The sequence below is a fragment of the Emys orbicularis genome, chromosome 13, assembly GCF_028017835.1.
Source record: "Emys orbicularis isolate rEmyOrb1 chromosome 13, rEmyOrb1.hap1, whole genome shotgun sequence".
NCBI classification, from domain to species: domain Eukaryota; kingdom Metazoa; phylum Chordata; order Testudines; family Emydidae; genus Emys; species Emys orbicularis.
In genome coordinates, this window is record NC_088695.1 from 35,293,778 (window position 1) to 35,435,667 (window position 141,890).

Here is a 141,890-nt window from a genome sequence, read left to right on the forward strand (position 1 = left end):
CGTGGCTGGAATGAAAATTGCCCAAGTAGTTCAGCCCTATGTAAATTAGAGTTAGGTGGCAGGAGACCTCTCACAAGGATCCCCTGCTGGAAGAGCTGAAGCTAATGGGATTCAGAAGGCACCTGGCATCAGTCTTGTTGCGTGTGGAACGTCATTGCCCGTCTCCAGCCCATGTGACATAACAGGGAGGAATTAGGATCCTGTGGTGGCACCATGAAAGGGCTGCAGTTTGGGAGGCTCTGATGGGATGGCGGCAGGAGAGGAGATAGCACAGCTTGATGTCCCAACCCTCATTTTCTCTGCCTCCCAGAACCTTGGACAGTCACCTCCTGCTTTTTGTTCTGCAGAGCAGTTGCTATCAGAGAGGTGTCCTTGCATAGGCGCCGATTCCATGGTGCTCCAGCCCCGGAGCACCCATGGAAAAAAAATAGTGGGTGCTCAGCACCCACTGGCAGCCTCACGGATCAGCTCTGTCTCCTCCCCCTCCCTCCCAGCACCTCCCACCCGCCTTGATCAGCTGTTCAGCGGTGTGCAGGAGGCACTGGGGAGGAGTGGGGGCAGGAAGAGGCGGGGGAGGAGGCAGAACGGGGTGGGAAGTGGGAAGAGGCAGGGTGGGGGAGAGGTTTGGGGGAAGGAGTGAAGTGGGGGTCCAGCACCCCCAGAGAAATCACAAAGTCGGTGCCTCTGTGTCCTTGCTAAGACACTCTTAGCTTATTGGAGGAGATGCCGGTGGGACAGGCCCTTCACCGACGTGCTGTAGAGGGCTGAGGAGGTAGTTACTCTGGTATTGCAAACTCTTAACCACTTTCCCCAAACCACCCATGTTCCGGGATGGTTCCAAGAAGAGATTCCAGTCTGGCCCCTTTCTAGCATGCCGGGCTGTTCTCGCGCCAGGCCTCAGAACATTCAGAGCACAGTGGGGGTGGGGGAATGAGAGGGGAGCGGACTTTTTCCTCTGCTCTGCGGACAGTCAATTCCCATGGTTGGGTTCTACTTGTTCCCCTCTGGAATAAATCTCTGTTTTCTTATGCTGTGAGAGTTTGCCTGGGAGCTCAGGTCTGGTGAAAGGAGCTGGATTGACAGGAGGCAGACTGGAGGAGGAAGTTCTAGCTATCCACAAAACAGACCCAGTGTGGGCAGCAGTAGGCGAGCTTCCCATACTCCTGGCCTGGCCATGTGCCTCCCCAGGAGTCCCGTCCCATCCCATCCCTTGTGTGTGTGTCCTTGTCTTGTCTGATTCAGTCCCCTAGGGAGATGAATGTGTTTCTTCGTTTCAGCCAACGTGGTTTGGAAATGTAAGAGTTTAAAAAAAAAAAAAAAAAAAAGGAAACTTATACCCCACAAACCAACTACCCTCTCCAGCAGCCCCTGCACTGGGCCGCATGGGGCTGTTCCTTTAACTGGCCAGGACTTTGCTCTTCCCCATCACTCGAACTAGTCTGTGCTGAAGGGTGAAGCTGTGCCTTGCTGGGTGGCAGGGGAGTGTCGTGTAGTGCCGGTGCTGTTATCCTGCTTTGACAGGCCACAGAGCGGGTGGAAGCAATGGCTCACCATGCCCAGCGGTCCTTAGCTGTGAGCCTGCCTGCCGCTCAGCCCAGTCTGCCAAGCTTTGCTCTGTGCCTGCCCCTCATCCCCATCCTCCACAGCTCCCTTCCAGCCTGCACAGCTTTACCTCCCAGCCACGTGGTTGAAGTGACCACTAGGGGGCATTGTCTCGGTACCTTTTCCAGGATAAAGATTTGTTGCTCTCCTGCTACTAGAGGGTGTCTGGAACCACGGCCCTCGGTAATGCTCAACAGAGAGGCTCATGGAAGTATTGATGCACTAAATCTCCAGGGAGGTCCCCTGGCCCACATCCACTTTACACCAGGAGTGGATTTGGCCCAATGACTCTGTTGTCGCTGCTGGACTCCCACGGGTAATTTGCCTCTCCAGCTGCCCTGTTTGAAATGAGTTTGACCCTGATCCAGTTCCCCGCGGACAGGTATCCACAATCACATCCCAAAATACCACCACCGCAGCTGGCGTGACTTGGTGCCCGTGTTGGCAGTCTCACTGGAGATGGTGAAGGCCTGAAGCCTGAACACTGTCTCCCCCCTGCCCCCTACCTCACAGTGGACAGAGGCCATGAGTGGGGAAACGTGCCTTGCCGCTCCCTGGGCCATGCCATGTCTGTGCATAAATACAAGGCAGCTACGCCCTGTCTCCTAGCTCCCAAACAGTCCATTATAACCCCCCCTCTGTCCATATTCCCCACACACCTGTCCCAAACCCATCCCCCGTGGCTCTGGGGCCACTGATCACCCCCTCACCCAGCCCGCTTGGCAAACGTGTCCTGCTCAGGAAAGATGCCTCCTGGGCCGCGAGCTCGTCCCAGACCGTGCCACTCTGAGCCCTAGCACTACCCCCTGGGCTGCTGCCTGCCCGGGGAAGATGTTGCTCTGCCTCAGGGCAACTCCTCGAACAGCCCCATGGCTTGGGCCAGTGAGGTGGGTTTGCAGACAAAGCTGAGACTGAATTCAGATTCCCCTCCTTGCCTCAGCTTCCTTCTCTAACCAGCCTGTTTCCCCCACCTGTTTCCCTCTTGGGTTAGTGCTCCTTTCTCCCCCCCCCCCATCCAATTGTGGAGATTGGGGCATCCCACTGGATCGGCATGGGAGGAAGGGAGTCGGCAGGAAAAGGGTGAGGCTCTGGCTCTGGCTTTTTGGCCGCCCCAAGCAAAAAAAAACGGGGCGGCCAGAACGACAAAGCAAAAAAAAGAAAAAACCTGCAGCGTGGCCGGAGCGCGGGTGCAGGGGGACCGGCTGGGGTGGAGGGGAGGGAGGGAGCGGGCAGGAGAGAGAGAGAAGGGGGCGGCCAGGGCTACAGCAGGGGTGCTGCCACGCGGCCCCTCCTGCTGCGCTGCCGCCTGCCGCGAGGGCTCCGCTCCGGTCGGCGGGGAGGGAAGGAAGAGGACTGCCCTGCAGGGCGCTCTGGTTCTCCGCGCCGCCACCCCCTACAGGGCGGCCAGAGCGGAACAAACAAACAAAAAAAAGTGGCCGTGCCGCCCTAGGATTGGGCAGAATGCCGCCTCGAACAATCTGCCGCCCCAAGCATCAGCTTGCTCAGCTGGTGCCTGGAGCCGGCCCTGGTCACTACGCCCCTACTGCCCCATCCGTGCCCACTTCAAGCAGCCCCTGCTGCAAACCCTTTCCTCTCCAGCTTTCCATCCACCGTCATGCTTCCATGTCAATGTCTGATCGCTCCCTCGCAGAGGTGGGCCCCAGGGTTGGGCGGGCAGGGCTTGGCAGAGCAGAAGGGAGAGTAGCAGGGACTGTCCCATGCAGAGCTGGTTGCTGCTGGCCAACTGCCAGGCTGGAGAGGCACGGCTGCCTGACTTGGAAGGAAGCTCAAAGACTCGGGTGGGAGGAAAATGGCTCAGCTAGGGTGAAGGCTGGAGGGAGGCTCTGTCCTGCAGGGAGAGCTGGGCTGCAAGGGGTGGAGGAGTGGCAGAATTTTGGGAACCCAGGTCTCCATATAGCTTTTATTTTTCCCTGTTCAGGAGGACGAAAGTTAGGCAGCAAATCACCCAGCTCCTTAGCCTGGGTACTGCCCCATAGCTCTGGCTCTCCACAGAGCCCCTGCCCAACTCCCTTCACCTGGGCAGCATCTGGAGCAGCCATGGAAGGGGGCACCCTTCCTGATACTGGCTGGCCATTTGCCTCCTGCCCCCTGTTGAGGCTGCACTGTCCCCTGTCAGCCTGGCTCCCATGCTCTGAAGAACATGAATAGCAGACGGCCATATTCAACACTGGCGGCCTAGCGGCTTCAACGGAGCAGCACCCGCCTCTGCCAGCAGTGATTTTGGCCTGGGGTATGCGAGACGGCAGGCCAGGGGGGCTGACTGAGAGAAGGAGGGAAGGAATCTGTCTCACCTAGTGGCCAGAGCATGTCCCCAGCAGGAAGGGTTTGAGGCAACACGAGAAGGAAAAGGCCTGTGTCTCATTGCTCTGCTTGCTTCGAAGCCAACCAGGGGCATGGCGTTTTCAAACCTTAAAAGCAAACACACATAAAACTGACTGTCCAGCAAAAGATATTTATACAACTGACCTGATACTAGAGAAATAAAAATGGCCTGATAACTATGGCTGGCCTAGTCACTGGAATCCAGCACATAGAAATTACAGAGACTGGCACCGTGTAACTACCCTGGGCTGGGATCCAACCTCGCAAACTCTTATGCACATGAGCAACTGGAGGCATGTGAGGAATCCCATGGGAGACTCGGTGCATTGCTCCTGGGGCTGTAGGTAGGTTGATGCAGATTTTGTTTTAATGGGCTGAAAATGGTGGATTCTGAGCAAGCAGTTGTGAGCAGATCTGTCCAAAACCCCATACACAACCCCGAATCCTACTAACACTGATGGCCAGGCCAAATCCTCCAGGTGCATATAGTTCCATTAACTCCAGAGGGACTGCTCACAATGTGTTTTTGCAGGGGCATGGCCTCTCTGAGTCACCATGACACTTGCTGCTATTATTTGTATTAAGGCAGCACCTAGGAGCCCAGTCATGGCTCACAGCCCCACTGTGATAGGAGCTGTACATGCACGGAACAGGAAAACAGCCTCTGTCCATGACAATGGGCCTGTAAAGCCAATGTGCCCCAGATTGCTCTGAAACCCTCCTCTCTAGGGGAAGGAGAGTCACTCGTCTTTGGTGATGGAGAGAGGGTTTGGTGGGGAGGAAACTTGCTCTGATTTTTTTTTTAAATTCATAGACTTTAAGGTCAGAAGGGACCATTATGATCGTCTAGTCTGATCTCCTGCACAACGCAGGCCACAGAATCTCACCCACCCACTCCTGTAACAAACCCATGACCTGTGTCTGAGCTCCTGAAGTCCTCAACTTATGGTTTAAAGACTTCAAGGTGCAGAGAATCCTCCAGCAAGTGACCCCATGCCCCGCGCTGCAGAGGAAGGCAAAAACCCCCCAGGGCCTCTGCCAACCTGCCCTGGAGGAAAATTCCTTCCTGACCCCAAATAGGGCGATCAGCTAAACCCTGAGCATGTGGGCAAGACTCACCAGCCAGACACCCAGGAAAGAATTCTCTGTTCTGACACTTAAATAAAAGGTTAGTTTAATTCCCCCCCCCACCACCAATGTTGTCAGTGAGTGCACTGTGGGGGGGTCCCTGCTGGAGGGGGCTGTGCCACAGGTCACTTTCTCCTGGGGATCCCTGCTGGGGGGTGGGGGGGTACCAACATGTAACTTACTCTGGAAGATCCCTAATGGAGGGGGCTGTTGCTATTCCCCAAGTCACTTTCTGTTGGGGGATCCCTGCTTCAGGGGGTACCCCCATGTTACTGTCTCTGAGGAAATCTCCATTGCAGGGGGCACCCCCATGTCACGGTCTCTGGGGGATCCCCGCTGCATGGGGCCTGCCCCCCACGTCCGTTTCTCTTGGGGATTCTGCACCCCCCGCCCCCCCGGAGCAGGGTGACCAGATGGCCTGATTTTATAGGGACAGTCCCGATTTTGGGGTCTTTTTCTTATATAGGCTCCTATTACCCCCCACCCCCTGTCCCGATTTTTCACACTTGCTGTCTGGTCACTCTACCCCAGAGCCGGCCCCAGGGCTACCGCTCTGACACCAGTTCCTGTTGGGCGGAGCTGGCCGCCCTGCTCCCGGCTGGCGAGTCCCTCGCACTCGCAGGGAGCAGCTCGCCCGAGCAGCATGGAGAACGGCTCGGCCGGCGGCAGCCTGCCCAGCCCACAGGACTCCCCCTTCGGCTGCCCCATCTGCCTGGACACCCTGAAGGACCCGGTCACCATCCCCTGCGGCCACAACTTCTGTCTGGGCTGCCTAGGGGCGCACAGGCACCGCCCGGGGGCCGGGGCGGGCGGCGGGCAGGGCGCCCCCCGCTGCCCGCTGTGCCAGGAGCCCTTCCCGGCCGACCTCCAGCTCCGCAAGAACCACACGCTGTGCGAGCTGCTCCAGCTCCGCCAGCCGCCGCCCGGCGCCCGCAGCCCCATGGCCCCACCGGCGCCCCCGGAGGAGGAGGCCCCCGGCCCGTCGGAGGAGGCGCAGGAGGAGGGAGTGCTGTGCGATGTCTGCCCCGAGGGCGAGCGGGCCGCGGCGGCCCAGTCCTGCCTGGTGTGCCTGGCCTCCTTCTGCCCGCCCCACCTGCAGCCCCACCTGCGGAGCCCGGCCTTCCAGGGCCACCGCCTGGTGCCCCCGCTGCGCCGCATCGAGGACAGCCTATGCAAGCTGCACCTCCGGCCGCTGGAGAGCTTCTGCCGCACCGACCAGGCCTGCATCTGCCAGCTGTGCCAGGGCCAGGAGCACCGGAGCCACGAGGTGGTGGCGGTGGAGGTGGAGCGGGAGCACAAGGAGGTAAGGTGGGGGCATGGAAGGAGCTAGGGGAGGATCTTTCTACCTCTCTGAACAGCCCTCGCCACGCTGGGTGCCCAGACCCTTGTGGGGTTTGCTCCCCAGGGCCAGGACAGCAGGGAGTGTTGCATTGAGGGGCATCAGGGCTAGGATAGCAGGGGGCTGTGGGTCAGGATTGAGGGGCATCGGTAGGGCTGGGTGGGGGGAGCCTAGGCCTGGGTCAGGATTGAGGAGCATTGGCAGAGCTGGGGGGAAGCGCAGGGGTGGGATTGCAGGGGGCTGTGGGTCTGGATTGAGGAGCATCAGCAGAACTGGGAGGGAGCGCAGGGCTGGGATAGCAGGATGCTGTGCATCGGGGGCATCCGTAGAGCTGCAGGTTTGAATAGCAGAGAGGCTGTGGGTCAGGATTGAGGGGCATCAGCAGATCCGTTTAATTGATACCAGCATTGAGGGGCGGGGTCAGGAATGAAGGACATCACAGAGCTTTTTTGGAGAGGCATCCCAGGACTGAAATATCAGTGATGCTGCAGGGCAGGATTAAAGGGCATTGGTAGATCTGTATGCAGGGAGCCCAGGACTGAAATATAAATTGAGCGATGGGCTAAAGCTTGGGTTGGGGAGGGGGTTGTCTGTTTTCCAAGCTGGGAACACAGTTTGGCCCCTTGCACACATGTAGGACCAAAGTCTCCAACCCTGTTAAATCACAGTGCTATGGCATAGTCAGTTTCATAGTATAGTGCTTAACAGTCAAGGTAGGATTTTGCCAGTGGAGGGAGAAGGAAGGGAAAAAAGGTGTCAAGATCCCAGAACACTCTGTGCTTGTTAACTTGAAAATGGTGCTCTGTTCTCTGCAATTCCCTGGAGCTGCAGCCAGGCGGGGGAAAAGCCGCATTGGAAAATCCACTGACAAGATGTTTTTAAGTAAAAATAACAGTTTAACCCGACTGCTACAAAGGGTTCCGTCTGGGCTGCCAGATTACACACATGCAAGAGATCTGGTAATGTAACTGATTATGTGTGGGTTTGGGGAGGAGGCAGAAACAAAAGTCTGGGCATATGCAGGTTCCTTTGGGACGTACTGGGCCAAATCCATCCCTGGCCTCACTCCATGGCCTTCACTCGAATTAAACCTGGGAGCAATTTGTCCACTTGTGTCTCTTTCCCACAGTATCTTAAATCAGGTCCTTTATTTCTTTTGGCTCCATTCCCAGATTCCATTCCTTGCTCCATTCGTCTTTTGTGTTCTGTCGGCAGGGATTTTTCCATCACTCCCGTTCCCAGATGGGCCTGACTCATCTACCAAATTCTCACCCACAAGGTTTCCTTGAGCTGTCAGTTCCATTCTGGCTCATCTGCCGTAGTTGGGAGAAGTTCCCAAAGCCAGAGAGGAGGCGTTGCCATGACCTGGCTAATGGCCACTGTTTTCTACTGGTTAGAATCAGAGTTGCTGAAGTGTCTGTGTTATGGCTCTTATACCGCTAACAATGGGGAGTCTCCTTCAGCTCAAGTGGCAGGGGGTCTGTGCTATTGCAGCAGATGGATCGGAGTCTGATTCCCGCTGGTGCTAGGAAGCTCTGAGTGGGCGTAGCTGGTAGAGGCAAACCTAGGTGATCACAGCCCTGATTTATAGTGGGGAGTACCGGGGTGGAATTAACACATGCTATTTCATCTGGTTCTTGAGGCCACCCTCCTGCTGCAGCGAAATCCTCTTGCCTTTATTATTGAGTGCCATCGGTGTGATCTGCACTGTGGAGAACACACAGGAAGGCAGGATCTCCAAGGAGCTGCCAGCCTTAGGCAAACAGTACACTGCCCACCGGATCTAGCATGTTTAAGGCAGATCATATTGGAGGCACAATCTACTGGACAGTGTTGGCTCATTAATATTAATGTAACTACTCACAGTGGATTGGCTTGAGGGATGGGAAAGGGGGCCTGGTAATGCTAAGGGTCATGCTTCACCACCCCCCAGGCATCAGGAAGGTTAGTCCAAGATGGTATCTGGCAATGGAGGAGGGTGGGGTCAGCTTCTGGGGGAAGAGGTATCGGGCAGCTGCATTGGGATCTGAAGTTGCCGTAAACAGCCTGAACCGTGTCAATGTCAATTTCGTTGACCCTCCCCGCTCCCTCCCATGGGGTTCTGCAGCTTCCAGGGTAAGATCTCTCCCATGCTCTGGTCTCCTTATGCTCTCAGCCACTGGCGTGTGCCATGCTGTTGGTATGGTTTGGCGTGTGGCTGGCTTTTTCCCTTCATCGGGCGACAGCACAGTGTGCCTTGCTCTCAGTGCGCCTCTCCCAGGCCAATGTCTATCCAAACACCATGAACGTTGCTCATGTGCATCTGTGGCTGCAGCCACGTACTGTGCCCCTCGCAACCTTCACGAAGGGGAGAGCCTTCTTCCCAGAACTCAAACCTCAGACACCCAGGAAATGTGGCGTCAAGGTCCCGCCCCCTCAATGCCAATGAGCATGATGTCCCATCCCTGCCTCCGCCAATAGGTGTGGCCCTCCCCTCCATGCCCCATGTTGCCGGAGCTATTAAGCCAATGAGCACAGAAGTAGAGTGGAACACCCTGCGTGGTGAGTTACCCACCCTGCAAGGTGCTGAAGATGCACACACTGTTCTGAGCGGTGGGTAATAGGGGGCATGAAGGTGTGACTGGCGTAACGGGTGTCCATTGGGTCCGTGAAATGCCCCATCCAGTTGGGCGAGCTGTGTGATCTTGGAAGCTTGCAGTGTTGGACATGAAAGCCAATAGGGTTGGCACAAGTTTGAATCCTGCTCGCAGCGAGCGGCTCATTTGGACTCAGGTTGGACAAACACCTGTCATGGCTGGTCCTACCTCAGTGCACAATGCTGACCTCTCAAAGTCCCTTCTAGCCCCACAGTTCTGGGATTTTGTCAGTCTAGAAAAGAACCCCAAATCTCTCTCGTGTCTCCCTGGCCGCTCGAACCTCAAGGGAAGGCAGAGTCCATTGATGTCTGTGTCTCCGCTGCAATTTGAGGACTAAGGAAGGACTAAGCATTTGCAAACTGACCGCCTGCTTGATTTTGGGGGCCCATAATTCTGGAATCCCCTGTTTGATTTGCCTGAAATTTGGTAGAAAAGTTCTGCCTTGGCCTCAGAGGCATCCTCCCGATTTTCAGCTCAGTTGGTTTTTATTTACAGAATTTAGAGGGGTGGATGTGAAAAATAAGGGTTATCATGAAAAAGGGTTTGTAACATTAGCTATGGAGCGAGTGCTGTGGCTCCCTGCAGGTGATGTGTATAAGACGCACCCATTTGGAAGGCTCAGGTTCTGAATGCAGCCCGGGTATGGCAGCTAACGCACCTTTCAGCAGGGCTGTTTTCATCCTTTTTGTTTTCAAGGCCCAGCGACCCAAAATCCTGAGCTGTGTGGAGAACCAGCTGGACGAGCTGGGAGTCACCGTCGCGCAGACCAGAAAGACCGTGGAGCTCATCAAAGTAAGATGACCTTGTCCTCACCTTGCCCAGGGCTTGAGCTGAGCTTGGAGCATTTCCTGCTCCCTTCCACCTTCCCCCTGAACTGCGTCCTCTAACAAATGCCCCGGCGAGCCCCCCTAGAACCGAGAGCAACTTCGGAGAGACTTCTACTAGAGGCAGCTCTTCCGAGTTCGGGAGTGCTCAGGTGCTTTGGGAAAGCATGGCGGCCGCCTGACCCGATACATGGCCCCCAATCTGGAATGTTGTCAGGATAGGGAATACTGCCCCTGGGACTTAGGTTGCTCCCCTGGAGGAACTCAGCCGGGGAGGTATTTCCTTTAGCCCTGTCAGTCCCCATGGCAGCCACATCCCTAAGCTTTCAGCAGGCTGATTATACTCCAGGGTTGCGTGTCTGTCACCCATTCGCCTCTACGGTTCACCTAGCTTTCTGCTCCCATTTGGGGAGGTGTCCTGCCTGCTCACGTTTCAGACCGTGGATTTGGCATTAACTGCATCTCTGCATGGGACAGCAAAGCGCAGCCTGAGGGAAGGTGCTGAACTGCCATTTCCTGTGGAGAGAGGTGATCAAAGTGAAACAAGTTGGACAAGTGCAGCCGTGCTCCATGGAAATGCAAAGGGGCACAGTGGGGTCTGTTGGGTTCTACACCTGCCTCTGCTACTGCCTCCCTGTCTGACCTTGGTTCACGTCACCTCTCTGTGCCTCCGTTTCTCCCTGTATAAAATGGGGGCAGTAACACCCGCCGACCTCAGAGGGGTGGGGTGTGGCATAGGTCTTGTCTACACTGCTTGGATGCATTTTTTGGCACCACTTCAGCTGCACCATGCAGACCCTTCATGGAAGCACGGTGCCCTAGTGCAAGTGGTGGTTTGCTCCGGTGCAGCTACATTAGTGCCGAAACCCCAGTACAGCCAAGATCTTAATGAACTGCTGCTGTTTGTAAAGAGCTCTGAGATCCTTCCATGAACTGAGCTATAGAAAGGGGAAAGTTAATTACTAATAATGCAGATGCCCATCTTTGTGTGTGTAGAGCGCCGCCCTGAAGGAGAAGGAAAAAGTCAGCAGGCTGTTTGATGAAGCATCCAGAGCTCTGGTGACCTTCCAGAAAGAGGTGACTGGCTTCATCGAGGATGGCGAGCGATCCATGCTGCTTGAGGCTGAAGCAGATCTCCGGCAGAAGGAGGAGAAGCGTGCCAAGCTGGCTCAGTGCAGGCAGAACCTGGAGAGGGTTCCGAGCACGGATACCATTTACTTCCTACAGGTGCGCAGAGACTGGTGCCAGGAGCGGAGCAAGCGCTGGGGCAGGGTTAAAAATCACAAATGACCGGAGGTACTGATCTCTGCTAGCGCTTCCTGTGGACCTGGGGAGCTGGAACCAGGGCCGGCTCCAGGCACCAACGCAGCAAGCAGGTGCTTGGGGCAGCCAACAGAAAGGGGTCGCACGTACGGCTCTTCGGTGGCAATTCGGCGGCGGGTCCCTCAGTCCCTCTCGGAGAGAAGGACTTGCCGCCGAAGAATGAAGCGGCGGCGGTAGAGCTGCCGCCGAAGTGCTGCCGATCGCAGCTTTTTTTTTTTTTCCCCCCCCCGCCGCTTGAGGCGGCAAAAACGCTGGAGCCGGCCCTGGCTGGAACATGACACTTCCAAGCCCCTCTCCCTCCAAACTGCAGTGCAGCTCTTGGCTAATCCATTATTCAACCAGGATCTGACCCAAAGCCCACTGAAAGCAACAGGTGTTTTTCCATTGCCTTCAGTGGGCTTTGGGTCAGGCTGCTAGTGAGCAACTTGCCCATATTCATGTTGCAAATGGAAGACAGACGGACACAGGGAGCAGATGGAGCAGAGGTTCACTGTCAGCAACGGGAGCTGGGAGCACCTGGGTCCTGGGAGCAGCGAGATGCTGGGAGTGCATGTTGACCTGCACCAAGTACATAGCTAGATACTTACCACATTATTGTTAACACTGAACCTTCGTTATAACTGAGGGCATGACTCTGTGAAGAACAAGGGCCCAGGAGCTGGCAAAGGTTAGAATATGCCAGCAATCCCTATTGGTATGTGACAGCGCATGTGTAACCCACGCACCTCCTGGGTGTGGTGCTCTGTCCCATGTAGTGGCATCGAGACCACTTAGAGATTAATGAGTCTGCTCTACAGCCTTAGCTAACAGCCACGTGGCTTTTAGCTCATGCAGTAGAGGCTCATGCACTGAGCTCCAGAGGTCCCAGGTTCGATTGTGCCTGCTGACAATCAGGGTCTGTTGGTGTTACACATGCATAATAGCAGGTTCAGATCTGCAATGCAGCAGTGTGGGGACAAAGCCTGTAGACTTGTGCCTCCTAAGGGCACGTTAATCAGGTAGCAGGTGAATGGAAATAGGAGGTGAAGAGGGGGAGTTGTTGGGGGAAAAAAAGAATGCAAATGACGCCCTCGGCTCAGGCCCGTAATTAAAGGTCACTACAGTGAGTTTGATACTGGGTTTTTGGGTTGTATGTGAACTAACTCGCCTCTTGCCACTCACTGGAAAGTTAAAGGGGGGAAAAATAATGGGCAGCTATTGTGGGCATGCACAAAGCAGCCCCTGGCATGGAGGCAATCTCTGCAGAGCGAGCGATCCTCAAGCACCTCAGCTGTGGAGCTGGGGCAATGGTCCTTGGTGGGAGGAGATACTGTTGTATGTGATATTCTTGAGTCAGATTTGAAACTGACTAAGGAACACATGGCCAGAGAAGTCGTTCCCTCCCTGTTGCATGTCTGTCTTCATGCTGGGTCCTGGGAACAATCACTGCACTAGTGTTCTGGGAAAGGGTGTGGTGGTGGAACAAGACGCAGCCCAAGATTCTTGCAGGCTCTTGATCCCTGTATCCTTGGCTCAGGAGTTCCAGGCCTTAAAAATAGCAGCTGAGGAAAAGAGTTCCCTGTGTCCAAGCTTCCAGAAGGAACTGAGCTTCACCAAGTCCAGCCAGGCTGTGTGTGCCGTGAAGGAGCTGCTGGTGACTGCATGCAAGAACCAGTGGGACCAATTGCTGGGGAAGGGGTATGAAGAGTCTGGTTTCCATGGGATGCAAGAAGGTGTGTATTTAGCCACCGTGGGCTAGCCCCTGGTGTGTGGGCCGAGGTTTATATTGCTCCCCAGTGTGCACAAGGAGCACTGAGGCTCTTGAGAGTCCCTGTTTAACTTTTATAACTAGCAAATGAATGTGAGAAGCCAGCACCCCCAGGGCAGAGCCGTGAAGCGCTCCCTCCCCGTCCCGACAGCCTTGGAAACTGTGCAATTGCATAATCAGCATCTCAGTCAGCCTCTGCCGTCTGGGCTCACGTCTCGCTCGGGGGGGGTTTATGAAGTTTCCACAACGACTAGAAAGTCAGAAGGCAACAAACAGGCTTGGAGCTAGGTGTGGCCGGGCGGTTTGGGGAACTCCCCCCAAGAGGCTTCCCATGAAAGGGAGACTTGTCTCCTCTGAACACAGACCTACCACTTCATTCCCGGACTCTCTGTCCTGCCGGGGGAGGGGGAAGCTGAAGCTGCTGGTTGAGTTTCAGACAGACTCGGGCAGCTCCATTTTAGCTTTTAATGACTTGTTCAACTCCCCGTTGTTTGTAATTCTCCTGGAGACCCATCAAAATTATTCCCTTCCCAGCCACGCCCGTCTCCTCCTGCGGAACACATGTGGCCACTGCCTGCCATTAAGCCCAGTCCAACAGGGATCTGCCTTGTATTGTGTCTACTGTGTACTGGCCTCAGCCTAGGAACACGGGGTTGGGTTGTTAGTGCCCCCTGTTGGCTGGCTGGCAGTGCAGCAGCAGGACCATCTGTCGTAGGACCCTGCATGAATGTTGTAGAGTCCCAGGGACGTTCCTTTTTTGCTCTTGGTTTTATAGTTTTAAATGCAGGAGCAGCACGATGTACCCTGAGGTGTGAGGCCCAGGGCTTTGCACCTCCCTCTGAGATTCACACAGCATCCATTCACGGGGGCTTTGTTGCCTTTGCTGTTTATGTAGCTCGATGGTGATGCCTTTTATTCCTCTCCTTGCAGCAGTCACTGAGCCCCAACCTTCGGACAAATCAAACAATCCAGCCTGCTTGGAGACACGAGACTATTTCCTGAAATGTAAGACCCTGACCTTTGTTTTGGCTTCTGTTGCTAAGGCCAGTTGCTGCATTTCCCCTTTCTGCTCAAAACACTGATGACATGTAAACTTTCTGTACTGGCAGCTGCATTTGTATGTCTGCTCCCTGGCAGGGTCCGGTGCATGTTGTTGGGATAAATACCATACAGCTAATAAAGGGAGTCCATTTGCCTTCCAGCTAAAGTCTTAAAAACTCAGCCTATGTGTAGCTCTGCCAAACCAGTCCTGGGAGACCTAGCCAAGACGCTATTGCACGTAAAGCGCTTTCCACTTAATTCAGTCACAGATGAATTTGATCCTCTGTTTAATTAGCTCGGAACCTCTGGAGTCAAATAACTTGTAATCAAAATAACACTAATTCCACGCTCTGTTTTGAACCAGTTTGATGGCTTCAGGCAGGTGGCTAATTCGGTTGCTGAAGTTGTTAAAGCCGGACAAAATTCTGACTCAAAAGAGCCCAAGGAAGAGCCAGGCTAACTGAAGAGGTTACAATGAAAAGTTGCCTGATTCAGACACTGTGATTGATATTCAAAGCACTGTGCGGGGCTTGGCAAGCTGCCACACAAAGACCAGCTGTAGAACCGAAAGAGACTCGATCTGACAGACTGTGCTCCACCATGCGCTGCTGGAGCACAAGCTCGCAGAGCGGGGAGAGAGATTGAGCTTGCATCCCTCCCAGTGAGCCATCTCTCACCTGTACACTACCCATGGGTCTCTGCTTTCTTCCCCCAGCTTTATTTTCTGCTCCTCGCCTGTTCACGCAGACATGCGTTTACTCACAAATCCAAGGGCGATTTTCTAGTGCCTGTCAACAGTCTTCTTGGAGACAGCTTTCAGAGTGGTAGCCGTGTTAGTCTGTATCAGCAAAAAGAATGAGGAGTATTTGTGGCACCTTAGAGACTAACAAATTTATTTGGGCATAAACTTTCGTGGGTTTTAGCCCACGAAAGCTTATGCCCAAATAAATTTGTTAGTCTCTAAAGTGCCACAGGTACTCCTCAGTCTTCTTGGAGGAGCTGCTGCTGGTCACACTCCCCAACGGAAGTTGGGCCTGTGCAGATATGGATCCAATCCATGAACGCCTCATTCAGCTGGAAATTCAAGGACCTTCTGTTCCCCCTGACTCCTCTGCATCTGACTTGCAAGCTGGATCCCCTGGGCTTCGTGGATCTACACTGTGCCTTATTCCTGTGCGTGGGAGGGTGGCCAGTACTCTATCCCAACTGAACTCCTGTTTTGTAAATACCCATCAACAAGGCCCCAGGCCATAACCCTCCTTCTGACCAGACAGAAATTCCTTGGGATTAGATAGTATCCTTCCGGGGCCAATTATACTACAGTATTCAGTGGTAGGAGGCCCATTGCCTCCATGTCCCTCCAGCCCCCTGCTGCCCTAGAGAACAATACCAGCCATAAAAATCTGTTGCTTCTTTCAAAGTCAGTATCCATGGTGGGTACCTGCTCAGCTTCTCAGTGCAAGGGCATGTGGTCAATTTATTTGGGGGTAGGGCTGAGTCTGTGCAATTCTCTGCAGCATTAAGAAACTCTTAATGGATAAATCTGCTGCGGGGTAAATTCAGAATACGCCTCTTAACCTCTCTGCTAGACAGAAAGAGCCAGTCTTTCATGTTGTTTCTGGCCCCGCTAATAATCTGCTGCCTTAGTCTGTGGCTAATCACCCTAACACGCACCATCAGATCAGACACTATGTTAGCTGCAATCAGCAGGAATGCTTTTGCTTTCTGTATGCAGGGTTGAATTCCTAGAGGGGTGGGGGTGGCAGGAAGTTCTCGGGGGCAGGGCTCTCTGCTCTGGAATTCTCCTGATGATCAGACAAAGGCCAGATCCATCCAGCAGCCAGTAGGACACAGTACTAAGGGCATGCCTCCGCTGCAAGTGAAGGTGTGATTGTAGCATGTGCATGCATACCCGCACTAGCTTTACTCCAGCTCGTACGGCGGCATGGGTAGCAACCAGGCTCCCCAGCAGGCTCCTGCTTTAGTAGCTAGCCTGTGTTGAAGCCTGGGCCATCACATCTACGCTACTACGGTTACCTGTGCTAGCTAGAGTAAAGCTAGTGCGGGTATCCCCCTCCCGCATGCTACAGTCATACCTTTGCTTGTAGTGTAGACATACCCCAAGGCGCATCTCTTTAGCTTTGCTGATTTCAATCAATAGCTGAGTGGGTGTTCATAGCCATTGGGCCAGGGATGGGAAAGGCCTCTGCCCAGATATTGGAGAGCGATAGTACAGAAACAGACCTGTTAACGTTAGCCACTGAAACTCACCACTTGGGGCTAAAGGGGAAAGGGATGCTCTGTGCTAAATTCGATTCTGATTCTTTCTTTTGTGTTTGCTTGTTCCCTCCTGCACAGTTGCCTTCATCATCGATTTGGACAGCGATACCGCGGACAAGTTCCTCCAGCTGTTTGGAACCAAAGGGGCCAAACGAGTATTGAACCCCATCGGCTACCCCGAGAGCCCAACCAGGTTCATCAACTGCGAGCAGGTGCTGGGCGAGAACCTGATGAACCGAGGCAACTACTACTGGGAGGTGGAAATCATCGACGGCTGGGTGAGCATCGGCGTCATCGCCGAGGACTTCAACCCGCGGGAGTCCTACGACAGAGGCCGCCTGGGGAGGAACGAGAAATCTTGCTGCCTGCAGTGGAATGGACAGAACTACGTGGCCTGGTTTGGTGGCTTCGAATCCGTTATCCAGCAGCCCTTCTTTCACACGATCGGGGTGTACCTGGAGTATTCAGAAAAGGCACTGACCTTCTACGGGGTCAGGGACACCAAGATGACGTGTCTCCAACAGCTCAAGGTTGCCCGCTTCAAAAAAGGCCACTTTGACCCCTTCCAGAATAAGATCAACCACCAGTTCCCATCGCTGTTTGCTTATAACCTCAAACCAGCTTTTTTCCTTGAAAGCGTAGATGCCCATATGCAGATTGGGCCGTTGAAGAAAGATTGTGTTTCAGTGTTAAAGCGGAGGTAACTTGCAGAGAAGACCCAGGAGTCTCTCTTGTAATTGTTTACCAGCACCGTGGCTTATATAGTCTTCTCTCTGGAATAGCCCTGCCAACCCACTCTAGCCCTGTGCTGTTTGTAACCCAGGGGTTAACAAACAGAAGTCGCCTCTTAGCGGATAAAGCCCTGGACTGGGACTCAGGAGACCTGGGTTCTGTTTCTGGCTCTGCCATTGGGTGACTGTGGGTAAGTCACGTCACCGCTCTGTGCCTCAGTTTTCCCATCTGTAAAATGGGAGTAATTATACTAACCTGCTTTGTAAAGTGCTTTGAGATCTACTGAGGAAAAGCAATAGATAAGAGCTAGCTATTATTATTATCTTTAAAAAACGGGCATTTTATGATGGCCTATCCCTGCCAGCCCTCCATTCCTAACCAAGGGGATATAATCTTAGTGACCGCTCCGACCATATGATCCCACAGTTACTCTGCTCTGTGCCTTATTCCACACTGTAAATGCGGGATGGTCGTTTAATACGTGTTAGCCCCCCCGACACCTTCAAAATCTGCTTTCTGGGCGAACGCCTCCTAGACAATGCTTTAAAAACAGCAGGTACAGCATGGGCTGTACAAATACAATGCTCTACACAGCAGCAGTACACTGAACCACCAGCGTGCCTCAACCTTATTCTGGAGGGACCATATCTAAGAGTGAAAGCGCCCCCCCAAGCCATACGGATGCTGTGCATAAAGACACCTCATGTCCCAAAGCAGGGAGGTGATAGACCAGCACCAATGAGATCACACCTAGAATGCTCAACTGAGTCCAACACACCTCCACACCAGAAAGAGGGAGACAGGAATTCAAGGAAAACCAGCAAGAATGACTACGGGTGTGGGAGGGATGGGTTGGTTGAGGAAAGATTAAAAGAAGTCCTGGATTGGCTGCAGGATGACAATGGGACATGACGCCGATGCACAAGGATGTAACCGCATTTTAGTAAGAATTGTTAGGGGTGGTAAGTAGGGCTATAACTTGGAGGAATGGGATGAAATTAAGGAGAATGAAAGTTGAATATCAGGGAAACTTCTTAATGGCGAGATCTATTCTTTTGTGGAATAGTCTCCCAAGGGAAATGGTGGAAGACCCCTGTGATGGGTTGGATCACAGAAACCCCCTGGGGCTGCCAACTGATGTGCCAAGACAACTTCTGCCCCTGCTGGAACTCCAGCAGCCTGTCTTGTTGAGCCAGACGCGCTAGGCTGCTCCAACACAGGCCCAGGGTCTGAACCACGTGCCCCAAAGCTGCAGATTTAACTGAAAGCAGCTTAAGAAGTGTTCCTGTCTTTAACACTCAGATGCCCAACTCCCAGTGGGGTCCAAACCCCAAATAAATCCGTTTTACCCTGTATAAAGCTTTTACAGGGTAAACTCCTAAATTGTTCATCCTTTATAACACTGATAGAGAGATATGCACAGCTTTTTGCCCCCCGCCACCCCCAGGTATTAATACATATTCTGGGTTAAATAATGAGTAAAAAGTGATTTTATTAAATACAGAAAGTAGGATTTAAATGGTTCCAAGTAGTAATAGACAGAACAAAGTGAATTACCAAACAAAATAAAATAAAACCCGCAAGTCTATGCCTAATACAGTAAGAAAACTGAATACAGATAAAATCTCACCCTCAGAGATGCTTCAGTAAGTTTCTTTCACAGACTGGACACCTTCCTAGTCTGGGCACAATCCTTTCCCCGGTACAGCCCTTGTTCTAGCTCAGGTGGTAGCTAGGGGATTTCTCATGATGGCCGCCCCCTTATTCTGTTCCACCCACTTATATATTTTTTGCATAACGTGGGAATCCTTTGTCCCTCTGGGTTCCCAGCCCTCCTTCTCAATGGAAAAACACCAGGTTAAAGATGGATTCCAGTTCAGGTGACATGATCACATGTCACTGTAAGACCCCAAGCCTTCATTTCTCCCAGCCTGACTCACAGGAAGGCCTGCCTGCAAACAGAGCCATCCACAGTCAATTGTCCTGGTTGATGGGAGCCATCAAGATTCCAAACCACCATTAATGGCCCACACTTTGCATAATTACAATAGGCCCTCAGAGTTATATTTAATATTTCTAGTTTCAGATACAAGAATGATACATTCATACAAATAGGATGAACACACTCAGTAGATTATAAGCTTTGTAATGATACCTTACAAGAGACCTTTTGCATGAAGCATATTCCAGTTACATTATATTCACTCTCATTAGCATATTTTCATAAAATCATATAGGGTGCAATGTCATAACCCCATCAGCTGAATTATTTAAAAGTGGTTTGGATAAAGGACTAAAAAATATACTGTGCAGAACAATCTCGCATTAGCCAGGAGATGGAGTAGATGAACGAATGCTGTAGAACTTTTCCGTCTCTAGCTTCTGTGAGAGGTTCATTCAGTTCTTGGCTTCTTCGGTGAGACTGCTAACTAGCCCAGCCCCCGTTGTCATGTTACCTGTCCACTAAAACTGGTCTGGGACCACTTTAAGTTCATTTTCACATAGTCCACCAAATAACCATCCAGATGGTAGCAGCTTTCAATATGGGATGGATTTGAACTGGCGACACAGAGATGAAATGTCCCAAATCCCATTGCCAATCCCCTGAACAAAGTGACGGTACATGTAAAGGGAAACGAATGACCTTTATGATCATGTAAACCATTTATATATGCATCATGAGCATCATCTTCTGCAGATACTTTGAATGTTGGTCTGTTGCATTTGGGAAAGCAAAATATTCCTGTGGGCATTATGAGGCCAGTCCTGAACCCTTTACTTAGGCTAAATTCCAATTGACTTCCACTGAAGCAGCTCTGGGCCCTCAATCTGCTTCCCAGTACTATAAAATATCCCAGCCAGTGGGATGAAATAGCTGCTAGTGAGAGACTCCAGCACCATTCACTGGCTGGAGATCCTGAAATAGCAATAGCGGTATTTATTAAAATTCACTTTTAATAGATAGTTTCTTATCCGGGAACTATTAATTTAGTTAATTAAGGCATCACTGCAGGTTTCCTTTTCTGTTATAATCACATCCCTACTTTCCTGGGAACTTTAGTAGCATTAAAATCCCAAACTCCTAAAAGACTCCAGTTAGTGCAGTTCCTTTTTAGTTATTAATGTACCCCAGTGTAGTTTATAAAGGGTTTTAAATGATTAATAGATGTGCTAAGTTGTAACAGATGTAAACAGTATGTGTTATAGAAGATGGTTATAAGCACATCAGTAGAAGCTGTTCTAGATAGTTGTAAGCCCTGGTTATAAACAACCTATTGGATTCTGACAATCTGTAACCTTTCATTAACTATATATTAAAACATCTGTTAATTATGTATTAACCATTTATAAATGTATCCTTAATATAAAGGATGGTGGCGAATCCCTTCTAAAAAAAGGTGGAAAGGAAAAGAGAGCTTTCAAGAGCACATTTCTCAAGCCACCTTCTCAAGTATGCCCTGGAGATATACAATAGCTGGAATGAATTACTGTCACATCTATGCACTGCAGTAGCTTCATCTCCTACCTGTCTCAGTCTTATATACTTTGCTATGAGTTAATTTTCTCTGATATTAGTTTATCACCTACCTCCTAGAGCTTGCATTATAAAAAAAAAAAAGAGAGAGAGACCTAGTGTACTGTATTTATGTAAAGAGAAAATAATTGGGTCAAATTCACCACTGATGTAACCCACTTGCAGTAGGGATGAATTTGGCTAAGATGGAGTTAAGGCTGTAAATACATAGAAATATATTCATGGAAAAAACCTTAATTAAATGCTGTAATTAAAAAAGCAGTCCAAAGGCCAGGAAATTCACAGTTAAAATTACAGGTACATCTCCCAACATGGAGGCCTGATGCAATGCACCCACTCGCCTTCTGAAAATAGTCAAAGGCTCCAGTCCTCTGAAGGCCAACAGCTTCAGGAGATCTGGGTTCTGTTCCCAACTCTACCAGAAGCCTGCTGGATGACATTGGGCAAGTCACTTCCCAGGTCTGTGCTGCAGCTTCCCATTCTGTAAAATGGGCATAATGATCCTTACCTCCTTTGTAAAATACTTTTGAGATCTACTGATGAAAAGTGCTAGATATAGATAGATAGATAGATAGATAGGAGCTAGGAATTATTATTATATGGTGATTTTTGAAATATTATGAGCTATTAAAAAAAAAGATTAGCAAATTCTTCAAGAAGTGTAAACACCTTGGATGAAATCTTGACCCTGTTTAAGTCTATGGGTATTTTGCTATTGATTTCAATGGGGACAAGTGTTCACTTCTTATGTTTTTAACTCTTATTTCTGAAACACTCTGTCTTTTCTGTGTCTGACTTTGCATAAAATCTCTAATGTGGCGTGAGACAATATTTGTGCCGTTTCATGTGGATTGCTTTAGTTTTGGCGAAGCTAGAGGTGATTAGGATTGGAAATGGCTATATAAGCAAAAAGCTAGATTCAACCTTCACAACAGAGAAGCTATCCATAATGTAGTGAGAGGGAAAAATAAGATATTAATCTCTGTACTTCTGCTTAATATGTGCGGTAAGGGCTCTAGGACACTTGCTTAAGTCTTTATCGGCTAATATAGTTTTCTCTCATGGGCCAAATTCTGACTGTGTTACTCGAACAAAGCTCCCATCAGCTTCAACGGGAGTTTTGCCTGAGTGTGGGCTGCAGGAGTGGGCCCCTGGTTCCATTTGTGTATCAAAGAAGATGACTTAATTCCCTATTAGAATGAATGTGTCTTTGGCAGAGGGTTCATTATGCAAAGGTGGGCATTCCCCATTCTCCCAGTTGCCCATAGCAAAGATGTATGTCACACGCCCTGTCTGTGGTACTCATTCAGGAGATTAATCAATTAGGCTGATCCTAAACTTTTGTCTTTCCCCTGTGTATCTGCATAACTTTTCCCCCATCCTGGGCTTCAGCAGTGAAGGCAGCGGCAGTACTCAGGAGGCAATGATGTCTAGCAGTTAGAGCAGGGAATTATGAGTTGGGAGAATTGGATTCTGTTCCTAGTTCTTCCACTGACTTGCTGTTTGACACTGGATGAATCACTTAACCATTCCAAGCCTCTTTTTCCCAGTCTGTGAAATGGGGATACTAATACCCGGCTTTAGAAAGGGCTTTGAGAACCACTGTTGAAAGGTGCTATAAAAAAGGGAAGCATTATTATATTATCCTCCCCATGGATGGAAGAAAACGCTGAGATAAGACTTCAGAACCACTCCATAAGCAGCCACAAGGGTAGTGCAGAAATGCAGTGCATGGCAGGAAGCTATTGACATGGGCCCTTCTCAGCCCTGTGATAAGCAGCTGCAACTTCTGTTATAGCTGGTATACCTGCTTACCTCCATGCCTGAACTTGGCCTATTCTTGCCAGTCTCTGGCAGGTTGGAGAGGATGAGTTCCAAGGTCAACCATGAAACCAGTGCCCTGCCCTAACCCTAACCCTATCCACTAGGCCCCAGAAGTAATTGTATGTCCATGAAATGAAACAACAGGATTTTTACAGAGAACCTGCTATAAATGATATCCCCTGCCTATTCTTTCAGTCCATTTGGAAGTAAGATAAACTCTCATGCTTCAGGGCACAAACCAACTGTCAGCAGTTTATTCAATAACTTCCTTCTTCGAGATTCCTCTGGTGCATCTGATAGTATTTGGAGACAGGGTACTGAATTAGATGGACCACTGACCTGATCCAGGATTGAAATCCCTATGTTCCTAACATGCATGGGGTGTAAACTGGAATGATCAGGAAATTCACACTGAACCAACCCTGGATCTATCCTCTGCTTTTCCATAAGCAACAGGATAAATCCAATAAGCCGCTGTTTAAACAGCATTGTGCAATTTCGAGTGTCTGTTTTTTCTTGAGCAATTTTCGCCTCACATAGTGATCATCTTTTTACTTAGGATTTTTTTAGGTATACAATTACTGTATTAAAGTGTGTGAGGAAACTGTAACAATAATATAATGCTATTAAAGAATGTTAACTACCATTAAACAGTGTATAAACATCATACTGGATTGTCTTTCCTTACAAAACAAAACGACTGAATTATCTGGCCATCTTGTCATTGATTGTTCAGTGTTTTTTTAATGCTGGATAAGACAATGGAGATTTGTTTCCAAGTGATGATGGTTATCAGCAATCATCTTGCAGCAAGAGGGACTGACCACCATTTTATCCATAGTGCAAACAGGAGCTTTCTCAGCCTGCTCCACCAGTAATCTGAATTCTGATCCAGGCACCAACTAGGAATCAGAAATAGCTCTGTCTCCATTTTATCTCAGCCCTGCGCTGCTCTCTGGTAGATCCTGCCAACAACACCAAATATCACTGGTGGTTTTGCACTGTGATGTACAAACAGTTCTCACTTATGGGATTGTAAACTGGATGTGAGCCCAGAAAATATGAGTGTTTTTGCCACTACTGAGCCAGCTAGGAAATTTCCTTAGAAAAACCATGGCGTGAACCACAGCAAAATACATTGGTTCAAAAATAACTTGTAACTCACATCGTGCCAAAGCATTTTACAACCCTAAACGCTCACCCGTGAAGTGCAGTTGCTCAGCAGGGCACAAGCAACACCGCAAATCATTTTAAGCAAGGAAGAGTTCTGTGTCCAAGTGAACCGTTTCTTGCCAGTTCAAGGGAGCTCCAAATCTGGTCAGAAGCAAATGTTAGCAGAAGATATTTATGTTTCCAAACACTCTTAAGAACTGTCCCCAAAAAGATGAGAATAAATCTTTGGATTATACCTACTACTATAGTATAGAAAAATATAGACCCAATGGGGTTTAATAGAAAAGAGAAAATCTGAACTGCCTTTTTAGCTCAGTTCTCTGTTGAGGCCAGTGATGGTTTAAAACGGGTCTGCAACCTTTCAGAAGTGGTGTGCCGAGTCTTCATTTATTCACTCTAATTTAAGGTTTTGCGTGCCAGTAATACATTTTAACGTTTTTAGAAGGTCTCTTTCTATAAATCTATAATATATAACTCAACTATTGTTATATGTAAAGTAAATAAGGGTTTTTAAAATGTTTAAGAAGCTTCACTTAAAATTAAATTTTAATTTAAAAAACCCCCGGGGGCTGCAAGAGGTGCTGGCTCAGCTGCTTCTTTAAAGGCGGCTCGGCTGGGACGGGCTCAGAGCGGCGCGGGAGGCAGAGGCCGGTGCAGGCGGCAGGGAGTGGCGCGTCCCGGGGAGCCCAGCGGCACAGTGAGCGGCGGGGATCGCTAGTTCGTGCCCCTGCAGGGCTGGGCTGGCTGCCCCAAAATTGGCCAGAATGCCGCCCCTTACAATGTGCTGCCCCAGGCACGTGCTTTCTCGTCTGGTGCCTGGAGCCGGCCCTGCCCAGCTCTAACCAGTCCTCTGCTCCTTAGTTCCACAAAACAGTCTCTCAAGCACACTGAGGCTGAGCATCTGAAAGAGGAATTTGGAAATTAATTTCTTGTTCATTTAAAAGATATGTTATGCGCCAGCAATTCTATTTGTTCCTCCACTGCTCTGAGTGGAGGAACTTACTTGTTGCTGGGGCGAGCAGCAGGCAAAAGAGCAAGACCCACAAAACAGATCGAATCCAACCCTACCAAGCAATTAACTTCTCCTTTATATTTAATACTATTTCTGAGCTGTTCACTGGCTGTTTTCTCTCCTCCCACTTCCTTCTTCGTTGGTGACGCTTGTTTTTAGTAAAAGTAGTAACCATTTATTTAAGTCTAGGATAGGGTGACCAGATGTCCTGATTTTATAGGGACAGTCCCGATTTTGGGGTCTTTTTCTTATACAGGCTCCTATTATCCCCCATCCCCTGTCCCGATTTTTCACGTTTGCTGTCTGGTCACCCTAGTCTAGGACCATAGCTCCCTACAGGACTTTTCGAGCTGCAATGCTCCCAACGTGATGCAAATTCGACTATCTCAGCGTTGTGTTGGTGCAGCCTTGTGGAGTCCTGTACACCCAGGGTCAGGCATTGATTTAATTAGATGTACCTGAATATTTGGATGCTAATTTCTAAAGTGTATTGTTAAATTTATTCACCTAAATTTTGGTTATTGCTGATTATGTACGATATGTATCTTATGACTTTTAAAACAAACTTTGTATTTGTGGATAATCTAAGCACTATACCCAGATGTACAGACACTCTTTTCTTAATCTGTATATATATATATATATATATTTAACATTAGCTTTAATAATATTTTAAGGGACAAGCATGGTGTCATGATGGAGATGTTTGTGGCCAGAGAGTTGTTTGCACCAGTCTGCAGGGTGATGTCGGCGCATCACAAGACGCTGACTCCTCCATGTGGGGTCCTTCTGTGCAATGTGATGGGGCAATGTGTTGACTTTTTGTGGGTCCATGACCTGAGATGTTTTGGGGCCAATGAGCGATGGGTGTGAGATATGGGGTCATAGGCCTGCCAGAGGAGGGGGATCCCAGCCCATTTGGACAGGACTCCTACAAACTACAGGGCACTCTGACAGGCCCATACCACTGAAAAGCACCTTCCCCCTATGAGTGCAAGACCCCATGCAGCCCCACCCCATCGACAGCCTTGGAGCATGTAGCAGGCCCACTGTGCAGATGGGGAAGCAGAAGGCCGACCTAATGCCACCTGCTACAGAGCAGCATGCCATGCTCCATGTCCCTTGGAGCAGACCATGGAGACTACATGCAACAGCCCATCTTTGAGAGACCCGTACATATCCCAGCATGCAACACTCTACCTCTAAGAGGCCCATGGGAACTACATATCCCAACATGCATCACTCTACCGCTAAGAGGCTCATGGGAACTACAGATCCCAGCATGCAACACTCCATCTCTAAGGGACCCCTGGGAACTAAACGTCCCAGCATGCCACGCTCCCGCCTTCGTGCCGTGCCGCTTTGCATGCTGGGCGATTCGGTCTCCGCGCACATCCCACTCCAGTGCTCTCTCGGTGCGCAGGCGCAGTGTCTCATCCCTTGGCCCGTGTCCGGCCGCAGCGGGAGGCCCGGGAGTGTGCCGCGGAGGCCATGGCGCTGAACAGGAACCACTCGGAGGGCGGCGGCGTGATTGTCAATAACAGCGAGAGGTGAGAGCCCCCCCTTTTTTTCCTGGGGGGCCGTTACCAGTGAGCAGCTCGAAGGGGGTGGGGTTTGGGTCACGTGGTTCCCCCCCTCCCCCCGCGTGGCTGGGTGAGACCAGGGCCCCCACCCTGGGAGCAAGCGCCGCGTGGCTCACCAGCCCCTCCCCCCCACACTGCTGGCATCCCCCCTCCCCCTGGCAGCTCCATCGCCCCCCCCCCCCCCGCGCCATGGCACCCTGGCCCCCGCTAACCCGCTGCCACGGGCCCTACGGGTGTCACCTGTCCGCCATTTCCCGCGATCGGCCCTGCCTGGAGATAGCTGCCCGGGGCTCAGTGCGCGCTGCCAGCTGCCCAGGATTAGGGGCTCAGGCTCATCCCTCTTGCCCCGTTCCTTGTGCCGCAGAGGTGGCCACCCTCCTTTGGGAGCTCACGGGCTGCCATGGTGACCTTTGGGCAGCACCAGGAATGGAGGTGACGCCGGTGAGCCCCAGCTCCACTCTCGCTCCTTGCCTTGCAGAGCCTGCGCCCCTTCGCAGAGCCTGCTCCTTCCCATCATACTGTGCTGCTGGCGCTGGCTGGGCAGATTTGCCTGTCCAGAGCTTGTGCTGGTGCTGCTGGGAGCTATGCTCTTTCCTGGGTAGATCATCTAGTGCCAATGGCATGGACCCCAGGCAGCATCCATCTCTTCTCCCCCCCCCCCCCCCCTTTTCCACCTGGTCAAACTGTGAGAACTCAGACTCTAGTGGGAATTAGATCTGTGTATCCCTCTCTGCCATTCAACAATCTCCTGCCCTTAGAAAGTTGCTCTTTCCTTCTGCTTTTGTTATTTTGTTAGTGGATGTTGTCCCTCATTAACATAGAGAGCACCCTGTTCTGCCACAGCAGGATAGTTCACTCTTCATGGCTCCTGTCCTCTGGGGCCTGTCCAACACTCAAGTTTTTGTACAATTTTTCTGCTGAGGCCTGTTCTACACATCGATTTCACTACTTCAATTAGGAGTGGGATCTCACACCAGTATAGTTTAATCCAGGTAACCCCCTGCTATCATGGACACAGTTATACCTGTATAAAGGATGTATAACTGCATCCACTCTAGGAGTTGCACTGATTTAACTTACCAGTTTCTAAATCAAAATAGCTAAATCTGGGAGCTGCGGGGGCAGTATGTGGAGCCCCTGGCTGCCCCTACGCGTAGAAGTTGGAGGGGGGAACATGCCACTACTTCCGGGAGCTGCGCGGAGTGGGATAAGTCCCGGATCCCACTCCCCGGCGGGAACTCGAGGGACAGATTAAAACGTCTGGAGGGCCGGATGTGGTTCCCAGGCCGTAGTTTGCCCACCCCTGATACAGGCCGTCAAATTTATACAAACTGCTCCTCTGGATCAAGTCCTAATAATGGGCCTCTTCTTTCCTTTGCTTGTTTGTAGCATTTTGATGACCTATGACCACATAGAAATTGCATTCAGTGATATGGAAAACATGCCAGATGCCTTCAAAGGGACCAAGAAAGGAAGTGTCTTCTTGACTCCATTTAGAGTAAGTAGTTTTCATAATAGGATCAGACACTTTAAATAGAGAGTGACAGAGAAACCTTCCTGGTTCCTGAAAGTATGGTTATCTAGTAGCCTTTGAAAATGGATGATCTTTGGACCTCAGCAGCATTCTGAATGCATTGTAAATCCTTTGTCAAAAGACATAAATACTGATTAGTTCCTGCAAGCAGCTATGTAGCCTGCCAAGGATCCTCAGGAGCTGAAAAGCAAATGCTTAATGCATCAGTTAAACTAATAATCATAACCATCTGGAGAGCAGCAAGCTGACTAGAAATCAGGAGGAGAGAGATCATAGCTAGTGTATGCTTCTAGAAGGCACTTCACATTATTGCCTCATAGCCTCAGCTTTCAGGCATCTTGCTGCTGTTCTGGAGATCTTATGACCTGCAGGGCTGATTTAAAGCTCCAGGCGTGGGAAGCAGTTTCAGCACATTGAGCTCCATTTTCTCACAGCAAATTGTCTCTATGCTTCATGCTTGTTTCAGATGTCGCTTACTATGAGTCTGCTCCTTTCCCCTGCAGGTTATCTTTGTGTCCAAAGGAAAGGATCCTATGCAGTCTTTCATGATGCCCTTTTATTTGATAAAAGATTGTGAGATTAAACAGCCTGTCTTTGGAGCAAATTATATCAAGGGGACAGTGAAAGCAGAGACAGGAGGTATGTAATTTTTGGTTACAGTAATGCTAGGATAGTTACATAGCGTCAGATTCAGAGAAATATCAAGTTTAGGCATTGAGCTAAACTGGGTGTTATCCAAATGGCTTAGTATTCAATACTATTAAAATGTATTTCTTTAAAAACTGTAACAAAAAAGTCTCTCCCTTCCCTTTCTCCCTGTCCAGTTACAGTGAATTGGTCTGTTCCAGAAACTGATCTAATTTCCGCTCTCTGTTCCGAATGTTAAAGTTCAATTGGCCAAATGATCTCATTGACGAAACATCCTTAAGTGGCTCATAACAGAGAGAAGGTCATGCCAACAAAATTCTAAGGGATGTCGATAAGCTATGGCCTGTTGAGATAACCCGTTCAATCCCTGTCCAGATGATTCTTTGCTAAACTTCTCTGCTTCTTCCTAAATCCACGTTCACTTTCAGACAAGTAACCAGAAACAGTTGTCCATCACAAATCTCTTGTGTAGCTCAAGGAAAGGTTGTGTTATTGCCACAAGACACCTTAGTGGTAAAAACCATCTCATGTCACTTTATTTTAACAGGAACTGAATAAATGGGCATTACATGTTCTATTTCAGGCTTGAAAGGGAAGAAGCAGTCTTGAAATTGGGGAGGCTGGTTTTAAAGGGGAACTTACATACTCGAGTGAACCTGGAGAGAGGGGGGAAAGACTTGTACAAATACGTATTTACCCAGTACTTCTTGTGTTCCTCCTTTCACTGTTACTGGAAACCTGTAATTTGATAACCTCTCTCTCATCCCCAGCTTGATTTCTTTTGCTTACTCTGGCACTGAAGTCATAATCCCGTGCTTAGGACACCACAGTCTGTGATCCTGGAAATCAGCATTATAGCTTCTGTGCAGGATCAAATAGGACAAATCAGCCTGTGAGGGGGTGCACACAGTGAGAACAAACTCTAAAAACCATGTAAAAGGCAAAAGGATTTGCCTAAAATTGTGTGAGCCTTTCCCAGAGGAGTTCCCCTTTAATAGGAATGTCGCTATAACACACACAAGCATCTCGGGTTTAGTTCACAAAGTAATTTAATTTTCCTGTTCTGACACTGACACTGATTCATTTCTGGTGTGGTGCTGGGACGTTTGGGCTGTTCTTGTTTATTTAAGCCTGAAACCTGGGATGTCACTCATATTTTTTTATCCTATCCTAGAACATCTTTCATACTATTTATGCTCTTTGCTTCATTGGGTACTCGACACCCCTGTCTAATTTATAGCTAATGATTGACTAGCTGTAAAGGCTTTTTAGCGAACTGGATTAACACAATCCCTGTTTTCTGCTCTAATCCTGTACCGAGCCAGAGCAAATCTCATGCTGCTGGTGTCATTGCCAACCACTGACAGACTATGACAATAGGCACACAACTTCAGCAACCTCTGATTGATGCTCCAGCTTCAGGTACCCCTTGACCTGAAACACCCATGGCCAACGTGTATTTTTCTAATCAGAGCATAATTATGATGATCCTATCCTTTTACCTGCAGGCTTTTAAGGTATTTGGGACAAAGCTAAAGTACTTTAGTGTTGCATGTGAGGGATCTATACAGATAGACCACAACAGTTGCCTCATAGCAGGGAGACTAAATAACATTGAAAAAGATTCTCCTCTTTCAACTGATTTTTCTCCTCTGCAGGTGGCTGGGAAGGATCTGTAACGTTCAAAATGACTTTTTCAGCTGGGGGCGCTATTGAGTTTGGACAGCGTATGCTGCAAGTGGCATCTCAAGGTACTGAAGTTTCAGTTTTAACAACAAGGCTAAATCCGGTAATGGTAGAGAGGGAGCTGACTCTTTTGTGTGGGCTTGTTACAAGCATAAGGTGCATGTGTCCTTCTTACAATAAGGTATGGCAGGATGGATTAAAATATTTTTGAATTTCAGCCAGTAACTGGATTTCACTTGCTTTTTTTTTTTTTTAAAACATTAATTTTACTCATCTGGTCAGCTGTAGATCTGCTTAGCCTATTGCACTCGTCTCCGAGTTTGTCTGATTTACTGCTGTGAAGAGGTCGGATCTGTCCTGACCTTGATTCAGTCCTTGTGGATCTGATAGAATCAACTTGCTTTTGTTTTCACAGCCTCTAGAGGGGAAGCTCCCAATGGAGCCTATGGTTATTCCTACATGCCGAATGGAGCTTACGCCTTTGCGCCACCTGCAGCCAATGGGGTGTACGGTCCCCCTCCGCCAGGATACCCCTACCCACCACCACCTCCTGGTGAGTCTGCGAACTGAATAAGGAAATCTTTCCAGTGACCAAATTAAAAGCAGGTTAAGGAAGAGGGGAAGGTGGATGGATGTATGTTTGGAGGTAACGTCTGGCTTGTTTTCAGGTTTGGTTCAGCGCCTTATGCAATTTAAGTACCTGAGCTTATTTAATTGTATTTAGTTTTCAGACTTGTTTTGGCTGTATATGGTCCATGGCTGACCCAAAGGAGCTGTTCCTACAATATTTTCATTTTCTTTCTTTCCAAGCAGAGTTTTACCCTGGTCCCCCCATGATGGATGGAGCCATGGGTTACATGCAACCTCCACCACCTCCTTACCCTGGGCCCATGGAGCCTCCAGTCAGTGGCCCAGACCTTCCTTCCACTCCTGCAGGTGAGAAGTGTGTCCAGTGGATTAGATCAGACCTCTGCAATGTTAGTAACATCAGTCACTGAGAACGAGTTGATCTACTACATTCCAGTATCATTTCTCTTCTCTCTACGATGGCCATGTAGAAATATGCAGCAAATAGTTGTCTATAAAGCATAATGAATATGAGCAAAAGCATTAAAATGTGATTCTCCTCTGAAAAGTAACATTTAAAATTGGCATAATCAAGGTTTCATGTACATCATCTCTTGGTGCTTTCAGAAACAACCTGCTCCATTTACAAGTTAAAACATATTTTTCCCCTAACTGCCAGTCTTGCAAACTCAGTTCAGTCTGACGGCCAAACTGGGGTCTTTCCAACAAGTTCATCAACAAATATTCTGCAGTTGGATCAATTCTGTTTCTGTGTGAGCCAGAAGCGAATCCATTTTGTTTTCCAGTAGTGATGATCATTCTGCAGGGCTACCAGGAGTAAAAAAACAAAACAAAACAGCAGTGTAAAAGCTTGTATTAGTCAGCAGATCTGACTCTGATATATGTAGGAGTAGATTTGATGAGTAAGAAGGTCTCGGTGAGAACAGAACGCTTTTCAGAATAGAAATGCTCTTATAAAGAAGAGCTTTCAGCGGCAGCAGGTCAATAGGAATCAGTCTGACTGTCATTCAGTGAAATGGAACAATGAGTGAAGCATGGTAGAAATCCATAGAGTTAAGCAGCATTTGTTTGGCACAGCTCTACCATTGTCTGCAGCATCCCATCAGAAAGCCAGAGGACTAAGCAGATCAAACCTTGTTAATCTTAGCTGCCCAGCTTTCGTCTGACCTGCCCATACTTCCCTAATCGATGACATTGGATGGGAGGCATATAATAGAAATGGGTCTGAAGTTGGTCACAAAACTCAGATTTGTAGTTTCAATTAAATGAGGTTTCTCAGAGTGATTTGGGACATTTTCTCAAGTTCTTGCATGTGAAATCGCTACAATCATGCAGAACAAACACTAAAATCACATGAAGCAAATGCTAAATAAGTGAGATTTTTAATACTGCTGGATCTCTGGTCTTCAAAGGAATTGGGGGTGGGGGAAGGAGCAGGTTTAGCACACCTCTTGAATCTGAATCCATAGCTGTTCAGCTCAGGACTGGCACTTGCAAAAGGTGGTGGGTCCATGGGGCTGAACGCAAGACTTCAGAGTCAGGGGCAGCCCCACGATCCAGGCTGCTCTTGTGGATTAGCCTTTCCTAAGGAGTGAGTTCCCCACAGCTGCTATTAAAGCCTCATTTTTCTATTGCAAAAAGTCTTTGGATCATTGCCTTCGGGGAGCATTGCCTGTGATCGGCTGGTCTTCAAAAGCAGCTGTTAGCATTTGTTCCATGGACAGACCAAAACCCCGATGGCAACTGCAAGTTGATGTGGCAGGATATTATAGCACCTTCAGTGCTGAGTCCCACAGGACCTGCTGATCTCCCTGGTTTCTTACTGGGCAATACTATAGGGACTTGATTCCTCACCCTCTGCCGTTTGAAGGGGTCCCACTAACTATGTAGCTTTGTGTTGTTGTTGCCACTTTGTAGATCAGGTGGGTACAGAACTGAGGGTTGGTCTAATACCTGGTAGGCAGAAACATGCTGGGCTGCAATGTCACCTAATCTTCCCTGCAATGTCACCTAATCTTTGACCTGTGTTTGCTTGCAATAGCTGAAGCGAAGGCTGCAGAAGCTGCCGCCAGTACTTATTACAGTCCAGTCAACCCTCATAATGTCTACATGCCCACAGTAAGTTTCACGCATTGTTCTATATGTAATAAACAACTGTATGTTGACTGTGTAAAGGGGGGCAGAGTCACTCTAGAGGGAATAGTAAATGTCCCAGGAAATTAGATTAAATGTTCATAATCTGGATAGTGATCATGTACGGATAGTAGAGGGTTAAAAGCAGCAATATTGATTGTGTTAACAGCCATTGTTCCTGTTGGAGAAACAGGGTTTGTTTGAACTAATTGATTTCCTAGCTGTGGATTTATGTTCCTTACATATTTTTCCCCTCTTCTATTTTAGGACCAGCCTCCCCCTCCTCCTTACTTCCCACCAGAGGACAAGAAGACCCAATAAGCTGAAAAGGAACCTCTCCATGATGCATTGCTTCCTTATTTTCCATCTAGGTGAATCTTGGGGTGGGGTGTACAGCTTTAAGGAGTCATAGTCTTCCCTCGAGGCAGGTACACACACACAGACACACACAGACACACACACAGACACACACACACACAGAGTGAAGGAAGAGATTTAAAATGTTCTGGACTATCACTTACAACCCTGAAGGTTTGTTACTCCCTGCTGTCAAATTCCTGCTTTCCCTGTGCCCAGTGATAGCTAGAATATCCGTGACAGTTTCTCTTGCATCCCTTCTCCACCAGTACACTTAATATAGTCCTCCTTTGAATGAGGTGACTGTTCCAATTTTAAAGCTAACAGATCCCTAACACTGAAACAAGACTTGTCTTAACTCTAGAGAATTCCCTTCAGCCTGGCGCATCTCATCTAGCTTTCATCTGCTCCATAATTGCATGGGGGAAGCTGCGGAGGCAGCTCTGGGCTTCGGAAGGAAACTGATACCTATTGCACTTCTGTCCAGTGTTTAGGAAACTTCCCTCACCAGGGACACCTGAAATATTGCTGTACCCCCACAAAGTGCACTGTTGCGTCCTATCTTGGTGCAGTCAAATTTGATCTTTTGAGGAAATGTTTGACTCTCCTTACAAGGCTGTGTAGTGGCACCTACCTATACCTTGGGTCTATTGGGGCATTAGAATGTCCTGCTGTCTCTTTCCCAGTAAGATATGGGTCTTAGATCAGTAATCCTGGCTATTCCTTTTCTAGTCATTAATGCACCTTGGGTTTTTTTTCTTTCCAATAACGCAAGCTGCACTTTCTGACCAGTGACGCGTCTTACTGACCAGTGATGCGTCTTAGACTGTTCAGTTGAGGTGGGTGTGGAAATAGTTGTGTAAACTCCACCCTGGAAGAATTTGGGAATTGTGTGTGTCGTTCTGACTTGGATGGGAGAGCATTTTTCCCCTGACTGGGTGGAGCTGAAACATCATCATACTCTGCTTTCCTGATGCTTCCACCCACCCCTGCAAAATGGTTCCCAGATGCATCCTCTTCTGCTAGTATAACCAGGAGCATGTGGGAAAGAGTCGCAGACTGATGACTCTGTTCTATGTTTCATTCCCTTTGTGAGACTGAAGACGGTCTTGTTGCACTCTGGAAAGACTGAGGGCCTGATTCTTCTCTCATGTTGCTTTTAACTTCATTGTAATGTCATCAGATTCGTTACTGCTCATTTTTCCAGGAGGGAGATCAGAATCTGACCCCGAGAGGGCTGCGTGTCCTAGATTTCCTTCAACAGAAGGAAACACAAGTGCTGAGATTCCTGGTCTCTGGAGTGCCAAGTTACCAAGCCAGCGTCTCTCTAGTCGCTGACAGGAGGCCCTCCTCCAACACTTCAGAACAGATTTGATTCCTGAACGTCCTGGCTTGTTTGGCGTACTCAAGCTGATTTGAGCTCCGTGATGAAAGTTCACATGCCAGTCCTGTCTTTCCGAGTTAGCAGCAGTTGTAAATCACCTCCCACCACTATAGCAATGGCACTCCAAGCAGAAGTATGTAGAACAATGTGTTCACTTGCAGTTGGATTTAATTTTTGGAACTAGCCCTTCGGTGCCGGTTATCCAGGAGAAAGCAATGTAGCACAGCTTAAGAACATTCCTTTTTTTCATCACTGGACCGTTGGTTAGTGCTCCCAGACCAGCTATGAATTTAATTATAAATAACACTAATCTTACGCTTTCACATGGGCTTTTCAGCTCCGTTAGAGATTCAAGCATGCTTGTTCCATAATGTCATTTTTTTTATATTGATTTCAGTAGCAGTCACTGTAGTACTTGGAACCTCTGTGGGACTGATCAGTAACCAGCTGTGGGAGAATCCTGCAGACTTACATATGAATCAGATTTGTAGATTTCCTTTGGGAGAGCAGTGCACAGCTCTTCCAAGCAAGTGTGCTGAAAGATCATGTGCTAAGGAAGCTTGCTGAAGTTTACTGCATGCAACGTGCACGAAAGACAAGGCCCACCTCCTGTTTTCTTTTAGTTTGATCTCCTGAAAGCTTTCTAGCTGACTGGTCATATTGCTGCTCTGTGCACTGACTTTTCTAGATTTGCTGTTGAAATTGCAGTGATGTAAAGAAATGGGTATTTTAAAAAAAGTATTTATTTTGAAGTTGAATTAATATATAAATGTTTAAAAAAGTTCTGAATGCAGGTTTTGTTTTGCTGAGACTGTGAAGTAAAGATAAATTCGCTTGATGCTCTTTGTGCCTGTGCGTTTGTGTGTCACGCTGGCCTCACCACAGGCAGTGGGATGGAAGGATTGTCTTGCATTTAAAGCACAAGGGCTGGCGGTCAGGAGACCTGGATCCTATTCCTGGCTCTACCACACATTTCCTGTGTGACCTTGGGTGAGTCACTTAATCTGTCTTCAGCTTCCCTGTTTCTAAAATGGAGATGATGGGTAACATTTTCCACAGCGCCTGAGTCATTTAGGAGCCTACGTCCCATTCCCCTAGGTTGTTTAGGTGCTATTGGCCTTTCCTGGGCCAAATTCATTCATTAAAGTGCTCTGTGGTCCTTGGATGGAAAGTGCTGTAGAGTGACAAAGTATTCCAGTGAAGTATTAGCATAGGGTCTCCTCAGGCTTTGGGGACCCTGAATTCCTGGGATGACCGTTTTCACCCCGTGTTCTCTAGGATGCAGTGACTTACAGTCAGCTCCAGCTTGAAGAACCAGTGTGCTCACTTAAGGCCAAATGCTGTGAGATGGTGAACACCTTCAGTTCCCGCTGAAGTGAGTGGGAGTTGAGGGCGTTCAGGGGTCTGATCCATAGCAGGAAACCAGAAGCCTCAGCCCTACTCCTCTTCCTTCCTTCCTTCCTTCCATGAGCTGTAACAAGCCCCTTGAACACACCTGATATTCACCCACTCACTGACATGACCATCTTCCAAACCCACGTTTCTAGCTACTGCACACTCAGCCTCTGGCAACCTGCCAGGCTATGTTATTTATATAACTTGAACCAGAGGCTTGCTTAGCTGTTGGGTTTTTCCCTAATGAGATGAAGATGGGGAGGGGTGCAAGACAAGACGAAATGGAATCTTATAGCACAGCAAGATCCCAGTAAATCCTGTTTTATGGATTACATTTGTTATGAGTCTAATTTCAAAGCCAGCAATAGTTTCTGCTAGCTTCCCGGAGTGTAGCCTTGGAGATGCCTTAAAACACTTCCCATGGCTCTAGCAGAGTGCTTTGTACTGCAGGGATCCTACACTTGGCTTTTATGCCCTTCTGTGATTTCCTTTTGCCCAAGCACAGAAAATCCCAGGGAATTCATGGTTGGGTACAGTGCTGCCTGTGCTCCTGCCCCCTGGGCCTTTCCCTGCAGCTGTGGTATGTACTGTGTGACTTCACAGCCCGATTAATCCTGCCTCTGCTGGATGTGCCCCAGAGAAGAAACACGGACACGGGGCTCTGCTGACAACTGGACCCGGTGCTGAAAGTGAGTGTCTTCCCTTGGGCTCTTTGCTAGCTCACTAAAGGCACTCACATCTGAAAACTGAGCGGGGAAGGTGTCTCCTCCCAAGTCCAGTCCAGTGGAGGTTCTGAGATAAGCAGGTAGAGAGTCATGTCTGCTAACAACTGGATACGCTCCAGGGGGACGGAGCAAGTTGGGACCGGACAAATGTTTTCCATCTGAAGAATTGAAATCGGTTGGCTAAATCAGCAGTCTCTAACCCTTTTCGTTGCAGTTCCTCTTGCAATAAGTTGGAGAACAAGTATGCTTCCCACTCACCGTGCCCTGGCATAGTTGTGAATCTGATTGAGGGGGCAATAGGGTGTGAGTGAAAGGATTTGGGGAGGGGGGTGGATCACTGTCATAGCTGAGAAGATTTTTGCAGCAGTTTTGAATAGATTGGGGAGCTGTGAAGCAAGTGTGAGGAAGGCCCAAGATGTAGAGGATGCAATAGATGAGCCGTGAGATGATCAAGGCTCGGACCAGGATATTCAATTCAATGGAGCTGTCTGGGTTTAACTGGGGTCAGATTTAATCAGAATCCATCAGGTTCAGCAGTGAAATCAACATAGAAATGGAGCCTTGTCTCTACACACTAGGAGTAGAACAAATAGAGAACACAGTACAGACCCAGTGATAGTCAGAATCCTTTCCTCTAAAATGGCTGCTAACTCAACAGACTGATTAAATCTCCCGCTTCCCCCCAAGTGGCCACCAAATCTACAAACCCTGTTGAGCTACTGAGAAGCCATGTTGAGTATTTTGGCACAAGAAGAACACCTTCAGCTGCCTGCGGGAGACAGGGTGGCCTAGTGGATAGATCTCTAAACTGGGAGTCAGGAGACCTGGATTTTCTATTCCTGATTCTGCCACTGAGCTATTGCATGACCTTGAGCGAGACACTTCATCTCTGTGTTTCAGTTACCCCATCTGGAAAGTGGGGGTAATGGTCTTTCCTTTGGAAAGTGCTTTGGTATCTGCAGATAAAAAGCTCTAGGGAGACATTACGTCTTACTGTTAAGAACCTGATGCAGAGGTAAGTGGCATGGATGCACTGCCTCCGCTTGGAAGTGGGAGCAGAGGGCAGGAAATGGCATAAATTAATACGTCTCCAGATCTAGTTTTGGCATGTTGGATCTTTAATTAGTTCTAAACCAGCGCTAAGTCAACATCATGTGATCCTAAAATCATACCATTGCAATGTGTCATTTGGACAGTCTTCTATTTTATGTGTTTTTGTCCCTACTGAACCAATAAAAAGGTTTTTAAAAACCCCCACAGATTTTAGGAGCTTATTAGATCCTGAAGTCTGTAAGTGCTGATGGGAAGATAGCAATAACAGAGGCATCAGTGGTTAGAGCACAGGACCTGGAGTCAGGAGTTCTTCACCTGGCTCTATTGCTTATTCTCTATTTGAGATTGGGTAAATCACTTAATCTCCTTGCCTCTGTTTCCCCATCTTTAATATGGGGATATTTTCCCTGCCTCACTGGGGTGTAGTGAAGCTTAATGAATGTTTCTAAAATGCTTTGAAATCCTCTGATGAAAACTGCTACTACAAAAATTCCGGGTACTGTTGATTAATTCTCTCCCAACACCTTTGAAATATACAACTTTCTACAACTCTGCTGCTGCGTTTTGCCTGCTGCTCTTGTTCTAATTCTGTGGACATCGGAACTAATCTGTGGTATCTCTAATGAGCCCATCCCCGTAGTACTTGTTAGCCGACTAGACGAACCTTCCAGTTATCGAGAATGGGGAAACTAATTGGCTGAACTTCTGTTCTGACTTGCTATTTGAATGGTTCTGGTAAGGGCGGATGCTTTTACTTTAGGCTCCATTCCAACTCTGACAGATGCCCGCAGGAGTTGGTTCAGGCCCTCAGTTTGTTTTTGTTCGGAAAGCGGAACCCTGGAAGCAAGGCAGACCAGTCCCAGCATGCGCGTAGTCCTGCTGAGATCATAACAAATGCACTGTTGTTATCCTACTGAGCAGAACTCCTACTAATAAAATCTGTGTTTTGCATTAATTTACTTCCAGCCGGAGCAGCTGAGTCATGTAATTCTGTTTCTGGGATTGCAGTGGAACAAGCCTGGCTAGCCAGCTACCCCATTCATATCCTGCATGTAGTTTTCCTTCCAGTGCCTGCAGGGTTGCTGCCTGCCTTCCTATAATCAGTAACTAATGGAAAAAAGCAATTGATTATGTCTCTGGTGATCGAGGTGGTCTGACCTATAGGCAGTCACAGCCTGGGAAGCAGGCTCTCATAGCAAATGCAAATGGGGACAGCAAGGGGCAAAGTTCAGCCTGAAATATTTAAGTGGCAGGCGTTGCAGGGAGTGTCCCTGTGAATGAATCTCTCCTGATCCCCTCAGGTAAATGGGTTTGGTTGGTTTGGCTGCGTGTTTGAGTTTCCTGAGAGAGAGCAGCTGGAAAAAGGTTTGTGTCATGCACCTACCTGTGTGGGATTGAGACAATGGGCGGCCGTCGGTGTGTTTGTTAAAATTGACTGCGACTGAGGGCTAGTTCCCAGGCTTGGATTGAATCTGTGGAAGGAGGCTGATATGCTGGGGGTGGGTTTGAAATGGCTAGATGCACACGAGCTTGGAAAAGAGGGGATGTGAAACCTTGGGGCGGGGGCTTTGTGAATTGTCATCCTGCTTGCAGTCCAGGGGCAAAAAATTGTGTCAGCATATAGAACATTGTATGTGATTATATTATATCCTTTAAAGTTGGGGGTGCAAATAGTGGAGCATATAGACCTATGAACGGCCTGGAGGGGGGCAAACAACACTCCTGTTGCTGTCATGCTGGGCAGTGCTCACAGCTCCATTCACTAGAGTGAGTCAGTCATGTTACATTGGGCTGATCATGGGATTAAACTCGGAGTTGGTATTAGAGTCCCGCTTGCTCTGGTGCTATCTGTTTGCTGCTGTGGCAGGTCATACGGTTAAATACTTCTGCTGCTGCTGCTAATAGGTGGATGTGAAAAAGGGCTGGATAATTGTATGAGCAATAATGTACATTTATGCCAGCCAACAGGGCGATCAAATCTCATGCTTTAGGGTGTAACCGATCATTGGGGGAGGGGAGTCAGGAAGGAACTCCACCCTACCCACCCCCATCTCCATGGGTAGCATTGAGAAATTGACCACTTGTGCAATAGGATGCTTTCACTGAAGCAGCAGCAGGAATTGCTACTCTGGAGCAACAGGTATTGGCCCTTTCCTGGCTATGATCTGGTATGGAAAACCCCACCTTTCTAAAACTTCCCTTTACGCCGTTCAAAGGTAACTTTCAACTCTCTGCTGTAGGTCAGTGCAGTTAGCCCTGTAGGGCCTGGCTGCTGGCTGGCTGAGGGTATGTCTACACTGCGATAAAAAAACTGGGGCACCAAGTCTCAGAGCCTGAGTCAGCTGAGTCGGGCTCATGGGCTGCGGAGCTAAAAATGGCAGTGTAGACGTCTGGGCTCAGGTGGGAGCCTGGACTGTGGGACCCCTAGACAGCCTGAGTCTAGGTGTCTGCACTGCAATTTTATAACCCCACAGCCCAAGCCACGCAAGCCCAACTTATCTGACCCGAGCCAGCCATGGGCGTTTTATTGCAGCGTAGACATACCCTCTGTGTCTTGATCCGTATATCCAGGGACTGCTGACAGGGCTGGCCTTAGGGGAAATGGTGCCCTGGCCTCCCCCCCCATCACTCCTAGCATCTGCTGCCTCCCTGGGCTCTCCACCCATTGCCCCCAGTCCCACTGCCTCTACCCCTCCCGCATTGACCTGAGCTCCCTTCCATGGCTTTGCACCCCAGGCCTGCCCTGCTCCTCGCCTCTTGACCACATCACCCTGGGTGGTCACCCACGGCGCCCACCCGTAAGGTCTCAGTACGGGGCTCTCGGCTCTGAAATGTGTTTCCTCCACTGGCCCAAGTCTGCCGCTCTTCAGGGCCCATTTCTTTTCTCAGGCTCTCACCTGTGTGGGGAAGAGATGATTGTGGGGTGAGTATTTAGTTTGTGGGTGGGAGTCTCTCAATATTGAAGCTGCTCAATAATCTCATGTATGGTGCTTGGGCACATATAGTAGGCATGTTGGGTACATTAATACATAAAATATCTGGTTGCCCAGGCAACATGCTGAGTCTGGATCCCAGATGTGAGTTCAAACCACTTGACATTGCCTTTCTCAGAAGCATCTGACTTGGTCTCAAGGGGACGCTGATGTGTGTTAGCGTCTAAAGGCTCTAGAACGGTGTGAAATTGGTGAGGGAATGGCCTATGAACTCTGAAGCCTCCTTTCCTGTCCCTCCAAAAGCAGTGAAACAATGACTGTTTCCCTGAGTTGTGCTATTATGGATGCTGCTACTGCAAATATATGGAAGTGAATAACCAAAGGAGACTGAGGTTGAATTCATCTTAATGGGAAATGATCAGGGAGGGGAAAAAAGTAATATTGCCACATGTATTAAAGATTAAATTAGTAGAGAGAAAATGTTATTTTAAGCTTCTGAGGAGAATTGCAAACTGAACAAATAAAATATCAGTTTTTTAAAAAATTGGACAATGTCCTCCATAAGCCAGAGGCCACTGAAAGCTCGTTAAATCTAATTAAAAAGAACCATGGCTAAATTATCCAGGGCAGTAACTGGAGAATTTAGCAGGAGGAAGGAAAAATCAGCCAAGGTCTGAGTCTGAAACCACTGGGCTCTCCATTAATTCTTTAATCATGGCTGTGTTGGGCTTGTCTCAACCCCGCTGCTCTCCAGAGGAATGCTGGGATAATGATCAGTGTGGAAGGGTTTTACCCCTTCCTTGCCCCTGGAACCCGCAGTCCTGAGGAGGACACTTAGTGGTGGAACGTCCTGTCCTGACCTACCAGGTAATGCAGCCCAAGCTGGAACAGCTTGTTCCCTGGCATGTTGTGCCATGCCAAAATGGTTATTGTGATAACCTCTAAGAATTTCTGAGCTGGTCTTGGAATCAGCCCTGGTACAGAGCTTATGGAGTAGGTCCATGTCCGGTGCGATACTAGGTGCCCATGTGCAGCTGCTCTACGGTAGCATAAATGGCACAACCAAATTAATATTATTGGAAAAGGCCAAGAGAGAAACTTGTTAGTTACACAATTTGTTCACTAAAAACCATCCCCATATCTTCAGGAACCCAGCATCTCTGTGGCTCGGCGGAGACATGATCGCATGTTGTCTTTTGATTGGGAGCATTTAATGTAAAAACTATGCACCCTGCACTGTGGTTCCCTGTATATGTGAAAATGCGTGGTACTGTATCCTTAGGATGAGAGCTTAAACAAAGCTCCTGTCTGCCCTGCATTGGCATTAAAAGTCCCCGGCACTTCTTGTAAGAGTAGGTGTTTGCCCTGGTGTCTAAAATTCCCTAACTGTGGGGCAACCATACCGTGCATTTGCAGTTTCTTGTCATCCAGCCCAGAGGTGGCTGCTTTTCTGCAGTGCTGTAGTTGAAGCAGTTTGGGGACCCCTCAGGATGGAAGGCTTTCTCATATTTCTAGGCAGGATACCAATAATCTTGGTCCTCCTACTCCTCTTGACTGTGTGTGTAGCTAACAGAGTGCAGCACAGAGAGGGGATGCGTTGTGGAAGAGAAAGGAATTTGATTTGCATCCTATTCAAGGCAAGGAGTGGCAGCTAGCAGAATGCACTGAACATACACTCCTGGAGAGACTGATGCTGGGAGGCTTCGTCAGGTGATGCGATGACTGGGATTTTGAGCCCAAGGAGAGCAGCATTAGCTCAGAGAATCTGAAGAGGAGGAGAAGGGTATGTTATGATTGCATGATGAAATTTCTTTCCGTTTTTATGCTGTAGCCTTCTTGGGTTTTTCCTTATGACTTGTCAAACAGTAACAGGCAGGGCAGAGTTTTGCATAGTCATTCGACCCAGCCTCCTCCCTAGCAGCCCCCTGGGTGTTAAAAGGAGAAGTGAGTGGGACTCATGTTGAAATCATTTTTTCAACTTTGTGTGTATTTCCAGCCCAGTGATCAAGATAAGAGTGAGGAAAGGCTGTGGGCCCGCCGGCAGGATAACCAAGCCAAGAGGTAGGAAGACAAGCTGCTACTTACATTTACTGAGAATTGCTTTTAGCATTGGGTTCTTTTTAAAGGAGAAAATCCCTTTTAAAGTGACTTTTGTTGATCTGTTCAGTTTTCTCTGAAGACTCCCATAGCAGTGAATATACCCAGATCACTCAACTGTGGCATCTCATTTACCTTGGATGTATTCAATGCCGCTTTAAAACACTCTTTCAGAGGATTCCACTATTTGGTGCAACATACTCTAGTTTGGAGCACACCCAAGTGGCCCAGATTTCAAAAGTGACTTTGGGATCCCAGTTGGAGATGCCTGGAAGGGGGGGGGTCTAATTTTCAGAAAGTGCTAATGGTGTCTTTGCAAAACAGGCCCTTGAAGGTGTACTCATACTTACTCTGGAAAATCTTGGCCAGTATATTATAGCAGATCATTCCATTGCCATTCTCTTTGGGGTGCTCTACCAGTCTCTTGACCTGGGTTTTCTTGAGTAGTTTGCATGGGTCTGACTAGGTATCTGAGCTTTGGTGGTGGAAATTGTTCAGAGGAATTGAATAGGGTAGCTGAGATGCACAATATCAAGAAGCTCATAAATCCATGGTAGGAATCAGGAAGGGCAGAGATCAAGCTACCTGTGAACGTGTTGGAGGGTTTATCTTCCCTAGCAGAAGATCCATATTCAAAGCTTAGCAGGAGAGGAGAGCCAGAGAAGGGACAGGGAAGCGACAGGTTACAACAGTTGTGAACTCAGCCAAACACAGTTGTGGCAGGGTGTAGCTGCTACATGAAGTCATGTGTTAGACAAACTCTCCTTTGCAAAGATAAGGACTGTATTTGTGACTAATTGTATAACAGGTTATTTTAGTTTCTGTTCTGTGGAAAGTGCAAAGCATTCCAATAAGGGTTTTTATGTAGAATTTATTTTATTTTTTTCCGCACCCATGCTGTTGATTGCTAATTGTAATACTGATCATGACGCTGAATAAATGTGTCTTTTTTTTTAAATGTGCTGTGTAAGTTAGTCTGATATAAGTCAATTGAATGCTATCCTAGCTATATGAATGCTGCAGTACCTGCATGTAACTAGACCAGGTATACCTCAGCAATAGTCCACTGCAGTGTCACTGGGCAGGAACGGTCGTTTGTGGGCCATGTCAGGACTCCTGAGCTGGGTCCTGAAGATTAATGCCAGAGGCTGTGTGTATTAGCAGCTTCACAGCTGTAACCACCAATGGAATCTGTAGATTTAGTTGTGCTGCCTCCGTGTAACCCTTGTAGACAGGACTTGGGTATCCTGTACTCCAGCTGCCACCGATGCAGCTGTTGGTGAATTACAGCTGCAAAGTCTGCTAGTGTAGATGGGTCCAAAGACTGTCTTACAGCAAACAAAAGGGGCTAATTCCTCGCATGGTGCATATACCCATGTAAATCCTTTCTCATCAAACAAGATTAACTTGCCTGGACAAAGTATATCAGGATTCTGCCCCAGAAAGTTCATGTGAAATTCATGGTACTGGATTTTGGGAGTGGGGGAAGGACAATTAGTGTGTGTAACCAGTGCAATCTCCGGGTAGAAATACAGTAAAATCAGATATTTTCTCATAATGGTGTCTGATATCATTGTCACGCTCTTACTTTTGGGAGGAGCCCAGATGCAATGGCAAAGGCTGCCTGAATGAACCCCGGGCTGGATGGAGAGATCACATGCCCAGGATTCAACTGATCCCTAAGTTCAGGGCCAGCAAGGACCTCGCCCCTTCCATGCATACAGACTAGGGTTCGTGCACCTTCCCTTGCAACCCTGAGCAGGGTCAGCTGTAAGGTGCAGGTCTGTTTAGAGGGCATTGACCACTGTGATCATAATTTTAAAGTAGGTCAAATTTTGTATTTAAAGTACTTGTGTCCCCCGCCCGAGCCATGTTTCCGAAGAGCACTGCAGAACCAGGCTCTTGTGCATAAATGCAATGACCAGCTCAAACTTTTCGAGTTTAAAAAAACCTGTCCCTCGCATATTTAAACTGCTGCTTTCCATGTTTCTAATTTAGGAGTCTTAAATGATAAAACCACAGCGTTGTGGCTGGCCTGTGACTGAAGAATGTCTATTTCATTGGGTGTTTCTTTTCAAACCGTTTTTGATGGATTGTATTTCTTGAGCCTTCCAAAGGAAGGTGAAGCTGATACAAGGACTAACTAAACTCTTAAGTCCTCCTCTCTGCCCCTGCAGGGATAAGAGATTTCTGTGAGTTTTGTTACTTAACATCTGCAAGAACCCAGTGAAAGGTGCTGTCCGCTCATGGAGAGAGAATGGGTGTCTGTGTTTTATGCCACAGCTTCTTGCACCTCCTGTGAGCTGTGCTACATCAGATCTTGCTTTTGCAATCACAAGCTTTATTGCCTATCACACGGCACCTAAAAGCGAAGATGAAAACCGTTTCCAAAATCATTTTGCGCCTATATGTCTTCATTATTCAATTATGTTGCACTGGCTTCTGGGCATCTTGCAGATGCTGCTAAAGCAAAACACCAATAGATTCTGCTACTCTATGTAGGGAGTAGGGTGACCAGATGTCCCGATTTGGGGTCTTTTTCTTAGATAGGCTCCTATTACCCCCCACCTCCTGTCCCGATTTTTCACACTTGTTGTCTGGTCACCCTAGTAGGGAATAATAAAGCTGTCTGACCAATCATTCCAGTCCAGCATATGGGAGTTCAGGGGGGAGAAACCCTCTATCATCTAAGCCCAACATGAAGCAAATACTTGGCTGAAACTCCTGAAGGCTGGCAGACTCGGGCGGTGTCTACGCTCGAAGTGTTACTGGTATAAGAATACCAATAGACTATACCTACAAAGTGCTTCTAGTGTGGCTCCAGCTATACTGCTTTGCTCCAGTCAAGCAAAACCACCTCCACGAGCAAAACAAGCTATACCCGTAAAAGCACAGCTTATAACGGGTCTACACTCGGGGTTTTTGCTGGGACAGCTATGTCCATCAGGGACTGCCCTCGCTGTTCCAGCAGAAATCCATAGCGTACCCACGGTCTCAGGCTCCAGTTGGCCACCTAAGAGAGCGTGATCTGTAGCAGGGGATCAACGGATCAGTCAGTGTGACAGTGGAGAGGGAGAGAGGTGGCCCCTAAAGCTGAGCAGTGTAATGAACGGGAGAGGAAACAGCGCTGCTAAGGCATCTGCTCCCTGAACGTCTGGGATAGTAGCAAGAGGGGAGGGTTACAAAAGAAGGGTTTCCTCACCACAGTTCCTCCCAGGCTGTTGCAACCTGTGCACCCAACTGAAACTCTAATTGGAATGATCCCCCTGTGCAGCCCTGAATAGGAAACAAGGACCGAGACCTGTGGGCGACGCAGACTGAGATTGACCGGTCTGTGCTGCAGTAGGAAGGGGAGGAAGGGGTTTCTCTCCTGTGCTGTGAGGGAGTGTACACGCTCTTTGCCAGGCACTGTGCCCTTGGGGTTCATTGCTGGCCTTTGCAAATGAAAACCACTTGTCTCTAGCTAAAAAGGTTTGGCTCTCCAGAGCTGGGAGTGAAAGCAGATGCTATTGGGAGCCCTTGTGAAACTATGAGGGAGGTTTGCAGTGTCATTGAATGGTTATGAGCAGCTTTTAAAGGGTAAGGAAAGAACTCAGCCCTCCCACACCAGTTGCGTCTCCACCATCTGATCAATGGACTAGCATTAACCTCCACTTGGAAGGTCACTGGAGAGAGAGTGTGCTTATCCTGCCACTGGGCAGAAGGTCCTGGCCCAATTGTATGTCAGTGGCGGTGGGCAGAGGGGATGAGATGTAAAACTAGTGTCTGGCTGTCTGGATCTTTAGGGGATCTCATAGCATTTTTCACAAGAGTGAGGGCTGTTAACCCACATCCTGGCCAATTTTATCTCTGCCTACTTCAGCTTCCCCCCTGCATTTTCAGCTGGAAAGGAAATCCCTGTCTCACCCAAACCCAGCTGTTTAATGGTTTATTGGGTACTGTTAAACAGATGCTGAGTTTCACCCCAGAAGTGGTCGCAACTCAGAAGGTGCCTACCCTAAGCTAGGAAATGGTTGCAAGGACATCAGTGGGACGAAATGGCTAGTAGTCTCGCTTGCCCTTGTATAAGTGTTTTGGACATCGTCCAGGCACAGCACTCCTACCAGTGCTTTCTGGGACTCCTAAAGTACTAGCCCATAGTGCACATCATTGCTGCATAGAACATGCTCTCATAACCAGCCACTGCATTATGGGATGGAGTTAGCAGGACCAGCTGAACCGGTGCAGCTGCAACATTTGTGGCTTCCTGTCCCCATGGGGGAGAAATCACTGTAGATTACACAGCTTCAGAACAGAGTCAAAGCCCTCGTCCTGTGTGCTGCCAACAGCTGGTACCGCCAGTGCTTTTCAAATGCCGGAGATGGCTGCTGTGTGGACACCACTCTGTTCCCGATCTGCAGAGGATATGAGTCTGCTACAGCCCCAGCTATGGAGCCTGTCCTCTTTAGCTCAAGCTGTAACAACTCATGCTTTTAGCTTGGTCCCTGGAATGTCAGTCAAGATGGTGCTTATTACGCTTATGGGCAGTGAACGTGTGACGTGCTCCTGGCTAAAAGACACTATTTAAATGTAAGACCAAGCCCATCCTTATCTGCATACACACCACACATACATTAAATATATAGTAGCCAGAGCATCTTGTCTCTTTCCTTTGAGATTTCCTAGGCTGCTTTTCTTTCTGATTGTGGGGTTCTCTGGGTTCCCATCCTTCCTTCTCACACATCAAGTGAACAGGAATTCAGATCCTTTCGATAGGCCGGGGTGGGCAAACTACGGCCCATGGGCTGGATCCCGCCCGCGAGCCGTTTTAAGCTGGCCCGCAAGCTCCCACTGGGGCGCCAGGTCAGGGGCCACACCACGTGGCTCCCGGAAGCCGTGTCATGGCCCCGCTCCAAGGATCAGGGGCCGCTCCACACGTAGGAGCCGGAGCCGGAACATGCCACTGCTTCCGGGAGCCGCTTGAGGTAAGCGCTGCTTGGAGCCTGCATCCCTGAGCCTCTCCCCACACCCCAACCCCCTGCCCCAGCCCTGATCCCCCTCCTGCTCTCCCAACCCCCTCGATCCCAGCACAGAGCACCCTGCACCCCAAACCTCTCAGCCCCGCCCCAGAGCCTGCACCCCCAGCCAGAACCTTCACTCCTTCCCGCACCCGTGCCCCAGACCTGATCCCCCTCCGAACCCCTCAGTCCCAGCCCAGAGCACCCTTCTACACCCCAACCCCAATTTTGTGAGCATTCATGGCCCACCATACAATTTCTATTCCCCGATGTGGCCCTCAGGCCAAAAAGTTTGCCCACCCTTGCGATAGGCATCTCTTGAAGGGGATGGCCGTTGCTGCCGTTAACTCATCTGTCTAGTAATTTGCAATCAGATAAACTGTTTGTGAGAGGGAAGAGTGCCGGTAAAACAAAACTTGTAACTCTGCTTCCCGTAACTAGAGAGGAGTTGCTTCTCTGAAATCTGCTCCACCCGGTCAGAAACCCCTGCTGGAGAACAGACATCTCAGCGCGTCCCTTTCCAGCATTAGGGAGGATAATTCCCTTTCCATTCCAGCAATACAGTGGGATGATTAACTGGATTAGCTCTTTCCAGTGGCCTAAGTACAGAGCTGAGCTGCAGAGACTGGAGTAGGCCCAGCTTGACCTCAATCAAACACGATCACCTGCACCCGAGCCACATTTCTTATTCCCCACCCCCTCTGATGCAGTGGCCTTTGGTTTGAAGACAGCTTCTGCTATTGACAAACTCACGGGAATGGAGTCTGGATGATTCTCTCCTGCGCTGCGTTTGAGTGTACAGTGAACTCCACCCTCTAAAGCCCCACAGCTGGCTTCACACCCTGGACCAGGACCTCAATACCACATCCTCGCCTTCGACACTGTGTGTGGCTCCGACTCTGCCTGCATCTTCACACGTGTTCCATTCAGTTCCCCGTCACAGGCCCTGTGCTCTGCCCTCTCTCCCTGCGGCTCCCTTCTCATTCAGCTCCCACACCTGAAACAGCGTTTTACTTCCCATCCATTAACAATCGCCCCCTTGGGTTCCCACTCCTTTTGCAAAGCCTTCCCTGGTCCATCTTATCCCTGACAGCTCTGCTTCAGAGCCTTTCTTGTTTCAGTTGCATTGCCTGGGTCTGAGTTGAACTGTAAGATGCCTCCTTGGGTGTCTGTAAAGTGCCACATTCACCTACAACCCTCGATAGCTAATAATGTGAAAGAAACTGAGGATCCAGCCGTGGATCAGAGGAACGCAGCCTCAGTCCCTCCCCAATGCTAGACCCCAGATGGAGTCCACAAGCAGGGGAGAAAGTATAGCTCAAGATCTATTGAACGAGGCCCCTGTGCATTTCCGGTTGCTGTTAAAATGGTCAGGGTGAGATAAAGAGTGTGGTTTCCTCTGAGCATATGAACAAGGGGAGGGGCGGAGGAGGTGATGCTGGTGGGGAGGGTTGTTCAAGCCTAAATAAGCAGGGCTGTAGCTGTGTTCTCTGGGGCTTGGCCTCCTGCATCCAGCACAGACTTGCTCTGATCCACCCCAGCATGGAGTCCGTCAGCGAGATGCCAGCGGGGGACGGCCCTGGGGAGGACAGCAGTGACGTATGTGGTCTCTTTACTCTCATTTTAAACAGGTGTTTACATTGCATGCTATGCGTCTCTGATTTCATGCCTGGTGTTCTCACTTCCCCTCGCTCCCACTTCGCTCAGAGCTTGAGACGTTGCTGCACAGAGCTTCTTCTGGGGTTTAATTGTTGGCACACGAAGGGACTAGGAGGAGAGCCAGGGGCTACTAAGTCCTGAGGTTCCCCTGAGATCCAAAATTGAGGGCTAAAGTCTCCAACCTAGAAGGAGATGAGAGCTCTCAACACCTTGGAGAAGGTGCTTGGCCCTATATGATCTGTGTCTACACTAAACGCTCTCAATCCTTCACCACTGCTGTAGCACTGTTGCTGCTCCATCAATTCTGGCAATCAGGGGCGCTCCAGTGTAGACTTCAAGCAGGTCTAGATTACCTGGTGGTAAAAACACTGCTGGCTGGTCTACATTAGCACTGCCACTGTGCCAAGCACCACTGGAGCGATAATGGTGGGAGATTAAGAAGAGAAACCTCATTGTAGTCATGGTTATTGAGTAGCAAGGAAAAAAGTGCCCAGTGAGAGATTGATGCGGGCAGGCACTAGGGCATCTGCACTATGCTTCTTTGCCAGAGATGTTCCACCGTTGCAATTCTACCAGTGAAGAAGGATATACTCTGAATATCATCCTCCACAGTTGAGGGCACCTGCCCTGGGATTGTTGATCCACAGTCTTAGGGTCCTTTTGGGCGCCTCACTGCTACTGTATTCCCAAGTAGCACTAGCAGCTAAAAATACTACTTCCATCTGCAACGAGCCCAAAGACTGTACAACAGCTGATCCTACGCAGGCTTGATTCCTGCAGCTCAAAGCCACGTGCTCTGGAAAAATCTCCCACTAGTACAAAACACAGCAGCCTATGTACTTCGTCGTAAAGGTTCCTGGGACCACATCTTGGTGCTATCTGCACTGGCTCCCCAAGCTAATCTGTCCTGATAATCAAAGCCCTCCATGGGATTGGCCATAGCTATCTGGCAGGTCGCCTCTCCCTCTGCACGTCTGATTTTCCACATCAGGTATGTTCTGCCTGACCAATGAAACTGTCCACTAACAAGAGAGGCTCAGGAGTGCAGGAGACTTTCACAAGACCTGGACCTAGACTGTGAAACTCCCTCCCACTCGAGGCAAGACTGACCACAGGCCTCAGGACGTTCTGCACTAAATGCAAACTCTGGTTCTTCAGCTTAGCTTTTCCATAATAATCTCCATGCACACACAAATGAGCAAAAGAACAAAAAACCAATCAACCCCAGAACAAAAACACCCTATCAAATTAATCAAGCTATTTCTCCTATAGGTGGGTGGCAACGCTGACAGACCCTAGTCATCGGCAGGCGGGATCGAACCAGGGGCCTCTGGAGCTTAAAGCATGAGCCTCTACTGCATGAGCTAAAAGCCAACTGGCTGTTAGCTAAGGCTGTAGAGCAGACTCATTTGATCTCTCTTAGTGGTCTTGGTGCCACTAGATGGGACAGAACACCACACCCAGGAGGTGTGTGGGTTACACTGGCAAGAAAGAAAGAGACTGTTGTTTCTATACGGGGGGCCATGAAAGTGTCGAGAGAGAGAGAGAGCCAAAAGCAGCTTCTACCCTCCCCTCTTACAGTCCCGCTGCAGCCTACGACTGGGGAAGAAGTGGAACTGGGGTCCAGCAGATAAGGGATTGTATTGAGGAAGAACAAAGGCCTTTCCATGTGTGCTTGAAACAGTGCTGCACCTGTGGCTCAGTCTGAAGGATGGTTGGAGGGCTGGGAGGCTTTTGATCCACAGAAACAGCTTCCGGGAGAAAGGTCATTACACTCTGCTTCCGGGGGAAGGACAATACTCTTGTTTCAAGCACGGTGTAGGGGACAATATAAATGCAGTGTTTCCAAGACTGGAGGTGCTCCAAGGACCGGGAGGCTGCAGAAGCTGGAATGTGCTGCTTTTAGAGAGGATCGTTGCAAGCAGAGCTATTCAGGAACCAAAGAGCGAAATACAGCTTCCAGCTGTCTCCAGCTATTTGCCAGGGATAACCTAGCAGACTGGAACAATGGGGGTAGAAATGGCTTTCCCTCCCCCTATAGTTTAAGGATCAAATTCATCCTGGGTGTAACTACTGACTTCAGTCAAATACCTCTGGGATTACTTTGGCCCTAATTTTTGTATTAAAAAATTTGTTTCCATCTCTTTTTTTTTTACCACACAGATCCTGTAAGTAATGCAGCTATTACACCTCTGGCATTCCAGTGCTACTGAGCCCTCATCTGCCTCTGCATGTTTACCATCACTTGCTAGTTCGCTCTTGGACCTTTCCTGCGCTGTGGGGGCTGCCTTTGGTGAAACTGAATGGTGGTTTTGTGATGTGCGTATGTGTGTGCTGAGCCCTGAGCTAAAAGGAACACTCATTTCACTTGTGGCCTAAAGAAAATTTGAAACTGATCTCTTGCAAGGCGCTGTGATAATGCTTTTTCACACTGTCCTTTAACTGTCCCACGCTTGATTTCTTGTGCCTAGTCATTATGCTGCTGCGAGACTAATGCTACAGGTCACATGAGAATTTAAACCATACCATGTCCAGTTAAAACATAACCTAATCACCCAGTTTGTGGTGGTGAAATCACCACTCATCAGGCGATGCTACGTGCTAGGAATGTGTTGCTCAGTTCTCGGGCTGTGGTTGAGTGAGTGAATATCTGTGAAATAAAGGCCCACTCACCTTCTGAGTTAACTGGGTGTGCACTAGCCCAGTGGTTCTCAACCAGGGGTCTGGGGCGCCCTAGGGGGCCGCAAGCAGGTTTCAGGGGGGCCACCAAGCAGGGCCAGCATTAGACTCGCTGGGGACCAGGGTAGAAAGCCGAAGCCCCACTGCATGGGGCTGAATCCCAGGGCCCTGACCCCGCCACCCAGGGCTGAAGCCTACGCTATGTAGCTTCACGGGGGGCCCTGTCTTCTTCTTAAAAGAAATATCTTTGGCTTTGGCAGAGGAAAGGACATTGGCTGGAAAGGTCCCATTTTGTTTAGAGATGAGCTTGAGCCGCAAAGCTGGGAGCTGAACTTCCCCAAAGTTTGGGGGTTGTTGGGATCAGAAGTGCTGGTCCCACTCATTAAACAAAAAAGGACCAGATCGATGTCCCACTTGGATCGGCTCCAAACGTGCGCCATGCTTGGGTGTTGTAGATCCAGAGCCATGTCTAATTTTTGGTTTTGATTGAGTTGCTTTTTACATAATGCACAAAGTTAAGCAAGTTTTCAAAAATTCACCCCGCTGCAATATAGGATCCACCATGTTATCATGACCCACGTATTATAAAGTAAACAACGCTTGATACTAGAGATCAAACATTTTGTTGTTGTTCATAGCAAAGGTCAAATGTGTAACCTTCAGACGATCAGATACTATTATTACCCCTTCTCCATTAATAGGAGGCACCCATATATCAACAAGGAGCAACATAATGATGCTGTCTGGACAGTATTTCCTTCCTGGAAAACACAGTTAGGATTTATATGTCCTCTTGGCTTTTCTGTGTTAACTTTATAAACCCAAAACAACACTGTCTCAAAGGGAAATCACACTGACTGTGTGACATGACAATAAAATGCAAACATCATGGTGTTTCTAGGAAAACAAGCTGTACAGAGAAAGTGTGGCGGTTAGTGGCTCCTTTCTACAAATCTTAGCCATTTATTCATAAAGAAGCCTCTAGTCACCTTGCGCCATAATCCCTGGAATTCCCCAAACCTTTATACCAAGAATCTCATCTGTCCTTTCTTTCATCATAAGAGCATAAGAACGGCCATACTGGGTCAGACCAAAGGTCCATCTAGCCCAGTATCCTGTCTTCTGACAGTGGCCAATGCCAGGTGCCCCAGAGGGAATGAACAGAACAGGTGATCCATGTCAAGTGATCCATGCCGTCGTCCACTCTCAGCTTCTGGCAAACAGAGGCTAGGGACACCATCCCTGCCCCTCCTTGCTCATCACCATTAATGGACCTATCCTCCATGAACGTATCTACTTCTTTTTTGAATCAATCATGCATACTACTGACCTTCATAATGAATAGAACAAGATACTCATATACCACATAGCTCAAACGCCACATTAGCATCTCTCCTATTCTTTTGAATGTATCTGTCCCTCACCAGTAACTCCTGAACTGAGTCGAGATGTGTTTGCTCCAAGCCCGCACTCTTGCTCCTGGCGTCATGAATGCTGGATTCCAAGGAACTGTCTGTAGCAAAGGGCTCTGCTGCCACTTTTGATGGGCTGCCATTACTGGCCTGGATAATTGAATTGGAAGAAATTGTCTCTTCCTCCTAGTGGGGGATTTTTTTCTTCCCAGTGTTGAACAGCCACCTGTTTAGAATGGATTTCTGTGTCCACAATAGCACCACCAGACTAGAATGTGAAACATTCAAAAGTACCAGGAGATCCCAGATCTCCTTAGAGAAGCATCTGGTGCTTCCGTAAAGGCCTTGCTTTTAACTGTACTGAACCCAGTGAAGAATGTGCTGCACTCCCTAGGCACATAGGATTGGTCATACCAAATGACCATGTGTCCTTCAGCAGTGGCCAATATTTGAGGCTTCAGAGCTAGGGACACCAACCTAGGTGGTCAGTTCTGCTCTTCTGATGGTGAGTGTGGGGGGAGAGGAAATTCCTTCCTGAGGCAACAAACTGACACCTGAAAGCATGAGACTTAGGTCCTCCTCAACTTATCTTGGCTTGCCTAGTTACAAGTGTTTATTGGTCACAACGTTATCCAGCCTTTTAAAAATGTATCTACAGACTTTGTCTCTGACCCACTGCTGCCAAGAATTTCTCAGGTCAGTTATGCTCCTGGTGAAGGATTCCTGGGGGGTTGGGTCCTGTCACACTGTGGGCTTTCTCTCTCCAGGAGGGTGATCAACCTATCCCCAAACAAAAACAAACTACACTCTTCCCCTGTGTAGAGCAATGAAAGAAAGTCATTCCCTCACCTGGGATACAATACAAGTTTGCAGTTATTTAAAATAAATGTTCTCTTTTCTTGGGAGACAAGTAGTATTTGCCCTCTCTCAAATCTCTCCACTACCAGATGCCTGCTGCTAGCTTTCCTTCTCCTTCCATACCCAATGGTTGCACCTGCTTTAGGTTACTGAGCCCAGCTACACGTGCTCCACACCCCCTAACTGTCCCCTGTCTGCTTCTGCCCCTTGCAGAGCTGACCGGGGAATGGAGGGATGAGCTGGGGCTGACTAGGGGATTCATGGGACCTTGTTGGGTAGTATGTCCCAGTCCCCCTCTCCTGCCTTTCCCCTCCAAGTGCCTCCCACTGCCCTCTTGAAATAAATCCATTGGGTGGAGCTGCTCTGATAGGGAAAGTGCTGCACAGTACAGATGCCAAGCAGGAGGAGTATTTTGTTAGACACCCCACGCCTCGTCGCCACACCAAACCCTACTGGGGCGTGCAGAACCTGCCTGTATCCCTTGTTAAACTGAAACCTCAGAAAGGTTTGTTCTGCCTGCCGCGAGGGAAGGGTGTAAGTTTCTATTCTGCTGTTTCTCCAGGTGTCTCAGTTGTATGGTGCAGGGCTTCTGTTTACTCGCCCACGCTGAGTGCGAAGTGGCTGGGTCTTTGTGAGTTCCGGTGAGGCGCGACTGCCATGCCTCTGATTTGACGTGGTGGAGGCGCTATGCTGAGACCTTCCGGACCAGACTATCGAAGCTTGAACGGCTGTGTTTAGTGCAGGGGCACTCTGATGGGCACACTGCTCGGGCTCTATGACTTCATGGACCACACTGTGTATGGCCCTGCCCATCTGCCTGTGACATTCTGTTGGCATTCTGTCAAGGCCCTTTACAGTGATATGAACCCCCAGTGAAGGGGCTGTTGTCTAGACCCATGACTATCCCTCAAAGAGTTGTGAGTACAGCCCTAAAGGCACCTCTTCAAAGCCCTGTGTAGTGAGGTGGCCCTCCTGTGATGGAGCAGTTAGTTGTCTGGCAATGATTCTGTGAACAGCACCTGTAGGCCCTGGAGGGTTGAGATTTTCCAAGAGGGTGTGTAACTATGCCAATAGACCATCTGACCAGTGGTTCTCAAGGTCTTCCAGGGGTACATCAACTCATCTAGATAGTTGCCTAGTTTTACAACAGGCTACATAAAAAACACTAAGGAAGCCAGTACAAGCTAAAATTTCATACAATGACTTGTTTGGATTGCTCTATGTACCATACACTGAAATGTAAGTACAATATATTCCAATTAATTTATTTTATAATTGTGTGATAAAATGAGAAAGTAAGCAATATTTCATTAATAGTGTGCTCTGACACTTTTGTATTTTTATCTCTGATTTTGTAAGCAAGTAGTTTTTAAGTGAGGCGAAACTTGGGGTATGCAAGACAAAGCAGACTCCTGAAAGGAGTCCGGAAAGTTGAGAACCGCTGATCTAGAAGTACAGGCTATGCATGTTCTTGAGCCTCTCCAAAATAATCTGTCGCAGTTCAGGGCACCTGCACCTGTATTTTCTCCTCTGTGGTCCACCAAGGGCATCCACTCTTAGGCTTCTCACTCCCCGGCCATTACCTCTCTTGGGTGGAGTCATGTGTCTCTCTCCCTGCTGACCGGGTTATTTTCAGGCTTCACAGTTCCCTGCCTACACTGTGAATTCCCCAGCAAGTTAGACTGTCTAAGCAAGCCTGCTTTGCTTCCCTTCCTCAGAGGTTATAAACAGCGTAATTGCCCACAGTTAAGTTACAACACAGCTCTTCCTAAGCAAGCACATTTATTTTTAAGGTAAAAGCATCCTAGAGAAAACATTAAAAACAATCAAAGAACCTACATGTATGGTAATAAGCCTGCCAGAGATCACCCCAGCTCCAGCAAGGGCTCCGGCAGGTGATCAGTCCTTCAAACGCTACCAAGGGGGTTTTCTGTGGTCACAAGTTAGGGTGACCAGATGTCCCGATTTTACAGGGACAGTCCCGATATTTGGGGCTTTTCCTTATATAGGCTCCTATTACCCCTCAGCCCTGTCCCGATTTTTCACACTTGCTATCTGGTCACCCTATCACAAGTTCATAACAGCTCAGAACAAGCACCTCCAGGAATGGGTCACGTCCTTCTAACCTGTCCCAGGAAGGAATGGGGCCTCCCTTGTACAAAAGCTTCTGCCCTTTTGCTGGATGCAAAAGCAGGGCCTGAGTCAGTTTAACTCAGGCTATTTATCTAAAAGACCTTTTTTTGTCTGTTGGTTCTCTAGAGACTCTGGTTTGAAGCAGTATGTGCGAGCCTCTCTGAGTGTTGGTGCCTCTTGGGAGGTGTTAAACCTGATGAATTTGCCTAATCACCCCCCTGCTGTCCTAGCGCCTGAAGGGCTGTGGTCCCCCACCCCTAGGGAAGTCCATATGATCCCTGGCTCACAATGCTACGTGCACTTAACACAGCTATTGGAGGAAGTTAATGCATCTGTCACAATCTACATGTCATTTTTAAAAGCATGCAGAGAGGAGAAGGAAGCACCCGTGGCCTTGTTGCATTCTCAGAAAAAACATCTGATGAAAAAACGGTTGTTACGCCATCAAAACTGAATGGAAACGTGTCTCTGTCTTTCTTGTTTCTTCTAGATGGACCTGTCCCACCGATTTTCCAGGCGAGAGGTATGAGTCTGGCATTGTTTCTTTAATCAATGGAGTGTTGGTAAAAGGGTTGGCAGCCCTGCATATGGACGTCCTTTTTTCTATCCATGTAGACAGGCAGTGGCAATGCAAGCTTCCCTGCAATGTGCCTTAGCACAGGTTCCAGCCTTACGGAGTACTTACTAGTCCTCTGTGGAGACTGCCAACAAAGACGCTGATTAGTGGCAATTGCCATGTTGACAAAACACCTCTAGAACTAGGCTTGATTATAACAATGTCCAGTCGCTACCAGCCTGCTCCGGCTTCAGCTATTCCCGCTAGCAAAGCACGGGGAGGTGCATTGCTGTAAAAGCTGCCCGAAAGCAAGTGTGTTCTACTGAGCATGGGCCAATGCTGAAGGGGGAGTATAACAGGCTTGATTTGAGGCATGGGATAACATGGCCAGGAGCTTTCTAGACAGTACGTCCTGCTGCTTATTCTGGGCAGCAGACGCAATTTGTGAAAGGAGAGCAAACACGTTTCCCCTTGTGTTTTATGGAGGAAACATTTAACAGTACCATCCGTACACACACCCCCACCCCGCCCCAGAAAAGACATCATCCAGCATGCCGGAGACTAGCTCACACAATGTCTAGTAGAGGAGCTGACTGTCACCTGTCACCCTCTTGCCCTGCAGCTCAACCTCTTGTACGAGGAGGTTCTCTACACCATCCTGCACCGCCAGGGCAAGCCCGAACCCGCCTATGTTGCCGATGCCGATGAATTGTACGAGTATGTGCAAAAGGTCAGTCCCTGGGCCCATCCAGGTCAAGGGAAAGTGCATGTCCTGCAGCTCCTTGAAACCCTGCCCTACGTTCCTGTCTTCTTGCTATCCTGCCATCGGGCGGGGGCTCGCTCTCTACCTCTAGCCTGCAAAACTCCCTCAGTCCCATATTGGGAAGAGGCCCCCTCCATGCCGCAACCCTGGAGTTCCCTCTGTCCCACACTGAGCGGGAGTTCTTCTCTCCATATTTCAGATCCCTGCAGCTGCTGGGGCTACTCTGCAGAGCAGGAATAAGGCATGAATCTTTTCTCCGAGCTCCTGCAGTTAGAGGGGGCCTGCCGGACGCAGGCATGAGTCAGCATGAGTAACACCAGCCAGCTGCCTGAGCAGGGTCGCAGGAGGGTCGGGTACCTGGGAGTGGGAAGAAAATAATAACCACAGGGAAGGGGAAGGGCAGCAGAGTCTGCTCAGGGGCTGGGGGCGGAAGTGCAGCTGAGAGGAGCAGTCTGGCCGGGAAGAAGCCATTATCTAGGGGAGGGACAGGCTAGGAAGTCTGTCTGGACTGCGCCCAAGTGTTCATGAGTCTGGGTCCTGATTAGGCTTAATTTAAGCTGTTCTCTCCTTTCCCATCAAACCCTTTGTGAGTGCCAGCTGGCTCCCAGAGGAAGGGAGTAGTGGTTCCAGATGGGAAGCCCTTGGATGTATCCCAGGTCCCATTGTTATAAAGCCAACCCTATATCTTCTGTAATATTTAAAACAGGCCTTCAGCATGGACCCGGAGGAGCATCACGTTATACTGCAGCGGGTCAGAGAGTTGGAGGTAAAGTCTGCTCATCTCCCCCAGATCACACCACCCATAAGTAGGGGCATTCTGCGTACATTTCTATTCCGCAGTCACCTGCAATGCCAGCAGAATTTGTGCCGGGTCACTTCTCCCTGTGGGCCCAGGCCAGGTAAAACTCCCATTGAGTTCAGCAGGGTCAGCTCGTGTGTGTACATGAATGTGTGATAGATACAGGCATCATCCCTTAAGTGTGTGCCCGCCCCAGGGCAGCACATCTGTAGCAAGAACTCAAGGGATTCCCCATTCTACAGAGTGGTAACATGTTCAGGTGACATGGCCGTGTGTATCTATAGCCTGCACACGTGCTACTGACCTCAGTGCTTCAGTTATGTGGAACAACGTAGAGGCTAGGTCAATGCCAGAGGTATGTTTAATATGGATATCCCCAAGGATTGGTCCTAAACCCTGTGCCCTATTTAGGTAGGACAGCAGCTGGTTAGCTAAGGGCCGGGTGGACTATCCATAGTCCAAATTTGTCCCTTGATACTGACAGTCATTGCTATCAAATCCGGATTAAAGTCTTATGTTTTGGGGAGCAAGGAGGGAAACCAACCAGCCAGGGTGAGATTCTGGAAAGAAGTAGGTGACTTATATGGGATGATCCCCCACCTGTCAGCTTTTGTCCCCTCTGCCAAGTCTGTGGGGCTGAAAGACCAGTTATGAAAAGGAGATAGGAGCCAGACCGTGGGAACGACTGCACAGGACCTGGAGGTGAAATTCCAGCTCAGGAAGATGAGCTAGCGCGCTAAAAGCAGAAGTGTAGCTGTGGCGGTGTGGGCGGCAGGATGGGCTGGCTGCACCGCATACAGTCCTGCCTGGGACCCGAGCCCATCCCACTGTCCGAGCCATGGCAGCTACACTTCTATTTTTAACCTGCTAGCACGAGTATGTCGACCTGAGCTGGAAGTTACATCTCCAGCTTCGGTGTTGACATACTCATGAGGCATGTTCCCTCCCACTCGGTGCTCCTTAGTGGAATTACAGAATGCAGCCTGGTGGTCAGCAGCAGCTCTGTCAGGAGCCATCTCTGCTGCCCCCAGGGGAGGGAGTGGATGCTGGAGGAGAGAGACCCTCTGTGCACCTGGCCTGGAGCTGAGGAGCAGGGCGGCTCTAGCTTTTTTGCCGCCCCAAGCACGGCAGGCGGGCTGCCTTCGGCGGCTTGCCTGCGGGAGGTCCGCCGGTCCCGCGGCTTCGGTGTACCCGCCGCCGAATTGCCACTGAATCCACGGGACTGGCGGACCTCCCGCAGGCAAGCCGCCGAAGGCTGCCTGACTGCCGCCCTCGCAGGGACCGGCAGGGTGCCCCCCGCGGCACGCGCTTGGAGCGGTGGTGCCTGGAGCTGCCGCTGCTGAGGAGTTGGGGGCAATATTTCCCATAAGTCCCTTGTCCTCAGATGCTTCCTTTGGCCTTGCCCACTCTACCGCATATTTCCACGGCTCCCATGGGTGGAAAAGGTGACTGAGCAGCTTCCTCTTTAGTCCCTCGGAAGTTCCGTGACTAATCTGTTCCCCTCCGTGCAGAGGTGGGAGAGGATCAGGGCTCAGAAGCAATTGAAAGTATTGTTGGTTGGGTTTGTTTTTTGTTTCTTGAGAGAACTTTGCCACCTCTCTCAGCACTGACCTCTGACAGCAAAAAGAAATAGCTAAAGAGAGTCACGCATGGTGCTGAGGGGATCTGTCCGTCTGCAACTTTCCAATCGTATCCTTAAAAGGGATACTGTCAACGTCTGAACACGTTGTGACCCTGCTGCTTGTTTAGGTCCAAACTTTGGTCTTCATGATTGATGCAGTCTGGGAGGTAATGTGTGCTAGTGGTTGAAGGGGACTGGCAGGGTCACAGGTCAGGAGGTTATGCTCTAAAGACAAGCCTCTGCTTATTTACAGTACTTTGTGTGCTTGACAGCACAACGTATGGTCAGTTTCACTCTTGGTCAGTGATCAGTTGCATTTCCTACACTGCTCTGAAGGGGCTGCTGCGCATCAAGGGGAGGGCTTGGCGAGAGGGGAATTGCCACAAAAGCTGAATCAGAAATGGCAGCAGGCAGATGTGTACAGAGAGGAAGGAAGGGGAGAGCTATGCTTGATGTTTGCCTTAAACTCCCAGCTTCTGGAGTCACGTGATTATGTGAGAATCAGCTTTCATTTTTTTAAAAAGTAAGTTTCTAGTCCTCCTGGTTGTGGAGAAATATGACCTGAGTGCTGCATAAAAGCTAAAAAAACCAGAAGGCAAATTAAAAAAAAACCCCTCCAAATCTATTATTTTTAAAAGATCTTTTCTCAGCCATTTTCTCATGATTTTTTGGGGCCTGATATTTGAGTGTGTGGGGTTGGCAATAGTGAAACTGTGTGCTGCTTCCTTGTTTTATCATGGGGTTTACAAATAAATCGAACACACATTCACTTCTGTGTATGATGGAGATTTTTCCTTCAGGTGAGATGAGTTTTTTTTTTTTGTTTGTTTAATTCCAGAAACCTATTTTTTGTCTGAAAGTGACTGTGAAGCAAGCCAAAGGCATTCTGGGTAAAGATGTCAGTGGTAAGTGTGATTACATGTATGACACACATACATATGTACCTGATTAGAGCAGGGGACTGGAAGCCAGGAGATCTGGGTTCTGTTCTCACATCTGCTGTCTGACCTTGGGCAAGTTGGTCGCCCATCTGTGCCTCAATATCCCTATTTTTAAGATGTGATGTGAGGATTAATTAATGTTTGTGAAGCGCTTTGAGCTCCTCAGGTTGAAGGTGCCCAGTGCAAAGTATTGTTATCATTGTTCACTCCCCCCCGAGAGGCAGGCGGACCTTGGTACAAAGGGTGGGTGTTGCATTTTGTCACAATAGATAATTCTGTTGGAGGAATTTTTTTTTTTTAATACCTTGTGGTTGTAGGGTTCAGCGACCCGTACTGCCTGCTGGGGATAGAATCAAAGAGACAAGAGCCTTCCAGCGACAGCAGCTCCCATCCGGAGAACAAGAAGCCATTAAAGGCCGTGGTGAAAGACATGATCCCCGAAGACCAGACCCACCGCACCCAAGTCATAAATCAAACTCTCACTCCTGTGTGGAATGAGACATTTATACTGTAAGTCTTCCCCCTTGTCCCTTCCTTTCCCTTTTCTGCTGCCACAGCTGTCTCCTCTCTGCTTGCAAGGACCATTGGCAAGGAATCTAGGTCCAAAGTTTGGTCTTTGTGATTGACATAAACTGGGAGGTAACGTTGCTAGTAGGTTGTGAGGGGTGGGGGGACTGGCAGGATTACAAGCCAGGATGCTGTGCTATAAACACAGGCCTCTGCTTGTTGGAAAGAGCAGAAGCTCCTGTGTTGTTTTAGCCTGGTAAAGAAATTGGAGACAGTGAAAAAGTGAGGTGCAATGATCTCTCAGGGTATGTCTACGCTGCAAAACCAAAACACCCCTGGCAATGAGTCTCAGAGCCTGGGTCTACAGACTTGGGCTCACGCTCCAGCACTAAAAATAGCCATATAGACATTCCTGCTCCGGCTGGAGCTCAGGCTCTGAGACCCAGCGAAGGGGCTGGGCTATTTTTAGCACCGTAGCACAAGCCCCATGAACCCAAGTCTGTAGACCCAGGCTCTGAGACCAGCTGATGTGGGTTTTTTTAAATTTTTGAAGTTGATACGCCTCAGTGGGCATCTGGCTCTTGTCCAGCAGGCCTGGTCTATTGCAGGGATTAGACTTCCTTGGATCTTCTATGAATAATTTTGCCTTGTGTCTTCCATATTTGGCAGCCTGGGGGCTCTTTCTAGTATTCTTGGGCAAACCAGAAAAATCTGAAGGTAATCAGCCAAAGGCCTGCCACCACTTTAGGAATCAGAACACAAACTGAGGACCTGGAGCATATTGTCCATCCATAAACCTGGGAGTGCCCCGAGTGAACTAGAGAGCAATTGTGATAGCCCAGCTGTAATAACCAGGGTTTCCAGGGGCCTGACTCGTCTTCATTCATTGACACAAAGCTACACCCCAGCCCTAGACTGTTTCTAGCTTGTGGTGGGGGCGGGGGGGCTGCCTGCCTTTAATCTCTCTCTCCTTCACCCTCCCTTCCTAATATTTGTGGCCTGTGTGCAAATGCTCTCAAAATCCCAGCAGTAACGTTTTCTGATTCTGTGTCCTGCAGGGAGTTTGATGATGAAGCAAATTCCAGCTTCCATCTGGACATGTGGTGAGTGTGATCGAGCGTATGGACCCATGCCGACTTGGGACTGAAAACTCAAGACCGGTCTGTGTGGAGAGATCCTGCTCTGAGACAGGGCTCTGAGAGCACTACTCCTGCAGCCTGCACCCTCACAGATCCCTGTGTGGAACCCCAGTAATATACACGGGTCCCAGTCCTCCACTGCCATTGGCCGCACACTGTCCTTTACGCTTGTGGAAAGTGAGTGCGCTGTGTCATCGGATCAGAGGAATTGCATTCTGCAGTCACTTTGCACAGGTGGAAAGGGTTCCACGAGGTGAAAGGCAACAGAGACTCCAGCCCTGAATTTCTATGTCAAGGTTCTAGGAAGGAGGGAGGCATCTGAGGGACAAGGAAATAAAGCCAGGTTTGCGTTCGCCCCAACCCCTGTGCCCTGGGTCTGTGTAATCTCTACAAAGGTGACGTGCACAGGCGTCGTCAAACTGGGGCTTGTGCCCTTTTGCCTTCTTTATGACGGATGAGGATGGCCTTGGAGGCGGGGCGGGGGTGGGGAGTTGAGGCTCCCTGCCACAGTTGTTGCAAGAACTCTGCAGCTCTTGCATCTAGCTCTGCAGGGTTTTATACCGCCCCCAGCACTGCACTGTATCTGGGCATCATCTCTCCTTCCCGAACTCCTGATTTTTTCCCCCTTCTGTGACTTTCCTCTGGCCCGGTGGAGTCCGTGTGTTGGGGGCCTCTCCCTTAGTCCTGACTTTGACCCCGCGGCTCCCTGGCAAACTAACGTTAATGATGCATTTTTCAATGTGCCCCCTCCTCACCTGCTGTGTTTCTGACCCTCCCCGGCAGGGACTTGGACATGGAGGAATCCGTGCGGCATAAGCTGGGAGAGCTGACCGATCTCCATGGCCTGAAGAGGTCGGTACTGGGGAGTGGGTGGACGGGCTGTCAGTCACCCCTCTCTGTTAGCAGTGCACGCACTTGGCTTGAATGCTGCTCTGAGTGCAGCGCTGTGAGGTCCTTGTTCAGCATGCTCTTGGGAGGCTCCCCTGCTGAGTTTGGGGGGTCGGCGTCAAACCTTCGCTTTGCTGTGCTGTAGGCATGGGAGCAGTTCACACGCTCGCCATCCCCTCCTGTGGAGATTTGCTCTTTGACTCCGGTGTCCTGTTCTTCACACTAGTTAATCCTTATCTGCCGCAGTAATGTTTCCTCTGGGGGCTAGAATGGGCAGCCTCCTCTGAGCATGGCGCTCCACTGGAGATGTACCAGGAATGTCCTTAAAGAGAGATGCAGATAGTTTCCTTTCCCAGCCCAGCACCAAATAGGTCACTACAATGATGGGCCTGATGTACTCCAGCCTGGGATCCTGGTGTCTGCTGTACTGGAGTAACACGACCCAGCGTGCAGACCGCAAGAGACCAGGGCACATGGAGATGAATTTTGGATGTGGCAAGGACTCTGATCGATGATGAACGCCTCCTTGCTGGGCCACAGCCTCCTCTTCCCACTCACAGTTCTGCTGTCATGTCTCTGTGACAGGTGTACCACGTGTCCTGGCTCATGTGCATGTGTTAGCCAACCCTGCTCCGAGAGTCCACATGGCCACAGAACCCATGCCTGGTTAGCTGTGTCCACACTGGCACCGCATCTACCTGTGGCTGGGACAAGGATTTCTGGGGGCGTATCCCAGAGTTCATGGCTCCTCATCAACTGGAGCCTCTCTAGGAATTGTTTTGTGGTGTGTTGTGGGAGAACTTGTCTGTCTTCCCTGGACGCCTTTGTAGAAATGGCTTTAGCCCTCCCACACCTTAAGCTGAGGTGCTTCTGGCTCTGCACGCTGCTCACTTCTGTCCCTCCCAATCCTGGGACAAGCCATGGGTCTGTCAGGGGCCAGGTCAGCGTTCAACACACACTCTGCCCCATACCTCAAAGATGGGCACTCAAGCGCGCTACAATCCCAGGTGCCGACTTTCCAATGTGCCGGGGGATGCTTGACCCTCAGCTCTTCCCCAGGCCCTGCCTCCACCCACCCCTTCCCCCAAGGCTCTGCCCCACCTCTTCCCACCCCCGCTCCACCCCCACCCCGCCTCGTTCTGCCCCCTCCCCCAAGCGTGCTGCATCCTCGCTCTTCCCCCCTCCACCCTAGAGCCTCCTGTGTGCTGCAAAACAGCTGATTGTGCTGGGTGGGAGGCATGGGGAGAGCGGGGAGGTGCTGATCAGCAGGGCCCACCGGCGGGAGGCACTGGGGGGGGGGAGGGAGGTCTGCCAGTGGGTGTTCAGCACCCACCATTTTTTCCCTGTATGTGCTCCAGCCCTGGAGCACCCACGGAGTTGGCACCTATGGGTACAATGTTCCCCTAGATGCACCTTTGAGAGCTTTCAGTGTGGATTATAGGGGGGTTAGGCGAAGGCAGGCAGCCAGCCTGCAGTGTAGGCATGCCCGTAGTGACATAGAGCCAGTGGTCTCCAAATTCCTGACTTCCAGGGGCACCTGGAGGACCAGGGGCTCATGTCTTGGGCCACAGCTCATCTGCATAATAAATTGCGCAGTTTGCATAATATTGGAATGGAAAATGAGTATCAACCACCACTGAGTGTTTATGATCTCTGCACCCAGGCTGTTTCCGGCTCTACAGGCACTTTGCATCCACCAATGTTGAGAAGGAGATGCTGAGAAAGTGCCTTATCATTTGCTTCCCTAGTTTAGCAGGTCACTTAATTTTGGTGCTGAGACTCCCAGGTGAAGGAGAGAGGGTTTTGCAGAATCATAGAAACAAGAGGGAGACGGGCAACAAAAATTATTATTGGCATGGAACAGCTTCCATGTGAGGAGAGATTAAAAAGACTGGGACTGTTCAGCTTAGAAAAGAAATGACTAAGGTGGGGATGTGATAGAGGTCTGTAAAATCATGTCTGGTGTGGAGAAAGTGAATAGGGGGAAGTGTTCTTTACCCCTTCACACAACACAAGAACCAGCGATCGTCCAAGGAAAGTAATAGCAGGTTTAAAAAACATAAGGAAGTATTTCTTCACACAACACACAGTCAGTCAATGGAACTCTTTGCCAGGGGATGTTGTGAAGGCCAAAAGTATAACTGGGTTCAAAAAAGAATTAGATAACTTCATGGAAAATAGGTCCATCAATGGCTCTTAGCCAGCATGGTCAGGGACATGACCCCATGCTCCGGGTGTCTAAACCTGTGACTACCAGAAGCTGGGACTGCACGACAGGGGATGGATCACTTGATAACGTCCCTGTTCTTCATTCCCTCTGAAGCACCTGGCATTGGCCACTGTAAGAAGAAAGGATACTGGGCTAGATGGACCATTGACAATTCCGGGTCAGACCATCTGTACATTCTTCTGTTCTCTCCAATCACACCCGTCTCCTGGGCCCAGTGCAGGATTGGCCCCTCCAGTGCATTGCACAGCCTATAGACGTTTTACATTCCCAGGAAAAGATTTTCTCATTTCACCCAGCTGATTTATATTTTCCTTTCCAGGATGTTTAAGGAGGCTCGGAAAGACAAAGGGCAGGATGACTTCCTTGGGAACTTGGTTCTTCGCTTGCAGGTGAGCATGGGGATGTAGGCTTATAATGCTCTGTCGTTCTATAGCATCTTTCCTCTGAGAATCTCAAAGCATGTCACAAGCATTAATTAAATCTCACAGGGGTTGGGCAGCCCTGTAATCCCCATGTGACAGAAAGGTAAACTGAGGTCTGCAAAGCCAATCAACTGCAGAGCCAGTAATAGAACCCAGGTCTCTCACCAATAGACCCTATTTCCTTAAGGAATTAATGACTAACCGGGGCTGCTGGCCTTCGCTATTTCCCCCTTTCCCCCAGGCAATCATCAATCCCTCAGGCCAAGGTAATTCTAATGTAATTCTCAGCTATATCGTAAATAAGCAAAGACTTATTGGTCATGCTCAATGCTGTGATGTACAACAGCTTTGCTGCTGGTGGATTTTGTATTGAAAAATTAGACTAATTTAGGAAATAAGGAAAAGTGCCTCCAGCCCATGGGTCATTTTTTAAATTAAGTATAAATGTTAATTGTCTAATATTACAAATTCCTGCCGTATTAATGTGATGGATCCTATTAGCTGAATGGGCATCCCCCTACCGCTGACGCTCCGGTGTTTGACAACCATCCATCCGTCTGTCTATCTACAGGACCTGCATTGCAGGAATGACCACTGGTACAACCTGGAGCCCCGGACAGAAACCCACCCCAACCGGGGGCAGTGCCACTTGCAGTCCCTGATGACTCACAAGAAGGTAGGAGGAGCTTTTCGTGAAGGGAGGAGGTTAAACAGGAACATGAGGTTTGTGGGTTGCTTGCCAGGGCTATATCAGCGGGGCCGGTCCTGTCGCTGCTCCGGAGGTTACAGAGGTGTAGAAGGCTCACAGGCTGCTGTAGTGATGAGGAGTGGGGAGCTCATTCTCTTGTATCCTATTTGTTCCATTTTCTCTTTGGCACTCTCTAGCACAGGGGTGGGCAAACTACGGCCTGCGGGCCACATCCGGCCCGCGGGACCGTCCTGTCCGGCCCCTGAGCCCCCGGCCCCTCTCCTGCTGTCCACCCTCCCCCGCAGCCTCAGCTCACCATGACAGCAGCGTGGCTGGCTCTGGCCGGGCCCCCCCAACAACAGGGGGCCCCAGGGCCGGGCACTCGGGCAGCTCAGCACCGACGCACCCCTTGCAGGGCGGGGGGGGCTGCACTGCGGGGGCAGGGGAGCAGGCGGGTGGTGCGGGTGGCGGGAGCGTGGGGAACGCGGCCGGAGGACTCAGGAGGAGCACCGGGTGGCTGCGCAGCTGGCCGGAGAGAAGCGGCGCTTTGAAGGGGAAACCGCCACTTCTCTCCGGTTGCACGGCTGCCCCTGCTCCTTCTGAGTCCTCTGCCCATGTTCGCAGGGCCGCATTCCAAAAGGGGCTGGGGGGTCGATGGGAGGGAGGTTCCAGGGGGGCGGTTAGGGGCAGGGGATCCTGGGAGGGGATGGTTAGGGGACGGGGGGGGGTTGGATGGGGGTGGGGTCCCGGGGGTGGTCGGGGCGGGGAGTCCCAGGAGGGGGTGGTCAGGGGACAAGGAGCGGGGAGGTTGGATGGGTCGGGGGTTCTGAGGGGGGGCAGTCAAGGGGCGGGAAGTGGGAGGGGGCGGATGGGGACAGGGCAGGCTGTTTGGGGAGGCACAGCCTTCCCTACCCGGCCCTCCATACCGTTTCGCAACCCCGATGTGGCCCTCGGGCCAAAAAGTTTGCCCGCCCCTGCTCTAGCATCTCCATGGGTCCTCCCATGATAAAGGTCTATATCTCAGCATCAGTGGTGCCTGGTGATTAAATACCCTGAAACCAGGGCACTTGGTTTAACTCTTCCAGGAGGGAGTGTCAGACCTCCCACAAAGGATGTGGTCACTTGGATACGAACCCAAAGTCCTGCCATTAAACAAGGGACCTCTAAATCCGGCTCCAGGTTTGTTTGATGGCTTGGATGTTGGGTGTCCTGTGGAGACATGCTCCCTTCCATCTCACGCTCTGAGCCGTCTCCCCGCTTTTGTTTCTCTTTTCAGAGGGCCACCTCTTTGAGCAAGACCCAGCCGAGTTACACCGTCCATCGCCACCTGTTGCAGCAGATGGTGCTCTATGAGATCCTGCAGCACCAGGTACATGTGAAGCCAGCAAGGGTCAGGGAAGCTGGTGGGAGCCGGGGGAGGACTGAATTTCATGCTGCAGTGCAGATGGCTCGGCTTGTGTCTCTCTTCAGAGCCGTTGGGTGTATCCCAAGAGACTTTCCAAAGCGATGAATTACCTCCAGTGGTGCAGGCATCCAACACAACAGCCTGTGTTACTGAGAAGGGACATGCTGTGTAGCACACTGGGATCTTTAACGTCCACCTGGGACAGGCAGAAGGGGGCCTTCCTTTGACGTCTCCATTAAATGACCTTGGTTTCTATGGCGATTGTGTGAGATGACATGAAACCTGGACCAGTGCCAGCCGATCTGCAGCCCTATTCCTCACTCTTGCAACAACTACTTGACCCAGCACTTTCCATTACCTGTCCAGTAAGCTCATCCCTCAGGCTGAGCCCAGAGGTGTCTGAACCATGTGGGTATTTGCCTGGACTGATGCAATGACCATGTGACATGTGAAGGGCTCATTCTAGAGCTTGAGAGAGGAGGTGGGGCAAATGAAAGCCAAGTACAAATCACAGGAGGATCAAAATTCTATGGCTGGCTCTAGGAGACTCTTCTCTCTTCTCTTCTGCGGGGCAGGATTAACTCTCTCGCTCTTTTCTTCCCCGTACAGGCCGGGAGTACTTCCTGGGATGGGGAGCTGAGTAAACATGCCACCACTATCCTGTACCTACACGCCGCTCAGAAAGACCTGTCTGACTTTCACCAGGTCATGGCGTAAGTACCACATGCACTCAGCAAGTGTTGTATAACGATTATGGCAACGGCGTCTGGGAGTTAGGAGACCTGGGTTCTATTTCCAGCTCTGCCACTGATTCTGGGTGACCTTGGGCAAGTCCCTTAACCCCTCTGTGCCTTTGTTTGTAAAATAGTAATAACACTGCGCTATTTCGCAGGTATGTGAAGCCAGACTATGCTTAGTGATGTGCTTTGAAATCACCAGATAACAAGCGCTATGGAAGTACAAAGTATAGCATTAATATTATTAGTTTTAAACTGCAGATGCTCACACCTGCTGCCTGTGGCAGGGTCAGTAGTCTGACTTCCTTGCTCTTCTCCCTGAGTTTGGTCACTTCTGCCTCGTGCATCGCTCTAGACAAACGTCACTGACTGCACCCCGGGACATGCTCTCCCTGGATGTTTATGGTAGCGGAACTATTGGGATTCTCTCCCTCACCATCTTGCCTGTGAGCACACACCAGGAAGCCCCTGATTCTGCTAACGCTGCAGCCGCGGCCATAGCTACGGATTGGGGCATGTGGAGATCGGCGGGGGGAACTCGCCTCTCACTACCACTATCCCAAGCTTCTTTCCCTTCCCTCACCCGTCTCTTTCCCTCCACGTGAACACTGCGGGTGCAGCACTGCGCTTTGGAAAGGGATGAGGCAGGGTAGGAGCTCTGGGCCTGAGCGAGTCTTGGGGAGTGGCTGACTCTGGCCTCCTGGGGTAATAAGAAGCATCTGTGCCTGAATCCCTCCTTCTCCTGAGAACGTGTTCCTACCTGAGGAGGGTACTGGGCCTGGCCTACGCGCCCACAATCTCACAGTGTGTCTCTTTCCCTTTCACTACAGCCAGTGGCTGGCTTACAGCAAGCTCTACCAGAGCTTAGAGTTCAACTGCAGCTGCCTGCTCCACCAGATCACCAGCATCGAGTACCAGTGGATCCAGGAAAGGCTGCGACCTGAGCAGGTATGAGCGGACACCACCGCCAAGCTTGGGGCAGAGATCCGGGGAGTGGGGGCAGCCTCCGATAAGCCATGACAGCCGAGGGACCCTCTTCACGTCATCTCTCTCGGCTCCTTGTTGGATGGTTGAGAAATGCCGCAAATTGGTTCTGCCCGGGTGGGAGCCCCCTGCAGAAGGAGTTCATGGCGCATGCCAGCTAGGTGAAAAACCTGACGAGGGGCTAAGGAGCCACTGCCGACGCCTCATAATACAGACCGTCTTTAAGATCGTGTCATAATCTAGAAATCAGATTGAGGTGGTTCTGGGTTGCTCTTCCCTTTGGCTTCTGTGAGTAGCTTCAGCACCTTCCTAGGAGGATGGCGTTCCTACGCGGTTTCCTTTGCAGGGAACAGATCATGCTAAAAAAACCTGCTTTAAATGCAAAACTCACCTCGGCCTTAACTAGGGAGCCTCTACCAATGCCTCAAGCATCTAGACAGTTTTTAAGATCCTAAAGCAGTCTAGAAATCCATTCAAGGTGATTCAGTTTTGCTTTTCCCCCTCACTTCCGAGAGGCTGCTGGGAGTAATTTCAGTGCCTCCCTGGTGTTCCTTAGTGCTTCCCTTTGCAGTGGGGCAGATAATTTTTAAAATGGTTTTGGAGACAGATGCATGTTGCAAAATCCAGAAATAGCCCCCCGCAGCAGTGAGGCCGTGTTGGCTGGGGACAGATGTTGTCCACCTGAGGTGCTGTGACCATCACAACGTCGCTGTCGCTGCTGATGCGTCTTCCATTTCTTCTTCCCAGAAAGCAGAGCTGGCTGAATCTTTCCAGTCCTTGCTGGCCTATGGAATCTCTCTCCTCCAGAAGTACCGCAGTGTCTTCCCGCTCTCTTCCCCAACGTCCACGCTCAGGCTACAGTCGTTGCTCAGGTCAGCCAGCTGCAATGCTTCATAAACAGAATCATGTCAATCAGAGAAGAAACAACCCCCCCCCCCCCCAGCATCGTCCTGGGGCTAGTGTGGGATTGTTCCCTATGCTACATTATCCAGTCTACCTTTTGACACCCCATGTATTGGAGCTTCTATTACTTCCCCTGAGGAGACTGTTCTACAGGAAAACCTCTCTCCCACTTCCATTCCCAGCTCCCTTCGTTGTCTCCTCTCCTCTGCCTTTCCCTGGCGGGTCTGTCCCCTAAGGAAGTAGACAGACATCCAGGGACCTCCCCCATTGTAAACCGGCATCTTGTCATTTCTTCCTGTGATGCCTAGAGAGTATTCCCTCCTGGGTGTGCATTGACTGGGTTAAATAGAGGCCTTTATGCTATGGGATAACACTTTTCTCTGGAGTTTATGTAACCCCCTGGTCAATTCCTTTTACAGGTCCCCTCTGCGGGGGAGAGATGAGTCTGTTATAGCCCCCCTAAGGAGATTTGATTCTTTAGTGCAACCTGTAGCAGCTCATGCTTTTAGTTCTATAGGTCCCCAGTTCATCCCCTGGTGTGTAGGCCATGAAGGCAGCTGTCACACTGTGATGGCTTTTGTTCATTTTAACTCCAAACCATCCCCTTTAACCTCTCCTGCCCCAAGGTATTTCTCACCTCATGGGAGGTGAATTTGGGCTCTGGGCCATAAGTCCTGCCAAGCTCAGAGCCCTGATGAAGAAGTCTTAGCATTCGGTCCTCTCCCAGGCTGCCAGCATAGGAACATGTCTGTCCCCCTGTCTGTGACCTGGCAGCTAGGCCATAACTTACAGGGAGCCGCTCACTGAAGGATGCTGGTTAGAGGAAAGTGTGCGTGGGGAGATGTTGCTGTTGCTGGTGGCAAAGCTCTCGTTTCTGAAGCTCTTTGGGTTGTGCCATGGCTTAGCAATGATTCTCACTTCACAGGGTCCTGCTCCAGATGTGTAAAATGAAAGCCTTCCAAGAGCTTTGTTCTCTGACCCCTAACCTTCAGCAGATGGTGATAGAGGCCCTCAAGGTACAGTACCATCTCCTCCCCCAACCCATAGGGCAGTAGTTCTCAACCCACGGCCCGCGGGCTGCTTGCAGCCCAATCAGCTCACCGCTATGGCCTATGTGACATCCTCGGGAACATACAGGTAGTACATATATTGTGTGGATGTGGTCCACATAATACATAGAGAGCTGCATATGCGGTCCACACTGGTAAATAGGTTGAGAACCACTGCCATAGTGGTTCCTCTGACTTCCTCCTGGAGCCGCGAGCATTGTCCCTTCCCCTATGCCAATGTGCAAAGGCCTTGAGTCCTGACCCTGATTCCAGCAGAGGGGGCGGGAGGTAGCATTTCCAAAGCTTGTCCGCACTGCGCCTTTGACTGCCCAGTGGGACCCCTCTAGAGAAGTGCAAGGCGCTCCTTTCCCTGCAGGACAGAGCCTGGAGCCTGGATGGTGAGCTCTGAGTCCCGCTCCCCACTGTGCTGTGTGTCTCTGGGCTGCCAGCCTGACCTGCGTTCCACCCTAAGGAGTCACAATGAAGGCGTTGTGTTGTGTCTCTGCTGTGCCAGGGTGAATGGGGTGGCTGGGTTGTCTCTGCAGCTCCTGCTTCTCTCCCCTCATTCTTTGTCCCGTTCTCTTGCAGTCAGGAACCACTGAGTGGTTTTATATGCAGAAGCAGCACCTGAAGCCAATGGTGAAGGTCAGATCCCCCTTTCATTCATACACCAGTTTGCTGGGCTGGGCTGAGGGGCCGTTCGGGTAGGAAGAGGGAGGTGACGCTTTCTCAGGCCACAATTTTCAGAAGTGGCCAGTGATTTTTGGATGCCCAAAAGACACCCTGAGCCCAATTTTCAGAGGTGCTGAGCAACTGCAGCTGGGGTAGAAGGCAACCGACTGTCCCCATAAGAAGAAACGAACAGTTGCCATTCACCTCCGGTCCCCTCCCTTCCTGTGTGTCAGTCTGAGCAGGCCACTCCTGCTAGCTTGGCACGTCTCCCATTATAACATGGAATGGAGCAGCCACCCAAAGAATGGCCCTTCTTCACTTGGCAGCATGGCCTTGTGGTTAAGGCACTGTACTAGCATGGTAAAGATCTGGGTTCAATGCCCAGCCCTGCTACATATTTACTGTGTGATCTGGGGGAAGTTACTTCACCACTCTCTGTGCATCAGTTCCCCAGTGGGGTAATGATATATCCCTACCTCTGTGAGGCATGGAGAAGATAAATCTGTGAGCTGCTCAGATACAACAGTGGTGAGGGCTGTCACTAGATACGTTGATTCATCACAAAATCACTTGGCACCAAAACCAAGGGGTGACTTTCCATCCTTCCCTTTGCAGACCATGGAGGAGAATGGGAAAGCACTGGTCAGGCTTCTCATGGAGGTGAATGGGGATCTCGAACGATGCTACAAAACCTGGAACAAATTCTTCACCAAGTAAGTAGATGGTTCCCCCATTCCTCTCAGCATCTGCCCCATGCTCTCTCAGCAGCTTTGCTTAGGGCACTGAAGGCGACAGCTCCAAACCACGTTTCCCAGCTGCAAAAGAACATTGTGAATATAAACAGATTGTGACACCAAGTATGAGACTGGAAAGTCCCGGGAAACGTTCCTCATGGTTTGTTTTGTACTACAGTTGCCTGTTGTTGTTTAGGGAGCAGAGGTTAACTACAAATGTCCTCGCTTTCCAGCATTACTGGCTCTGCCGGCTGGAGTCTTTCAGATTGTTTTAGTTTTGTAGCTTTTTGTCACTCTAGTTCATGTCCAAGGGCTCGGGTGGGAGAGGGTTAATTGCACTGGCTTTGACAGGTTGGTCAGTGAGTTATATCCGGCAGATTCCTGACCTCCTGTTTCTCCCCTGCAGCACAGTGAAGGTGGATCTCTTCTCCATTGCCTACCTGGAGCTACAGGAGCTGGTGAGCACGTGTTCCAGGCTCTCCAGTCAGAACAGCAGAGAGTAAAGCAATGCCGAGGCACTTAGCCAGCTGTCAGAGGAAGGGAAGAATCTGAGGTGCCCCCCTGCACTCCATGTGCTCCTCAAGGGCTCATGGGAAGTGATCACTAGTGGTGGAGAAACCTTTGTATTCCAAACCCTGGACATGGGACCGTGGGCATCCTTGGGTTGTGAGGGAGGGACTAATCCTGTCCTCAGCCCCAGAGGCCTGGACATTGGGACTAGCCAGGAGTTTAAGAAAGGCAGGTGTAGGCAGTGCAGCCTAGTGGCTAAAGCAAAGGAGTAGCGACTCCTGGCTTTGATTCCTGGCTTTGCAACTGAGTCAGTTGCAAGTCTGTAAATTGACCAAGTCGCTGAAATTCTCTGGGCCCATAAAATGGGGATAAACAGGTTTGGGCTGTATTATCTGACCCCCCCGAGCCCTCAAACAGCTTATACATCAGACAAGAGGAAAGTGTGTTGTATCAGCTAATTGGGATGGCACATTTCCTTTCCCTGATCCCATTGCAGGGCAAGCATTCATAGATCCCTTCTTAACCCTCCTGCCCTCAGCGCCTTCCCTGCGGTTCCCTTTCCCTGCAGGTGTCATGTCACGTCAAAGAAGAGCTGAGTGAGATTGACAGCAGCATGTCCCAACTCACAGCAGAGAGCCTTTTCCAGCTCTACATAAGCCTGCAGGAGCTTTATCGGATGAAGAGCTTCCTGTTCAAGAGGTACTGACCCACCTGAGCCAGCCTCAGCTCAGAGTCCAGTCACACAGAGCGAGATAAACATTAGCAGCACCAGGGAAATGGAAGGGGTTGGGACCACCTCAGCGGCTGACTTTCTGCTGGACCAATTGGAGTAGATTTGAGTGGAATCAGAAGGTTCGCTGGTCCAGCCACCTGTTGCTTTAGATTAGTGCAGTGACGACATAAACAAATGCAAGACCATGTGGGGGTTTTAATGTAACCTGCACCTGCCATGCTTCAGGCATGATGCTGAACAGGCCTTCAGAGAGCTAGAGCTCCAGGTATAGACAAGTGGGGTTCTGGGAGGCAGAGGCAGCTACATACATGGCTCAGATAATACTTTAGGCTGCTCTTCTGCCAGCCTATGGATCTCTGTCCTGTGTTGCCAGGTGGGCAGCTGTGCAGTGTGTGCTGTGAACGCTGCCTTCTCAGGTATTTTTCAGGTCTTAGTGGAAGTGGAATGTGTAGCCTCCTGTCTTGGTTCTGCTGCAGCACAGAAACCAGTCGTGTGTCTGTATTCCCAGGGATGGCCCCCTTGCTCTGACTGACTTCCACCAGTGGTTTAAGGAAGCCATCCCCAAGTGGCTCCAGAAGACCTACCTGATAGCGCTGGAGAGGACCCAGAGAGCGATCCAGGTGGACCAGGTAACAGTGAGATTGCCACAGAGGGAGAAACTCTCCCCAGTCTTTCTGAGGCTCTCCAGCTTTTGTCATTGTCTGACCCATCTTTCACTTCCAGCCCATTCTTTTCCCCCAGGACTCCCCCCTGGCTACTGTGTGAAATCCTAAGGCTCAGCAGGCTTTGGGACCCCTACAATATCAGTCTCCTGCACCCCGACAATCCCCTCCCCCTGCTGAAAGCCACTGTGGCAGGCAAGCCCTCATGAGGGGCACAGGGGTGACAGATGGAACCTGCCTTTCCTCTAACAGCTGATCCTTCATACCCCAGGGCCCTTGCTCTCTCCGCTCTCTGAAGCCCTGTCCCATCACGTCCTTGCTGACCCTGTTGTATTCTCATGGCTCCGTGGTAGCCTGTGTGAAGCGTGTTGATGAGCCTCTGCTTCGTTCCTTGTCACAAGCCACAGTTGGCTCCCTTTGTTGGCAGTCTCAGCGGAGAGGCCAAGGATGGAATGAACCTTGAAGGGGAGAGACCCAGTCTCCTTTAGTCTGGTCCTGCCAGGGCTGGTGAGGCCTGATGGGTGGCAGGACAATGTGGGGGAAGCCAGCGCCACCTCTGCCCGTGCTGCACCTACCTTACGGGCAAAGAGCTTCACAGTCCAGGTGTCCCCCCTGTGCTGCCTTCCCTCACTGAAATCAACGGGGCTCAGCCTCATGGAGGGACCCATGTGACCCCGACTGGATAGATGCCCTGGCAAGAGAAAGCACCATTAACTCCTCTGCCATGGCATGCTGATGCTGTGGCCAAGAGAAAACTGCCAGGTCCCAGACCAGTGACCTGGGGGGAGCAGAGGAGGGGAAGGGTCGGGGGAAGGTGAATAAGGGGCCACTTTGCAATAAGAGCTGGCTTTGGAACTAGTTTGTTGGTTTATTTGCAAGTTTCTCGGTAAAATGTTTTTTTCTGTCGCCACTCACCCAGCTGATGCCCCTGGGGGAGCTGAATAAACACAGCACGTCCACTGTTGACCTGTCCACGTGCTATGCTCAGATTGTTAAAACCTGGCAGCAGCTGGACTGGCCGGACCCAGAAGAAGCCTTCATGATCATGGTGAAGTTTGTTGAGGTGCGTATAGTCGGACAGTCTAGCTGGATCAGTAATAGCAAGTTGTAACTATGCTAAGAAGAGGTGATCAAATGTCATGCTTCAGAGCATCAGCCGCAGGGGGTCAGGAAGGAATTCCTCTCCTACCCCTATACACATCGGTCAAGTGCTTTGGGTTTTTTAATCCCTTTCTCTGAAGCATCAGACATAGGAGAGTCTCAGAGACAGGGCTTCAGAGAGAATGGCCCATTGGCATGATCTGGGGTGGTAAAGCCGACATCTGCCCCCAGCGCAAACCTGTGCAGTGTTCTGTCCACTGTGCGTTACCCAAGCTCACTGCCTCTTGCCCTATCCCCTAGGACATGTGTAAAATCGCTCTGACATACTGCAAGCTGATCAAGACCCGGGCGGAGGAGCTGTCGTCGAAGCAGCGGGACGAGGGGGATGCAGCCAACAGGGTGAGTGTCAGTGCTGGCCTCTGCTGGAAATTCAGGGAGATGAGAGGGATTGGGAGGCTGTCCAGGGAGCCAGGGCAGCCTCTAGAGAGCACATGTGGGGCGGGGGTGGGGGGTGGTCTGTGACCAGAGCGCAGTGATGGGGGTAATAACATCCCAGCCTTTGTTCCCTATAGTCCTATTTGGGGAGTGCATTGGCAGGCGAGTGGCCCAAGTTCTGAAGGGAGTGAATTGGAACTGGGGGATTCTGTGCAAGTCCTGGGACATTTTGGGATGGAAACGCTCATTGATCTCTTGGTGGGGGAACCAGGGAGGAAGGATTGCTCAGTGGTTAGTGCTAGCCTGGGATTCAGGAGACCTGGCTTCAATCCCCTGCTCTGCCATGAATTTACTGGGTGACCTTGGGCAACTCACTTAGCCTTTCTGTGCCTCAATTCCCCATCTGTACCATGGGATAACAGCACTGCCCTGCCTCACAGATGTGCTATGAGGATACATACATTAAAGATTGTGAGGGGCTCAGATACCACAGTAGCAGGGGCCAGATAAGTACCTACAAGAGCTGGATGGCTCCTGAGTTCACTGCCCTGCTCCCAGGATCCATCGGGACCATAATCCCACTCACCAGCTTTCACCTGCCTGCAATGTCTCCTACGCTGGCCCAACCTTCAGCATGCATTTCCCCAGCGTGTCTATGATTGCACTCGGTGTCTCATAGCCACGGCCAGCTGGGGCCAATTTATAATAGATGGAGATATACCTATCTCCTAGAACTGGAAGGGACCCCGAAAGGTCATCGAGTCCAGCCCCCTGCCTTCACTAGCAGGACCAAGTACTGATTTTGCCCCAGATCCCTAAGTGGCCCCCTCAAGGATTGAACTCACAACCCTGGGTTTAGCAGGCCAATGCTCAAATCTTGGTGGGGGAGAAGGGGATGGGACTGAGCTGCAGAGCCTGCCTGTTGCACATTTAGTTACAGCCTTGTCCAATCAGAATGCAAGGAAATAAATGCCCAGCTGTGGTCGTGCATGGGAACTGGGTGTCATCCCTGCCCTCTGATTAGCTCAGACAATTCATCATAGTGTGATCTTAAAGTACAGGTCTGGAAGTCAGGTATCTGGGGTCTGGATCTGCCACTGGCTTGGGCAGGAGCCTAATAGTTCTCTGCCTCACTTTCCCCAGTTGTCTGTGCTGCTGGACACGGCTTGCGTCCAGCAGCTGTTTGTACCAGGCTGCTCATTGCTGTCCCCTGGGTGCAGGGTGCCTTTCGCGATGGGCCGACGGGGGTGGACCAGGGGGAGCGGGCTGCGGGCAGCGAGGGTAGTGCGTGTTCACCGCTGTGGGGCTTTTCCTCTTCCCTCCCGCCCCAGCTCTGCATCGTGGTGAACAACGTGGAGCAGCTGCGGCTGCTGATCTTGAAGCTGCCGGCGCAGCTGGACTGGGGGCGCCTGGAGCAGCGAATGGAGGGCATCATTGAGCCGGAGCAGATCCAGCACACCCTGCACAACCAGCTGCAGGGCACCATCACCTGTCTCGACCACGAGATCAGAGACGTGGTGCAGAACCTGGCAAAAAAGGTAACCCCCCAGCCTGGGCTAAAGGTGAAGACTCAGTCAAATAGGGTCAGATCCAAAGCCTGTTGAAGCCAATAGAAATATACTCATGGGCTCCATTAGCTGCTGGGTCTGGCCAATAGAGACGCCAATAGTATGGAGCTAAATCTTGCCGGCTCTCTCCCTGGGACTGCCCTGCTGTCAGAAGGGACCCAGTCCAGTGACGTGTGGGAGGCAGCAGGGCACAGCCCGCCACTCCCAGCTGCTGGGCTGGGTGGGCAGCCTCGTTCGGGAGGGAGATCAGGGACCCCGGTGCCGGAGGCAGATGCGGCTGGGTGATGAAGGGGTTGAGCTCTAAGGAGGTGGCAATGGCAGGTTCTCCATCAGAAACCTCGGGCATGGGGGGCGGGGCAAAGCCAGAGTTCTAAGTGTGTGTTTCTTTGGCAGCTGGATGCCGGGATCTCCAGGCACATCCAGAAGCTGGCGGCCTCCAGTGACTCTAAGGATCCAGAAGATGTAGGTGCCAACTCCTGATATGTGCTGCCTGTGGGAGATAATCAGCCCAGGGACAGCATGGCTCTGCCCAGTGCCCTGCGTGTCCCGGTAGCCCACGCGCCGTGAGGGTTGGCCTAGGAATACCCAATCCTGCCTCAGCGTGGGGTGGATGGGTTGACTCTATGCTTACGTGTCCACCTCGGTGCCCGGCTGCTACGCCGAGGGGCGCCATAAAAACCTACAATAATAATTGTCATGGGCAGTTTATAGGGAGGAGTCCCCCTCCCTCCCACCCCAGCAAAGCTGCACCCTAGTTGGGAACTGCTGCTAGAGGTTTGCATGCCCTACGGTGCCTCACCCTTCCCTGCTCCGGGCCAGCCTGGCTCCTGGGGGAAGGGAGAGGCACACGCTGCTTGCTGCACGGCTCCGAACTGTACCGGCTCTTTGGTAGACTCCTTGCCAGGCTCCCCGGCACAGGCAGTACCAGGAACTGGCCTGTGTCTAGGTCTAGGGTCTGTCCCCGCCCTTCATCACATACCAAGTGCAAGAGGCCCATCAGGGCCCTCCTCTGCTGTACACACAGCACCCCCTGCTGGCTCCTGGCTGTAACTCTCCTCCCCACTCAGGCTGTGCCAGCCCTCTTACCCCCCCCCTATGTCTTTGAGAGATCATAGGGGTGCACGCACACACAAACACACATGTGCGTACACACACACACACACACACACCCTGCATTGGTCAAAGTGCAGCTTGGGAGCCAAGAGCGGCAGGCCGGGATGGGATCATGGGGGAGGAGTCGGGGGTTGGTGCTGTGACTGATGGGTTAGATGTATGTGGTGGGGGGAAGCCAGGTAGGTCTATGGCTGTCACCAATCCAGTTATACGCTCCAGGTAGCACAGAGAGAATCCAGGCACAGGGAGAGGGGGGGGGGGCGGGGGGGGGGGGAGTTACCACACACAGAGCCCCCTGTCAATGTCTGCTGCTTCCTGGCAGACCCAGCCCAAAGGCGCACAAGCTCTCTCCAAAACAAGAGCCACACATGCAACTCCAAGCCTCCCTGGAGCAGCCCCAGCTCCACTGCAGGGTCAGGTGGGCACAACAGAGTAGGAGGCAGGTGCTGGGTGGCACAGCTGAGCTCTCAGGCTGGGAAACGGCAGAGGGGCCCAAAGAGCTTGGGAGCTGCTTGGCAAAGAAGTTCCAGATGGAGGCAGGGCCTGAGAAACCCCTTCCCCGTTGAGTTTCTTGACTCTCCTCTCCACAGTCCATCATTCCCCTAATGAAGTTCCTGGAGTCGGAGCTGCAGTACATGAACCAGCATCTGGTCCAGGAGAACTTTAACTGGTGAGCTGCGGTGTTGGGACCACAAGGGTCAGCCGTGGGCAGGATGTGGGCGGGGGAGAGTGTTCGATCAGCACCATTAGCCTAGAGTCTATTGCTGTGGACTGGACCAATGGGTTCACTGCAGTCATGGCTCTTTGCACACAGCAGTTCCCTGTAGGTTGCTTTCTCCGCTGCTATCATGTCTCTCTCCTCCAGGAACTACGCTACCTTATATAGAGCCTTCTATCCCTAAAGATCTCAAAGCACTCTGCAGACCACATATATGGAGATCCTTCCCCCACCGCTGAAATGCAACCACATCTGGGGTGGAATGCGGAAGCCTTTCTAGCCCAGAATCACTGCACACAACAGGCTTTTTGAGGGGGATTTCAGGCAAAGGGAATATACTAACCACAATGTCCCAGCCAGCTTACCACACAGGAAACACCCCTGCAGTTGTGAAGAATACCATGGGATCTTTGATCACCACAGTGCTCCAGGCCTTCGTTTTAAGTCTATACCCTCAGGATGCCGTCTCCAGCACCATGGTGCTTTCCACCACTGTACTGGGCTGTCAGCTCAGCACTGAGCCGAGGGCTAGAGTGCTACCTCCTCACTTACTGTCACTTCCCACCTGCCATGCTAACCTGAGAGACATTTATGGGGAGCTGTCATAACTTCGTGGCTAGCATTGGATATAAACTGGCTGTCAACAAGTTTAGGCTCAAAATTAGACGAAGGTTTCTAACCATCAGAGGAGTGAAGTTCTGGAACAGCCTTCCCAGGGGAGCAGTGGGGGCAAAAAATGAACTGGTTTCAAGACGGAGCTTTAGAAGTTTATGGTGGGGATGGTATGATGAGACTGCCCACAATGGCATGTGCTGATCTGCAACTGCTAGTAGCAAATATCCCTAATGGCTGGTGCTGGGACCCTAGATGGGGAGGGCTCTGAATTACTACAGATAATTCTTTCCGAGGTGTTTGGCTGATGGGTCTTGCCCACATGCTCAGGGTCTAACTGATCAGCATATTTGGGGTTGGGAAAGAATTTTCCCCCGGGTCAGATTGGCTGAGACCCTGGGGGGGTTTCACCTTCCTCTGCAGCATGGGACATGGGTCACTTGCAGGTTTAAACTAGTTTAAATGGTGGATTTTCTGTAACTTGACATCTTTAAACCATGATTTGAGGACTTAGTAACTCATCCAGAGGTCAGGGGTCTATCGCAGGAGTGGGTGAGTGAGGTTCTGTGGCCTGCAATGTGCAGGAGGTCAGACTAGATGATCATGATGGTCCCTTCTGACCTGAAAGTGTATGAGCTGAGGCCATCACCCCAGTTTGCAGTGTATGGGCTATTACTGCAATAGATAGTTCTATTCTACTACAGTGGAACCAGCCTGTGCTCCGCTTGCAATAGAAGTAGGTCCCAATACACACACTGACACTTTTCACTTCCCCTCCTCCTTTCCTGGCCTGGGTTTCTCTTCACTTATGTCTTAGCTAAGACCAACAGCTTCATGTCTCCACTGAGGCATTAGGGTTTTCCAGCCCAGGGACTGATAGTATCTGCTGTGCTGCACTGGCCTTTTTAGAACTCGCTGTGTGCTGCAATCCATTCTCTGCCTTTCCCCCACTCACTACAGCCTCCTGGAGCTGCTCTGGAACCACATCCTGAATGAACTGACCGCTGCAGCCAACCAGCAGCAAAATTCCTCCAGGTACTACAAGAAGCTGAAGTTCGCCTTGCAGGTAGGTAGCACCTGGCAGCAGAGCATGGGGCAGAGGCCTGGCTTCGGGGGTCTCCATACAGCAAATAACTGTTCACTCCTCTCTGGTTCCCATAGAGCCTGGAGCTCTGCTTTCACGCTGAGGGCTGCGGGCTGCCAATGGACACCCTGCACATGCCAGCATTCATGGTAAGAAGCTCCTGCACCTGTCACAGCTGGCTCTAGCAGAGTGATCTCCCAGCCAAGGAGTCCCAATAGGAGGGAGCCTGCATGCACACAAAGCTGCTGGAGCCCTAAGCTTTCATTGCAAGCCCTAGTAAATCGCTAGCCCTTTCCCTTGCAGGGACAGAGCTCAGAATACGCCCCTCTCATCAGGGAGATATCTTAAAGGAGTGGCGGGAACTGAAGGCCATTGTGGAGAAGCTAAATGAATTCTTTGCATCAGTCTTTGCTGCAGAGGATGTAAAGGGAGATCCCCCACACCTGAGCCATTCCTTTTAGGTCACACATCTGAGGAACTGTCCCAGACAGGTGTCAATAGAAGAACAAATTAATCAGTAATAAGTCACCAGGGCAGGATGGTATTATCCCAAGAGTTCTGAAGGAACTCAAATATGAAATTGCAGAACTACTAACTGGGATATGTAACCTATCGCTTAAATCAGCCTCTGTACCAGATGACTGGAGGGTAGCTAATGTAATGACGATTTTTTTAAAAAGACCCTAGAGGTGATCCTGGCAGTTACAGCCCAGTAAGCCTAACTTCAGTATCAGGCAAATTGGTTGAAACTACAGTAAAGAACAGAATTATCAGACACACATAGATAAACGCAATGCATTGGGGAAGAGTCAACACGGCTTTTTGTAAAGGGAAATCACGCCTCACCAATCTATTAGAATTCTTTGAGGGGGTCAACGAACATGTGGACAGGGTGATCCAGTGGGTACAGTGTACCTGGACTTTCAGAAAGCTTTTGACAAGGTCCCTCACCAAAGGCTCTTAAGCAAAATTGGGAGTCATGGAATAAGAGGGAAGATGCTCTCCTGGATCAGTAACTTGATAAAAGATAGGAAACAAATGGTAGGAATAAATGGTCAGTTTTCACTGTGGATAGAGGTAAATAGCAGAGTCCCCCAAGGAGCTGTACTGGGACCACTGCTTTTCAACATATTCATAAATGATCTGGAAAAGGGGATAACCAATAAGGTGGCAAAGTTTGTAGATGATATAAAATTACTCAAGCTAGTTAAGTCCAAAGCTGACTGCGAAGAGCTAAAAAGGGACCTCACAAAACTGGGTTACGGGGCAAAAAAATGGCAGATGAAATTCAATGTTGATAAATGCAAAGTAATGCACATTGGAAAATAACTTCATCCCAACTATACATACAAAATGTTGGGGTCTAAATTAGCTGTTACCACTCAAGAAGGGTCTTGGAGTCATCGTGGCTAGGTCTCTTAAAAACATCTTCTCAGTGTGCAGCGGCAGTCAAAAAAGCTAACAAAATGTTAGGAACCATTAGGAAAGGGATAGATAATAAGAGAGAAAATATCAGAATGCCAATATAAATGCATGGTACACCCACACCTTGAATACTGCGTGCAGTTCTGGTCTCCCCATCTCAAAAAGATGCATTAGAATTGGAAAAAGTATAGAGAAGAGCAACAAAAATGATTAGCAGTATGGAACAACTTCCATATGAGGAGAGATTAAATATTGGGACTGTTCAGCTTACTAAAGGGGGATATGTTCGAGGTCTATACAATCATGACTGGTGTGGAGAAAGTGAATAAGTGTTATTTACCCCTTCACATAACACAAAAACCAGGGGTCACCCTATGATATCAGTATGCAGCAGGTTTAAAACAAACAAAAGGAAGTACTTCTTCACACAACGCACAGTCGCCCTGTGGAACTTGCCGGGAAGGCTGTGATGAGGTTCAAAAAAGAATTAGATAAGTTCATGGAGGGTAGGTCCATCAATGGCTATTAGCCAAGATGGTCAAGGATGCAACCCCATGCTCTGGGTGTCCCTAAAGCTCCAACTGCCAGAAGTGGGATTGGATGACCGTGGATGCATCACTCAACTGTCTGTTCTGTTCATTCCCTTTGAAGTGCCTGGCACAGGCCACTGTTGGAAGACAGGATACTGGGCTAGATGGACCATTGGTCTGACCCAGTATGGCCATTCTCATGTTAGAATGTTTCCACTGAAATGTTCCCAAGGTGGCAGTGGTGGGGCAGGCGCCGATGAGCCTGCTAAGGCTCCCAGGGGCTGTCTGCTCCTGCAGAGGTTGGCACGGTCATGGGAAGAGAATGCCCCTCGATCCCCTCCCACCCTAAACTTCCTGGTGGCTTCTCACTGCTGCTGCTCTCCCTCTCGGGGACTTCGGGGTTCGAGTTCAGGTCTGAGAGCGCGGATGTGAGTGCTGATCTCTGCTGGCATGTGTGTATCTGCTGGCCTGAATGTCTGACTGGGTGTGTTTCTCCTCTCACCCCCCGTTCCCTCAGGATTTGGAGGAAGGGCTGAAGCTCCGCTCCACCACGAGCAGAAAACTCATCCAGAACTACTTCAGCGAGAGAATCCGAGAGCAGGTGAGAGCGTGCTGAGCCTGGCCTGGCCCTTCCCAATAAAGCCCCATTACCTTGCCCACCCCCATTGGGTTGTCCCCTCACTTCACTCCTCCATAGTCACAGGTAGGAAAGTGGTCATGGTAGGGTTAACTGGGCTACCTAGTGAATTATGGGATAGAGCCATGCATCACACCCAACCACCCACTTCCTTTTTAGTCAGTGGGAATCCTCCCCCCACCCCCAGTTGTGATCCAGTTAAATAAAGCAGCAAGTTACCAGCCTGCAGTCCTGTGATTGTGAGTAAACTTATTTTGTTGCATTGAACGGTCCCTTTACAAAACACGACCCTTCTGTTTGTATTTCCTTGTATAAACTGGGCCTGACCGATACATGTTGTTCTCCTGTTACACTGCAATAAAACACCTGTGGCTGGCCCGTCTCAGCTGACTCGGGCTCACGGGCCCAGGCTGTGGGGCTATAAAACTGCAGTATAGACAAGCAGGTGGAACCCGGGCTCTGGGACCCTCCTTTGTGGGCCAGCATGTGTGTTTTATTCCTGTCCTCTGCTCCCACAGTGCAGGATGGCAGGATCCACTGGGGATGGAGAAAGTGCTACTTAGCCATCCTGAGGGAGGGGGTGGAGTGACAGGGAAGGACAGGTGATTGGGAGTTTAGCGGATGAGACGGGAGGGGAGAGTCGCTCCCATGTCCACCTTTCATGTACCTAACCCCAGTACAGACGTGTCGGGATCTCTTTCTCGCGGTGATGCCGGCTCTGGGTGCTGTACCCCGATAAAGCACCCCTATGCTCACCCCTTGGCAGCACCAGTGATTCACGTAACCGGCGAACTCTTGTTTCTGTTCTGCTCCTCGCGTCCCAGCTGGAGATCAGCTCCGAGAAGTACGGTGCAGTGACCATTAAAGCTCTTTACCGCCCCTCGGAACAAAAGCTCCGCGTTGAAGTGCTCAACGCTGTCAACCTCATCCCGCTGGACTCGAACGGTGAGAGCCCATGGGCCGCAGAAACAGTCAGCACCAAGGTGCCGCTTCTGTCCTGCGCAGCATCAGAGCTGGTGCATGCAGCCTGTGGCTCCAGGGTATGGGAGAGCACTGTCTGCGCAATGATGAAAGCATTGGCACATGGCCTAGAGGGGCCCCTTTGCGGTCAGCTGTGCACAGCGCTGAGTTGTGAGCCCGATACCCCAGGGAAGTTAGTCTGGTCATGACCTGTGAAATCCCCTGTTATCTGCAACATATGCCCGGAGCTCAGCACAGAGCCCAGCAGATTAAGCAGGGGGTCTGGCTCACTTCATAGAACCGATCCCTGTTTGTCTCCACTCCAGGTAACGTGTGGGGTGCACACACAGCAAGGGGGTGGCATCAGACTAGCATACTCCAGAGCCAAGTGCACACATCCCCTCTAGGGAACAGACTGTAATTCATGCAGCCGTCCAGGAGAGGTCACTGCTACTTCACCTGACCGCAGTGGCAGCCCCGTTAGCTGATAATCCCACATAGCCAGGATTAGCCCATTGATTGGAAGGATCCAGAAGCCATGGGGACATGTGCCCCCAGCGGGGTTCGTGGAGGGGAAACTGACCTTCAAACCGGAAACTCTTGTGCTGCAGAAGCCCCAGAGAACCAATCCCACACTCTGTCCCCTTGTTGTAGCCCCCGAGCGCCCTTGGAGGTTAGATCCATGGTGTGGGAGGGAGGGAGGGCGGAAAGCTGCTATTGCGTGGCTTTGCCACGCCAGTGCAGAATAAACAATCCCAGCAGCGCGCACAGCACTGCTCCTTGGGAGCAAGGGGATCCCCTGGCAGCCTTGTGCTCTCTCTCAGTCTCTCCTCCGTCCCCCTAGGCTCCAGCGACCCCTTTGTCCAGCTGACCCTGGAGCCGCGACATGAGTTCCCGGAGGTGGTGGCGCGCAATACCCAGTGCTGGAAGAACGAGCTCCACCCGCTGTTCGACGAGGCCTTTGAATTGTATGTATGAGCAGCCATCCTGGCTGCGTCCCATCGCCTGCTCCCCAGTGGCCAGACCTTCCCTTCCCAACAGGATCTGCTTGCTCCTCTGCTCACCGGGGGGGCAGATCCTGCACTGGGGCCTTCTGGGAAGAGAGCCGCATGCGCTCCAGATGTGCTTAGTGCAGTCACAGTTCAGGAGGGCTAAAACTCAGGCTTGTGTGTGCAAAGCCCCACTGGGTAGGGCGAGCCCAGCCTGGCCTGGAGCAGAGCGCTGGGCCTTCCCTGGCAGCTGAAATGAAACATACACACAGTGCTTTTCTGTCTCTTGGTGGGGCCAGGCCAACATCTGCTAATGTGGAATGCTGGGGCTGCCTGCCCGAGCGGCTCCACACCCTTGGCTGCCTGCTGAGAGGGCGTCGGGGGGACAGGGGGCACTAAACCAAATCAGCACGAAAATTAGAGGGGTGAGGTTCGGGGGGGCACATTGAACCAAATGGAAAATACCCAGTGCTGTGAGTACTGGAGCAGAGCCGATACTGAGCATGGGGTTCATTTGTTCTCTCCTGATTACCGGCCAGCCCCTGCTATTCACAGGTGGGTTTATAAAGCACAGGACCCCGGGTTCTCCAGCCATAGGCAAGTCACTCACGCTGAAGCTGTGACCGGGCAGCAAGGCCCTACCTGCTCGCTATAACTACTCCAATTGGAAGCCCTTGGGGGCAGGGATGTCTGGGTTTGTAGCGCACCGAGCGCACTGGGGCTCTGGCACTATAAATAATTCCTGTTTGGCTTCCTCTGCCCTGATGCTAAGGGCAATCAAGTTTGGCCCCTTCACTGCCAGCTGGATTTTGCTTCAGTAGCCCCAGGGCACAATAGTATCTGGGCTCCACAGGGTCTGAGCCCCTTGCTTGGACCCGGCTGAGTCTCCGCCTGTTGCTCCTGGCGGGTGGGCTGCCCTGTGCCTGAGAAGGCCTGTGCCTGTCTCTCTTCTCTGCAGTCTGGTCCCTCCCGAGAAATGCCAGCAGGACGGCGCCTGCCTGCTGCTCACAGTGTTCGACTACGACAAGGTGGGAGCCAACGACCTGGAAGGAGAAGCCTTTTTCCCCCTCTGCAATGTGCCGGGACTGACCGGAGACGAGGAAGCGGCTGACCCAGCCCGGGTGTCCCAGACCCGGTTACCGCTGATGCACCCCAAACCCACTGGTAGCCTTGTCTTTGTCTCCAGATGCTCCCCTGCCCTCCCCTCCCTGGAGCTGCTTCCCTCGCTGTGCCATCTTGGGCCAGTGACTTAACCTCTCTGCGCTTGGCGTCCCCAGCTGTGCCACCAGACAATCCAGTCGCGAGCCCTTCTCCTGTGGCAGGGTGCTCACCTTGGATCTATGCTAGTGCCCTGTTATACTGAGCCTTGGGGCATGGACCCAGCTCTGTGCTGGCCTGGGGAGAGGGACTTAGACGTGTCTCTGCTTTCTGATAGTGGGGGCCCATTGCAGATGGGGCATGCAGGGGCCCACCCCTGAGAACACCGTAGTCTGTGCTGTAGTGTCACTTTGGGGCAGCTGTAGCTCTCGGCTCGGCCCCGAACTCTGCTACAGCTGAAGCTGTAGCCCCCTCAGCCGTGTGCTTTGCTGTCGCTTGGAATCAGCCGTGGGGGCTGAATGTGGGTTTCCTAGGACGGATGCTTCCCTGGAAAGGGGAAGAAGTAGTCTCTCTGCTCCCCTTCTTTCTAACCCCTGCCTCTCTCGCCTCACCGCAGGGGACCCACTCCTGAAGCTGCTGGAGTCCAGAAAAGGGGATAAGGAGGCACAGGCCTTTGTGAAGCTGCGCAAGCAGCGGGCGAAGCAGTCCAAGGAGAGTGTGTGATGACAGCCGGGCAGGAACCGGGCCAGAGGGGAGCAGGCCTCAGCCACAGTAGCAGGGTCCAAACCACCACGCCAGTTGCAAAGAACTCCATCCAATCCCAGCCCCCTTGGCAGCAAAGAGGCTCCCGCCGAGGAGGACCCTGGGGGGTGAAGCTAGGCTGTGGCAGTCTCTGGTCCCAGCTGTTTGTGGAATTGACCTGGCTTCAGGCTGAGGATGGGGGGAGCCCTGTGCTGCTTCCCATCACAACCCAGCATCAGCAACCTTGGCTAGTCGGCAGCAGCTTGTCAGGTGCCAGCAGGGTGTGTGATGTGCCCCGGCTGCGTTCCCCGCAGGCCATGCTGTACTCTGCTCTCCAGGTGGTGCAGGAGGGGAAAATGGGGAGAGGCCAAAAAAAGCTGCAACCAAAGCCATTGGGGGGGGTGTTGAAATCTATCCAGCTGGCCCTGCTGGAGCAGCAGCAGCTGTTCGCTCCTGCTCCAGGAGTTGCTGTCTAAGCAGCACGGAGCGTGCAAGACTTCACTAGTGCTGGAGGGAGCAGAGCTGAAAGGATGGGAAGGGGAGAGCTGCTGTCAAGGGTAAGCGCAGGACTTTGTCCTCGTGCACCTACTGCAGCAGCCACAGTGGGGAAATCACTAGCACTCCTGCTGCAGAACAGCGCCCCCTTGAATTCATCAAACCCAGACCCCGGCTCTGGGCAAGGGCTGGGCCCTCGGCTTGGGGCCAGGGACTGGGAGGTCTGTGGTCTGCTCAGCTGCTGCAGGCAGGTGCAGAGCGGGCGCCCTTTGCCTTAAAGGGACCGTGCCCACGCCTACTTCTCTCCAATGTTTTAGTTACTGTTACAAATAACTAAACTTCTCATAGTGGAAATACTGGGGGGAGGGAAAGTGTTCATCTCGTTAGATAGCTTCCCCTCTCTGCTACAAGGAAAAGTAGGTACCACGCTGAGCTTTTAAATCGCTGGCCCTGGGGCAGCTGCCCCTTTTGCAGCACTTGAAGCAGGGTCCTTTGCCGCAGCAGCACTTTAACGTCGGCTGCGTAGGGGCCAGTACTGGTGGCCACTTTTTCCAGACATGGCCCAAGCGTAAGTCCCTGCATCAGCGTGGCTTTGGGCAGCTCCATTCTGTACTCACTAGGGAAGTGGGGCACTCCAGCTAAGCCTACTTTAAGGTTCTCACAAATAAGCTATTCTTATTTAAAACAAAGCTACTGCCCTTTAACAGCTAACCCCCCGCTGTACAGTAACTGATGCAAGGACTGTAAGGGAATAAGTTTGTGATTGCAGGTCAATGGTTCAACAAAAGTAAAAGCAATAAAGAGGAAACAGCCTCCAGTTAACCTGTGGAACTCTCTGCTGCTGGGGGGACAAAATTATATACACAAATATGTGATGCATAAGCACAGCAGAGCAGGGATGGGTGCTAAAATGACTAGCCAGGTCAAGGGTGGGAGAAACTGAGAATTTCCATTCCCTGGGCTAGGCCGACATTTTGATGTTTCCTTTTGTCCTGAATCAAGTGCTCACAACAGTTCTGACAAATTCTATTTAGGAACTATCAACCCAACCATCCAGAAACCTACCTCAGCACCCCACCCCTATGGACATGTTTTATTTCTATATGGTCCAAGCACTTCATTATGGTTGTGTAATTTTGACTTTTACATTTATTTAAAACAAACTCTAACCTAGTTCAGAACAGAAGAGTCAAAATGCTGCCACAGGGTTTTGTTAACTTTTCCGCAAACATTGACTAGCCTGCTGGGTTCCTGCCAAACAGTTCCATTGTGTACCATGGGCATGTTTGGCGGGCGGCACATTTTCAAGCAGCACCAGTGCTCGGTGGCGGGGCCCAGGCGGTTCTTTCCCACACAGCTGTCACACCGCAGCGAGGCCTGTTTGGTTACAGGCCTGAGAGACCTAAGCCCAAACTCATCCAACACCCCACTGGCTTCGGAGATGGAGGCTGTCCTGCGCTCGCTTCCAGAGGCTGGGGGACAGGAGCTGCAGCACAGAGCCAGTGATCTGCCTTCCCTGCTCCAGGCAGCCATGAGCACACCCTGCAAGTCCTGAGGCCGAGCAGCTCGTGTCCTGGGGTGGGCCGCGTGGCTGTGATGAGGAGGTGGGCGCTGTAATAGCAGCTCCCTGAGCCTGACTCCATGCAGGGCAAGCTATTGCTGTTCCACCAAGCACTAGGTGTGCCCTCTGCCCCACTAGTGCCAGTCCTGCTCTGCCCCCTGCAGGCAGCTCTGTGCTGGGCGGGGGAGCCCACACTCTGGGCAGCAGATCTGAGTCCTTAACCCACTCCTGTAGGTCAGGCGAAACGCAGCGGCAGCCAGCTCCTTGCACCTACACCACCACGGCGCGATGCCCCAGGGCTCGGTCAGGGTCAGCCTGCCACAAACGCAGGGCTTGAGGTGCCTCCCACCTGCATCAGTGTAACTATTGTCCCAGTGGGGGCAAGGGCAGAAACAGGCTTCCTGTGATGTTGAAGTGCTGCATGGAACAGCTAGAACCCATATGGCGGGGGGGGGGGGGGGGCAGCTAAAATACACAGCTTGGGATGGGGGGGGGGGCTACAGCAAATTCCCTGTACACGCCTCTCAGCACCTGCCTCTCCCCCAATCCGGGGCAGAAGCCTATGAGCCTATTGCATCAGGGCCTATGTAGGTGCCCTTAAATACAGGTACAGGCCAGCAGTGGGAGCAGATTACTTAGGCCTCTGCTCGGGTGCAGACTAGTTGTTTCTAGGGTAACAGACACCCCCAGTTTGGCCCTGCTGCCCCCCCCAACGCGCCCCATGAACCCTGGGGTTTAACCAGCAAGTGCTGCCACAAAACTGAAAATCACAGAGCAGCGGCGCTGGTTTCAAACTACTTTCCTTGCTCCTGCCAGGAATCTGCTCCCCGTCAGTAAAGTGCCAGGTGGGGTGGGGGGGTGTCAGCCCCAGCTGCCAATGCAGCACCTTGGGGGAGGAGCCAACACAGGGGCACTGCTTGAGGCCCCTGGGCAGAGGCCTGCCTGCCTCTGGCAGATGGTGCAGTACAAAGCACTGAGTGGTGCTCAGCCTACCCCGGAGCTGGCTGATGGGCACAAGCTCAGCCCTGTAATTAGCCTCCCGTGGTGGTGCTCCTGGGCAGGGCTGCCAGGTGTCCGGTTTTTGACCAGCCTGTCCGGTACAGAAGGGACGTCCGGGTACCTGCAGTAACGGGCCTCTGCAACCGGGGGGGGGTGGGACTAGCTGCTGCTCTTCTCACCCCCCCACCCCCAAGTCTTACTGGGGCGCAGGGAGAAGAGGGAGGCGGGCACTGTAACTTGTGTGATTGCCCCCCCCCCTCCCCAACTGTGCCCTGATTTCCCCAGCCCGTCACTCTGGGGACACCCCCCCCCAATCCCTCGCTCCAGGGACGGTCACCCACTTCCCCGCTGTGCCCCGATTACCCCATCCCGACCCTCGCGCCAGGGCTGGGCCCGTCCCTCCCCACCCCGCTGTACCCCGAGTTCTCCAGTCCGGCCCCTCGCGCCCCACCCCCACCCCCGGCTGTGCCCCAATTTCCCTCACCCCGCCCGGCCCCTCGCTCCAGGGCCCGACCCTCCCCACCCCGCTGCACCCCGAGTTCTCCATTCCGGCCCCTCGCGCCCCCCACCCCACCCCCTGCTGTGCCCCAATTTCCCTCACCCCGCCCGGCCCCTCGCTCCAGGGCCCGACCCTCCCCACCCCGCTGCACCCCGAGTTCTCCATTCCGGCCCCTCGCGCCCCCCCTCCCACCCCCTGCTGTGCCCCAAGTTCCCTCACCCCGCCCGGCCCCTCGCTCCAGGGCCCGACCCTCCCCACCCGGCTGTGCCCCGAGTTCCCGGCCCCGCGCTCTGGGGAACCCCCCCCGCCTCCCCCGCTGTGCACTAATTTCCCCCCCCCCCCCCCGCCCCGATTCCCCCCCTCCCCTCCAGGGCCTGACCCTACCCGCCCTCCCCGTGCCCCACTCCGCTGTGCCCCGCTTTTCCCACCCCTGCCCCTCACTCCGGGGACTGACCCCCCCCGCTGTGTCCCAATTGGGCAGCCGCTGCATCAGCTCCTCCCAGCCTGGCTCTGCAGGTGAGTCCCGGGGGCTGGTGGAGCAGGGGTGGAGACCCGGCCGGCCGGTGGGGGGGTGGAGACAGGACGGGATAGGTGGGGCGGGGGCCCCAAATGACGAGATGGGGGCGGGGCCTTGGGGGCGGGGCTGGGGGTGTTTGGTTGTCGGGGATTCAAGTCGGCAACCCTACTTGTGGGCGTGACCTGCCCGACAAGCAGCCCTTGCCTCCTGGGGATTTCCTCCCTCGCTGCTTTGGACGCTGCGGCTTGTGTTGTGGAGGAGGGGAGGCCGCGCCAGTGGCTGCCTGTAGGAAAAGCGCCCTGAGGCGTCCATTCAGCAGGCCACTATCGCCCAAGTCACATGCTGTGTCTTTTCTACTGCTCAGGCCGCAAGGGCCGCTGATGGCACACGCTGTGCAGTCGCCTTTGCTCCAGCCAAGGCAATCGTCTCCATGCAGGGATGAGCCCCACAGGTCAACACACCGTTCGGTACCAGGTCCGGGCAGCTCCCCGCCCTTGGCACGAGCAAAGGCCACTCGCCGACTCTTTTGCACTGACGCCGGCTGTAAGGGGTTCACCAGCCAGCCAAGGCGCGACCGTGCCTGACAGCGCCCTCGTCGCAGCATCGCTCAGGGCTGGGGCCAGATGTCAGCGGGCGGCTACGGCCGCTTAATGACTTACTCAAGCTCATGCCACGTTTCCTGTTGGAAACCTGACAGTGAGCCAGGGCTGCTGAGGTGCAGAACCAAACGTTTGGTGGCCGAGAGGTGGCAAAACCTTAGCTACTTATTACCATTTAAAAATAACGTTGCCCTTGGAGCTACTCCAGGCCAGGAAAGAGGTGAACCCACCACAGAGCTACAGCAGAGGCCATGCAGTGTTATTTTTAGTCCTCTAACTCTCGCTAGGAACATGGCTTTGGCAGGGACTTTGCCACATTGACTCAGAAGGCTGGGGGAAAATGTTGGGAGCTGGGACGACACAGGAGATTGGTCTCCCACTCTAAGTGGAAATAGTGACGGGTGTCTCTTGGCCTTCCTGTTACTCAGACAGGCTTGTTACCAACCCCTGCAAACGGTTCACCTAGTAACAGCCCCCATGCCGTAGGTGATGAACACAAGCGGTAATTAAACAATGTTATTAATGATTGCTGCGGTGCAGCCGTGGTGGACGAGGGAGCAGTTGGCCACATAGTGACTGGATGCCTCTTAGAGAGATTAGCTACTGAACTGACCACCAGTGACTGATACTAGTGTCAGCAGAGCAGCAGAGAGAGCGGAGACAACCTGGCTGCCTTTTCAGGATGCCGTACGGGTCTTGTGAGTGAAGCTCTCTAGGATCTTTCGTGAGCAATGTGGGCTATTGGAATAGAGGCCAGACCTTCCCAAGGTGACAGACAATTTTGGATGCAAATTAGAGGCATCTTAAACAGCCTGGGGCTTCCTGAAAATTTCAGCCTTCTTAGGGTGTCTCAAGTTGGGCACCAAAAACCACGAGTGACTTTGGCAAATCTTGATCAGCCCCTCTCATTACACTGCAGTGAAATCCAGATCCAGGGCAGCACGCGTGCTCAGGGTGTGCTGTGCCGGCTCCAAGAGTCACACCCAAGCTAAGTGGCCTGCTGGTGAGCTAATGTTAAGTCTTTAACTCAGGCGCTGGGCTCAGGCCGTTTGTCCTGGGGTGCTTTCTTGCATGGCTCCAGCAGGATAAAGTTCAATGCACAATTGGCGTTTAAATAATAAAAAAGGTCGAGTCTGGGGGAGGGTATGGGAAAGCTGCACGAGACACTCCAGCCCCTAATGCACCGGGGGGAAGGGGAACAGAGAGGCTACATGGGCCCACTCCAACCCCTGACACACCATGGTGGGGATGGGAACCCTGCATGAGCCCCTCCAGCCCCACACAGAGCCAGGACAGATGCTGCAGGGCCCCCAGCTAGTTCCTAACACACATAAGGCCTGATCCAAAGGCCAGTGACATCTGTATTAAAAATGCATTTTCCAAAGATCTTCATTCTCTCTCTGTGACAGCTGCCATCTTCCACGCCACCAATGTACCCTTATAGTGCCTTTCATTCAAGGATCTCACCATGCTTTTAATGCTATTTCACACAGAAAGTGGCAAATTTGGGAACAGATCCAAGGTCCCACTCCCAGGGTCCTGCTCTAACACTGCCTTTGATACTTTTACTGATTACATCATGGGACCGCTTCTTCACCCGCGCTACGTCTCTTAGGGTGACCAGACAGCAAGTGTGAAAAATCGGGACAGGGAGTGGGGGGTAATAGGAGCCTATATAAGACAAAGTCCCAAATATCGGGACTGTCCCTATAAAATCGGGACATCTGGTCACCCTACGTCTCATTCCTCTTGAAGGAGTTTGAGACCTGATCTCTCAGCCAATCCCAGAAATCTGGCTAGTTTGGAGGCACCTGCCAAGAGTCTCATGTGGCTCAGTCATTCCATTGATGGGACTGTCTCAGCCCTGTTACATATTATCGTATAGATACATCTTGATTGTAAACTCTTTGGGGGAGGAATGTGAGCTACAGAGCTGTCTGGGAGGTGCCCAGCCTCTCTTAGCGCTGTATCCCGATGAGCTGGGTCTGTAATTGGCTTCATTTCAGGAACTCTTTTGCTCCCAAGAGCAGGGCCAAGGCGCACGGAAAGTTCACCCCACTGCCCGGATGCACTGTGCGCACATACACACACAAGCTGCTTGGGTTTTTTTTATTAGCAAAAAAATAAAAATTTATTGTCCTCTAGAAAATCCATCCTGCCCTTGGAAACTGTGACACAGATTGCATTTCTTCCAGCCCCACATGCAAATTCACTCTGCCGAGAAAAAGAGTCTAAACCAGGTTTCCGACAGCCAAAACACGTATTTACAGAATACGAGAAAGAACGACAGCTGAAATCACAGTCTATACATGGAATCAACAACACATTGTACACACCACGGATTACCATTCTGCCACCGTCTACACAGACTGAGGGACGCTCCTTCCCAATGCTCCTTCTCCGGGAAGTCCAAGAGAGAGATTGGTCAAGAACTGCCACCAGATCTACTGTAGTGTGTATTGTTTAACGCATTTATTTTGTTTTAACATCGGAAGCTACAGAGTGGGGAAGCCCCATAGATATCTTTGATCCACAGTCACTAATTTGCAGGAATACTTCACTTTTGCAATATTTTTCTTGACACCAGTAACATCTATTTTCGGTTTGCAATACTCCAGGGATTATTATAATCCTGGAGGAAAACACTGGTAAGAATATTCTGCCTTCTGGGAGGAGGAAGAGGGAACAAGAGGATGAACTGTGGCTAGTGGAACACCAATGAATTACTGCGTCCATTCAGCGTTAAACTCTTCCTCACATGGTGAGGAATTCTCTTCATTGTCTGAACTGTGCAAGCCCTTGCTAGTGGCTCAGATTAAGCTTTGGAGATGTATGGAAAGTATAAACCCCTTCTGTATGAGAACAGCTGCAGAGATCCCTTTGGGGGAAGATAACATGTGTTCCTTAGTTGGGCCATTTCCCTGTATCACCTGACTACTATGCCACATACCCCTCTGCCACAGTTTGGGTTTGGCTGGGTGTCCATATGGTCAGGAGATGATCTAAGCATGGTATGTAAATGCACTGTAGCCTCCCAAACATGGAGAAATGCTCAGGCTCATAGCTATTCTCTAAGGAGATTTTCTAGCATTTATATATATATATGTAAGTATGTATGTAGAATATTGTTGCTCTAATTCATCTGTTTCAAGTGGACAGACTTGTATATTTTTCATAATAAAGTACAAGTTTATTGACCTTTAAGAATACTGTGGTTTCACAACACAATTAATACTCCCTTCCCTCAAATCATGGCTAGGAAACTGCCAAGCAGGCAGAATTAGTCATTGAGGTCAGCATTTCTAATGAACCCTTCCAACGCTACTTATCCAATAAGGACTGTGTGTGGAGGGGTGGAAGCTATGGGGGGTGTTCCCAGACATGCCCTATCTATTTAGCATCAGCCAACTGTGCTGCTAATTCAGAAGGGCTGGAAATTGTCCACTTTGACTAAGACTTTTTTTTTTTTTAACGTGACTCAGTCCATAGAAGGGTCCCCTTGGTCTGATTTAATTATTCCATTCATTACACTATGGACTTTTCTGCTCCAAAATACACAGCATGTGACAATACATTAGTGGGGCTGGATGCATTAGCACCAATATTTCAGCAGGCCCCCTTTTTATAACACACAAAAGCTGACCACAGAATTCTGTTGCTTTAAGAGCAGCACAGTGGCTCCACGCAGGTAACACCTGGCTCAGATGATGTAAAGTCAACAGCTGCTAGAGAGAGTCAGAGCCTTTACCCTTTGTTTTGCCCCCACCCCCCCAACTCACTCTTATTTTATTTCTAATTTCTAGCAAGAAAAGGGCCCCAACATTATTTATCAAATACACAAAGATCAATTTCTCTGTTCCATCTGGAGCAAAAGAAATCATTCACATTTCAGATATTTCATGTTTTGAAAGAGCAGCAATTAAAAATTCATAGAAACCTAGATTTTAAAAGCCTTTGTTGAAGGACCAGAGGAAGGAGAGAAAAAGTCACTGTGTGTACAAAGAGAGAGTCAAAATACACTATATTGGGGAGGAGAGTCACACTTCACACCTGGTGCTAATCCAGTCAACCTGTTCTGCTAGGACTGGTGTGGGGCAGGGGAGAACCAGGATTTGAAGGCAGGGAGGGGGAGGATTTAGATTCTTTCCAATTTGGATTCTTTGGTCCTTCAGGATACAGAGAAACTGTGTTTTGCTCAGAAGGCAAACTATGTAGTTCTCTAGGTTGGAATTTATCTTGTACCCCACTTGGCTAAGCAATCTGCCAATGGGGAAAAGTCTGATCCCCCCAGCATGACCAACTAGTTCTGCATTACTGAGGAATTACCAAATCCTAATGGGACAGACATGAGTATGCTGATCATGGGTCAATGTTACTTTGGGAGGAGAGGGGAACACATCCATAGAACCTCCCCTGTGGGAATCAGTTCCAATTATGCAGCCAGTTCTCTGGACAAACTGATTTGTCCAAAGAGCACAGGGTCACAATGGACAATCCTACAGGAAGGAAGGAAGGAGAGTAATAAACCACAATGTTAACAAAAACAAACATTACAAACTAATTTCCATCCAGTAGCCACGAGGGCTGATCAGCTTCAGAGCTTATAAATATTACAGACCTGATTCAAGAGTTTATTTCCTATTATTTTTCCATTAGTTACCAAAACAGTTTAGTAAATTTCATTTTCATTGGGTTTTTCCTTCCCCCTTTTTTTGTGGTTTTTCATTTGTTTTTAAAAAAGAATGTTCATACATTTTAACAAATGATCTTTCCTTAAGATCAAACTGAGGCAGGTTTGCAGGCCTTTGAGACCAGTCCCACCTCATGGCACAGACATTCAAAGGCTATAACCAAACAACATAGCCACAATAGTCACCCAGCATTATCGCTCCATACAAAAAAAATTAAAAAATTGATGCTAGTTGCAATAAAATACACATGGAAAAAAGCATTTTTACCAAAAACAAGTTAATGGGGGGGAGGGGGAGGAGGGAACAACTACACAGAGCTGCACTTAGAGATCATCTGGGAATGCATATTAATCCCTTCCCTGCAGAGGAAGGATGGAATCATGGAAGCAAATCTAATTATTTCCTTGCATTAAATACGAAATACTTTGAAAGTCTCTGGTAACAGTTTAATTGTTCCTATTAACAACCATGGGCTGCTGGGGTTTCCGGTGCACTTCCAGGGTGGGGAAGGTGGGCAAACTAGCCCCAAACACCCAGAACCAGGAGTCACTGATGGGATTAAAGATCCAATCCTGCAGTTTTTAATGCAGGTAAAACTCCCAGACATGGAGGTTACTGTCCTTTCAGACAGAACGGATACTTTTCAATGTGTGTTATAGTGTCTAGAGGCTGCCTGCAGTAGGTGCATTAAAAAATGCTTAAGAAAGAAAGAGAGACTCTGATGGGAGTTTTGCCGCTGCAGATGCTGCAGGATTGAGCCACAAATGGGTAATAATAAAACAGTGTCAAACTCAGGCCTCAGATACGCACACACTGTGAGCCGTGCATTTGTACCTGAGAGCGGAGTTTGCCCCATTAACGTCAGCCTGTTTGCAGTGTCTGTTCAGAGCTGAGAGACCCAGGGCCTGCCCGCCCCACCCGGCGAAAGAGAATACAAACGAATTAATGACCTGGTTGGCCAGTTGGTTGGGAACCCAGCAGGTTATTGCCTCCCCCTGAAATCAGAAGTCAATTTACACTTAGGAAATGGTTGTAGAAAAGCTCAGCTACTAGACAGGGTCCTGGCCAGTGGCATTTTGTTTTTTCCTGGAGGGAAACAATGAACTTGAACATTTGTTGCTGGTGTAGGGCTAATCTGGAGGTTCCCCCCTCTCTCCTTCCTCACCATACTAACCGAGGAGTAAACTGCAATGCCAGCCCAAGTGAACAAGTAGAAGGTAGCATGAGCTCCCCTGCTGATGGTGCTGGGAGGTAAAGATCTATGGTGCTCACAGCAGGTCAGATCCCCTAGAAGGATCCAGCCAGACTTTGCAGAAAGCTACATGTCCAAGAGATGAACCTGCACAGCAGGAGGTGGGAGAATGAGAGAGAGCCCAAGGACACCGGAAGATTTTCCTTGCAACAAGGAAAAGGAATGTCTTGGAAAAGGAAGTATGTTCATGGGACCCGAGTTCCTCCTTTCCCTTCTGTCCCCATTACCAGAAGGAGATTGAGTTTGGTGGCACCATATCTTTCCTGTTACACTCCCCAGGTCCAGCTGCTGTCTGCTAGACACCTGCAGGTTAGACTCTATTGCTAACTCCACCAAGTCACCAGGAATGTTTGTACACAATGGTTGGTGGTTTGAGGATTTTCAATGTCCAGTTGAAATTAAAGTTCTTTTCCTTTCTCAACTGACATGGTATCTCGTCCCAGTAACTGTATAATTACCCTGTGGAACTCTCTGCCACTGGACATTACTGAGCAAACTAGCTTTAGTAAAGTTTCGAATCAGTGTTATGTATGTGAATAAGAACAGTATCTGCAGTTACACTTGCTAAGTTTAAAAGTCACAAGTGTTATCAAATATCATGCTTCAGGGCATAAAGCGGTCAGCTGTGATCAGGAAGAAATAACTTACACCTGTCTCTGCAGCCTCTGGCATTGGCCACTGTTCAAGGCTGGAATAGATGGAGCAGTGATTTGCTCCATGATGGAAATTATTTTGTTGCCACCGGCATAATGCTGTGTCAACAGCATGAGTACTAGTGGCACCTGTAGCAAGAGTGCAGCTGGGGAACAGCAGACGGAGCATGTATCATTGTCCTGCGAACTGCCTGCCTGTTTGGGCTGAACACCCCAATAGTGACACAGAAATAAGTGGGTTGGTGTGGATACCTCTGTTTACCATGGCACAGCAATGGCTCTGCCCATGGAAGGAGAACCCCTCACAGAGATCGTCTGAGAATTCATTACTGAAAGTGCTAAATATTAACCAGATGCACTGGCAGAGAAAAATTACAAACTTCCTGGGTTCTGATCCCTGCCTCAGAACCCAGGAGCAGCTCAGGCTTCACCTTGTTGGAGAATAACAGAGTTTTTATTTTTTGTTTGGGTATAGCAAATTAGATATTTTATTTTATTTTTATTAATTGCATAGAGGGAGAGCACAGAGCTGTGGGAACCCTGTTATCCTTGAGGCAGTGACACAGGAAATATCTGGCCAGTTCAAGTAGGGTCATCACCTCACAGCTCATCTCCCAACCTGACATTCTCACTCACCAACTGGAATCTCTTCCACATGCATCAGCAATTACGAAGCAAGTCCCCAGACTACCATCCGACCTGAAGCTGAAATACATCTCGACAAGACGCCACCAGGGGGAGAGACGGAACCTGTGGTTCCACCTTCCTTCTATGGATTAGCCTTAGCTTGCCGTCTGGGCAGTATTTCTAAGGACTCTCAAACCCAGGACCCCCAAGCATACCTACAATGTACACTAGCCACTGGCCTGGCCTGGCCTGAGTTGCTTTAAATTCAGTATTTTTTCCCTTTTCTTGTTTTCTTACAAATATACAAATTGTGTAAAAAAAACTTCTAAAAAGTGAACTTTGTTGTTTAAATGGACAGGCAAAGTTCTTGTGTATTCAGAGATCAGCAAGCATCTGAGCGAGCAAAGCTCTAACCCAGCAGACACCCAACAGGGCTTCTGTCAGTGGGGATGGCTTTAACAAGCTGGGTCGGTAAAAGAGTAAAGGTTTGAAGACATGATCAAGCAATGGGAATTCATCTCCTTCCTCCGCCATGAGTCCAACCCTCACTCTGGAAAGCACCTGGAGGCCCCTCTCCCCAACTCCAAAACTCCCAAAATAGTCAAAAATTTGTTATATCCTAAATAGAAAAGAGGAAAAACACAGACTCTTCGCAAATGGCCCTTTGCGCTGTATTAAAAACAGCTCTCAAAGTTCCTAAACGGTTAGAATTAGTGGGGAGTGGGAGAGGGGCAGTTTAGATGGGGGATGTAAAATATTAAAAAGTGCTCTGCAACTAATTTTTGTTTTTTATATATATATATATATATAAAGTTAAAAAGTTCTATGTGATATGAGAAACCAAGTGTCCTTGAAGGGTCACGATTGGAGAGTGTGTGGCCTGTTGGGATGGCAGATGGGGCATTCGCCCTCCTCGGCACACATTTCACACAGCACGGCATGTTGGCACTGTAACACCACCCGGTTCTCCTCCTGACACTTAAGACATTTCACTGATTGCATCTGAAATACTGCCTGCAAGAGAGGACAAACCAAAACACAATCATCACCAACCTGCACACGGTGGAGTATATTCCCATCAGCTTTGTGAAGTGAAAGTGAGGCAGCACAGGCTGGTGTATTGAGAGCTGGGTTCCTGGGTACTTTTAGGTTCTATTCCCTGACCTACTTAGATTTAAAATTGTACTCTAGCTATAGCCCTGGTCTCTGTAGCTGTAGAGACCAGGGCTACAGCATTTGTTTAATCTGATTATAACTCAATTTGAGTATATTCACTCAGGCTGAGCAAAAAAGTTGCTAACTTCTGTTTTGGCTGGATAGACAAGGCCTTAGATCTCTACAGACCAATTGGAAAGTAAGAGGTAAGCGAAATGCTCCCACCCCAAGGTCCCTCATGCTCACCTTGTCAACTCTCTCCAGGTTGGCGCGCAGCTGTTTCTGTAGGGTGTACAGTGTGGAGAGTGAGAGGGTCTCTAGATCAGAGAATGAGCGCAGGAGCTGCGGGTCCTGGCCAGCATGGATCCTCTCCAGCTCCTCCTGGAGTTTCTTCACTTGCAGCTCCAGGGCTTCCCTCTGCTCCCGGGCCAGCTCACATTCCATGTTGGCTGTGCTGGCACGATCGTTCGCTTCCTCTGCTTCCTTCTTCCAAGCATCACATGCCTGCAAGTCCGAGCAAAAAGAGTCAGTATAAACCCTCTGCCAGCATCCGAGACTAGCTGAGACTCCCTTTTACTTATCTACCTATTTAGATTCACACCAATTTACCAACATGAAATTTACACCCCCTTAAAGTCAGTGGGCCAGATTCCGAGGTGGTGTGTGCGCTGGCATAACTTGAATGCTGAGAGACCAAAGGAGAGGTGTAGCAAAAAAAAGTGGCTAACTGAAGGATGTAAGAAAGTGCAAGTTAAATCATTGCTACTCTCTGCAGTAACTAAGGCCTTGGCTACATGGGAAAGTTACACTGGTTTAATTAAGGTGTGATTTTACACCAATTTAATTAAACTGCTGTGAGCCTCTGTATGGAGATTCTTATTTCGGTTTAAAAGTGGCTGCTTTCAGTTTAGCTTAAACGGATTCCTAATTGACTATGCTAAAATGAAATAAACTTGCTTTAAACTGAAATACGAAGTGTCCACACAGACTTTTGTGCCACTTTAACTAAATCAGTTTAAGATGGCGCCTTTTGTTAAACTGGTGCAACTTTAGTGTGTAGACAAGGCCTTATACCATTCCAGCTCCTAAGCACATGAAGTACACCAGCTCTCATTCCCTTACTCATTGGTAAGTGGGTGTAAAGAGGTCTAAGGGATTCTGGCTCTAAGAGGGTCTGAATTACATCACCTTACATCATCTCTATGTTTGAAACGCCTCTTTGGCTATGCCTTGACATCCCGTTGCCACATCCCCTGCAAATTGCACTGTACCTGTTTGGCTTGTTTCCAGGACTCCTCCCACTGCTTAATTGTGCTGTTGGCTTCATCCAGTTCTTGTCGCAGTCTCGTCAGCTCAGCAGCACCTGGACCTGACAGAAACGCAGGTGAGGTACTGGGCGAAAAACTCCCAGAAGCAATGTGCTCCCATATGCTGCTGTTCATCCCATTTAAACCTGTTTCACGAGGAGACAGAGAGGGTTATGTCACAGGTGTCGGAGGTTTCCCCACTTGTTCCCTGCCCCTGTGAAATCCAGGGCTCACAGTGAATGTTTAGGAGGCAGAGGATTGTTTTAGGAACCAGTTCACTCCTTCAGGAGATAGTCATCCATTTGGGGACAGCAATGCTCACATACTGAAGGTCTCACACTTTTAGGTAGCTGAGTGTGTAGTTGGGAACTGACGTCTCCTGCCGCCAGACAGAAGCTCCCCTTGAATGTGGCTCTGTCTACACAGGCTCTAAAGGGGAGTTTTTCAATCAAGTTAGCTTACCCCAACTGAAATCCCCCCGTTTGCACCTGTGACAGACAGTTTAACTTCCTCAAGATCATGTCAGCTTGCCATGCAGTAGCCTAGTTAGCCTTACGCTAGCTCAGCAGTTCTCAAACTTCATTGCACCGCGACCCCCTTCTGACAATAAAAACTACTACATGACCCCCAGAGGGGGGAACTGAAGCCTGAGCCTGCCCGAGCCCCACTGCCCTGGGCCTGTAACCTGAGCCCCGCCACCCAAGGCTGAAGCTGAAGCCTGAGCTCCGCTGCCCAGGGCTGAAGCTATCAGGTTTGGGCTTGTGCTCCGAGCAGTGGGGCTTGGGCCCTGATGGTGGGGCTCGGATTTGGGCCCCGGGCTCCAGTAAGTCTAATGCCAACCCTGGTGACCCCATTAAAATGGGGTCATTGGGCATCTCAACCCACAGTTTGAGAACCGCTGCGCTACCTTAACTGCAAACACCCACTTTGTTTGCCTGTGTAGACAAAGTCAGGTGTGACTTCTTCAGATTCCACAGTAAGCAAATTAGTGCCACGCATGCCATCTTCGAGCACTAAGAGGGCAGTGATCTAGCTATAGCCACATTCCTGCCTAGCATATTCAAATCCATTTCCCCTCTCACAGTAGGACTCAGGGCCTTGGGTGACACAGTGGAAGGAAATATATGATAAACAAGGCCGCACATTGGTCATGGAATCCAGGATTTGTGTCTTGCCAATAAAAAAGTCTCCGTTTTTACTCAGAATGAACCTCTGCAGCCCTCATCCAGGGCAGAATCAACAAGAAGCTACGGTATGACTGGTGCACACACAGCAGAGAGCTCTGGGTACTCAGGCCTTGTCTGCTAACCAGCTTGCACCAGTTTAATGAAAGGGTTGTTTAAAAGTGATGTAGTTTAGAAGTGATTTAGTGGCAAATCCCTGTGTGGACACTCTTAAATCAATTTAAACCTGGCTTATATAGATTTATCTTAATTCAATTTCTAACTGCATTAAGCAGAATTGATATAAGTCAGGTTTAAATCAATGTAAGAGTGTCCATACAGGGGTCTGCACCAGTTTAACTCAAACTAATTTAAAGACCAAATTTAAGATAAACCAGTGCATACAGACCAGATGCAGAGAGCATCTCAGTCAGAAGCAGCACTCAAGAACCAAGAAGCTGGTTACCTTTGCTGGGCATCTCAAACCCAGTGGCAGAAACTGGTTAGTTTGGGGTCTCTACTGCTTCTTTCACGGCTTGTCTACACTAGAATGTTGTACCACTTTAACTAAATTATAAAAGTAACACAACGCCCTAGTGCACATGCAATTATAATGGTGGAAAGGTGCCTTAAACTGGTATCGCTCATTCCTGTATGGGAAGGGGAATAAACTATACCGGTGTCAGGCACTTTTATAGCAGTATAACTGCATCCACACTAGAGGTGGTATAATTATTTTGGCAAAAAAAAATAAATCCCACCACAACCGACATAGTTATGCCGGTTCAAAAACTGTCCCTGGCTTCCCACAGCTCCCATCTCCTGCCTCTAGGGAGGGAATGTCTGTCCATTTGCCCTCCTGCTGGTAAAGCAAAAGGATCGGCAGTGGGGGAAAGGGAGCCCTACAGAAGTTTAATGCTTTATTTTTATGACTGTTCTAGATTTCTTGAAAGGGAATTTGGCAATGATTAGGTTGCTGGTGTGCTGATACCACAGCCTATCATGCTGACCAGGAAGTCTGATTGTTTCCTTGTACTCCCCTGCCTGTCTGGCTCCATCTGTTGTCTCTTGGCTTGGACTGTAAGCTCCCTGGGGCAGAGACCATCTTTTCTGTGTTTGTACAGCAGCTAGCACTCTGGGTCCATGACTAGGGCTCTTAGGCCCTACAGTAATACAATACAAATAATAACTATTCACACTAGGCATTCTATCTCGGCTGCATTCAATGAGCTGTATGGACAAGTCCGACATTCTAAACCGGTAAGTTACTATGTCAAAAAACCTTAGCAAAAGCTGAAAAGACTCAAATTATCCCCACTCCTCTACTGTGTTCTAAGATGTATTTTGCTTTTAAAAAAAATTCAGATCACTAAATGCATTTTGCAATTTTATTCCACTTATTTGATTCTGCACTCTGTGTGGTGCACTCTGTGTGGTTAGATGAATACAAGCTATTCAACACTTTTCTGCTGAAATAAAAATTATAGCTTTATTAAAATAATGTTTTCTGTTACGTTTCCCTTTTCTTACTGAAATTGTGACTTTTCCCATGATAAAAACCAGCTGTAATTAAACACCATTGCCTTCTGATAGGTCTTTTCTCATTAATGTCATTGTATAAGCCAGTGGTCCCCAATGCGGTGCCTGCGGGCGCCATGGCGCCCGCCGGGGCATCTATGTGCACCCAAGTACTGGCCGGCGGACAAGCATCCGCCGACATGCCGCCAAAAAACGACATCATCAAGAGGCGTCGCCACTGAAATGCCGCTGATTTTCGGCAGCATTTCAGCAATGATGCCTCTTGATGATGCTACTTTGGCGGCATTTCGGCAGCGACGCTGCTTGACGTTGCCGCTTCTCAGCGGCATTTCGGCAGATGCTTGTCCACCGGCCACGGTCCTCGGTGGCTCGTCGTTCGGCGCCCGCCACCCGGAAAAGGTTGGGGACCACTGGTATAAGCCGTTCAAGCAAGACCAAAAAGGCTTGTTCTGAACAAGCAAAGAATGTGATTGCAAGATATAAGACACAGCGTTGTTAGATGCATGAAGCAACAGATTAGCAAAGCATTTAGCTGAGATTTAGCATTGAAAATTAAAAAATCTCCCAAGTTTGATAAGTGCTCTCACTATTGTCTAAAGGAAGCCCTGTTGTCTGTTGTTGTCAGACACATTGATAACAAAAGAGTCACTATAACATTCAGCCAATCAAATGATTTGATTTCTTGAAATATCTGTGGGTTCTTAACAGATCCTGCTCCCCCATTCTGCCTGTGTTGTGCCGCTCACAGCCCTCAGTGTAGGGGGCACACCTTTGGGAGTGGAGGTAGGGATGGAAGGGAATGTGGCTGGAGCACTGCTGCACTCGGCTGAGCCCAGGTTATAGAATGGCAAAGTGAAGGGAACTGCAGCTGGGCATATTAATGGGCAGCAAGTTTAAAACAAATATAAGGAAGTTCTTCTTCACACAGCGCACAGTCAACTTGTGGAACTCCTTGCCAGAGGAGATTGTGAAGGCTAGGACTATAACAGGGTTTAAAAAAGAACTGGATAACTTCATGGAGGTTAAGTCCATTAATGGCTATTAGCCAGGATGGGTAAGGAAGGGTGTCCCTAGTCTCTGTTTGTCAGAGGGTGGTGATGGACGACAGGAGAGAGATCACTTGATCATTGCCTTTTAGGTTCACTCCCCCTGGGGCACCTGGCATTGGCCACTGTCGGTAGACAGGATACTGGGATGGATGGACCTTTGGTCTGACCCAGTACGGCCATTCTTATGTTCTTATATTCTACAGTATGCTTGAGGATGCTCTTAATTACTCCAAGGGCCAGTCCAGCCCCCATTTGTTCTCAAGAACTGAAGGCGGCCTAAAACCATCTTCCTTTCTCCACCTCAGCTCTGTTGCGCTGAGGATTTAAGCTATAATCACTCATCCTAAGCTCTGAGCAGAAAGAGATGCAGTCTATTTGTTTGAGCACAAGATGGGGAGCAGGAACTCCCAAGTTCTCACCTCAGCAAGTCATCATTAGCGCTATGTGAACTTGGGCAAGTCACTTAACCTTTCTTCTTCAATTTCTCTATCTGAGAATGGGGATATTTGCTCCCTCTAACACAGAAGTGCTGTGAAGATTCATTAATTACATGTTGGTAAAGCAGCTTGCAGTATTGTTGTTATTATGGGAAGGAGAGGTATAAATGGCAACACTGAAATAAGACATTCAAATTAAAGTTAACTTAAAAGAAAATACTTACATGGTATAGACACGTATGTACATGTAACACACACACTGTGCATTTACCTAATGATCCATGAGAAGCTGATGTCCCCAAGAATGTGTTTTCTGATTGGCTTAAGTGTCCCTGGGGCTGATGGAGGAAATGCGATGATAGGCTGACCGGTGGAGAAGGAGAGGCAGAGTGAAAAGAGGCGGAACTTCCAAGGGACCCAGGGATATTTACAGGAGCAGAACTTTGCAGCAAACTCCCACCTGGACAAAGAACACACAAAGAGGATGGGAATGTATGATCATGAAGTATGGGCCAGAGCACAGCACAGGAGTTTACAACAGCAGATGTTAGCTTCCCTCTGCTTATCAAAAAGGGGAGCCCTGGGAAGTCCCACCATTTCCCTTCTACATTACACAGCTCTCAACCTTCAGAAGGGGCACTGCGGCCAGCATCCTTCTGGCCAAGTAGGACCAGATGTGACTCCCTTCAGAGTACGCCAAGACTGCTGGTCAACTGGCCAAAGCAGAGAGAGGGACTCCCTCCAGACCCTGAATGCGCTCCCCCTGCAGAGTTCACAGTCCCTGCCAGCCTACGGAAGACCATTTGTTTTCGATATCAAGTGAGCAGCTTTGGAATGAAGATTCACTTGCAAAATTTGCTCTTCCTTTTTTTAATACCAATAAACTACCGGCAGTCACCAGAAAGAGGATCACATCACCACTCAGTCAATCTAAAATGAGCAACTGGCTTCAGCTGTACTTGAAAGCTTGCATCTAATGGTAACAGAGTCAAGCTCCACTACACCAGAGAGCAGTCTCCTCCTGCTGCACAGATAGCTCCAAAGAGTTTTCTCCCCACCCCCTTTCCATTCTGTACTGATATATCCCAGCTTAAAAGGCAATGGTTAACACCCAGACCTAAAGGAAGTGACAGAAAGATCACAATTCCTCTATTCCATGCTTCTTGTCTCTCTAGGCCAACAAGGCTGAGCTGTGGCAGGAATGGGGCCCTCAGAGCACACAGAATCTGGATGTTGAATCAGTATGTTGATCCTTTGAGGGGGATCGGATCTAAAATTGTCCACAGAATGGAGTTTGGTTTCTCAGGTAAGGTTCTGACCAGTAGCTGCATAGGCAAATAAAAGCCATTATGGAGCGAGCATTAGGTTATACAGAAGAACCTGTTTCACTGAGTATGGGAATGGTGGCAGCTAGTCACCAATGCTCTCTGCAAAGAGTCCTGAGATCTATAACTTTCAAGCCACTAGAGACAGGCAAAATGGATCTCGGTTCAAATGTCACATACAGAAGATGAGACATACATTTTATGCTTTGATATAAGGCCATACACTATCAAATGATCCTGTGACAGTAGAACAGTATTGCCAGGTCACTGGGTTCCCTGTGACTTTTCCTCAAATTTTCCTCAGGAGATGTGAGTTGCTATATTTTCAGCTGTTTTTATAGCTACCAGACACATTTTAGATGGTCGGTGTTTACAGACCAAGACAAACAAAACATGCTCATCTCAGAAACATTCCTAGGCCACTGGCAAGAACTCATCTCTGCTAGCCATGGAGAGTGATCTTTTGCTCTCAGGACTCTCACGGGTTGCCTGAGTTAGTTAAAATTGTTGCTTCCAACCAATAAATCTTTTTTGAGGCTGGTTTTAGAGCTTTGTGGGCTGGTTCAGCCTAGCTGATCTGGCAACACTGCTTGGCAGACGATCACAGAAAGCTCTGTTGCTTTCATGTACCTATCATGATGCCACTCGTGTGGGGCACCGTGCTGCTGTCAAATGTCTTCTCCAGGGCAGCCACTCCGAATTCGTTCAGGTCCAGGTCATCCAAGGCAGATTCTGCCGGATACAGAGGTACCAATTACGTTACAAAGGACCAACAACTTCAAGAGATAGTGTGGCCCAAAGAGCCTACATACTGCAACAGCCATTGCTGTCTACTGGACAGTGTACTCAGCCCTTTTCTCGATCCTGTGCAGTTGCTATTAAATGATTCGTTGTGAGTGTAATAGGCAGCTTTTCATATTGGTTTCCGTTGCCTGACCTGATTCCCCAAGATTTTATATCAGCTCGTTCCCAACAGTTACATGAAAATAGACATACAAATCTGAAATAATAGCAATCCTCACAGATATCCCCCATAGTGATGTTCTGGTTCTGTCCGTACTATGCGACAACACCTACCCATGTTCTGTCTGGTTATGGCTAGTGCTGTATCACCAATGTACTGAGGAGAGGCCTAGAAATGGACTAGAAGCAGCAGGCAGATTGCAAATCAGGTCTGAGGTTCAAAGACAGTATAAGGTGAAGAAAGCTTACACAGTGCCTGCCCAATGCTATATCTAATCATTTCATTAAAATATACCTCATCACAGACCTACAGATATACATATACTTATATACATACATATATATATGTTCCCCCGGGCCTGTTTATTTGTATTAACTACTTTTATTGTTGTAATTAATTTACATCAGAAATGCTGGCTCATGAAAGAGGATATAAAGAACCTGACTGGCAGAACAGCAGTGACTCCCCTATGGGAGCCCCTTGCTCTACTCTTCTAGGGACTTTGTCCTACACTTGGACCTCTGGATGGGGAGAGATCAGCATACAGCTGACCAGCCCCTCCTGTTAAAATCCGCAAAGGGAAAATAAAGAAGTTGTAGCTGTGGAGACTGTCACTGATTTTCTGCTCTACACAGTGTATACCCCAAGTCTGACAAACCCACGCACTCTCTCAGGAACAGATGTTATTCATATAGAGTGAAAATCACCCCTGTGCAGAGGGCCAGCTTACGATCTATGCACCATCAAACCTCACTTAAGCACTATTTTGAAGGCCCAAGTTGCACTTAAGGAGTGCATAGCCCTGGTGCTGATCCTCTGTGCAGGGGTGAATGTCATCCATAATGACCTGCAGAAAAGATCTGCCGAGCCATAGTCATAGAAACCCTAGAATCGCAGGGAGGTGCCAACACTACCAGGGAAGTGTGGGATAAGAAACTAGAGCACACGGTAACATCCCTCAGCCTCATGGCTGCAACATGTTATTCCAATTCTCATGCCTGAAGGCCCCTCCTGAGAGCCCCGCTCCATGTAAATAAACAAGCAGTGTTACCTATAACAGACTCCACTGTGTCACTGGTAGGGTAGAAAGGAAGGGCATTGGCGTTCATGCCTGGGATGCTGCTGGTGCCAGCTGGGCTTGGTGGTGTTGCTGCCAGACTGGAGGTGATACTGGAAGAGATGCTGGAAGTCAAAGGGCTGCCCACTGGAAGAATCCCCAGTATGTCCTGAAACAAGAAGGGGGAGGTAAGAAATTAAACATATCCACAAAAGAATCACTTCAATAACATGCAGAGATATGGCATCAGCCAAGGCACATTGGTGAACGTGTTCTTTGCTGCTCCCATTCAGACAGATGGTTACTGCCACCAGTGTGGGGGCGGGGAAAGAGGGGGAGATTAACTGTTTGTGTTTCATTTCTACAGGTTTGTTTCTTTTCAGTCTTACAAAGATCCTTCAGGCCTCACTGAAACAAACTCACATGACCCACAGGTAGTATACAATCAGGGGTCTGGGTCACTCACTCAGCAAACACATTTCCTGGAAACTGACAGGAAACCCTCTTTACAGGGACCCTTTCTCTGCCACAGTCCAGAACTGTGAATCTACCCTGAACTCACGCAGGCCTTGGCCTTCACACACAAATCTCCAAAAACCCCTGGAGGGTCCTCCCTTCTCCAAAGATCATTTCTGACCTAGAGTGCCCCGACTTTGTCTGTCCTGTCACTGGCTTCCTGCCGATTCATTTGGCTCCACAGATCTGGCTAGCATTCTCATTTGAGGTGGGGTGAGCTCCAAGCAAGGTCTCAGAGCTCTGTTGGCATTACCGTACCTGTTTGGGCTGTAACAGAGGCTGCTCCTGGGTCCTGTATTCCAGTGAATGGGATTTTATTTTCGCCTGCTGCAGTAAATAAACAGAACAAAAGATAAGCAGGGGGATTAACAGCTAAATTGGAAATGGCTGACTGATGGCTTTTGGAGAGGCCATGAGGAACATGGACAGCCCCCACCCCTTCTATTAGGCTGTCCTGGATGCTTTAGAATCCAAAAAGCGGAGCTGGGTGTTTAACAAATGGGGAATCCCCCTGAATCGCTCGCCCTCTTGATACACGGACATTCTGCTCAGTTATTTATGGATCTATTGCAATTATGTTTGCATTTAACTGAATTACCCCTTCATTAACATTAATAACTTCTTAAGAATACAAGACCAAGTATGGATTCCTTTCCATTGCCCATAGTCTCTGCCATTCTCCAATAAAATTGGTAGGAAGCACATTACATTTTTATTTACTTTCAGAATTATTTATTTTTGACAAGATGCTTTACTGTTTATTTTGCTACTTCTCCAGACAAGGTCCCAACCAGGATTACCTAGTTTAAAAAGGAGAGGGAAAAGAAGTGACATCAATTTCCCCATCTGCAAAATGGGGATAATGATACTGAGCTCCTTTGTGAAACGCTTTGAGATCTACTGATGAAAAGAGCTAGGGATTATTATTACTACTACAAAGGGATGTAAAAAAGATGGGGTAGAGATGAGCCAGATGCTCCTACTTTCATTTCCCATTAACAAAAACAATAAAGGCACATGTAATGAAATTAAAAAGCAACCAAAAAAACAGACTCAAAGAAATCATTTTTTTAACCTGTGGAACTCAATGCCATTATAGATGCCACTGAGCCAAGAGCTTAGTGGGATTCCAAAACAGAGTGGATATCTATATGGAAAAATATATATCCACAGTTCCACTACCTCAGATAAAAAAATTACAAGTGATTTCAAGCCTCTTGCTTCAGGACATTATTAGCCAACCACCAACTACAATAACTAGGGTCAGGAAGAAACTTCCCTCATGAGCACATCATTGCATAATGGTTTATTATGGAGGTTTGCTGCTGTTATCCTGCTGTATCTGTGATAGAAGGCATCATGGGATCAATTACAGTCCCTGAGGCTGTGAAAAGGTGCCCAGGATCTGCTCTGCTTGTTTCATTTACTGGGCAGGATCCTTGTGATTCAGAGAAACACATTCCAGACATAAAAAGGGCTGTTCATCATTTTATTGAGAGTACAGAGAGTAAACCGATCTAAGACAGTAGGGAGAAGGGGAGGCTCAGGCATGATGCACAACAGTATCACACAAAATGAAGCACTTGCCTGCCATGATCTGCCTCGGCTTTTTGGCTCACCCTTTTGGGGTGAGGGAAAAATGGGGTGTTAGACAAAAAAAAGTTGTCATGAAAATGATGAATGATTGACTGCTGAGGATGGACACTGTAACCAGAATGAATAAAGAGGAGAAAGAGCAGCAGCAGAGCATAGAATTCCTCTCCTGTTTTACTTAATTGATTCATTTTCTCTCTTTAATCTTATGCCCACAGGGGGCCAAGGTCTGGTGACCAAGCAGGTGAGATATGGACACAAAGATCTTTCTGTACTGCTTTCCCTAAATAGTGCACTGTGTGTATGTGGCAGTCACAACTGAACTGATCTCAGGCTTGTCTTTCTTTGTGTGCAATTGATGCTGTGTTATGTTAGCGCATCTGCGTGTGTTGATAACACGCCTGCTAGATCACCCAGTGCATCTCTTCCTTGCTGACACTCATCTGAACGCAAAATGTGACATAAGCAGGAGTCAGCAGTTAGAGTGGAGAGAGAGAGAGACGCACACATACAAACAGAATCACTGCCCACTGTTTTTCCCACCCCTGCTGAGAGGATCCTTGCCAACATACTTGGCAATGTTGCAGCTAAGCCTCACTGAAGGTTTTTAATACATTTCAGGGCCAGCCCCAATGTCTGCAACCCTGAATTTGGTGCAACACCAGTTAAAAACTCCACATTTTTCTCCTTTATACCCAGGTACAGTAGTAAAGAAACGCCTGTATTTCTGAATAACATTAGAGAGTACAAAACTAACCAAAACAGGCAGAAAAATTAAAAGTGGAGATGGAATTTCAATCTATAATTTGCTCTGTTGAGTCGTGGGGGAGGAAAGCGTGATGTAAATTATGGATGAAACACAGAACATGCCACATCCAGCTCAGAAGAAATCTGCTGTGCAGCATGTTTGCAGGTTACTAGCACCTTTCATCCAAAGTGCTTAAAGGCCTTTACAAACACTAATAAAATAAGCTGTACAACCCCATTGTGCGGTAAGTGTTATCAAGCAGAGTATGAAGAGGTTAAGCAACTTGCCAAAAGGGCCCAGAGAAACTCAGCAGCAGAGTCATGCACAGAACCCAGGAGTCGTGACTCTGAGACCGTGCTGTACATCACACTCCGTCCTCACTGCACATGAAGGGGTGGAAGAGGATCAATACTAAAAGGGATTTCATTGGCGCAGCTTTTCCAGTCTTGTGTCACAACCTGATAGGATCTCAAGCTAATTCTTTTGTGCACAGCATGAAAACTCCTTAATGAAAAGTGATTTGTGTTACTTGCTTAGGAAGCCAGGCCAGATATTCAGGTCTCTTGGCAAAATCTGCTGTCTTTCTTTTTTTTAAACCTAGTATTATTTATCCAGCTACATTCAGATTCTTATACTTGTATTGTGGTCGCTTTAGCATGCATGCTAAGCAACCATCCTGTTTTACTGGCCATGTGTTTTGGATGACATACTACTTATGCATTCAACTGAACCATTATGGAGCATCACACAAAGCCTGGTTTACCAATGTGAACTTTAATATGGATGGCCCAGATCCCTTCAGAGTAGCACAATGACAGCAGAAAATGGCAGAAGGTAGATCCTCCAATTTTGGGTCTTTGCCTAGTTTTCTGCCAACTGTAAATTTTCATTTTGGGGGGAAATGCAAGAGTCCATCTTTCATTTCTTTGAGAAGAGCATTCTCAATCCTTTGCTGTTAGCTAAACATTAGCTGATGTTTGAAAATCACTTTAAAGATGAAGAGTTATGTAGATGCTAAGTGTTAATATTATTATATTATTACTGCTCTGTTAGCTCACCCTTGCCAAAAACTATCTTCAACCAAACAACCATAACAGCAAAGGTGCAACTTCCCCTCCATTCATCTCAAGGAGAGAGGAATGAGATGGCTCATTTAAATACTATCACTATGAAATCTACATCATACCCAGAACTAGGCAAAAGCTTCTGACCAAAATGTTCAAATATGAGCGCCTAAAGTTGGGTGTCTAATTCCTGGCCTGATTTTCAAAAGGGCTGAGAACCTGCAGGACCCACTGAAGTCAATGCAAACTGTGGACTCTCAGCACCTCTTAAAAATCAGACCACTTTTATTTATTAGATGCCTAATTTTGGGCATCTCCATTTGAATATTGTAGATTTTTCTTTACAGGGCTTTAGCACAGTTCAGTAGCATAGTTACTATACAACTTGGCTGCATGCACACAAGCAACACCACACTATGTTAGAGCACAGTGCCAGAACACAATGTGTTCGTAGTGCAGACTGGGCCTCACTCACACAGACTCATCTGGAGACAGGGCCCTTCTAAGTGTCATATTTATATTCCCTCCCCCTTCCTCCTCAGGTTGGGCTCTTCGCCCATGCTTTCTCCAAAGCAGGCTCTCCCTCGGGCCTGGTCTCTGTTAGCAGGAGACTGGGGTTCTCTTGGCCCTTCAGCCTTGGAGCTGCCCAGTTACTCCTTTACTACAGCACTTGCAATGGAAAACGAGCATGTGGCTTTTCTTTTGTTTTTAAACAACTACTACAAGCTGCTGTACTTAGCAGGGAGATGTGGTGGAGTCACAGCCAGCCCTGAACTTTGATCCCAAAGACACATTACATAGATTTGCAATTCCCGGTTTCTTAAGCCATGCCCGTGTTAAGCAAACAACAGAACTGTTTTTGAAAATGGTTTAAATTAATAGGGCTTAAACGCTGTCCATTCCACAACTAAATCATTTTAACTAAACCAAACAGTGGTCAAGACGAGCCTCCTGGCAGGCTTGAAACATGACTTTTTCACCCAGCTGTAAAAAAATCATGTGGGCACACATGACATTAATGACTTCTAAATCATGTCATTTTTTCAAGACCTTGTCTAAGCTGGGGATTTCAATTGTTTGTATTGTAACCGAAGTGCAACGTAGACAGTGCCTTTTAGGCTTAATGTTAATTTTATCAACGTAATGTAGACAGGGCCTAAATGTGGCCAGATTAAAGGCAGATTTTCTAGGCACCTCTGCTTTCAGTAATCTACAACCATATCTCAGTTTGGTAGAGACCAGACCTCATGAAAAGATGTCTGTAAAAATGTCTTTTTCAATCCCTAACAAAAATCTACTTATCACACTAGCAATATCATCAGCAACAGCAATTTACAGAACATCACTTTACAAATAAAGACGAAGCCACCATCCCTGTCCAGGACCCAGATGAGTCATCAATTTCAGAAGGGAAAATGCAGAGAAATTACTGGTAACACCAAGGAAGGAAATTAATGGAAGAATTGGACCTGAAGGTGGAAAAGGTGGCACATGGCAGACAAGAAACAGGAGATTGTTCTAAGCTTAGGGAGCAGTATGATTAAGGCTTTAAACTGAGAATGGAAAGAGACAAAGGGAGCAATTATGCAAGAGGATTGGGAGGCACATCAAGAGTAAGAGGAATGACAGTTGAGTTCTAGGTCAGGATGAGATTATGTGGGGCAAGTGAGAAGGAGAAGTTACTTACCTCATGCAGTAACTGGTGTTCTTCGAGATGCGTGCCCCTATGGATGCTCCACATCAGGATGTGTGCATGCCTGCAAACTCTTGATGGGAAATTTTTGTCGGCAGTATCTGTGGGTCCACACCTGCACCCTAGATATCCTTGTGCTCCAGTATGAGGATATAAAGGGGATGGACCCGCCATCACTCCATTTCCTTCTCAGCCATGAATCCTCAGCGAAAGGACTCTGAGTTAGAGGGGAAGGATGACAGATACTGGAGCATCCATAGGGATACACTTCTCGAAGAACTCCAGTTACTGTACAAGGCAAGTAACCTCTCCTTCTTCTTTGAGTAGTGTCCCTATGGGTACTTCATGGCAGGAAATTCCCAAGCAGTACTTCAGTCACAGAGGAGGGTGCCGAGGAGGTGGATTCCGTTTGTAGAAAGCATTACTGAAAGTCGCATCGGCTCTGGAAGCAGGCACAAGAGTGTAATGCTGGGAAAACGTGCACTGAAGACCAGGTGGCTGCCCTGCAGATGTCTGAGATAGGTATGTTTTTCAGTAGGGCTACAGAGGAGATTGACCCCACATACACCTTTTGTGGCTCCGTTCACCAATTGAGGACCCACCAAGGTACAGATCCACGCTTGGATAGACTGTGCTTGTTGGGGTTGTAGATGGTTCCCATCCAGGCTTGAAGACACCAAAAGTATGGTCTTGTTAAAATGTATAGGCTTTCATATGGCCCAGAAGTTGCAGAAAATCCCTTGCTGTGGTTTATAGGCTCTGTTGTATTGTTGAAACGAGGCTGGACATTGTGGCAAATCTGTCCTTGGGCAAGTATGCTGTGGCAGTGGAGGAGTCCAGAGTGGCCCCAAAGAAGTCCATTGAGTGCGTGCGAGGATAGACTTTTCCACATTGAGGCGGAGGTCCAGTGAATGGAACAGAGATTGCTGTCTGTATCTCAAGAAATGAGAGACCTTTCAGGAACCATCATCCATGTAGGGAAACATGATTATTCCCATCTGGCGAAGATGGGCTGTGATGGCTGAGAGGACTTTGGTAAAGACTCCTGGGGCAGTGGAGAGGCCAAAGGGTAGAATGCAATACTGGTAGTGGTCCCTGCCCACCAGAAAATGTAGAAAAAAATCTGTGTGAGGGGCGCATGGCTATACGAACATAAGTGTTCTGAAGGAAGAGGGAATTATCACTGCTAGGGTTACCATTCTGAAACACTGAGAGCAAACGAAGATGTTCAAAGTCCTGAGGTCAAGAATTAGTCTCCATCTCCTGTTTTTCCTCAGGACCAGGAAGTTCCAGGAATAAAACCCTTTCCAGATAAAGTGTGGTAGAACAGGTTTGATCTTATATTAGGAGGCTTCATGAGAAGGGTTCCTGAAGATGGATGGGACAGGGGAGTTGGGGGTCTGGAAGGAACTGAAATGGGATCTGGAAAGGGTCCTGTAACTGCATTGGTACCAGAGGCTGATACTTGATTGGCTGGTGAGATGGTACCAGAGGATGTGTCAGTACCAGTGGGAAATTACTCTCGATACCCTCAAAAAGTTTGTGGGAAACTGGTGACTGTGTCAGTACTAGAGGAAAAGTCACTGTTGAAGATGGTAGGGTCAGACAGTAAGTAGTGTGGTGACAAATGGGCCTACAAATTTACCCAAATTGGGAGCTCAACTCTAAAAAGTAGGTAAAAATTCATAAGATGTTAAAATAACCTTTAATAACAAATGTTGATGGGAAAAGGTATGAAAGGGAGACAGAATAACTGAATTAATCTAAACAAAAAGGCCGAGTTGAGATGATTCAATGACTGTGTTGAAATTATGCTTGTAAAAACCAGGAGATGTGGAGCCGGAAGTTAATAAGCCAAAACTGGTAAGTCTGAAATTAAACCTAATTGGTGGACAAAATAATGAGGAGTGGGCTATTCCACCCATCGCTCCCTTTTTGGGTCCTTAAAGAAAAAGAGTTTGTGGGGAAAGTATCAAAGAACAAAAAGAAGAACAGATGGAAAAAAACAGACAAAGGCTACTGGTGCGAACTTCACCACCATGGCTGCCGCTGCTACCTCCACTGTTTCCTGGTGGGCCTTCATCATCCTGACAATAATTTTACATGAGTAATCATAAAAATAAAATACCAAAAAATTAAGTGAAGAGAGGCAGCAAGCTGTGTGTCTAGCTAACGGAAAACATGATGCTCCATCTCAAGTCACAGACAGTTCAGTAAGAAGTGGAATGGTGGCGGGTCAACCCTGCCTTATATTCTTGACCCAGAGCACGTGGATATCTAGAGAGCAGGTGCAGACCCATGAACACTGCTCATAAAATTCTCCAATCAGGAGTGTACAGGCTCATGCACATCCTGATGTGTAGCACTCCCAGGGACACTACTTGAAGAACAAGGAGTCTCAATTTAATGTGGAAGCCAGGGAAGAGATTCCAGAAGAAGGATGATATGGTTGGAGCAGTGGGAGAGGAAGAGGACTAGCAGTGGTGTTTTAGACAGACTAGAGAATGAAAGGTGACAACAGCAGAGATCAAGGTGTAGTGATCAAGGTCACCAAGATGTGAACAAGGATTTTAGCAGTGAAGAGAGAGAGGAAAAGATTAATTCTGGGATATTCTACATCCGAAGAGAACCTGGCTATGGAAGGAGGATATATAAATGACATCAAGTTGCTATCCAATGGTAATAGAGAAGGAAAGAAGTGGAGAGGGACTTGAAGTAAAGGGGAGAAGCTAAATTTTTGACAGACTGAGTTTGCAATGGCAGTAGGACACCCACGAGTTGATGTGAGATTGAATGGACGATGGAGGTTGGGAGTGGAAGAGTATATTTGGGAATCAAACATTGTGGCAATAGTGTGTTACTTTTGTTCCACAGATGGAGGAATCAATCCAAACTAAGTCAGGCAATTGCTCTCCACCACCCAACACTCCCTTCTTACCTGGCATTTGAAGCTCTTCAGATACTCAGCTCCCACCTGATCCTCCCGCTCAAACCCTGGTGCCTTCTTGTAGCTGCTGGCTGCTGTTACTGAGTCTGTGGGAAAACCAATGCTCTCCAAGCTGTGTTGTTTCCCAATGGCACCAGGAGGGGACCCACATATATTAGATGGACTTCCGAGACTGCTGTTCCTACAAAGAATCTAATGGGAGAAGAAAACACAAGGGTCATAAAAATGGAGAGTTCAAACAGTCAGCAGCGCTGAGTCAAATGATTCCTAAGGACACTGATTCTCTTACTTCCTTGTTTGTGCATTACCTTTATTGATGGTCAGCACAAAGAGACAAATCTAGACAGCCAATAGGGGGAGCACAAAATACTGTTTGTGTGCAAATCTCACAAATATAATGACTCTTTGTTGTAATTTCTCAGCAACGGAGTGGTGGATTTAGCACAGTGATTTGTAACTTGAGGCTCTAGAGAAACTTCAACCCCTCTGCAGCCTTACATGCAACTCATGGAGTTCACAGGCCTGATCAAAGCTCTTCTCATTTTCCTTAAGCTAGAGGTTGATTCAGGTCAGGATCCTGCCTGCACTTTGAGGAGGAACAGTGTTTTAACCCTGTTAGACAGTAATAAAAACACCTGAGCCTGCAGGAGCAGCGTATATGCTACAGCATCTACCAGTGGAGCTGCACCCTGCTAGTCTGAAAATCCTAGTGTAGACAAGGCCAAAGTATCGACAACCAGTGTTAAAACAAGGCTCCACAGCAGATTCTCTCCTTTGGGCCACAACCATGCATCATGCATTTAAACGGGATTATTTTTGCAACTTAGAACTATGTTTGCACATGCTTGTTGATCCCAAAGTTTGAAATGCTGCATAGAGAGGGCTGGAGATACAAAGAGGAAGTGCTGGGAGCGTCCTACAATGTTTTGATTTTTTACCCAGACTCTCTGCTGTTTTCCCTCCCCTGCAGTCACTACTTACTGTGGTGGAGGTGGGGCTAGTTGGCAGAGTTCCTGGTTTACTCCACACCTACAGTACAAATACAAAACAGAACAGGCCAAGTGAGGTTGGTTACTTCACTGAGTATTTTCCTTTGATTAATTACTCATGTAAAATTATCATCAGCAAAGCTATATTTGTTTGCAGACTACATGCAGGTGCCCGGATGACTGAGGAAATGACAAAAAGACATGTGTTTCCTTTTTCTGGTATGTATTCATGGATGAGGAAGGGTTCAATTTTAAAGACTGAAGAGCTCCAGAAAGAGAATAGACCTCAGTGATCATCAGATGGACCAGACATTCAGTTTCCCTGTGGCTTGCCCAGCATTCAGATGGCACTTTCACAGAAAATAAAAGAATGTTTGTACTTTATTCCACAGTGTTATTTACTAAGAGAAAATAAATGAGTTCAACTCATCTAAACCAGTTTAGAATTTGCAATCATGATTTAAGACCATGCCATTGTAGCTCTTCAAAATCTTCATCAACAGTTTGGGAATGCTGCAAGCTCCAAAGTGGCTTAATGCAAATAGGCAAAGATAAAAAAAACGGGGGGGGGGGGGAATCAGAAAGAAAAGAAGATGCTTTGTACCCCACTCACTCCTGTGTCTGTATGTTGTCTACTTTGATTGTAAGCTTTTCTTGCCAGAGACCTCTTGTCTTGTATGTACAGCTAATGTACATAGCACACTTTGGGGCACTGTATAAACCAGTAAATGTAGCAGGGCTTGGCCACCCCTCGGTAAATCACAAATATTCTATAATGCAAGACACACTGTGCACAGGCTAAACCTCTTTGAGATTTCATGCATAAGCAAACTAAACTGCAGTTTCGTACTCGGGATTATACTGGCTCATGGCTTGTACATGGAAACAGAAGCCCTACATTTTTCTCCAAGCAGAAAGGAGTTAGGCTGGATGCACTGCTGCAATGCACTCTCCACTTTCCTGAAAAATACCTTAACCCAGAGCTAAAAAGGAAACTTTTCAGAGAATGAAAAGCAGAGAAGTGCTATAGGCATGGAGTGGGTTTCTATGAGTAAGGCTGAAACCTATGTCCCTCCCCAAATAAGCTCTCTGAGGGAAGTACTGAGCTGAGAGCCAACAAAATTCAAATCCTTTGGGAAATGTTCCTCCTCTGGAAGACAGTGGTACAATAGGTCAGGGAAATGCAGGTTCATAACATGTGGACAAATGCTTCCCAGCAGGGTCACATACATTGCTAAGGTCCGGGGCATGTGGACTGGAAGGGCTCACTGGAACAGAATCACCAGCAGCTGATGGCATATACATCACAGGGCCTGTTTGCGTTGGGCTGGATACAGCTGAGGATGGCTGTAAATCTTCATTGAGTGGAGGCTCTGCGAGAAATAAAAGGGCATGCAATATCACTCAAAGCTACATGAATGGCCAAGGATCACAAGATGCTTGGGAAGAACAGCAGCTACACACATCTCCTGCTGCTAGTTCTCCACAGGGAATGTTTCAGGGATGCTTATTTTTAATCAGTATAGAAGCAACAAGAAATCCTATCAGGCAAAATGGGCATTTCTCATCTTATATTATTACTCTTTCTCCAGTTCTGCAATCTGCTGGCCTCTAGCTCAGTAATACCTCTTCCTCCAACAGTATTTTTACTAAGCGAATTACATGCTACACATTCAGGATATCCTGAACTAACTAGGGGTTTTATCCATGCTATGCACACAGGTGATTGATTTGTTATGATTAGCTAAGGGAGATAGATACATTTCCGTAAGTCCTCAACACCAACCATTACAGAAAATGGTAATGTGTGTACAAGGCTATGGAACTGCACCCTTCCCTTTAAACATCAAAAATACCCAGGAAAATAGTGCAGGCTTTCACTGCATTGATTTAAAACATTATACAGCCCTCAGCAACAAATGGCTATCACTCGTGAAATTCATCAGGATGATTTCCAAGAGATTTAGATGTTCTTGGATATGATCTTATTTTCCTTTTTATGGGGGCTTCCACCTGTGGATCTCAAAGCACTTCACATATAGTAATGAATTAAGCCTCATTACACTTCTGTCAAGACAGAAATTATTATTTTCACTTTTAAATGGGCAAATCAAGGCACAAAGAGATTTGCTCAAGGTCATGCAGTGAATCAGTCTCAGAGCAAGGATTAGAGCCCATTTCTACTGGCTCACAACCACTCTGCTCCGACTACCTAAATTCAGCATTACAACTTGAGTGCAGAATCCAATAGGAACAATGGGATGTGAAAGAGCTAGCCCTCGTTTATAAATGCAAGTATCGACTGTAATAACCAAATTTATCAACCAGAATTATGACAAAGAAACTAAAAGGGACCAGAATTCAAGTTTTCTATCTGTTATGCATGAAAGTGGCTTCCAGTATGGAAGTCCCAAATTCAGACAGACATTTGTAACTAGCTCTATTACATCCAGAGAAATATGAAGAACAAGCCAACAACAGACTCTCTGCTCTCTTTTAAAGGGGCATTGTCAGGAGGTATAGAGGTTTTCTAGAAAACAGTTAAAAAAATTTACTAGTGCCGTTTAAAAAAAATATTAATAAAAACAGCTCTTATCTGGATTTAAATAATCTTGTGCAGTATTTGTGACTCAAATGTTGGAGCATCATTTAATACTGTATAAGAGAATTAGCAAGAGAACCTGCCTAATAACATTCCTTAGTATTTATATAGCACTTTTCATCTTCAAAGCATATTACCAACCATTAATTAATCCTCACACTAAAATACGATCATTACTTAATACGTGGAGAAACATGCACAGAAAGCTGAAGTGTGCAGAAGGCCACTCTAAATGATCATGATGGTCCCTTTTGGCTTTAAAGACTATGACTTGTCCAAAACTGCAGAGTCAGGGAGTCAGTGTTGGAGTTGGGATTAGAACTCAGGTGATCCTGGCTGCCAATTATAGGAGGCAAAACTAGACTAGAAACAAACCTATTTTTGTTGTCTAATCTCAGTTAAGATACAAGATGTAAATTAAAAACACAAATGGTAAAAATAAATTTGATTTTTAAATGTTAATAATCTCATGTTAGAAATTACATTCTAAGATTTTTAAGAACTCATATGCTTTGAACTTGACTGTGTCCCAGTTTAACCATATGAAGAAGAAAGGCAGTGCTCTCTCTATACTATAGTCCTTATAATTCTGAGGATATAGAGAGCTGAGCTAGTGAGATATAAGAGAGGGAAAGATGTTTCAAAAGTGAAGGCAATGAGTAACTATGGTTGTAGCCCTACAAAACATCTATTGCCTTCAGCTGTGCTCACACCTCCTATTGGCATCATGACTTTAAATGAACTACCAAAGAAAGCTCTCCCCTTTGTGGTCCTATCTACCCTGGCCTGGAGCACCAAACTAAAGACATTTATGGCTAAAGCCTCACTGAAAGATGAGAGAAGAAGCCAACATACGTTCTACATGTGCAAAGGCACAGAAGGGTCCCCGAGGACAGCTGCCAGACTGCTGCATGTCGTTGCACTTGGTGGATTTGTAGATCTGAGACGAAAAAAACAAAACAAAACACACAGAGACATAGTAAGAAAAGACTGAGCGTAGTGACTCAGGCAGAGGAATACCTAAAATAGATTCAATAGTGAGACAGAAACACAGACTAGAGTCACAGACACAAACAAAGATGTCAGAGTATCCACTTCAATGCTTTGCTTTAAAGAAAGAAAAGCCACTGGAGTTCTGGTAACGTCAATAATTGTCCCATCACAGCTAAGGTCACCTAAGGGTTAGCAGTTGCCATCAGTCCCCAATGACTTCAGTTGGAGCTCTGGGTGTGGAACAATAGTAAATTATAGTGTTAGGGGAATAACTGATAAATGACAGGCTAGAAAACTGATCCCGTTTAGTAAGAAAATGATCAATAACTGACAATGGTTGTCAGAAATGGGTCCTTCCTTCCTCTGATGGGGAAAATGACATTGCTAGTGTAGGCCAGACAAAACCACTTTCAACACCATAATGTGAAGTGTGACTGCGACATGCTTTCTGTAATTCTTCTGGAAAAGCTTTGGGCCAGTCTGCACTAGCAGTTAAGCCATTTTCAGAACTGGTTCATGGGGACCTGTTATTGACAACTGTCAATTACAAATCACTTTCATAGTAGATAAACCTTATTAGTTCACCTGTGTACCCATTCAACACATCTACAATACACACATACACACTACACGCTTACCCTCTCTTTCTCCCTCACACATACTCTTTTCCTCTCCTTCTTTACCTTCCCCCCAAGGGACCCTTGTCAAGTAGCTGTGGTCCAAGCTCACCTCAAATGTGCTGTTTCTGCACTCAAGGACCATGTTGCAAGCAGATCATCATTCCCTGCCTGTTTGCTGGGCCCTTGCTGCCTATCAACACCTGTAATCCTGGAATTCTCCCTCTCAAATAGCAAGATGTCAAATGGGAAGGTCGGGTTACCATACCTCTGGGTGAAACTGCTGCTCTGTGCGAGTGTGGCAGTACTGGCATGTGTCCCCATTCTCACACTTACTGGGGTCTCCCCACTCGTCTCCATGTTTCACACTGGGGCATGGTGAAGATCTGTATAAAGAAGGGGTAGTGGAATGCATCAAACACAAACATGTATTGGCCACTCTCAGCCCTACCTCCTGGCACCCCAACATCCCAAACTGGAAGCCAGGCTCTACTGCTCCCCTCTATTGTACACACTCTGCTCTCCCAGCTTCTTCTCCTGCACTCACTTCTTGGTGCCTATGCAGCTTCCTCCCTGCTACCTCTGCAGCTTCTATCACTTGTAAAGACTGCCCAATTAAAGAGATTTTTTTTCACCATCTGAGACTAAATGCTGACTTGAACCAAAATAGTTTAACTGTATTAGTAGGTGATATGATAGTGTCAAAGATACTGGATCTGTTTTCTGTTTCAGAACTGGGTCTTCATATAATGTTAATAAGTTAATTGACTAATCCCAAAACACATAGCCCTGTAGGCTGGTCAGTTTCCAGGGTTACATTGTGGCCCTGTAGAAGACTGGCTGTGTGGGGTCACCAGTGAAAATGCAGGCCTGTTCCCTTTCTTTCTGCTGGGAACCTTTTCTGTTTCCCCGGTCTGCACTCTTGATGTGCCCCACTCCCCCTGTTCTATATGGTCTTATCCAATCCCTCAATAAACTGCAGGGGAGGCACATAGCAGCAGCAGCAGCAGGGACTGAGCAGACAGCCGCATCAGTTGTTGGGGGAGGATGGCTGGCAGCACAGAAGTAGGAGAGATACTGATGCTCTCTGTGCACTGGTAGGGGGCCCTCAACTCTTCCAATACTTGTTAATAAGGCACAAAGCTGGGACCAAAAGATGGGAGGGGCCTCCTGTTGGAGCTAGGAGGAAGAGTCCCTGGATGTCACCCGAGGACTCTCATGGTGTGTATGCTTGTCCTGGAGGTGATGGGTTAATGCTCCTTTGATTTTACGGGGTTTTAGAACTGATTGAAAAAATTTTGTGATCAAAATGTTGGGAGGAAAATGAGACTATTCATGATTTGCCCACCATGTTTTTCAGCCAGTTTTGATGTTTTTAAGAGGGACTGAAGAAAAGCCCCCCTGAGGCCGTAATAAAAGTTCTTTTGTGCTCTTGGAAATCAGAGCCACTAAGCTGGACAAACTGTGTTCACGAAGACACCTTAATGGTGACGAGTCAGGAGACGGGAAAATGATGCAAACACCTCTAAACTAAGTTGCAGGACCCTTTAACAGTCAAATGAGGAGTGCAAAGCAGGCAGCACCGGTGATCTCCCCAAACCCCTTTCAATCTCAATCATCAGACATATGAGAGGGCCTGATAACTCTGAAACGTTTACCTGCTCTCAGTTAAGCCCATAAAAACATGACCTACACGCAGCGTGTGGTTTTGTTTACAAATGGAACTAAATTCCCCTTTTAGTTTTTTTTCACCCTGCATCATTTTTTAAATGAGTTTTTTGTTTAACTCATTATGGTTGTTATGGAGAAGCCACATGCAGGTTCTGTCCACAATGAGTAGACCAGAGCTGTAACATGATTTGGTAACACAGTTATTTGTTTATTATAGGCATTTATTATTGACCCTAGTTATAAGGCAAATTCCCAGGCCTGGGACTAGCATGTAGTCCCAGTCCTTCAGCACAGCAGAACTGTCAGAACAGGCCTTAAGGAAGGGTTAACAATATTATATGAAGCAAATCCAAGGTCCTTGGCTGGGGACCACCCTGAACTCCTAAGCTGGAAAATGAAAGACCCAGGATGAGGGTACCTGTATTTGTGTTTTCTTGGGCTCCTTCTTCTATCTTTGCTGTTGTGGTAGTAGGGACAGGCATAACCTTGGCGACAGAGACGGGGGGGTTTCTTGCATTGCTCTGTCTTGTAGTTTCCCAACACGTACGTTGTGTCTGTGAAGGAAGGTCCCACTGGTTACTTGGAGATGACAGGTGTTTTGCTTACTATGCAAAAGCCCTTGATGGGAGCGGGCACTCCAAGCACACTGGATTGCCCCCCATGCAAGACCCTAAGGGACTCACCTTGCCACCTTGGCTCCTCACTGAGTATTTTCTCTATCATAGCATGGCTAGCAGCGACTGCAGATTGACCCTCTATGCCACCCTCTGATGTGGTCTGACCATTCTGCAAAGCCTCCATAGCCTGAAGCTCCCTTCGGGAATAGAGTTAAATGAACAATAGGCAGACAGAGCAGATGAAGAGACAGATACGTGTGTCTAACAATTTTGTCAGACAGCAATTGCTACAGCACTTCGAAGTAGTTGTATGTTCGTGATGTCCACTGGCTTTTGCCATAACATACATAGAAACAAGTGATCAAACACCGGCAGTTCATTCCCTGGGAATTTCAGCCTCAGAAGTTTGAACCCCCTGCAGGGTTCTCAGGCAGGGTGCCACTAGCCTCGTGCTTCCCCCTTTTTGGGGGAACCCCTTTGAAGAGGTTTTTGTGTTTTGCCTTGCTAGGGAGGGAAATATTGCTATCACTCTGATACTTAGCAGTATTTTGTTACATTTGTGTATATTCTTTGATCAGCTGACCTTCCGTTCAGGTCCAGTGATCACCCCTCCATGCACAGCCCCAATGTGAAACTCCATCCTCTGCTACCTGATGTCGTAAACAGGAGAACGTAGGTCATGAGGCCCATGAGCAAAGGCGCAGTGGAGGCCGTTCTTTGTGCAATTTCCTTTGGAGTCAGTCTCATGGATGCAGATTCCAGTTTTGTAGTAGCGCAGATGATATCTCCTCTCTGTGTCACCAGTAGTTCTATGCAAGAATGGACACCTGAGGCATAGGGGAAGAGAGCCAAATTCTGGTCACGCTCTTGTTGCCAGGGTGGACTCACCGGTATGAAAGGACATGCTGATGATGAAGACTGCTGTTGTTGTCAATTTTACCCTGCCCCTCTCTTTTATCATGCCTCACAGCATTCTTTAAATCCTAAATCTGCCACTGCATATTAGATAACAGCTTCTCTCACAGACAAACAACTGGATCCTTAAGCCTTCAGAGGCTCATTATTCTATAGACCAGTGTTTCCCAAACTTTAATAACCTGTGAACCCCTTTCACTAAAATGTTAAGTCTCGCGAACCCCCTCCTAAAAATGAATATTTCCAGGGATTTTCTCCTTTACCTGAGTATAAATTATAAAAGCAGTGATCTTGGAAATATAAAATTTGTTTTATGACATGTTTATTACACACTATTTATTATTATTATTTATCATTACAGTATTTTTATTACATTATGAAAACGGCAAGATCTCACTTTCGTAGCTTGCATCACTTTGAATAAGCCTGTTATAAGACAAGGCTCCTATGTTTCATCAAGGAGTATCAGATGTAGAAGAATGAAGGTATTTAAGAAGCCAACTCAAAGAGTTCCTCCTACACAAGCGCTGAGGTCTTGAGCAGTCCAGGCAAACAACGCACGTTACAACAAAACTTAAACTTGTTCTTCATAATAATTTTAAAAACAATACTAGCTGCCTATTTAATTTTAAAAACAGCAAAAAATATCCACCCCCCTTTCCATTTCTTATAAGGACTTTTGAAGTTTAAATCTCCTCAGTGTGATAGATATGCTTGCTTTGATCTGCTTAGCTCTTGGAAGTCCAGGGGCTCCGGGCTGCTGGCCCCGGGCTGCCCGGGGTCCCTAGGGACAGCTCTTTCTGCCATTAGGGAATTTTTCCCCGAGAACCCCCTGTAACATTTCGCGAACCCCCAGGGGTTCACAAACCCCAGTTTGGGAACCACTGCTATAGACCAATGAGTGTCAGGGATCCGGAAAAGAGCAAGAACACTCTCACGGCTTTACTGGTGTATTAGCAATGAATGAGGGACATCACACAGCACACACATTTCCTTTGCAGCTCTCCTTTCATTTAGGTTCCTAGCCGTCACCGTTTCCTGCCAATGTACTGCTACAGGCCCCATGGGCTGAGCCAGTCCATCTATAGCTAGACAGACCCCTCACAGGAGAGCATGGGTCAAGGGAGGAAATACAGAACACTATCATTTTAGCTGACACTTTATTTTTTTCTTTCTACTACATCTTAGTCATACCCTGAGTGGGGAAAAAATCCACAAACCTGTCACTAAGAAATGTAAAAGAACCAGAAAAATAAGTGAAATTGATGTACTTGTGGGACCTATCCAAAGATACGGACCAACCAACAGCAGTAAGATGGTTTCATTCACTACTAACCTGGGCCAAATATGAACAGTGATCTGGAGGTCAAAGGCTCCAATCCTATTACCTGCCCATCCAGCACCCCACTAATGAGAGAGAATCTGAATAGAAACTGACACCACAGGTCTGGTGGATTGTTTCACTCTCTTCCACCTACCTTATCCTTTATTCAGTTAGCAGAATTTCCAGATATGTCTAACCTTTTTTGTTTATATTGCCACCATGAAACGTAACTGAAATTGCATCAGTCTATATTTTGACCACCGTCAGGATATGCTATTATTCCTCTACACTTTATCTTGTCTCTGACTCTATATTCTCTATGTTCACTCCTGCATGGCTGATGCCTGCCTTAGCACACCGCAGCAAAAATCTTCTAAAGTATCTCTCTATTCCAGTAGAACCTACCAAACAATTGATGAGGAAAAACATGGCATTCTACAGTGTTTCACCACCTTGTGTACCTCTCATGGCTCTACTGACATATTAATGGTCACTAGGCATCAGTAAAGGGTAATTAAATTATATAATTTTAAAAGTTGAGGCTGGATGGTTCAGGGCACAGGTAAGAGGACACAGAGCTTTTCACCAGTTCAATTCCAGCTCAAGCTGATAGTGACGTGAGCTAGTTTGATGTTTGCATGGTGGCCATTCTCAGTCCAGTTCTCCTCAAAACTCTGCTGAAGATGCAAGGATTGAACAGGTAATGGAGACTGAACTTCTCTCTCAGTCCTAGAAGTAGTACCTCTGCTTTAGGGTTGAAATACAGAGGTTGCTCCTGCAGCTTTTACATCTGTTCTTATGTTACTCTGTATGATCTTAAATTTAAAAAGATTTGCTGAAGCATCTTGTCTCTATAAACACTGGTTGGAATCAACACCTGGACTGATCCCAAGAGCTGACTGGCAGAAAGCAGGAATGAGCAGACTTTACTTACTCATCTCCTTCTGGGCAGATTCCTGTGGTCTCATCATATTTGGTACAGTAAATGTCAGGGCTGTAGTTAAAGGTGCCATCCCGACGGCGGATAGATCTGCGACGACGCTGGTTGACAAAGTGCCAATGGAAGCAAGTATAGGGCCGGTGCTGAGTGCATTTGTGCTGCACAAAAAGGGGGCACTGCTCAGTGCGGAATTCCTTCAGGTAACTGTAGGCAGAAATCAAGGAGAAGGAGATTAGAACAAGGAGACTGGTCAGAGCCCAAGTCAACTCACTCTGCAGAGCCCATGCCAAACTACACAGCATCCATTACAGGGATGCATGCTGTGTTTCCCACACCCTCCCCCATTTTAATTCTCAGTAACAGATTGGAAGCTGCTGGTTTTCTGTAGCAGGGAGACATTAGTTTCCAGGCCGCTCAACTCAAACTTGGAATTCAAACATCAGCGCTAAAAGCAGCCGCAATCAACAAAGAATTTCCTATCATATTTTTAAGTACCATTTAAAAGAGGGCTGTCTGAATGCTTAGTGAGCTAGTTAAATATTTAGTAAGCAAGCAGTATTTTTAGATACAGATCTATCTAATTCCATCCCTAACTCTGAAAGGTGTGAGTGGGAAGAGATTTTTCTTCCCTTAAAGAGATACAGTCAGGTTAAAAATCACATTAAATAAAAACACCGTAAAGACAGGTTTAATGCCTCAGATTATTACAGCTGGAAGAATTTTTAAAAACAGATATATTTTTCTCCATTTGTCCTGACTGGTTACTTTTTGCTTTTCCTAAAGCTTGGACAGTGAAAATAAAACTAGTCAGTTTCACTATCTGGGTCTTTTGCATTAAGGACTCAATCCTGGTAGCTGCTGAGCACTAGGGTTGCCAATCCTCCAGGATTGTTCTGCAGTCTCCAGGAATTAAAGATTAATCTTTAACTAAAGATTATGTCATGTGATGAAACCTCCAGGAATACGTCCAACCAAAATTGGTAACTCTACCGAGCAGCCTCACTTTGAAGTCTAATGGAGTTGAAGGCACTCAGCATCACACGACTGCTCCGCATTTAGCAGGATCAAACCCTTGCTAAGAAAATGTTGCAGTATTTGGACTGTAAAAAACCCAGATGATATTTAAATTATTTTTTTGAAAACAGCATAAACATTATTTTTTACAGGAGTTTTAAGGACTATTTTGTTGGATTTTTCTTCCTTTTAAGACCTACATATTTTTAAGGCCAAAACAACCTAACAGTGTCCCTTTAAAATCTCAAAGGGGTAGCCATGTTAGTCTGGATCTGTAAACTGGATCTGGAACTGAGCCTCTGTTGGTGACATAGCAACAACTGAATCTCAAAAACAGGCAGCAGAGGATTAAAAAATGATTTACTTTGACACAGTGATCTGACTGGGATCTGGATACAGGTTATTTCAAAATACCACATTAGTCGAAACTCAGTAGTTGTGCTAAATTTATTAGGAACATAAGAATTGCCCTATTGGGTCAGGCTCAAGGGACGTCTGTCCCAATATCCTGTCTCTGACAGTGGCCAGCACCACATGCTTCACAGGAAAGTGTCTACATTAGGTCTCATTCAGGTATCTAACAATTATTGATTGTGAGGTTTATTCACATATACACTATAAGGCAGGAAAATAAAAAAGTATTGAACTTTGTCAAGGGCTCACTCCCCTCTTACATTATTATTGTCTTTTTAATGTTGATTTTAAATAAACAGAAATGCACCCCATGCTTGAAGATGAAGAAAATAATCTCAGGCTGTGTCTGTACAAGGAGAAGCGTGTGTTTTTAAAATCATTAAAATATGGTGGCTAACACATTTCAAAAATAGCCTTTTCCACATCAAGGACGAGGCCTCAGAAATGCATAACATATTCCAAGCCTTTTCATTTTCAGAGGCCAGAATCTTGCTGGCAAGGAGTTTTCTACAGGATAATTTTGCAACTGAGAAAGGTGAAAGGCTTTCCCAACCATTCACTTCCAAATCTTTTGGCCCTATACACATTTAAGACCTGATTTTCAGAGGTGCTGAGCACCCACATATTCCATTGCCTTCTATTAGAGTGGGTGCTCAATACTTCTGAAAATTGGGCTCTAGGGCTTTCTATCATGTCCAAACCCATTTTTATACACCCTTGCAAGCTAGTGTGGCTGTAACACCGAACAGAGTTATAAGTATAGACCCCATATAGTTATAAAGCAAGTCAAAAGCATTTTCAGAAACTGTGCTATGGACTACGGTTGTTTTGTTTTTAAAAAGGTCTGCTCCTCTGAGAAGAGATCCATGCCTCAACCAGGTTCGTGACAACTGTGTTGAAAAACAATTGCCTAGAAAGGCTGCGCCATGCTTGAAAGGTTTTCTAACACAGCTATTCCTAGCACAATTTCACGCCATCGTAGGAACAAGCACTCTTTGTAAAGGGCTGACCCTTATCAAACATGTAAGTTTTAGCTTATCAAGCCCAGTTGCTGTACCATGCTAATGAGCCTTAGGGAAAAATGACTATCCACTGATGCCTGCTCATCTGGGTTGGGAAAACCAATTATGCTAGTTATGAGAATTTGAGAAGTAACATGATCACTTAAATGCCAATACCTAGAATGCTTTTCCCAGTAATACATAGCAGCACATAGCCCTTTTCATCCACAGATCTCCAAGTGCTTCACAATGGTGAAATAATATTATCCTCAATTTAAAGATTAGGAAACTGCAGCAGAGAGGCTAGGTAATACGTCCAATATCAGACTACAAGCCTGTGACAGTCAGCAATAGGGTTGCCAACTTTCTAATAGCAGAAAATCGAACACCCTTGCCCTGCCCCCGAGGCCCTGCCCCCGCTCACTCCACCCCCCCACCCCCCCGTCACTTGCTCTCCCCCACCCTCACTCGCTCATTTTCACCGGGTTGGGGCAGAGGGTTGGGGTACAGTAGGGGGTGAGGGCTCCGGCTGGGGGTGTGGGCTCTGGGGTGGGGCCAAGGATGAGGGGTTTGGGGTGCAGGAGAGGGCTCTGGGCTGGGGCCAAGGGGATTGGAGTGCAGGAGGGGGCTCAGGACTGGGGCAGGGGGTATGGGCTCAGGAGGGAGTTTGGGTGTGGGAGGGAGCTCAGGGCTGGGGCAGGGGGTTGGGGTGCAGGATCCAGGAGGGACCTCAGGGGACAGGCTCCAGGCAACTCCTGGGAAGCGGCATCACGTCCCTCTGGCTCCTAGGCAGAAGGGCCACCACGGGGGTGCCGCGCACTGCCCCTGTCCTCAGGCGCCGCCCCTGCAGCTCCCACTGGCCGTGGTTCCTGGCCAATGGGAGCTGCAGAGCCAGCGCTTGGGACAAGGGCAGCGTGCTGAGCCCCTGTGGCCGTCCCTATACCTAGGAGCTGGAGGGACATGCTGGCCACTTCCGGGAGCCCGCGGAGTCAGGTAAGGAGCCTGCCAGCCCTGCGGCAACTGGACTTTTAACGGCCCGGTCAGCAGTGCTGACCGGAGTCACCAGGGTCCCTTTTTGATTGGGTGTTCCTGAGGTGACCTTTCTGAAAAGTGCTGAACCCTCTCAACTTCCACTGAAATTAATGAGAGTTGAGGGAGCTGAGCACCTCGCAGTACTGGGCCACAGGACCCCTGCCTTCTAGATGTAAGCTTGCTTGTGTATGAGCACGGATATTATTTTAAAATAAAGAATGGAACAGATGGAGAGGAGAGGAATTTAAACAGCTTTAGCTTAGCAGGGAAGTTTATAAATGCATATGCTGACTAGGGAGTTCAGTCTCTGGAGTGTAGGTTGTTTCTGAACCACAGTTCAAAATTAATTGCATTTTATGATTGGCTAAGTTCCCTGGAGATGCATGTATTATAATGTAAATGAGAGATAATTACATAAGTAAATGGTTCACAAGAAAAGTGTTTAACACCTAACTGACTTCATCGGAAACTCATTATTTAATGCTGTCTATTAAATAAATGATCTCTCACTTTCAAAGCAAGCCTTGAAAACATGTACCATTGAGCTCCATACCACGTGCATCAAATGTGTATAAACACTTCCGCAATACAGCTCAACAGAGCTAAATAAGGGCTGTCAGAATAACTCAGAAATTCCAAGATTTTCAATCACTGGTTTTGGTGCAAATTCAAAGGCTATTTTTTTTTTTCAGACCAGTGGAACATTAAAAATCACTTTCTCCACAATGAAAGGTAAATTCTTCCTACAGCCATGCACTGTCTTGATCCAGGAAGCAAGATCTGGTTCCACTGGGAAAATATGAAAAACAGGCCATTCAACCAGCCCAGATGGAAAGATCCACTTTGTTTTGGGGTGCTTGGAAAGACATTCTGAATTGCAGGTATTCTAGCGTGTTCTTGGGCTGCAGAAGAGATGCACATGACCACACTAGCCATGATGGAATAGCTCACAAAGCAGTCACTAGAGCACTCTTTGTCTCTGTTGAGATTCTTTGCAGAGAGAATACAGTGTCAAAACGAGCCCTCATGTTATCAGAATCGTCTCTAGACAATTTCTCGGCAGAGGTGAGATAAGGAATCTCTGGAATGACCCCTAAATTTAAGAACAGTTGGTCAAACTAATGGTTATTTAGTACAGGGTCAACCAAATGATGCTCCCAGGCAGGAAGAGGAAATATAGTAATGATACTTCGCATTTCTCATCTCCGATCCAATGATCTCAAGAAACTTTACAAAACCCCTTTGTTGTAGGGAAGCATTATTAGCCCCATTTTACATATAAACTATCCCTATATTTATGAAACAAACAAACAAACAAATAAGACGTGTCTATCCACTTTGCTTGCATTATCTGTGGTGTCCTTTTCTGACACCTTTTGTATTGTAAGCTCTTCAGGAAACAGACTGTGTTATTCTCTGTGTTTGGAAAGCATGCAGTATGCTTTTTGGGGTTTACACAATCAAAATAAATAAAACGGTAACAATGCTAACTGAGGCAAAAGGACTGCTGAGTGGGGTGTTACTGTTTACCATTCCTACCAAACACATAAAGCCACTCTTCATTTTAAACAAGCAGAAGAACAAGTAAAAGAACAATATAGATCAAGACACAGGGTCAAATTGAACCTGTTGCTGAACCAGTTGAAAGCAATATTTCAGGCTAATATAATTAGGGATGGTCTAGATAATACTATGTCCTGCCACGAGTGCAGGGGACTGGAGTAGATGATCTCTCGAGGTCCCTTCCAGTCCTATGATTCTATGAATTTGGCCAGACAGTGTAAATTAAGCCAGATTATGTTTAAAACGAACTTGGAAACCATGTTCTAGCTTAGTTTTCTGTGTAGGCTAGAACATGCTTTCTAAACTCAGTTTAAATACTTTTTTCGTTCAGTTTCCAGAGGCAAATCAAATCATGTTTATGTCATGTCAGCTAATGTAACGCTGACGACCCGTCGGGGGATGGGATCGAACCTGGGGCCTCTGGAGCTTAGTGCATGAGCCTCTACCATATGAGCTAAAAACCAACTGGCTGTTACCTAACGTTGTATAGCAGACTTATTTTCTCTCTCTCGCTAAGAGGTCTCTGTGCCACTAGATGGGTCACAACACCACACCCAGGAGAGTTGTGGGTTACACTAGCACTAGCCAGTTTTGTCTACAAGATCAATCACATCAGGGGATGTAGTTACTGCACATTTCATTATAAAATAAACAAAAAGCAAGATTTTTTAGTCACCCAGAATTTAAGGTGATAAAGTATTTGCATAGAAAGAAAATGTAACCATATTTAAATGTATTTTTGAATTGTGCTAAACCTGCTTCGAGGCACAATTCAGACATAATTCAGTACTACCCACATTGCCAGGCTGATGTGTTTTAACCGTGTCAGGGGCTACTGGTCCCTTAACACAAATTGTTTTGTAGAACTTTAAGAACAGTTGAGCAATCATGGTTCATGGTCTAATACAGAGGAGGGGTTAGATACTTCCCCAGGTTTAGAGAGTCCTGTGGCACCTTTAAGACTAACAGATGTATTGGAGCATAAGCTTTCGTGGGTGAATACCCACTTCATCAGACGCAGGAAATTCACCCACGAAAGCTTATGCTCCAATACATCTGTTAGTCTTAAAGGTGCCACAGGACTCTCTGTTGCTTTTTACAGATCCAGACTAACACGGCTACCCCTCTGATACTTCCCCAGCTTTGCAGTCCAATCTCACAGACTGTTTGGATTAATAGATTTAGTAGAAGCACTCAGATCTATCACTTTACTCCAGGCCTGTCTCCTTCTGTCCCAACTAAAATCTCAGCCCCTCTCTCTCTCTCTGGCATCCCCTAGTGGATGTCTAGTCATTAGCTCAAACTCAACATGACTAAAACAGAGCTCTTAATCTTTCCCTCAAACTCTTTCCCCTGCCTCTTTTCTTCTATCACTCTGGCCAACACCACCATCCTGCCCATCACTCAGGCCTTTAACCGCGTCTCATCTGCTGCTTGAGTTCCTTACATCTAGGATAGGCCTAAATCTTGCCAGCTCAAAGAAATAGCCTTTCCTATACATCCACGTGAGCTAAAACCCTCATCTAGGCTCAAATCATAACATGTCTCGATTACTACACCATCTTTTCCTCTGGCTTGACAAATACAATCTAGCCCTGCTCATATCCATTCAGAATGCTACTAACATAACATTACACCTTCAATCCCAGTCAACAATATGGCCTGAAAGGACTGAATCAATCGGGCAGCAGCATATCTGTTTACCCTGTACCTGCACAACTCAAAAAGATATACACTTTCTGCATTTACAAAAATGAATGCTAACCTTAACCTTAAAAATTGCAGGCTTCATGGCTTTTCCCAACACATGCAAGTTTTTCCTCTCCACTTAGACAATATATTTTTGAGAGAATTTTGACATGTGTATTTCAAGGACATAATTAAGTTTATGGGACTACACATGTAAGGAAATTTATGCATGTGCTTAAGTATTTGCAGGACTGGGCCAAACGCATTTGAGTGGGCAGAGCGTGGAAGGAGGGAACCCAGAAGAATCTTGAGTTGTGGAGACAGGAAAAGGCCCTTAAAAGGCTAGAATTCCACATCTGAAACATCAGGCCAAAGCAGTCTTAATCTGGACACCAACAAATTCAGGCATCAAAGATTAATGGACATTTTTGAAAATTTAGGCCTTAGCCTTTGTTTCTCAGTTTCCCCATCTGTGAATGGAGTTACTTTCCTAGCTCATAAGATTGTTGTGAGGCTTGATGTTTGTAAAGCATGCTGAGTTCCTCAGATGAAAGCCACTATAGAAATGTGAAGTATTCTCAGGGTGGACAAACAGACCCTACTGATAGGCCAAAGCTACATGGTGACATTATGAAATAGGGCTGATGGTGGAGGCAATTCAGGTACCTAGATCATCCAACAGCAAAGGGATCTTCCAGGGGAGGGGATAACAAGACTTACATCCACTCAAAGCCTTTGCTTTTAGAAAGGTGGCCATCACTGATCCTCCATTGCCCTTCGAAGGAAGTTTAAATAGAAATTTAACATCAGTGTCAGAAAAATGATAATGTTCCAGACCCCCAAGTGGTTTGGTGGGTGGCATTATGGTAAAGGCAATCCAACAGGAATGGGTTGAATCTTTTATTTTATTGTACTTTACTAGATCTTACTTCCCTTTGGTATGGTCCCCCGGTCACTAGAAAGCCACATGTGCTGAATTTCTGAATATTTACAAGATTTAAGGGTTTCTTATCGTTTTTTTGTTTTTATATCCCCAATGTTTTCTGCACAATATAAGCTTTCATTTGAAACAAAATTACATTTCTAGTCTTTCTGGTTGTAATGTTGGCTTCAAAATGTAACCAGAAAGTGTTATTGTGTCAGAGAAGGGTGAGATGTTCCCCCATTCCTCTCAACATAGCATTAAGTCTAAAGCCCAATTATGACCAATTTAAATATCAATGTTAACTATTTTGTTACTGATGTTCTTATCAGAAACATCCAGTGGGGCTGGGTACTCCATTCATTTGAAAGTACTTTCCACAGGAAGAAGGCAAAAAGACAAACTGACTTTGGCTATGTCTACACTTAGGGTACGTCTACACTTACCGGAGGGTCCGGCGGCAGGCAATCGATGTTCTGGGATCGATTTATCACGTCTGGTTTAGACGCGATAAATCAATCCCGGATCGATCCCGGAAGTGCTCGCCGTCGACGCCGGTACTCCAGCTCGGCGAGAGGAGTACTCGGCATCGACGGGGGAGCCTGCCTGCCGCGTCTGGACCCGCAGTAAGTCCGGACTAAGGTACTTCGAATTCAGCTACGTTATTAACGTAGCTGAATTTGCGTACCTTAGTCCGAAGTGGGGGCTTAGTGGGGACCAGGCCTTAAACTGCTACTGCAGCTGTACCACTGTAGCGCTTCAGTGTAGACACACATTACAGCAATGGGAGGGGTTCTCCCGTCGCTGTAGTTAATCCACCTCCCGAAAGACGGTAGCTAGGCTGATGGAAGAATTCTTTCATTGACCAAGAGCTGTCTACACCAGGGGATAGGTTGGCTTAACTACATTGCTCAGGGGTGTGGATTTAACACTCCTCTGAGTGACAAAGCTGGGTTGACCTACCTTTTTAGCTTAAACCTGGCCTTTGTTTTGTTTAGCACAAACCTGGCCTTTGCTTCCTCCTAAGGAGGGACTTTCACCTGCCACTGCAGGGTAACCTTGTGTCCCAGTTTACAGGAAAAGACTTGATGATGTTTACGGTGCCCTGATTGATTATACTGAAACCTGGGCTTTGTCCCACTTTCATTATAATCTGCTGACTGGCCAAGCTCTTTCTGCCCTTTGGCTGTGTGCCTCTGCACTATACAATACTCCTCTCCCTACCTTACAGTATTACAGGATCCAGCTGTCTTAGTGCCATGCACTGCCTGCCAAATGCTACAGTATATCATGTATGCACTGGGTGTAACAAATGAGGCATGCCAAAGCCTGGTGGAGTGATCTCAAAGCAGGGAAGTGGGCTGGTAGCGCATCAAGGCAGGTGATCCCTAAATTCCTCATTAAAGGCCTGATCCAAAGCCCTTTGACATCAACAGAAAGACTCCCACTAACTTCAGTGGGCTTTGGAGCAGGCCCTGAAGAAGGGAGGGTGTGCCAAATGTCTCTGTGTTGGGACAAGGGAATCAGGAAGACTGACGTGAGAAGAGTTGGAGGAATCTGGAAGTCAAAGGAGACAAGCAAACAACCTTTCCAAACTCTTCTCCTTCCCACACCATAAAAAACACAAGCCCTACCTTCCTTTCATGCACCCCCAACCCTCACCTTCCAAATCCTTTCAGTAAGCCCCCCACCCCCAAAAGTTCTCCTCTAGTCTAAGTCCTCCTGTACGCCTCCTAATCAAAATTCTTTCAGCACCTGCAGAGACACTAGGGAACAGAACACTAAAGAACAGAGGCTGGGTCTTCTGCAAGATTGTGATACCAGAGAGAAAGCCTGGCCATTAGATAATTATTTGACTAATCCTTGCTAAGACACTGTCTACAAAAATTAGGGCAAGAATGAGATCTACAGTGTTGTCAGTTACAGAGCGCCTCAGCTACACAGGGTTTTTTTGCACCAGTGTGGTTATAATGGGGAAAACCTCTAGTGTAGACTAGCATGAGAAGTGCAGCATAAAAAGTGACTTGCACTGATGCAATTTACCTTAGTTTGAAACCAAGTGTTTTTATAGTGCAAACTGGTATTAAAATAGAGGCTACAGGGCCAACAGAGCTGAAAGCCAAATGACAATAAGTTTTTGGCAAAAATCTTGCTAGCTTTCATCATGATTTGAAGGAAAGTCCTGTGCAGATTTTGCCAGTATTCTCCCTCAATTTCTACTGCTCCTAGACACAGCATCACTGTTTTCTTTCTCATATTCCTCTGTGGCCTCACTGCAACAGGCATGTTAGTTCTTAATTGGTGCAAAAGTGTTGGCAGGGAGACATTACACACAACAATCTTGCTGAAACAGTTACAGTCTTGCAAGAAAATCTATTTTTGGACTCCCCCAAATCTGAATATAGTGGTACTTTCCCATACAACCAACCAGAGTTAGCCAGCCAGACCTTTCCATTTTGCACCAGACCAGGAACTTCCTTTGAATTCTCCCTCTTCCACACATCTGCCTTACACAAAATACAGATGTCTCCTTTCTCACTGAAGTATATAAGCATTATCCAATTTTCTTCCCCATAGGGGAAGATAGGGGCAGTTTTGAAACCCTTGAAAAGATTATACAGCATTTAAACTAAAAGAAAATGAAATGGATCATGTTATGAAAACAAGAGGCAAACTGCGAATGCAGGATGGGAGGGGGAAGAAGTATGAGAAAAGAGTCTATTGAGCTTGCATCTGTCAAGATGACAGCCTTCACATGCCTCAGTATCTTCTTTATCACCTAAATAAATTGAACCACCAACTGAAAAGAGGTCACACTGCAAACAGTGCTATGTGATTTCAGAGCTGTTATATTTCCCCTCCTCCATCAGCTCTTGACAATACTGCCAGTCTAAGGGCAAACAAAGAAGGGTGAAAGTTGAGGGGATTTATTAGAGGCTTGTGGATTTTTTGTAAAGTGTTCACATATTTCCATACACTTACTTGCCAATTGCCACAGTATATTGAGAATATGCTGTATGTCTTAACGATTTAAAAAATGACCTTCATAAATCTTTTTTTTTTAATGTAGCATATTGTATGTCAGTGCAGAGAATGCTTAACAGTCTCCCCACCAAATCCAACCATAGTTCATCGCTGGAGGCATGGGGTAGGAAAGTTTGAGAACCACTGGTCTATACTGAAAAAGAAAAAAAACCCAAAACCCTAAAAAAATGTGCCAAAACCGTTACAGGAAGACAGCCACATGCCAACAAAAGCCATTGGCAAGGACAAAACACTGTTAGACTCATAGACTCATAGACTCATAGACTTTAAGGTCAGAAGGGACCAATATGGTCATCTAGTCTGACCTCCCGCATGATGCAGGCCACAAAAGCTGACCCACCCACAACAGAATATTCCAGCCTGTGAGCCCTGCCCTATGCTGCGGAGGAAGGCGAAAAACCTCCAGGGCCTCTGCCAATCTACCCTGGAGGAAAATTCCTTCCCGACCCCAAATATGGCGATCAGCAGTACCCCGAGCATACAGGCAAGATTCTACAGCCGGACCCTCATTTTACCCGCGATGGCACGTTAATGCCTAATTGACTAAAATCACGTTATCCCTTCAAACCATTCCCTCCATAAACTTATCAAGCCTAATCTTGAAGTCAGAAAGGTCTTTCGCCTCCACCGTTTCCCTCGGAAGGCTGTTCCAAAATTTCACCCCTCTGACTGTTAGAAACCTTCTTCTAATTTCAAGCCTAAACTTCCCCACGGCCAGTTTATATCCATTCGTTCTCGTGTCCACATTACTACTGAGCTGAAATAATTCCTCTCCCTCCTTGGTATTAATCCCTTTGATATATTTAAAGATAGCAATCATATCCCCCCTCAGCCTTCTTTTGGTTAGGCTAAACAAACCGAGCTCCTCGAGTCTCCTTTCATAGGAAAGGTTTTCCATTCCTCGGATCATCCTAGTGGCCCTTCTCTGTACCCGTTCCAGTTTGAGTTCATCCTTTTTAAACATAGGAGACCAGAACTGCACACAGTACTCCAAATGAGGTCTCACCAGCGCCTTGTATAACGGAAGCAGCTCCTCCCTGTCCCTACTAGAAATACCTCGCCTGACGCATCCCAAAATCGCATTAGCTTTTTTCACAGCCACGTCACATTGCCGACTCATAGTCATCCTACGATCAACCAGGACTCCGAGGTCCTTCTCCTCCTCCGTCACTTCCAACCTATGCGTCCCTAACTTATAACTAAAATTCTTATTAGTCATCCCTAAATGCATCACCTTACACTTCTCACTATTAAATCTCATCCTATTATTTTTACTCCAATTTACAAGGTCATCCAAGTCTCCCTGCAGAATATCCCTATCCTTCTCCGAATTGGCAATACCTCCCAACTTTGTGTCATCCGCAAACTTTATCAGCCCACTCCTACATTCGGTTCCGAGGTCAGTAACGAATAGATTGAATAAAATCGGACCCAAAACCGAACCTTGAGGAACCCCACTGGTGACCTCCGTCCAACCCGACAGTTCACCTTTCAGTACTACCCGTTGCAGTCTCCCCTTTAACCAGTTTTTTATCCATCTCTGGAATTTAATATCGATCCCCATCTTTTCCAATTTAACCAATAATTCCTCGTGCGGGACAGTATCAAACGCTTTACTAAAATCGAGGTAAATTAGATCCACCGCATTTCCTTTATCTAGAAGGTCTGTTACTTTCTCAAAGAAGGAGATCAAGTTGGTTTGGCACGATCTGCCTTTCGTAAACCCATGTTAGCTTCCATTGTTA

At 48.5% G+C, this 141,890-nt stretch overlaps 4 protein-coding genes across 5 annotated transcripts in view; 3 read left to right on the plus strand and 1 right to left on the minus strand.

Annotated features, from left to right (window-relative positions):
* The first annotated feature begins 5,716 nt into the window (after window positions 1–5,716).
* Window positions 5,717–16,967, plus strand: TRIM47 (tripartite motif containing 47). The gene is made up of 6 exons (XM_065416132.1): window positions 5,717–6,376; window positions 9,745–9,840; window positions 10,869–11,099; window positions 12,712–12,907; window positions 13,873–13,947; window positions 16,342–16,967. Exons 1-6 carry the CDS (start codon window positions 5,717–5,719, stop codon window positions 16,965–16,967), a joined length of 1,884 nt encoding a protein of 627 aa, XP_065272204.1.
* Window positions 16,968–25,888: 8,921 nt separating this feature from the next.
* WBP2 (WW domain binding protein 2) lies at window positions 25,889–35,291 on the plus strand. Of its 2 annotated transcripts, none has more exons than XM_065415587.1 (8): window positions 25,889–26,089; window positions 27,512–27,620; window positions 28,160–28,295; window positions 29,963–30,055; window positions 30,406–30,543; window positions 30,804–30,926; window positions 32,620–32,696; window positions 32,979–35,291. In XM_065415587.1, exons 1-8 carry the CDS (start codon window positions 26,031–26,033, stop codon window positions 33,030–33,032), a joined length of 789 nt encoding a protein of 262 aa, XP_065271659.1. In that variant the 5' UTR covers window positions 25,889–26,030; the 3' UTR covers window positions 33,033–35,291. The 2 variants fall into 2 exon arrangements, with proteins under 2 accessions (XP_065271659.1, XP_065271660.1); XM_065415588.1 differs by having other exon boundaries at window positions 32,620–32,681.
* A 13,853-nt stretch (window positions 35,292–49,144) lies between these two features.
* Window positions 49,145–88,329, plus strand: UNC13D (unc-13 homolog D). Its single transcript, XM_065415318.1, has 32 exons — window positions 49,145–49,251; window positions 56,884–56,916; window positions 57,572–57,679; window positions 58,419–58,478; window positions 60,971–61,037; window positions 61,391–61,583; window positions 62,639–62,683; window positions 63,503–63,571; window positions 66,157–66,226; window positions 66,831–66,935; window positions 68,224–68,316; window positions 68,962–69,065; window positions 69,920–70,037; window positions 70,821–70,945; window positions 71,902–71,992; window positions 72,614–72,670; window positions 73,313–73,410; window positions 73,838–73,889; window positions 74,510–74,640; window positions 75,183–75,303; window positions 76,256–76,399; window positions 76,738–76,836; window positions 78,204–78,410; window positions 78,834–78,902; window positions 80,144–80,223; window positions 81,844–81,949; window positions 82,045–82,116; window positions 84,440–84,523; window positions 85,384–85,504; window positions 86,364–86,487; window positions 87,467–87,672; window positions 88,223–88,329. The coding sequence occupies exons 1-32, from the start codon at window positions 49,195–49,197 to the stop codon at window positions 88,327–88,329; spliced, it is 3,216 nt and encodes a 1,071-aa protein (XP_065271390.1). The 5' UTR covers window positions 49,145–49,194.
* An 11,801-nt stretch (window positions 88,330–100,130) lies between these two features.
* The window catches only part of UNK (unk zinc finger), a 55,059-nt gene continuing 13,299 nt past the window's right edge, over window positions 100,131–141,890 (minus strand). The window contains exons 2-16 of the mRNA XM_065415709.1: window positions 129,460–129,669; window positions 126,937–127,113; window positions 126,353–126,483; window positions 126,088–126,223; window positions 124,267–124,384; window positions 123,244–123,328; window positions 121,017–121,159; window positions 118,789–118,989; window positions 111,011–111,076; window positions 110,231–110,405; window positions 108,846–108,947; window positions 107,162–107,350; window positions 102,667–102,848; window positions 101,642–101,899; window positions 100,131–101,254 (exon numbers count right to left, since the gene is read on the minus strand). Of these exons, the coding sequence (XP_065271781.1) occupies window positions 101,099–101,254; window positions 101,642–101,899; window positions 102,667–102,848; window positions 107,162–107,350; window positions 108,846–108,947; window positions 110,231–110,405; window positions 111,011–111,076; window positions 118,789–118,989; window positions 121,017–121,159; window positions 123,244–123,328; window positions 124,267–124,384; window positions 126,088–126,223; window positions 126,353–126,483; window positions 126,937–127,113; window positions 129,460–129,669 (2,329 nt within the window). The 3' untranslated portion in view covers window positions 100,131–101,098. The remainder of the gene's footprint in view (window positions 101,255–101,641; window positions 101,900–102,666; window positions 102,849–107,161; window positions 107,351–108,845; window positions 108,948–110,230; window positions 110,406–111,010; window positions 111,077–118,788; window positions 118,990–121,016; window positions 121,160–123,243; window positions 123,329–124,266; window positions 124,385–126,087; window positions 126,224–126,352; window positions 126,484–126,936; window positions 127,114–129,459; window positions 129,670–141,890) is intronic.

What these genes read in the sequence shown, in the direction of transcription:
- TRIM47 (XM_065416132.1), top strand. Translation starts at nt 5,717, where the DNA reads ATGGAGAACGGCTCGGCCGGCGGCAGCCTGCCCAGCCCACAGGACTCC. An exon ending in AGACCGTGGAGCTCATCAAA is followed by an intron (nt 9,841 to 10,868) that starts GTAAGATGACCT and finishes TTGTGTGTGTAG; the next exon opens with AGCGCCGCCCTGAAGGAGAA. An exon ending in TTTCCATGGGATGCAAGAAG is followed by an intron (nt 12,908 to 13,872) that starts GTGTGTATTTAG and finishes CTCTCCTTGCAG; the next exon opens with CAGTCACTGAGCCCCAACCT.
- WBP2 (XM_065415587.1), top strand. Translation starts at nt 26,031, where the DNA reads ATGGCGCTGAACAGGAACCACTCGGAGGGCGGCGGCGTGATTGTCAAT. An exon ending in GCTGCAAGTGGCATCTCAAG is followed by an intron (nt 30,056 to 30,405) that starts GTACTGAAGTTT and finishes TTGTTTTCACAG; the next exon opens with CCTCTAGAGGGGAAGCTCCC. An exon ending in CTACCCACCACCACCTCCTG is followed by an intron (nt 30,544 to 30,803) that starts GTGAGTCTGCGA and finishes CTTTCCAAGCAG; the next exon opens with AGTTTTACCCTGGTCCCCCC.
- UNC13D (XM_065415318.1), top strand. Translation starts at nt 49,195, where the DNA reads ATGGAGTCCGTCAGCGAGATGCCAGCGGGGGACGGCCCTGGGGAGGAC. An exon ending in ACCTGAAGCCAATGGTGAAG is followed by an intron (nt 72,671 to 73,312) that starts GTCAGATCCCCC and finishes TTCCCTTTGCAG; the next exon opens with ACCATGGAGGAGAATGGGAA. An exon ending in ACTCTAAGGATCCAGAAGAT is followed by an intron (nt 78,903 to 80,143) that starts GTAGGTGCCAAC and finishes TCCTCTCCACAG; the next exon opens with TCCATCATTCCCCTAATGAA.